General features: G+C 40.7%; 8 protein-coding genes across 11 annotated transcripts; 3 read left to right on the forward strand and 5 right to left on the reverse strand.

Annotated features, from left to right (window-relative positions):
- Positions 1 to 493: 493 nt before the first annotated feature.
- cp (ceruloplasmin) lies at positions 494 to 16,333 on the reverse strand. Its single transcript, XM_056414413.1, has 24 exons — positions 16,017 to 16,333; positions 14,727 to 14,971; positions 13,984 to 14,196; positions 13,059 to 13,232; positions 12,631 to 12,722; positions 12,210 to 12,372; positions 11,939 to 12,077; positions 11,498 to 11,637; positions 10,313 to 10,453; positions 10,170 to 10,214; positions 9,862 to 10,076; positions 9,009 to 9,165; positions 8,667 to 8,879; positions 6,196 to 6,400; positions 5,312 to 5,451; positions 5,096 to 5,224; positions 4,794 to 4,900; positions 4,595 to 4,650; positions 4,351 to 4,422; positions 3,997 to 4,088; positions 3,711 to 3,850; positions 3,557 to 3,613; positions 1,114 to 1,219; positions 494 to 1,010 (listed from the first exon to the last, which is right to left on the reverse strand). Exons 1-24 carry the CDS (start codon positions 16,175 to 16,177, stop codon positions 985 to 987), a joined length of 3,228 nt encoding a protein of 1,075 aa, XP_056270388.1. The 5' UTR covers positions 16,178 to 16,333; the 3' UTR covers positions 494 to 984.
- A 959-nt stretch (positions 16,334 to 17,292) lies between these two features.
- On the reverse strand, positions 17,293 to 24,825 carry tm4sf18 (transmembrane 4 L six family member 18). Its single transcript, XM_056414414.1, has 4 exons — positions 24,485 to 24,825; positions 20,234 to 20,302; positions 19,389 to 19,531; positions 17,293 to 18,526 (listed from the first exon to the last, which is right to left on the reverse strand). Exons 1-4 carry the CDS (start codon positions 24,662 to 24,664, stop codon positions 18,328 to 18,330), a joined length of 591 nt encoding a protein of 196 aa, XP_056270389.1. The 5' UTR covers positions 24,665 to 24,825; the 3' UTR covers positions 17,293 to 18,327.
- Positions 24,826 to 27,221: 2,396 nt separating this feature from the next.
- Positions 27,222 to 39,231, reverse strand: LOC130194427 (glutathione hydrolase-like YwrD proenzyme). Of its 2 annotated transcripts, XM_056415452.1 has the most exons (12): positions 38,478 to 39,231; positions 37,273 to 37,426; positions 37,038 to 37,191; positions 35,362 to 35,568; positions 33,719 to 33,871; positions 33,532 to 33,619; positions 33,195 to 33,366; positions 31,769 to 31,925; positions 30,404 to 30,586; positions 29,603 to 29,687; positions 29,120 to 29,215; positions 27,222 to 27,933 (listed from the first exon to the last, which is right to left on the reverse strand). In XM_056415452.1, the coding sequence occupies exons 1-12, from the start codon at positions 38,575 to 38,577 to the stop codon at positions 27,788 to 27,790; spliced, it is 1,695 nt and encodes a 564-aa protein (XP_056271427.1). In that variant the 5' UTR covers positions 38,578 to 39,231; the 3' UTR covers positions 27,222 to 27,787. The 2 variants fall into 2 exon arrangements, 1 of the variants encoding a protein (XP_056271427.1); XR_008831846.1 differs by lacking the exon at positions 27,222 to 27,933 and having other exon boundaries at positions 29,202 to 29,215; positions 30,381 to 30,586.
- A 207-nt stretch (positions 39,232 to 39,438) lies between these two features.
- tm4sf4 (transmembrane 4 L six family member 4) lies at positions 39,439 to 45,449 on the forward strand. Its single transcript, XM_056415460.1, has 5 exons — positions 39,439 to 39,831; positions 40,555 to 40,644; positions 42,030 to 42,178; positions 42,780 to 42,957; positions 43,751 to 45,449. Exons 1-5 carry the CDS (start codon positions 39,661 to 39,663, stop codon positions 43,766 to 43,768), a joined length of 606 nt encoding a protein of 201 aa, XP_056271435.1. The 5' UTR covers positions 39,439 to 39,660; the 3' UTR covers positions 43,769 to 45,449.
- A 1,065-nt stretch (positions 45,450 to 46,514) lies between these two features.
- On the forward strand, positions 46,515 to 48,402 carry LOC130194432 (transmembrane protein 69-like). The gene is made up of 3 exons (XM_056415459.1): positions 46,515 to 46,573; positions 46,924 to 46,971; positions 47,274 to 48,402. The coding sequence occupies exon 3, from the start codon at positions 47,303 to 47,305 to the stop codon at positions 48,005 to 48,007; it is 705 nt and encodes a 234-aa protein (XP_056271434.1). The 5' UTR covers positions 46,515 to 46,573; positions 46,924 to 46,971; positions 47,274 to 47,302; the 3' UTR covers positions 48,008 to 48,402.
- Positions 48,403 to 48,948: 546 nt separating this feature from the next.
- Positions 48,949 to 58,745, reverse strand: slc25a24 (solute carrier family 25 member 24). The gene is made up of 10 exons (XM_056415453.1): positions 58,566 to 58,745; positions 57,332 to 57,458; positions 57,142 to 57,229; positions 55,093 to 55,204; positions 52,472 to 52,630; positions 51,783 to 51,935; positions 51,506 to 51,613; positions 50,895 to 51,062; positions 50,598 to 50,748; positions 48,949 to 49,666 (listed from the first exon to the last, which is right to left on the reverse strand). The coding sequence occupies exons 1-10, from the start codon at positions 58,743 to 58,745 to the stop codon at positions 49,485 to 49,487; spliced, it is 1,428 nt and encodes a 475-aa protein (XP_056271428.1). The 3' UTR covers positions 48,949 to 49,484.
- A 174-nt stretch (positions 58,746 to 58,919) lies between these two features.
- Positions 58,920 to 81,513, forward strand: LOC130194431 (EEIG family member 2-like). 2 transcript variants are annotated; one of them, XM_056415458.1, is made up of 11 exons: positions 58,920 to 59,008; positions 64,948 to 65,068; positions 66,512 to 66,541; positions 66,957 to 67,073; positions 68,441 to 68,487; positions 69,280 to 69,374; positions 74,205 to 74,303; positions 75,889 to 76,117; positions 77,498 to 77,634; positions 78,493 to 78,562; positions 79,329 to 81,513. In XM_056415458.1, the coding sequence occupies exons 2-11, from the start codon at positions 65,006 to 65,008 to the stop codon at positions 79,369 to 79,371; spliced, it is 930 nt and encodes a 309-aa protein (XP_056271433.1). In that variant the 5' UTR covers positions 58,920 to 59,008; positions 64,948 to 65,005; the 3' UTR covers positions 79,372 to 81,513. The 2 variants fall into 2 exon arrangements, with proteins under 2 accessions (XP_056271433.1, XP_056271431.1); XM_056415456.1 differs by lacking the exon at positions 58,920 to 59,008 and adding an exon at positions 60,681 to 61,178.
- Positions 81,514 to 81,548: 35 nt separating this feature from the next.
- Positions 81,549 to 88,289, reverse strand: henmt1 (HEN methyltransferase 1). 2 transcript variants are annotated; one of them, XM_056415455.1, is made up of 9 exons: positions 88,206 to 88,289; positions 86,848 to 86,960; positions 85,483 to 85,617; positions 85,140 to 85,322; positions 84,641 to 84,833; positions 83,267 to 83,501; positions 82,895 to 82,988; positions 82,540 to 82,697; positions 81,549 to 81,878 (listed from the first exon to the last, which is right to left on the reverse strand). In XM_056415455.1, the coding sequence occupies exons 1-9, from the start codon at positions 88,287 to 88,289 to the stop codon at positions 81,781 to 81,783; spliced, it is 1,293 nt and encodes a 430-aa protein (XP_056271430.1). In that variant the 3' UTR covers positions 81,549 to 81,780. The 2 variants fall into 2 exon arrangements, with proteins under 2 accessions (XP_056271430.1, XP_056271429.1); XM_056415454.1 differs by having other exon boundaries at positions 81,549 to 82,697.
- Positions 88,290 to 144,179: the final 55,890 nt, after the last annotated feature.

The raw sequence follows: 144,179 nt of genomic DNA on the forward strand, positions 1-144,179 counted from the left end.
ATGCGATTCGGTTCAATACTTTTTGAGTTCTGCGAAAGATTTTGACCTGTTCATGACCTTTGACCTTTGACCCGATCGATCCCAAAATCTAATCAACTGGTCCCCGGATAATAAACAATCATCCCACCAAATTTCATGCGATTCGGTTCAATACTTTTTGAGTTCTGTGAAAGATTTTGACCTGTTCATGACCTTTGACCTTTGACCCGATCGATCCCAAAATCTAATCAACTGGTCCCCGGATAATAAACAATCATCCCACTAAATTTCATGCGATTCGGTTAAATACTTTTTGAGTTCTGCGAAAGATTTTGACCTGTTCATGACCTTTGACCTTTGACCTTTGACCCGATCGATCCCAAAATCTAATCAACTGGTCCCCGGATAATAAACAATCATCCCACCAAATTTCATGCGATTCGGTTCAATACTTTTTGAGATTTGCGAATAACACGCATACAAATAAATAAATAAATACACGGCGATCAAAACATAACCTTCCGGCATTTTCAATGCGAAGGTAAATATCAACCTTTTTATTTATTTAAAGGGCTATTTAGGTAGTCAACAAACAAACGTAAAGTGACACTTAAACTTGAGAAACAATATTAATTCTAATAATTTTCTGGAGGCTTTAATTGCTGTGGTCAAATTGACCCCAAGGGTAAAATATGTTAGGAAATTTGAAGGTAACAGGAGGGTTAATTCATTTATAAGGTTAACATTTGTCTTTATTTTTTAAATGTATTCTTACTGAAGTACTGTATTATTTGAAAAAATATCAACACAGTTCGACAATTACAAAAATGCATATTTCATTATAACATTTCTGACATTGTGATGTTTATTTTGAGTTACAATTATCTAAGTTTTGCACAAGAGACCATTCACATTAAGATGCTTTTGATGCGTTGAGTAAATTGTGTAATGAAATAAAGTGTAAGGTTGTGTCCGCTTGTCTTCTATTCTTTCAAGTTCAACTGTTCAGCCAAAGATTCCCTTCTTCTTTGCTGTGGATGAGAAACAAACATATTACTCTATGCACAGCACGTACATATTGTGACACATTACTTTTACTTCTAGCCTGAATGTATGTCCAACTTGTTTCCTTACGTTTCTCAGTAACAGTATACACCGCCTCCATGCCACCTTTAACGTGGTCAGTGACGTGGCAGTGGAGCAGCCAAGTACCAGGAAACTCAGCACGCATCTTTACTGTCTGCACAGGGAGAGGATGGGAACGTCACGCGAGTCACAAGTTTCATTTTTATTCATGTTCGACAGCACTGTCAAGTAAACAGAGTCCAGTTGTCCTCTAACTAACTGATGCTAAATGTTCTAATTTAACATTTAAAGTGTGTTAAATATATATATATATATGTGTATATATACAGGGGTGCACAACAACTCTTCTCGGCTCGCGCGCGGCAGAGCTCCGATGCCGGCGCGCACCATCTAACCTAAATATATCTAATAAATGAAAATATTCCTACATTTTGTTTTACACCCATTAAATATAAATATCTTCATTTGTGAAATTGATTTAATTAAATGTATCAAGCCATATTTAAATGTGTCACCTCTAAGAAGGGCTTGAATTGTTTTTTGAGTGCTGTAACTGGAACAATATCAATGTTATTGGATCAATATCACGGTAAAATAATACAAATTAATAGAGTAATGAAAAGTAAAAAGGTAATAAAAAGAAGATAAAAAGGAAAAAATATATAAAAAGTAATTAGAAAGTACAGAAGTAATGAAAAAGTACAAAAGTAATAAAAAAGTACAAAAGTAATAAAAAGTATAAAAGTAATAAAAAAGTAATAAAAGTACTAAAGTAATACAAAAGTAAAATTTTAATAAAAAGTACAAAAGTAATGAGAAAGTACAAAAGTAATAAAAGTACAAACGTAATAAAAAAGTACAAAAGTAATGACAAGTACAAAAGTAATGAAAAAGTATAAAAGTTATAAAAAAGTTAAATATAATACAAACTTAAAAAGTAATAAAAAAGTTATGAAAAGTTAAAAAGTTTTACAAAAGTTATAAAAAGTTACAAAGTTATAAAAAGTTAAAAAGTTTTACAAAAGTTATTAAAAAGTTATTAAAAAGTTAGTTATTAAAAAGTTAGTTATAAAAAAGTTGTAAAAAGTTAAAAAGTTATTAAAAAGTTATAAAAAGTTAAAAGTTAAAAAAAAGTTATAAAAAGTTAGTTATTAAAAAGTTATAAAAAGTTAAAAAGTTATAAAAAAGTTATAAAAAGTTAGTTATTAAAAAGTTATAAAAAGTTAAAAAGTTTTACAAAAGTTATAAAAAGTTATTAAAAAGTTATAAAAAGTTTAAAAGTTATAAAAAAGTTTAAAAGTTATAAAAAGTTTAAAAGTTATTAAAAAGTTATAAAAAAGTTATAAAAAGTTAAAAAGTTATTAAAAAGTTATAAAAAGTTAACAAGTTATTAAAAAGTTATACAAAGTTAAAAAGTTAGAAAAAAGTTTCAAAAAGTAATACAAATGAATAAAGCAATAAAAAAGTAATCAAAAGTAAAAGTTATATAAAAAATTTTTAAGTTATAGAAGTTATAAAAAGTTATACAAAATTAAAAAGTTGGAAAAGTTAATAAACAAGTAAAAAGAAGTAATAAACTAATAATAAGAAGGGAAAAAGTAATACAGTAGCGAGGTTCACTCTAAACTACTATTAAAAACAAATACAGTTACTAACCAAGTAATTTTGTTGGTATCAGCAGGGGTGCACATAACTGGTACGCAGGTACGCATGCGTGAAAATAATCAACAATGCGAAATGCCACTTGTGTTACTTTGCGCCTTTGCGTACTTGACCGATCTGATATTGATCGTCTCTAACCAGCAGCATGTCACTCTGTCACTCTGTCCCCCCCCCCCTCAACAACTCTTCTCGGCTCGCGCGTGGAGTGAGTACCAAACACCATCTCCCGGTACTCACCTGAGTAACTCACTGAAAAAGTTATGTGCACCCCTGTATGTATATATATATATATATATATATATATTTATATATATATATGTATGTATATACAAATAAATACGAAGCATATATATTTATATACATATATATGTTTTGTATTCATTTGCAGCACAGTGCAACACAATTACAGCATATATATATATACAGTATATATACATACATACATATATATATATATATATATATATATATGTTTCGTATGTATTTGCAGCACAGTAAATAAATAAGAAACATATGTATATATTTATATACATATATGTTTCGTATTTATTTGCAGCAGGTATTGTTATATATATATATATTCCTTGTCTTAAAGTGCTGAAAACATTTATTGAATCTTAATCTTTATTCCTTATTTTGCATGTCTTTATTCATTCTGTAACCTTCTTTAAGAAAATATATTTTAAAGATATTACTGGTCCAGATTAAGATTTTTACAAGGCAATGGATCATGAATAATAACTTTTTACAACACTGATCCCTAGAAGTTTCCCTAACGTGTGAATATATAAGACAAATTAAAATCTGTTGAAGTAAAGTACGGATTTACCTGGAAAGTTGCTGGAAACAGCTCATACACATCAGTACGATGAGGACCTCCACCCAGCTGGAGAGAAAGAGCAAAACAATATTTGGTGTGTGTGTGTGTGTATCAGTTTGCATATGTGACTGTGTAGACAAGCCTGTGTGTTTGTCTTATATACCTTATATTCCACACTGTGTCCGTGCCAGTGTGCGGTGTGCACGTCCACTTCATTGCCCATTCCCAGTAGGTACCAGTACACCTTAGTACCCTCCACCATGTTTAAACCATTCAGATTTCCATACATATAACCATTAATGGCTGCATACACAGAAAAAAACACACAAACAAACACATTGGAAAGACATTAAGGTAAAAGACTTTGTTTTTTACGTCTAAAGTAACAAAAAAATGTCATCCCGTCGGTCAAAATGATGCCGTTTATTTGCTGTGTGTGTTTATCTCACCATGCATCTTGTTGCTCTCTATAAAGGTTTCGTCATCCTTCAAATTTGCATGAGGGTTCCTGATGTGGGTCCTGATATTTTCATCCAGATACCTGAAATAATAATACAGATATTAACAGTAATAGTTTGCCAAACATTGTACAATAAATACACAGAAGATGATCTGCTTTGCATTGCTGCAGAAAGATATGAACACCACAGAGAGGGTTTGAACAATATACTCATAATAGGATGAGGATATGAGGTGGGACCCTTATTAATTAATACTTTTTTTAGATACTATGAAGTAAACTGACGTAACAAACTACCAATTTTCTAAAAAGTTCACATTGAGTTTTCAGGTTATCCACTTACCAACTTTCATTCTCATCAAAAACCAAAAAAAGCAGCGCAAACTCTTCCACTTCCTTTTTCACACCGAAACTCCTGGAAGAATACACAGTTTATAAAGAGCTGTACATTAACACTCTATATATAATATTCTATAAAATATTGTTGTGTGATGCAGAACAATTTTTTTCATATCGGCCTCATCATCGCCTGAAATCACACAAGCACACATTGTACATGCTGCAGGATATGATGCAGAGACACTCACCTGCCCCAGCTACGACGACAGATCACCAACGGACCAATCAGACCGCTGTACAGGTCCTGGGAGGCGGAGAGACAACAAGAGTGTGTGAATGCCTGAGTGTGTGGTTTTGTGTGTGTGTGTGTTTTTATATCCTCGTGGGGTCCACCAAATTACATATCACTGAAGCCGTGGGGACCAATTATGTGTGTGTGTGCCGTACCTTGGCGACATCAGAAGTGGAGTAGTATGCTGACACAGAGCACGCCTCCTGCTCCGGGGTTGGTCCTGTATTCTTTGTCACGTACCAGTGATAGGAGTGAGTCTCACCTGGGAGAAATATAATTTTTTTACATATTGAATAACATACTTTGTGAAGAAAAGTTACACAGTTAACTATTAGAGTCCTGAGGGAAACTAAAACATGTGCAGAGTCCTTTGGATATTCTCCGAAAGTTACACAGTAATAAGGAAATAAATGTACAAATAAAATGAAGCATAGTCTGATAGTCTGCCGGTCTTTACCTGGTTGGGTGAGGTGAACTTCTGGGTTGTTTGTCTTGACTCCATGTGCGTGGATGGAATAAGGCCTGGACGCCATGTTTTTAAAGACCATCGTCACCTTGTCTCCCACATTAGCGAGAATCATCGGACCTGGAAGAAGGGCAGGACCGATCAGGCGTGTCACACATTTATGGTTTTTATATCACGATCACAGTTCGTGTATTTCTGAGAGCCTACCCATAATGCCGAGGTGTTCCATATCAGCTGCTCTTTCCATTTGCTTGGTGAACTTGTTATTGGTGAACTGGCGGTAGACCACCTTCTTGTAAATGGATCCTATGAACCCACCCTGCTGGTCCAGGAAGACCGAAGCAGGGCTGCACAGGGAGAGAGAGAGGACTTATGTTGCAGAGGATTAAATGAGAGTTGGTCAGTGTTTGTCATATTGTGTGTGTGTGTGTGTGTGTGTGTTTACCATGGTGCAATAACCTCATGTGGATGTGTTTAAAGCATTCACTACCATTTGCATGCACATATGTTTGTGCCTGACTCTTTAAATGTCCAAGGAAATAGTAAATAGAGACGTTTTAAAAATTACAAGACTCGTGATATTCTAGTGTGTGTGTGTGTGTGTGTGTGTGTGTGTAATGAAGTACCATCCCACCCAGAGCAACAATATGGCTCATTCATGTTTGTTGTGTGGACAATGAGAAATGGTTGCAGAATCAACACATATCTTATCCTTCAAGTTGTATATAATATTTATATAAATAAAATAGACTGCATGAATGTATATATAGGGAGTGCCTGGTTTCCACTGTCATTTATCTTTGGCGGCCAATCATGCCGCAAACTGTCCGACGAAGTTCCAATATTTTTCAAGCAACTATTTTCATGTGCAGTTTGCAATATTTGTTTCCTATGTTGGATGAAAGCATGATCCACCCTACTCTGCCTCCGATTGGCTTAGCCTAATATTATTAGCCTAACCCTAACCGACCTCTCTCCACATACCGAAACCAAGCATTCATGACAGCAAGTCTAAACCAATCGCATGGCAGAGTCGGTCGGGTCACGCCTTTGACGTTTTAAGGTAAAATAATTGGTGTGCAGTGCTGTACCTCTGCTGACCGCGGAACATCTCAGCTTCCCAGGTGCGGTTTGGAGAGTAGTCCCAGTCCATCTCCATGGCGGCGATGTAGTAGGTTTTGGAGTGGAACATAATCTCACTCTGACGCTGAAACATGCTGCACTTCTCTACCGTGTAGTTGGCTCTCATCCCACCGCGGTAATGGTTCACCGTGGCTGACACCACTTCAAACTCACCTGAAAACAAACACAACTATCAGTGTTCACTAATACAACAACGTACATGTCGAGCTCAATAATTACCCAGAGCACCTGAGGTTTCAAATTAGTGGGTTTTTACACACACACACACACACACCAACACACAAACATTGTATATCCTCATTCTGTTTGAATTGTGTGATCAAAATTTAAAAAACGTTTTCAGATTCAATTGTATCATTTAAATGTGTTTCGATACATTTAATTAAATCAATCACACAAATGAAGATATTTATATTTAATGGGTGTAAAACAAAATGTAGGAATACTTTCATTTATTAGATATATTTAGGTTAGATGGTGTGCATATGAATGTAAAATAAATGTGTTTAATTGGGGACTACCCTTTGCACATGTGCCAAATCTCGCACTTAGTCGTCTTTCAGCCTTTTCTCCTGACTGTGACCTGACCAGATGCAGTCAGATTAACGCGGACTCATACCCAGGGGTGCACATAACTTTTTCAGTGAGTTACTGGGAGATGGTGTTTGGTACTCACTCCATATGTAGCGTCAGCTTTTGTGACGTCCACCTACGGGGGGGGGGTGGTAGTGAGAGTGTGCTCACCTGTGTGCGCGCATCACGGGTGAGCGATGCGCGCACCGGCATCGGAGCTCTGCCGCGTGCGAGCCGAGAAGAGTTGTTGAGGGGGAGGTGGGGGGTGACAGAGTGACAGAGTGACATGCTGCTGGTTAGAGACGATCAATATCAGATCGGTCAAGTACGCAAAGGCGCGAAGTAACACAAGTGGCATTATGCATTGTTGATTATTTTCGCGCATGCGTACCTGCGTACCAGTTATGTGCACCCCTGCTCATACCAACAAAATTACTTGGTGAGTAACTGCATTTGTTTTTAATAGTAGTTTAGAGTGAACCTCGCTACTTTTTAATAACTTTTTAACTTTGTATCACTTTTTTATAACTTTTTATAACTTTATAACTTTTTGTAACTTTTTTATAACTTTTTATAACTTTTTATAACTTTTTTATAACTTTATAACTTTTTTATAACTTTTTATAACTTTTTTTATAACTGTTTTATAACTTTATAACTTTTTAACTTTGTATCACTTTTTTATAACTTTTTAACTTTTTGTAACTTTTTTATAACTTTTTATAACTTTTTTATAACTTTTTATAACTTTTATTACTTTCATACTTTTTATTACTTTTTCATTACTTTTGTACTTGTCATTACTTTCGTACTTTTTATTACGTTCGTACTTTTATTACTTTTGTACTTTTTCATTGCTTTTGTATTCTTTATTACTTTTGTACTTTTTTATTACTTTTGTACTTTTGTATTACATTTGTACTTTTATTACTTTTGTACTTTCTCATTACTTTTTTACTTTTTTATTACTTTTGTATTACTTTTGTACTTTTTTATTACTTTTGTACTTTTTATTATTTTTTTACTTTTTTATTACTTTTGTACTTTTTCATTACTTTTGTACTTTTCATTATTTTTATACTTTTTTTACTTTTTAAATACTGTTTATTAATTTTACTTTCTAATTACTTTTTATTAATTTTTTCCTTTTTTCTTCTTATTATTACCTTTTTACTTTTCATTACTTTATTAATTTGTATTATTTTACAGTGATATTGATCCAATAACAGTGATATTTCTCCAGTTACAGCACTCAAAAAACGATTCAAGCCCTTCTTAGAGGTGACACATTTAAATATGGCTTGATACATTTAATTAAATCAATTTCACAAATGAAGATATTTATATTTACTTTTTTACTTTTTAATTACTTTTACATTTTTTATTACTTTTTTACTTTTTTTACTTCTTTTTATTACTTTTTTATTTTGTATAACTTTATTAATTTGTATTACTTTACAGTGATATTTATCCAATAACACTGATATTTTTCCAGTTTACAGCACTCAAAAAACGATTCACGACCTGAGAGGTGACACATTTAAACACCATCTCAAAACATACCTGTTTACACTGGCATTTGGTAAAATCACATATTCTATGGCCTGCTTTTTAATCTTTTTTGTTTATTTATTTTTCTTATTTGTTTTATTGTGTTTTTTTAAAGCACCATCTATTACTGTGTATTGTACTTTGCCCTTAACTGTTGACATGTTTTGGCCCTTATTTAATTGACTACTTTACTGCACTTTGTGACCCCTTTTTCTGTGATAAGTGCAATATGAAAAAACCTTACTTAAAAGTAGAATTGTGTGTGCGAGAGAGAGAGAGAGAGAGAGAGAGATACCCATGCTGTCTGGCTCCATAGTGACAGTGCGTGAGATGTGAGGGAAGATGCTGATGGTGTCTCGTCTGTTCTGGCGGTAGATGAAGCGGTTTCCCTGGAAGTAGAGGCTGATGATGTCCGTCTCCGAACCCAGTCCCGACACGTGCCACGTTACCTTATCCCCCTTACACATGGTCAGGCCTGGGAGGTTCCTATACACAAAGCCGTTGATTGCTAAAAGAGAAAGACACACAAACGCTCTCACACACGGATCACTGGCAACTCAGCTCAGCTTCTTTACCATTGATGGTTTGATATCCCGTTTGAGCTCATCACTCCAGAGTGTGTGTGTCTCCTACAAACCGTGCATCTTGTTGCTTTCAATAAAGCCCTCGTCGTTCTTGTTAACGGCCGACCTCTGGCCGGCAGGGGTGAGGGACTTAATGTTGTCGTCCAGATACCAGCTCAGGTTCTCATCAAATATCGTGGCCATGAGGTGGAACTCTTTGTTATAGTTTTTCTACGTGAGGAGAAGAGAGACGTCATATTCATTGCATGTGTTTATGTAACTCTGTAATTCTTCCTTCTGGTCACATGACATCTATTGCTTCTGTCCATCCTGGAGAGGGATCCTCCTCTGTTGCTCTCCTGAAGGTTTCTTCCCTTTTTTCCCTGTGAAAGTATTTTTTTGCAATTCTTTGGGCGTTTTTCCTGATCCAATGTGAGGGTCAAAGGTCAGGGATGTCGTATGTGTACAGATTGTAAAGCCCACTGAGGCAAATTAGTAATTTTTGATTTCGGGCTCTACAAAAAAAAAAGAATTGTAATTGAATTGAATGTTTTGTATTGGGTACGGCTCATTCTGAGAGCTGAGAGTTTTTTTCCCTATTTCTTGGTAGTTTTTCCTGATCCGATGTGAGGTCAAAGGTCAGGGATGTCGTATCTGTACAGCTTGTAAAGCCCTCTGAGGAAAATTAGTCATTTGTGATATCGGGCTATACAAAACAAATGTAATTGAATTTAAATTGAACAGAAGAAGGAGGAAAGGGGTCTAATTGTGACCTCCATTGATGCTAACCTCCATCCTTCTTGCCACAAGCGAGATAGGTATCAGATGTAGGTCCACGTAAACTCACAAATCAACCCTAAAAACACCAGGTTCAATGGGATGTCGCCTGATCAAACACAAGTTGTGTTCCCGACGCTCTCTTCTTACTTGTATTCCCTTTTTCAGTGAACCAGGACGACAGACGAGGAGCGGTCCAACCAGACCAGACTGAGAGTCTTTAACAGGGTCCACTCCGGAGTAGTACAGATAGGTCAGGCAGTCGGCCTCCCCTTGGACTGGACCAGCAGCCAATGGCACCATCCATTCATAGGTGTGCGTTGTCCCAGGTAGGACGAGAGCAGCTGGAGAAGGGGTCACCACTCCTGAATAATAAAAAAGGCAAATATTATAATGATGATATTGTTAATGTGCCTGTTGACTTAATTGCGCTGTGATAATTCGGGTTTTTAGCTCACTTGGTTCCCTCCTTAACTCCCGCAGTTTCTTCGCTGTGTAGGACTCTGAGGAGGAAAAGATGGAGACATAAAACAAGATGAGGAATGTTTGATGTGTAACGCAGCGCATTGATAACAGCGTGAGTGCATGGGCTCGGACCAACCTTCCATTTCGTTGTGATAGAGCGTCCCGTCCTGTTCGATTCTGTACTGAACCCCGTGTGGCTGCATGCTGTAAGGGCGGCTGGCTTTGTTCTTGAACACCACCCTGATGGTGTCCTTCTCCTCCGCTCGCAGCACCGGACCTGGAGACACAAGCACACATTCAGAAGTACGGAGCATGAGATGGGATGGATCTCATCGCGTTAACAAGATCCTGCCAACATACACTACCGTTCAAAAGTTTGGGGTCACTTAGAAATGTCTTTCTTTTTCAAAGGAAAGCACTGTTTTTTCAATAAAGATAACATTACTCAAAAATACACACTATGCATTGTTAATGTGGTAAATGACTATTCAAGGTGGAAACGTCTGGTTTCTAATGAAATATCTCCATAGGTGTAGAGAGGCCCATTTCCATCAACGATCACTCCAGTGTTCTAATGGTACATTGTGTTTGATAATCGCCTTAGAAGACTAATGTCTGATTAGAAAACCCTTGTGCAATTATGTTAGCACAGCTGAAAACAGTTATGCTGGTGATATAAGCTATACAACTGGCCTTCCTTTGAGCTTGAAGTTTGAAGAACAAAATGAATACTTCAAATATTAATCATTATTTCTAACCTTGTCAATGTCTTGACTATATTTTCTATTCAATTTTCAATTCATTTGATAAATAAAAGTGAGTTTTCATGGAAGACACAAAATTGTCTGGATGACCCCAAACTTTTGAACGGTAGTGTATTTCAGAAATTATTGTTGAAACTGGCAAATTGATGAAGGAAGAATGTCCGAAATAAGAATGAAGAGCTTTGATAGCTTCAACTAAAACAAGGCGAGAAGGTCAGAAGATTTTTCTTGAAGCATTTTCTATGCTTTCTGTCATTGTATCTGTCAAATATCTTTGTTTGTTTATGCTAGTTGGTTGGACTTGACAAGTCATTTAAAAATGTTTATGAACTTGTGATGAATGATAAAACAAAAAGTAATCGGATGATTAATTGTAATAAGTGTTAGTTACAGTCCAGTTGTGTGTGGCAAGTTTTAACTTGGAAGACATATAATTATTACCGTATTATCGAGATGTAGAAATTGTGTCTGTATTAATATTAGTTTACGTGTGTTCCTCCAGAGCATCTGTGACTCTGAAAAAGAAGTGCAACCGACCCCTGCCCAGCGTGAATTACCCAGAATTCCAAGGTGTTGCTCTTCTGGGCTGCGTAGCATCTTTGTTGTGAAGGTAACGTCAGTGTATTCCACATAGCGAACCTTCTTATACCGGCTTCCAATACGGTTTTGACTTTTGGTTACAAACATTTCTGCTTCCCTACACACACACACACACACACAGAAATAGATTAGAAATGCTTAACAGGTCTCTTACAGAATCATGCCTGGACCTGTGTGTGTGTATGTGTGTGTGTGAAAATGGGCCGCACAAGTTGTGAATACTAGAAACGGAGCCCCACAAAGCGACACAAAAAAATAACACAAGCAAAAAAGTTTGGTATTTTCATCAATTTAAGTGATATTTATGCAATAGATTTACCCACAATTGGGTAAAATAAGTTCAGGCCCCACAAAGGAGGAAGACGAGTATGTGTGTGTGGGTGTGTGCGGTCACTAACCCATCAGTTGGTGGCGTAGGAGCGTAGTCCCAGACTTCCTCTTCAGCAGCGATGAAGAAGGGTCTGAGCTCACCGTGTGGTACCGGCTTGTGTACGTTGGGGAAACACTTCTTGATCTCGAATATCGCCTGCATACCAGCTGGTACAAAAACACAAAACCACAGAACACAAAACTCACAAACAAATAAGAAGAAAATGCATTCATTCATCCAACTGGGTGACGAAAGGTCTCGCTTGAATCCAAATCAGGATTTCGAGGGCGTCGGCTCACCCATCAAATGGTCATTGACGCTGCACGTCAGCAGCCAGTGTCCAGGGTTGTCCGCCACCATTTCAGCTGTGGCGCTGGAGGCCGGGAACAGACTGACTGTGTCCGTGTGGTGGTTCTGAGTGGTCAGGATCTGGCCGTGGAAATGAACTGAATGCATGTCCACCTGTTGTAGAGGAAGTACATTTAAACTGGGCTGAGACCAGGTGCTTGTTTAGGTCTCCGCAAGGTGGGTCTGCAATGACCACCGCCGTATTGTTTACTGAGATTGAATTAAGACAACCCAAAGTCACTAATAGGTTATAAAGCTTTGTAAAACACAATTCATTCAAACACAAACATAAGCGGCAGTACATTCAAATAAAAGTAATTAATACAACTTTTAACAACAATAATAATGATATAAAAAAAATACAAAATGTACCTCATTGCCTAAGCCAATCATATGCCAGTGGATCTTGTTGCCTTGGCACATGCTCAGTCCATGAAGGTTACCATACAGAAAACCATTTATACCTGCAATCCACTCAAGAGTTAAACGTATTTGTATGTGTATAAATATATATATATGTATATATATATGTATATATATGTATATATATAGTGTATGTGTATATATATGTGTATATATATGTATATATATGTATATACATATATGTGAATATATATATGTGTATATATATATATGTATATATGTAGATACATATATGTGTATATATATATGTATATATATATGTGTGTATATGTATATACAGTATATGTGTATATATGTGTATATATACATATATATATATGTGTATATATATATGTATATGTGTTTATATGTATGTGTATGTGGATGGTGCAGCTTACTGTGCATTTTGTTGCTCTCGATGAAATCCTCGTCGTCCTTCAGGCCGCTGGCAGGAGCGGAGATGTACGCCCTGACGTTGTCGTCCAGGTACCAGCTGAAGTTCTCATCCAGCACCATGAAGAGCAGCGCGTACAGATAGTCCCCTGAGCTGTCTCCATGGAGGTCCAGAGTTCCTACAGAGGAGAGGAGAGAGGACCAGTTGGGTTAACGTGCATTAATGTAGAAAAAACTAACTTCTCAGTTAACTTCTTATTATTTTGGATGCTGCTTTTGTGTTTTCCCAGGTGAAAAAATAAGTGCGCTAAGTATATTTAATCTTAGCATCCTTGAGTATACTTAAGCCTCAACATAATTAAAGTGTGTTATTTTGGAAAAACTCATTTTGTACTTAATATATTTAAGTTTGGATTAAATAGTATTTAAGTACTATTGGAAGTGTATTTTTTTGTGCTTAATTGGAACAATTTAAAGTATACTTAGTACAATGTAAGTACATGACTGTGTATGGGCTAATATAAATGCCGATAGTTCACTTAAATTACATTTTTTTTGTATTTTAAGTATATTTGAAATATAATAAAAGCTGATCTCAAAGATTTGACAAGAATCGAGTTTCATTTGGACAATTAGTTACAAATTGTTCAGTTGATAGTGACAAATTAATTGTTTATGTTTTGGGCCTTGTAGGTTTTCAATTCAGCCTATCGGTAGAGACGTATTGATAGGGATATGTTTTTAAAGTATAGTAAAATATTCAGCCAAATTACATTCATTAGTGTATGTACAACATTTCCCGCTGAAGTGTAATGGAAACTAAAGTGTAATGGAAACTAAAGCACAAGTACCTGAAAATACTACAGCACCTAAATAAATGTATTTAAGTTCCAACCCCTCGATACTAGAAGTTTAAGAAGGTTCCAGTACCTCTCTTACAGACAATAAGGGGTCCTATCAGTCCTGAGTTGATGTCTTTTGGGGCGTTAATATGGGAGTGGTAGAATCTGGTCAGGCAGTTGCTGTCCTCTGCTGTTGGGCCGTGGCTCTCTGGGACGGTCCAATGGTACGTGAATCCTCTACCCGGATCCACCGAGTCGTCACGCTTCAGTTCTGGACCGGTACCGTCTGGGTAAAGGGCTCCTGGAAGAGAGACAGGTACAAGGTCACACACAAGGTCACACATCTATCAGTGTGTTCAGCCTGCACATCAATGCATTAGTCGTTGTGACTTCACGTCTCATAGGGTCCATTGGACCTGGCTGGGTCTGATGCCCCCTGCCATGGCTCTGATGATGGCCCCCGCCCAACCCCTCCTACCTCCTTCTGTCTCATGGATCGTGTCGGTCTGGATCGCGGTTGAACTATTCATACATTCTGTCATATTCATTGAATGTGTTTATGTAACTCTGTAACGCTTCATTCTGGTCACATGACATCTATTGTTCTGTCCATCCTGGAGAGGGATCCTCCTCTGTTGCTCTCTTGAAGGGTTCTTCACTTTTTCCCCCCGTGAAAGTTTTTTTTCTATTTCTTGGAAGTTTTTCCTCATCCGATGCGAGGTCAAAGGTCAGGGATGTCGTACGTGTACAGATTGTAAAGCCCTCAGAGGCAAATTCGTGATATTGGGCGATATAAAATAAATGGAATAGGGGAAAAAATGTGTCACTGACCCTCATTGCCCTTGGTGTAGTTCAGTCCATGTGCGTGGATGCTGAAAGGTCTGGTCGCCGCGTTCTTCAGGTGGACAAACACCGTGTCCCCCACCTCAACCATCAACAGGGGTCCCAGGAGGCCCATCCACTCCGCCTTCATCACCTCCGTCCTGAAGGTGGCGTCGGTGTACTGCTTATACACAGCCTTCTTGTAGGTGGAGCCAATACGCTGGGGGCCTCTCTTTAAAAAGACTGAGGCTTCTCTACGGAGAGAGAGAGAACAAGGATTATTATGGGTTACAGTTAAAATATAAAAAAATCCTGTGATTGGCTAAAGCTACTGAAAGAAACACAATAATCATAAGATAGATGCTTAAACATATATGTGTAGTCTCTTGCTGATTAGGCCTTTTCTTTCTCTTTATTTAGCTAGTTTTAAACAACATAACAATATGTATTTTCATAGTCACTTTCTTTTTTAATTTTTCAATTGCATGTCTTGGTACACGTGATATTCAGCTAGTGTACAACACACGAAGAACAACAAACATCAAATGGCGCTTATTCCAAGAAAATAAAAAGATTCTAAAAGAAGAGGGGAAATAAGAATAATAAGGAATAGATTGCATTAAAAATAATTAAATACAAATAAAATAAAGAATTTAAATAATAATTGTCTGATATAGGCCTTTTTACATGAGACATTTTGATTTGTGATTGTAGGGAAAGCACAGGTGTTACTCATCACATTAACGATGACTAACGATCATCAGCCTTTTTTTACCCACACAAACACACTGCTTATGGACTTGGCCAGTTTTATTTACTTGCTTAATTCTGCACGTGTGTGTTGTATATGTGTGAATAAAGGAATTTATGCATTTATTTAAGATTATATTTTTGAGGTTTTTGTTTTGTTTAAAGCATGCTGAGAGGTTAACAAATATACAAATAAATAGTTTAAATAAAAAATGTGCAATTGGTTTAATGGATAAAAGTAAAAATGTAAAAGCAATTGCATATAAAACACTTAAAAATTCATTTAAAAAAAATCATTCTCCAAAGGAAACTATTTACTACATGTGGTGACATTGACTTATTCTTTGATACGATTAATATGTTGCAAATAAAAAATCTAAAAATCACAAAAATGATGATTTATTTTTAACTTAAAGGCAGGCCATTACAGGAGAGACACGGCCTCTTTTCTTGGTACGAATGAGGAGTATTCTTGCTGTTGTATTTTGGAGCAACTTTAGAAAAAGGCTGACTGGCCTCACCCCAACATAATCAAGACAATATACTCACTCATCCTCCTGCAGTGTTTTGTTTTGCATGATGTTCATCCCACTTGGGGCGTAGTTCCAAGACACCTCCTCTATCTTGAGGAAGTATTCTCTCGTCATCCCAGACGCACACACAGCTGCACAACACAGCAGCAACACTCGTCTTAACCCCGCTTGCTGCATTTTTTTTAAAGGTATAGCGCCGACCCCTTCACCTCCCGCAAGACCACACTGATAACCTGCAAAGGAGGAAGACGGGGGTCTTTAATTCTCTTCGGCGGTCCAGAGGATGAGAATGAAGAAGACAAAGCAGTGCCACCAGCTGACAGCTGTAAGTCAGTCCGTCTGAGAGACTTTAGACTCTCTGTGTGTGTCTTTATACGACCTCAGCTGACAGCTGGGGTCAGGCGGCCGGGGCAGATTGGGTCACTGACCAACGGACGATGAGACGACCTATCACAGAGGCACTGGGGTAAGAGAAGGGTAGCTCCCTGACACCCTTTTTGATCAGAAGGTTAAGAGTTGCGTAAGAACGGAACATTTTTCTTCTTAGCAACATCCACATTCGACGGTCCAACCACGAAGAGATGAGATTTAAGTTACATTCACATCATATATGCGGAATATCTCATATAATCGTCACAATATAACAGAGCAGAGCCAGATCTGCACCGCGGTCGGTGATATTTTCTCAGCTTGTGGAAATGCATCCAAAAATCCTGTTTTTTTTCTTTAATATTAAGTGCGAGGTTGAAAATGACATCGAAAAATCTCATTCCCTTGCTTAGATTTTCGGTTGTCCGAATCCACATCACCAGTCCAACCGAGCTAGGCGGTTTAATCATTCAGTTTTACTCATTTTACGTACTTTGTTCTACCTCTAAAGGCTATACAGCTGGGGAATTCTGCTACCAAAGCTGGGGTGTCATTGTTTTAAGGTTTAAAATGCAATTATTCTTTTTTTTCACATTAAACCGTGGACATGAAGAAAATACTCTCAGAGAATATTAAAATGAATAATGGGCATGAACATCTACTCAGAGTCCTGACATCGATCAATAATTCTGGAAACTCCAGGACAGACTCTTCATCAGTCCAGGAATTGATTAAAACACACACAAACACACACACACACACACACACACACAAAGCTAGATGTTGACCTCTCAAATATTGCAAATACCCTCCCCCACAGAAGTCATGATGAGTCAAGCATGCACACACACACACAGAATAATGTGCCAATTGTGAAAAGTGAACCTGTTTTTGACTTAATGACTCACTGGATACTTCAAATGGAAAGTCATTTTTTTATTAAAGGCGGCACATACAAACATTATATAAATATGTCACTAAAATATATATAAAATGTCTGTTTACACTGATCTGGCTTCCAATAGACACAAAGAAAAACAAATTACAACAAAATGCTCTGAAAATAAAAACAAATGTACAAACACACACACAAATCTGTTTGTAATCCTTAAGTGATCTATCAGTGTATACAACAACAACAACAACAACAACAACTCCTTCCTGGTTCATCGAGATAACCAACTTAATAATCTGAATGAGCATCTCTCGTTGCAAGGACACCACCAATAAGGACACAAGCTTGTTTATTATCAAACAATATGCGGGCGCCATCTTAATTCTCCTAGTTTAATAACATTGGCTTGAAGGGTAATATCATCTCTTGTAGCAATAATAAAGCGGTAGTGTAGTTGTTGGGTTTCTGAAGGTACAGAAAGTATCCCGCCAATAATAATAACAAAGAAAGTGAGCAACCCTGACATTATGAATATAGATTTCATGAAGCGAATAATTGTCACTCAAGTCTAAGAACGGTTTTTTTATATATTCTTTTTTTTGTAAACAAAATATAGGGCTCATGAAATGTTCACACACTGCTAGTTACTTAAGGGAAACCTCTGCCATATATCTCCCGTTATTATTCATAATAATATTATTGTCATTATCAAGGATGCTCTACTTTATCTTTCTTATTTTAGTTTATAATAGTTTCTATGGAGGAGTCAGGACACACACTCAAACACATTATTATGGGCTAATATAACCTGTTGCTTTTTAAATGGTGAGACTTACTGCACCAGAATAGCTCATCATCATCATCATCATCATCATCATTGAGCGCATGGTGATTGTTGCCGCTTTAACAGGGCAGAATTTCCACTTATGCGATTATGTCCATTAATGTCCTGTGTGTGTGTGTGTGTGTGTGTGTGTGTGCATACATGTTGAGTGTGTGTGCTTTGTCGCCGTGTGCACTGGTATCTCTCTGCGGGTACTACGACACACATGTGCCGGTGGGTCTACGTGTTGAGGCTGTACTCCTGCTTGTAGCAGCAGGGCCGGCACACGGCGTTCACTAAACCGCTGCCCAGCTGCAGGAGGCAGACGATGAACTCGAGCGCGGCCAGGCCCAGTAACACACACAGCAGGGTCACGTTCCACTCCACGATGTGGACCGGCTGCAGACACCGGGACCACGTCTCTGGTTGGAAGAGATACCTGGGACAGAGAGAGAGAGATCACAGACAACACTTGTATGTATACCAACAGGAGCAGCTATAGCTCCGCTTCTCTCTCTCCTTATGGATGAATTTATCGCACATTATTAACTCTGCTTGTCCCCCCCCTTACCCCCCCCTCCGGATCGTGGTCCATGCCTACGACGAACTATTCATATACTCTCTTATTCATTGAATGTGTTTATGTAACTCTGTAATGTTTCATTCTGGTCACATGACATCTATTGTTCTCTCCATCCTGTAGAGGGATCCTCCTCTGTTGCTCTCCTGAAGGTTTCTTCACCTTTTTCCCTGTGAAAGTTTTTTTTTTAAATTTATTGGTAGTTTTTCCTGATCCGATGTGAGGTCAAAGGTCAGGGATGTCGTACGTGTACAGATTGTAAAGCCCTCTGAGGTACATTTGTAATTTGTGATATTGGGCGATGGAAAATAAACTGAATTGAAATTGAATTGCTAAATTGTCACATTTACCACAGGAAAAAGGGAAAACTGGACATTTTTATTGTTGTTTGTAATCAGTTTTAGGTTTAATCTGTTTACCAGGGACATTTTAAGTTGAGCCGATATTTAAAAAAATACACAATTGGACTGTATTTTGGTATTTAAGAGCTGACTCTTTGATCAAACAACTTTTTTTGAAAGAAACAATTAATATAAGCTTTTTTAATTTTCTTTTCTATCAATTTGAAGTCTGTCAATTTAATCACTATGGGTTTTTAGAAAATTGTGATAAAGATTTTCACTATTTTTTTTATTTCAGAGACCACTAAATGCTTTAATGAATCCATTCCACACACACACACACAGACACACACACACACACACACACAGCATCTCTGTACCTGCCCCCCTGGTCTGCAAAGGGGTACGACCATCCTAACGAGGTGAAGCACTGCGGGCCCTGCAGCAAGGCAAATCCTGACATGACGAAACAGTAAGCGGACCCCACCAGGCCGACCACAGCTGCCAACACCGACCCGCACATCTGGAGCGCAACACACACACACACAAAGTGATGTTAACAAAGAACAGGAACGTGTTGGGACGCCTTTGTGTGACCCTATGTGTGGCTGCCTGTCCAAATAAATCTAAACAGTTATATCCGTTTCATAGATTAGATACAGAAACAGCTGCCATAGAGACACACACACATACGCAAACGCACACACACACACATAACTGCAGCTGTGCATGTGGCTTGAATGGTGTGAGCAAAGCTTACTTTGTTGAGTGGTGAGTAACAATGGGACGCTTGTCGAATTATTTAAGTTGATTAGCAGTAACATTCCACCTCATAAGGACACAGTGTCGGCCGGCTTAATGACAACTGTTGAATATTTGTCTCCAAGTGGTGAGAAAGAAAACAACAAAATGGCAGTGAAATGGGGGACACTCAAAGTTACAATGGGTAAAAGGCTAAACAACCAATAAATAGGAAAGGAAATAATGATCTGTGTGTAGCAAACAGAAAGTATGTGTTATATGTTTACAGAGAAACTGTTTGGGAATTGAGGATTTCCTTAAATACATGGAATTGTTTATTACATGTCAAAAAGCAGTGTGCTAATCAGCAGGAGCACAGTATGTGGCTTCTCGATAGCATTAGCTTAGCATCAATGCCTTTACTCCTGGAGGTTAACATGCAGGCTTAGCTTAGCATAGATGTTGAGTGGTATTGCTATCTTACCATTAAACTCTCATTCCAACAACAGTTACATTTCCCCAGAGTGATGAAGACCACAGCTGGAACCAGCATCTGGAAACACAGAATACACACAATTGCTAAAAACAGCAGCATTTATTTTTCATCATTTATAAATCAGAGGAAGTGATACATTTAAATGTTATAAATATAAATTAGTATAGTATATGAATATAAATAGATGCTAAAGTAGATGTATTCTTATTTTCTTTGATAGAAGTTACGGGAACACTGCCACCTAGAAGTTTGGGGTCATGCTTTTAGGTTGTAAAAAGTCCTCTTTACAAATATATGTTATTTTGTATGAAAGTGAAAAAAGATCCCTCTGAGGAACAGGTGAATAAGAATAGAAGGAATCACCAGTCATTGGTCAAATTAATAGGAAGTTTAGGAAAAAAAAGTGTGGATTAAAATAGGAATAAATTCCCGTTTCCAAGTGCACAAAATTGTATGTTAAAAAAGAAGAAGAATATTAACATGTGTGTTAACAGCTATTTCTTAAAATATTTCTTCTAAGGCTGGTAGTGCTAGTGTGGAATCAATGAATATTAGATTGACAAAATATTAACAAACAAATCACAGAGTAAAATTATTCAATCCCACCACTAATTATTGAGAGCCCAAATGCACCTGAGCTTGGGTCACTTCTGCAAATTCAAAGAAATGAAGTGTATGTGTGGGGAAATAGTTACAGTATTTGATTAAACACTAAAGTTGTATTTAAGTTATTCTTCTTCTTCTTTTGGGGCCCAAACTATTACAAATGTAAATAATAAATGTAGTGTCTGTATTATATTCTTTTTGTCTCTAAAATAGTCATTGAAGGAAAAGAAAAACATAACAGGTGACCCCAAACTTTTGACCAGCAGTAAAATTACCACCAATATTACTATAACCCTACAAGTCAAAGTAAATTCAAGGACTTTCTTTTCTACACAGCAAATAAAGTACACATACAGCCCCTTAACCCGTGACCCATGTTGTGTCCCACCTGTCAATCACCATCCTTGTTAGAAGCAGTATTGTTCATATAGACATCACCTAAAAGACTAAATCACCTTTTCGGGACTACAGATGAAAAATAGCCTCTTGGATAACTGGCGCAGCTACAGAAATGTTTTTATAATGTGCACTGTCCCTTTATCAAATAAACCAAAGAACAAGAAAAACAAGTGTGCAACATGACGCTGTATTGCTCCTAATATTGCTCTCATAAACTTTAGATTTGGCTCAACATCCAACGGTCTAAGAAGTACTCAGCTCTTCTTCGGCCTCTCTGTACTACAGAATGCTAGCACGTGTTTCTATAGCATGTAGCACGCGCCACCCATGAAAAAGGAAAGAGATGTGGCGCTTTTCGGGGGGAACAGGGCTTTTTTTTTTCAACTGTTGGAGGGAGAGAGAGAGAGAGAGAGAGAGAGAGAGAGAGAGAGAGAGAGTTGTATCCATATTAATTGAATGTTTAAATGTATCTTGATGCTTTGGCAATACTGTTGTTACAACATTCATGCCAATAAAGTTCAAATGAATTGAATTGAATTAGGAGAGAGAGAGAGACAGATGTTGCACAGGTGTTGCCAATGCTGCTGATTGGACCCAAAACACCAACACCGTTCCACAGAAACTTTAATCTTCTTAACTCAGAACAAAACAACAGGTCTACAACGCTAAATAATCTAAACAGTGTGAACCAACACTGGAGACAAACAGGGTTTAATTACACAGGTGCAGGTGATTGGACACAGGTGGAAACAATCAGGGGCAAGGCAGACAATCACAGGGACAGGAAGTGCAGGGAAACAGAGGACACGAGAGACGGGGACTTCAAAATAAAACAGGAAACACAAGACACAACAACTCCAGATCCTGACTGCTAGCATGCTGGAGTGACCTGTTGTTGGCACTACATACAAATCATTAGGACTCATCCTCTGAGGACCATCTTTTATGAGAATGCATTTGATTGTTGAGACAATATAATTCTTCAATTTAAAGCATCAGCAGACATGTGGTGTGGGAGGCTGCAAGAGGACAGCCAGGGGAGAGAAAGATAAATGATTGTAATCCTACATATAATTGTTTCAGGGTAGTTTTTTTAACTATCCCTCCCTCCCTTTTTCCTCTCCTCCTCTTTCCTGCTGTCGCTCTCTCAACGGTCAAGGACTTTAAATCACATCCTGACAGAGGGAGGGAAGTTCCCAAGGTTACGCACACGCACACACACACACACACACACACACATCCTGAGTGTCCCCCTGAAGCCCTGCCCCTTGAGCTGAGGCAGTGATACTGAAAAAACAGAGGGAAGTGCACAGCGGGAAAGGAAGCGGGAGAAAGAAGGAAAAAGAAGTGAAGAGGGAGGGAGAGGAGAGGAAAGGAGGGAGGGAGCTAAAGATAGATTTCTGTCAGAGGCGTTCAATTTACTCTTTGACTCTAGATTTCTGTCAAATAAAGAGAAAACATAAATGAAGATAATGTTCTATCTTCTAAAAAAAGTGATGACCCAAGAACATGAACAGACTAGCTTTTCCTAAAACCTTGAGTAGGGCTTGTTACTAGAGGACCGTTCTTTCTAAATTCTTCTGATATAAATGTATCTTCGTGTTTTCTTGTCCATTCCCATGTTCTGCTGTTTGATGTTAATACAAACTTCCTCCACAGCTCACATTAAGAACCAATCAGCGGTCCAAGGGACACGATCCCATCACTTTTACTGTGAAACATTTGCATTAAGTGGCATTAACAGCATGTGGTGAAGACCTTTTGCCATAACTTTAATTGATGTGCTGGTTCATCCCAGTAATTATGCTATAAATTTGTGTATGAATAAGGTTTTCTAAAATTGAGGAACTGCAGGAACAAGATTTTTTTTAAACCTCTTGTTTTTGACAGATTTGCACAAAACTTCTGCATACATTTGCTGTGAAATCATAATTGTTCTGCATGAGTAAGTCAGATATGAGTTAAAAACCTACTGGTAAAGTGGAAATGGAAAATGTGCTCCATCATGTGTTAACGTTCCAGTGGAAATATAATATGGTATCTGTTACAGTCACATAATAAAATGTTCTGAGCATTTTGTATTTATTTATATATATATATATATATATACAACAATAAATCAATAAGAATCTAAACATTGTAAAGAGTAAAGCTTTGTGTACTCAACACAAGGTCTCTGCCGGTCAACAAGGTTCATCTTGTTTGGGTAAATACAATCTGTCCTCTATTTCTCTTTTTTTTTTAAGTCCAAGAACAGCTCCTTTCAGCTCAGTTGGAGCATGAAGCATCAGATCAGCAGCGTGCAGCAGACACATTAACTGTGGATCCAAACAGATCTCCATTGTTCTCAACGAGAAACGGCAAACACACTCAGGCTGAATGGTTATGAATGAAAACAACTGGCATTTAATCATATTCTGGGGGAAAAAAATGAGTTGTTAGTTTCTCTCTCTGATGAAACAAGTGATAAGTTATACCACGTGGTACCAGTGACCTCAGATAAAAAATACATCCATATTCTTTAGCTGGTTTAACCTCGTTCTGCCAGGCATAAATAATTCAATTTCACACATGATAAACTTTGTGACCAGTTCAGAAAATATATACAGAAGTCATAGTCGGATTAAAAATGGTCACATGACCTCTACGGTTCCACAACATTCAGTAACAGCTCAAAAAAAATAACAGTCATGCCATGAGAATATGTATATCCAAAACCTGCAATAAATACAGATTCTAAACTTACAGTAAAAATAATAAATCAATATTTTTCAAAGACTGTACACCAAACTCACACTTCTGCAACTGGTATTACAATTCATTTCATTTATCATTTAAATCAGGGATTGGTCTAAAATCTGGTTACACAGAAGAAAGAGAGAAAAAAATTATATATATTTTTTAATCATTGATTGGCATAAGAAATATACATTAAACTGTTTTTGTGAAGATGGTAAACACATTTTAAACCTCATATAAAGTTATAACTATTCAAGTAACTTTGGACTGCATTAAGTTAAAGGAAAGTTGTCCGATTATAATAAATATAATGAGACTTTATTGTGTGGTTGTCCTTTCTGCAAAATATGTGAGGACCAGCATGTTTGGAGTAAGTTCACCAGACCACTAAAGTTAACCAAAGATGACAACAACAAAATCCCAGAAAAATATAATGAGAGACTAACCAGGTGTCATAAATCTAATAAGAACATAAATGCGAGCATTTGAACTCACCAGTGCTCCCCCTCCCCCAAGTCCACCAAAGTACCAGATGTAGCTGGCCAGGCGGTCCTGCTGGACGTAGGTGATCTCGCCCATGGGGAACAGCAGCAGCAGGTTGGACACGATGCAGCAGAGGGCCAGAGGCAGCAGGGCCAGACCCAGAGACCGGGCGAAACCCACGGAGCAACACATCGCTCACCAGACCAGACCAGACCAGCAACGCTCACGACCGGTCGGGAGGAGAGAGGACGGGAGTATGGGCCGACGAGAGCCACAGAAAGAGAGAAAGAGGGGAGGGTCGCACCAGCTGGGGGGCAAGGAAACAAAAAACGAGTGACGAGAGCCGATGTGTGTGTGTGTGTATGGGGTGTGTGTGTGTGTGTGTGTGTGTGTGTCTTCAACAGATTCTCCTTCCTTACAGAGGGAGTTCAATGTGCTCCAGGAAACACTCACAGGAAGGGGGCTGACCACTGGTCACACAAAGCTCAGCCAAAGATATGAGAAATCCCTCAAGTGTGTGTGTGTGTGTGTGTGTGTTTCCCACAGCCTCTTAGCCTCACATACATTTCCTTTAGAATAACTAAGTCAATACAGCTGTGATGTGCAATGTACAGTATTTATATATATATATATATATATATATACACATACACATATATACATAAATATATATATACACCTATATATATATATACTCTATAAAGTGTACATACTATATCTTTACAAAGGCTTACATTATAAAGTATTCTATTACATTTTTATTTCAGACTCAAGGTCCAGATAGTACAAAACATTAAAATAGAATAAAATACATACACAAATACATAGAACTACAAATGCTTTAAAATGGAAAACTCAATGACAATTGAAATTCAAAACTGGAAGTACAGAGTACAGCAAGTATTAGCAACACAATGTACATACAAGCATTAGTTACTAAAAGATAAGGACAAACCTTGATGACAACCTATCTTAATAAAGTGTATTAAATATAGATAAAAGGATATAGGACAAAAATATTCAAGATCGTTTTTCTCAATCCCCAACATTTATTTTACAGCCCTACAGACGATGAAACATAACAAAAAAAGGAAGAGTTGAAGTTCTCCCATGACGGCAAAATTATATTATCTACATGTCTAATCCAAAATGTCTTATAGGTGTCACTGTTCCCATATTCGTGATAATGCCCAGAGATAACGCCTGCCTTTTTATAGGTAATAATAATGCTAGGTTCAGCATGTGTATGTAAGGCAACACTGTATAGTGCTGTGTCAGACAGCCACTGTGTGTACTAGGATTGTGTCACACACATTGTGTACTTTGAGTGTGTTTAGGGGCCCATGTTGTGAGCTACTTTATAAACCAGCTGGTATGCAAGGAGGAGATCAACAACGGAACAAAGGTCAACAACAAGACATTTGGGTGGAAGTGGAATCGAGCTCGGCCTCCGGGTCCAGAGTGCTTTTACCAACTCACTTATTTTTTTATAACACAAACCACTGCTCTCAAACGTGCAGTTGTACTGTATTTAGTGCAATTAATGCTTGGAGTGTACTACCTCATCATGTATCTCATACAGGTAATTAATGTCATTAAAAAAACAATTAAAGGCCATTAACCACTTGATATTACCTCATTGACATGTTCCATCCCTTTTGTAGCCATCTGATCTTTCTATGTATACATTATTAATGTACTGCACAATATTATTTGGGAGTTTTTCCTGATCCGATGTGAGGTTTTGGGGCAGGGATGTCTATGTGTACAGATTGTAAAGCACTCCGAGACAAATTTGTAATTTGTGAAATTGGGCGATACAAATAAACTGAATTGAATTGAATTGAATATACATCATAGTCCTCGACTGCACTTTATTATTATTCATTTTTTTTCTCCATTTGTTCTTTTTTTTAACGGTTTGTTTCACGCCGTGTTTTGCATGGTTTGCATGTTTTGTATGCATTACATGTCCTTCCTGTGGACCCCATGGAGATTAGCCTCCGCTAAGGCGTCAGCTAACGGGGATCCTAATTGATAAAAAATTGTAAAAAGCGATTGATGACCCCCTATTGATTTACTCTATATGTTCGACTTATGTCTGTCTTTTCTTTATTTGTATTTTTTTATTTATTCTTTGAATATTTTTAATTTAAGTTTTTCTTTTTGTCGCGTTCTTTTTTGTTCAGTGATACAGAAAAAAAATCAACAAATAAAAAAGTTTTTAAAAAAGAAAAGAAAGTGCCGGGGCCATGGAGTTTCCAAAGTAGAAATGTGTGGTCCTCTACATGTGTGCTCAGTACGTTTGATGTCAATGTGCCCGTTAGACCTGATGACCATGAAAACATCAGCGAGTAAGCAAATAACATTCACACTGGGACTCTACGGAGAAAACACTAATATCAGACCAATAGTTGTACAATTCTACATTACAGTAGAATTTAAGAATCATCTTTTTGAGACCCTGAATATGAACACATATTATTATCTTTCACAAATCTTGGTCCAGATCAAAGTGTTGGACAGACCATCTGATCAATATCGCCATCAGGACCTGTTAGTGTGCTGAATTTAAACAAACACTAACTCAATGATGACTCCCTAATGATTCACAACTGGACTAACTACTACTTTTTATCATGAAGATATTTTGGTCCCAAATTTGTTCTTCATCAGGTACAGATAATATTCATTTATCATTTGTAAACATGTATGAAATCATAAAAAAAGATCCATCCTATTTCACAAATCAATTGAAATACAGATACATTTATTTGATCTTTAAGGTGTCGGAACAAAAGGAACGATGCAAAACAAATCGGAATAAAGATGCATTTATTGATTTCATTCATATCACATAATTACATTATCTACACTCAATTTGGGAGCTTTATAAATTTTAATTATATTGTTTCTACACCAGCGGCATCCAAGTAGTGACATTTGAAACAGATAAATATCTCAAGCAAAAGACGGGGTTGAGGAAGGGTTTCTTTTTCTACGTCACAAAAAGTTATTTCACGGTCGGTTGTTCTACATTTAAGAATAAACAGAACAGTGTAAAAAAAACAACAACAAAAAACATTATATACAAAATAATAAAGGGTTAATGTGTTACTCTATGATGCTGGGCTACCACTGTTATTACGTATACAAAAAGACAAAACATTGGCTATATCTTTAAATTATGTCACCGTCAAATATTAAAAGTACCTTTTTTATAAAGTTCATGTGTAGAAATTCAGTTCAGAATCATTAGTGATCAATTTATTGGAATATATATCGACGAGCAAGAGGAGAGGAGGTCACGCGTGTCTAGTATCCCTGAGCACATCCGTCTGCTCTGGGGTCGGATCCCGCCCACAGCACCCGGGATGGATCATCAGCTTGATTGACAGATGGGTTCCACCAATCCCCCACTGTGATGACCTGGCCCCGCCCAAACTGAGACCTCCTGTGGCCTGTGTGTGTGTGTGAGTAAAAAGACAAACTGTCTCACATTCATATCCCTCATTCACATGCTAAAGGCAGTTAAGGCTGGAAATATTTATGTTTTTAAATCTCAAATGATGAGTGAAACTAAACAAAACATGACACGTACATCTTTAGTCCACAACATAAAAATGAATACAATGGTTTCACTGTTTAGTTTGAAAATATAAATACAACGAACCTGTTCCTACAATCTATTACTGAAACCTTTAAATAACATACACTACCGTTCAAAAGTTTGGGGTAATCCAGACAATGTCGTGTCTTCCATGAAAACTCACTTTTATTTATCAAATGAATTGAAAATTGAATATAAAATATAGTCAAGACATTGACAAGGTTAGAAATAATGATTAATATTTGAAGTATTAATTTTGTTCTTCAAACTTCAAGCTCAAAGGAAGGCCAGTTGTATAGCTTATATCACCAGCATAACTGTTTTCAGCTGTGCTAACATAATTGCACAAAGGTTTTCTAATCAGATATTAGTCTTCTAAGGCGATTAGCAAACACAATGTACCATTAGAACACTGGAGTGATAGTTGATGGAAATGGGCCTCTATACACCTATGGAGATATTTCATTAGAAACCAGACGTTTCCACCTAGAATAGTCATTTACCACATTAACAATGTATAGTGTGTATTTTTGATTAATGTTATCTTTTTTGAAAAAACAGTGCTTTTCTTTGAAAAATAAAGACATTTCTAAATAACCCCAAACTTTTGAACGGTAGTGTAAATAAACTCAAATTAATTTTAAAAAATGAAGCCTTCTACAGTTAATGTCATTAAAGGTGGAACAAGGAAAGTATAATCCTTATTGCAGCATTTAAATTGACTAACATAGAAACCCTTTGTTTCAGCCACGGTCTTGTTTATAGCCGTTAAATCGATAAAACAATTAATGAAACACATTGACTTTTGCAACATCGAGCACCTATTTGTCATAAAATACGCATCAATGAGGCAAACGAAAAAATAAATAACAGTTTCATTGGCATCTTAGTCCCACTGTTATCTGTGTTATATGCTGAATGAATGAGAAACGGGTCTACTTTCTGTCAGCATAGCATACCTATCATGTACAAAATAAATACGAACTACCATGCAGCCAATACCAGCAGCAATTGTGTAAAATGAAAAAAAAGGGTACCTGTGATTGGCCAGCTGACTGTGTGGCCCCGCCTTCTCAGCTCCTCGGCTACCTCGTGGCCGACCCCTTCCTCCAAATGAAGCGACCACTGAGCAGCTGGACACAGAATGTTAAACCCGAATAGGATAAACATTTTTTTTTTAAAGTGCTTTACGTGAGTATGAGGCACACTGGTTTTTCTTCTCAAATTAAGTTACAGTTTACAATGTCATCCATTACAATACCACCCACTTTATGGCTTATAAAACATAAACATTTGTATTTAATCCCAGAATTAGAAAACCAGACATCTGAATGTGTAGTTAGAAAGAGCTGTTGTCCTGTACTTGTACTAACACACTGTCCTCTATCTGTGAATATACAGAGTCTGTCCGTGTGTGTGTGTGTGTGTGTGTGTGTGTGTGTGTGTGTGTGTGTGTGTGTGTGTGTGTGTGTGTGTGTGTGTGTGTGTGTGTGTGTGTGTTCTGAGAGGACAGGGCATACCTTTGTGCTCATATTGCACATAGACTCTTGGTGCGTCCAGAGCTTGTTGAGGATTCATCCCAAACTCCAACATGTTCAACAACACCTAAAACACAAGAGCAGCATCACTTATAAACTCATTAACACATCAATTCAGAATACTGAACACAAGTTAAAGGGAGGTGTGTTCAAGCCACTTAAAACCAATCTCTTGAATTATTTAGATTTCTCCAATACCCGATCTAGTCTGACTATTGAATAACCAATTGAAACTTATTTGCAATTAGACTAGAAATTAAATTTAAAAATGGTGTTAACAAACAATAGAGAGACCAATATATAATAATAATCATAATAATAATATTATTGATAACCCCCTATACAATTACTATATATTTTCTACTTATGTTTATCTTTTCTATCTTTGTATTTTTTTTAAATTCTTTTTTACTTATTTATTTAAGTTTTTGTTTTTGTCACGTTCTTTTTTGTTCAGTGAAACCGATATTTTTTGTACATTGCATCTTTAAAAACAGGGTTTACAAAGTGCTCTACAGAGAAGTCAAAACATAACCTCAATACATAGGAAACATTTCAGAAAATACCGGAGGCAAAAGAGACCAAACACATGAACACAAGAATGGAATAGAAAAATAAAAAATAAAAAACAACAGAAAAACTAAATAAGGCGAACCAAAGAACTACATTAAAGTGTAGTAGCTGTGTAAGGCACACATCTTATATACTTATATACTTATTCTTTATCTCACGGCATGTTTTCTGTAAATTATTTCTCCACCTGTATTCTGGATCCCAGCGTACCTGGACGTGTCCTTGCGGTTGCATCAACGCCCCCATCACCCCCAGTGCAGCGAGGAGTCGTGGTTTTGGGGGCGTGGTTGCGGAGTCGGTGAGGAGTGCCGGTATTATGGTGTGAAACGGCCGCTTCCCCCCAGCGACGCAGTTCACGTGGCCGCGATGCAGACAAAAGCTGGCGCCGCGATTCTGTGAGCGGGGGGGAAAAAAGAAGATTACATGAAAACACGAGAATGATAAAACACCAGAAATTAACTATTTCAATCTCCTTTTTTTCACAATTTTTTAAAATCAATTTAGATATATTGACATAAAACAAATAAAAGAATTCCAGACATAAACATTAAAAAGATACAATAAAACAGGGCAAAATGATACACGTACAAATATATATACCTACACAAATATACATCCAAAAGCAGAAATAAACCAAATCATTTAAAAATTAAAAATAAACGGCACCCCTTTATTTATCTTACACTTGTAAATTTGTACATTTGCATTTCCCTAAAAGACACAAATCCGGCCCCTGAGTATTTGACCCCTCCTCTAATTTGTAATAAAAGCCATTAAACGTGTCCATGCTTGGTCAGTTTTCTCCTTTTTGATGTTTTACTGATTTAGTACGAAAGCAATCTGGAAATTATATTTTCATAGTGGATACATTCTATGGAAATTAAGTGTATTCTATATAACCATGTTACTAGAGCAGCGGTTCTCAAACTGTAGGGTGCGCCCCTCTAGTGGGGCGCAGTGGTACTACAGGTGGGGCGCAGGAGGAAATGCAGAAAGACTTTTAGTGAGAACTATCACATATAAGCCATGATATCAGCTTTTTCTGCTGTTGCCCTTCAAAACAAAAGCTCAACATTTAGCATGAATACATGAATTGAGACTTTAATGCCAAATATTTGAACGTGTTTAGTTTAGTTCACAGGTTGCTCTTATTGTTATTATCTTGGACAAAATACCCAGTGCAAAACAGGTTAATTATCGTCCCAGTAGGTATTTATTCCTTTTTTTTGGTGCTTTTTGGCACATATATAAATATTTGCATTTTTCTAACAAAGTGATTGCACTTTTGGTTGACTAAATGGATTTACTTGTGGAGTCACACAAAGTTATTTCAATAAAAAGTCAGCCAGGACCATTTTGTTGTGTCGGTGGTGCATTTTTTTTCCTCCAAAGGGAGGTGTGACATAAAAACGTTAAGAACCACTGTACTAGAGCAATATGTCTTCATGTGTCTGGTCCATGTTTTTTTGTTCTCATTCCTATTCATCAAATCCACTGATGTTGCCACTCAGTGTCACACACCCTTCTCTACCTCACATGCACGCAATAACACAGCCTCTTTCTGACCCCTCAGACCTGCAGTGAGAATCCACAATCCTTCGGGACCAGCCCACTCCCAAAGCCCATATAGAGGCTGTTGACAAATGAACAGGCGTTGCCCTGACTGTCAATCACACAGAAATAGACCGTGTCACTTCCTGCTGTCAGGCCAGGCTCCACGTCTTCCATGGCCCTACAGATAAACACACATACGCCATTGTGGTTGTTACATTTTTTTCATCACGTTTTAGCATGAGATACATGAGGGTGATATCAATCTTACCGTCGACACAACTCTCTGCAAAAAAAAAAGGGAATAAATGGATTTTCCTCTATTTTTTTTGTGTTTTCACGTGCCTACCAAAAGTTGTACAGCAAAATACATTGGAAGATAAATAATGAGACAATTTGAAAACTAGCTAATGCCAATTTATTTTCACAAGGAATACAACTATGTTATTTTTATCAAATATATTCGACAGGGGAATAAAGGTAGAATTAAAAGGCCTCAACTGTCCAACGTTGCACATTGGAAGCACCGGCTATCACTTACATATCATCTTTATATGTGTGTGCTTTCTCACTACCTGTGCTCTCACAGTCCTAATGTTATCAGAGATAAAAAATAAAAGCTGTGGTTCAAATATATATATATATATATATATATATATATAGATTCAAGTTTTATTGCTGTGTGCATGTAAACACAGGTGTAACAGTAACCAGGTGATTGCTGCGCATGAATACATGATCGATAATTTCCTGCTTTTACTTTGATTGTTCCTAGTTACCTGGTTTATGATGTGGGTGTTTGAATTAATTAGAGACAACGTTGATTTACGTTAAATTTAGGGTTCAGTTGAATCATTAAGGTTGAGTTTTGTTGGAAATAAATAAAGTGTGAGGGTTTTATGTGCGGGAGGCAGTCCTGTACATGCAGTCTAATGCGTTATGTGATGCAAGTACATATGCATCACATCTATGAGAATAGATGTGATGCATATGTACATCTATGAGCATTAATGGACTTGTGACTTAAGATAAGCACTTCATTAGTTAAAGACACATGTATATGTATGGAAAAGGCCCATAAAGGGAAGACGTTGGTATACCTCATATATGATATGAGAAGTCAGTGTGTGCATGTTAATAGATCATTTAGAGAATATAACCAGTACTTTTATAGTCTGTTTGTTTTAGAACTGATAAAAGGCTTACGGTCAAAGTCTACAGTACTGACCAGTAAATATATATTGTTGTCAAAACATGCAAACGGACAGGAGACGGAACCGTGTCGAAGGGGAAGAAGGGCCGAGCCGTGAAGGGAGTGACGTTAATGTCGGGGGAGGGAAGTAAAAGTCTACAGTCCAATCTAAAGTCAACAGAGTACGACGACAGGTACGGACTGGTACCAATAGACACGTGCACACTGACACACACACACACACACACACACACAGACCTGTCCATGCAGATGCGCTGCGCTCGCTGGCAGCTGTAGCTCTTGTCCAGTAAGGTTTCCAGAGGGATGGTCACATGGTCTGGGTCACCCAGGTAACGCCGAGCGTCCGTCAGGGCCAAGCGCACTGCCTCCGCCAGCACATGGATGTAGTCAGAGCTGTTATGGCCTGCAGCTACACACAAACAAACACACACACACACACACTCAGATTATTGCAAATTAGTTTTGTTTTTTTACTGTCACTAAAGATATTTCCGCATCGCCAGACGAATATTTCTATGAAATTATCTCCTTATGCATCTCTGCTGGCAAGCCGCATCAGGATGCCGGTGAATACCTTTGAGGGGGAAGTTCTCCAGGATGTTGAGCAGCAGGAGAGCGGTCAACCCCTGGCTGTTAGGAGGCGGCTCCCACAGACGCACACCCTGAACACACAATGGAGTCACATCCCCTCCGCTGACCACGTTTAAAAAACAAATGTAAAAAACACGGACAGAATAGGCATCGCCGCTCACTGACCTCACCTTGTGTTCTGTGCTGATGGGGGCGATGACCTCACTGTCGTGGCCCCGGAGATCCTCCGGGTTCATGACTCCTCCATTTTGGTTGATGATGTCGACGATCGCCCGGGCCACTCTGCCCTGGTAGAAAGCCGGTTTGCCGCGCTCGCCCAGCTCCTGTCGACAGATCAATACACCGATCGATCGACTGTCCAATCAATCAGCCTTTTCCTGATCGTATGTTTTAAAACATCACTGCAAAGATCCGACCGTTCAAATATCACGGAAGGCAACACAAGTCTTGAGTTGAAAAGATGTGCGAGTGACGTGTCTACTGCTGTGAGTATTTACAGGTCCAATCGATGTTGGCAAATGAGTGATTTTCACTCAGGGGGGGGACACACACACACACACGCATACACCGTCATCGCTGAGGAATCCCCGTTATGATGCCATGGAAACCATCCATCAATGAGGCTGTGGTCACTGTTATTGTTTTGACCACCACAGGAACGTGACTGTGTGTGTGAGTGAGTGAGTGAGTGAGTGAGTGAGTGAGTGTGTGTGTGTGTGTGTGTGTGTCTTTAATGGTGACACACCAGTCTCTGACTAGATGAAAGGTGACAAATGGATTTCTCTACATATAGTTTATGGCGATTCATCCAACAGTTGTTGAGATGTTTCAGTTTGGATCAAAGCGGAGGATCGACAGACAGAATAATAATACTTTAATCCCTTGGGCCACGATGTGAGCGTGGTTAAATAAATAAAAAACGTAAGCTTAAATGTTGTCTCTGGTCAATTTCAATACATGTCAACAGCGGAGCCACGTTTTTTCTAAAAAATATTCTTTTATATTTTGTCTTTCTTATTATAGTGTTATTTCTAAACTGTCGACTCGGAGAGCCCTGCACTAGATTGACAACGGGTTTGGACTGTTGTTCTAGGCACACATGGCAAATAAAAATTTGAATCTTGAAATGAGTAAAAGCTTCTATTAACCCTTGTGTTGCCTTCGGGTCATTTTTTTGATCAAATATACACCCTCCCCTTTGATTAATTTGACCCCATTCAATGTTTAATGTCGGTGTTCTTTCGGTAGTCAACAAACAAACATAAATTGCCTCAAACTTAACCTTGGAAAACAATATTAATTCTAATAATTTTCTGGAGGTTTTAATTGCTGGCGTCAAATTGAACCCAAAGGGTAAAATATGTTAGTAAATATAAAGGTAACAGGAGGGTGAAACATTGAATCGGGTCAAAATGACCCAAAGGCGGGGGGAGGGTGTAATATTGATTCGGGTCAAAATGACCCGAAGGCAACACAAGGGTTAAAAATGTTTTAAACCAGCATAAAACCCATTGCAGTCATTCGTTGTCATAGATATTAGTGGCTAACAGACGCTTGCTTTCTACTTTTTCCACCATGAAATCATATCAACATTTTAGTGAAAATGTAACGAAGATGTGCTGGAAAACAACATCAAGTGCATTGAGCAAAAGGTTCTGTTGATGACCAGGTATAAACGCTCCCTCCATCCTCCTTTTTGCCCACCCTTGTATTCTTCCCTCCATTAATCTGGTTTCCCATCTGTTCTAAATAACCAGAGTTCCTCACATGACCTATTAACATGTGTTTGTGTGTTTCATCTTCAAGGATTTACCTTCAGGGTCTGGGCCAGGGTAGGGTTTCTGAATACTTGTCCGCATCTGGGGGCATGACCATCGATCAGCAGCTCTCCACCCAGTTCCTTCCCATCGTCTCTGAGAGCAGCCACCCATTTTGTCCAGTGGTGAGCCGTCACGTCCGCGACAGGAAATCCCACCTCTGCGAGCTCCACCGCCCCACTCAGAACCTCCCGCAAGGACAGCTTTGGAAAACGGGGAGAGGAAGCGCGCGCTTATTACCTCACAGGAAACCTCGGCGAGCAGGAAGTGCGAGTCATTGTTTCGAGAAGAAATATTTGGGGACAAACTGGATCGTCATTTCCGCTGAGGGTTTTCCATCAGTACAAATGAGAAGATCCGTAAATGTGATTTACTTTTCTGATGTCCCAGAATCAGAATCAGAATCAGAATGAGAAACCGTTCATTGCCAGGAATGTTTACACAAAAACAAGGACTCGGCAAACTGGCTCAAGGGATATTTCCTTTTTTTTGGTCAAACCGGGTGGCTTTTTTGGAAGTGGGGCTTAAGGAGAAAATACGATGAATTGATATTTTCAAGGTCAAGGTCATAAAAAGGTCAACATCTTCTTTCAACCATAGCGCGGTCAATTTGTATCCAATTGGCATGCAACTAATGCCAAAATGTTCTTAAAATGTCCTTAATATTAACAATACTCACTTCCACTCGCATTTATAATTCATTTAATGTCCTAGGACACATTCTGACAGCGGAAAACAGTCGAGAACTTGTGGCGTGTATCTCGTTACCTTCGCATTGAAAATGCGGAAGGTTATGTTTTGATCGCCTTGTATTTATTTATTTATTTGTATGCATGTCCCTCGCATAACTCAAAAAGTATTTAACCGAATCGCATGAAATTTGGTGGGATGATTGGCTATTATCCGGGGACCATTTGATTAGATGTTGGGATCGATCGGGTCAAAGGTCAAGGTCATGAAAAGGTCAAAATCTTCTTTCTACCATAGCGCGGTCAATTTGTATCTAGTTGGCATGCAACTAATGCCAAAATGTTCATAATTCAATGCCCAATCTTGTGATATGCGAAGGTAGGCGCTCTACCGAGTGTCCGTTCTCGTTCCTCTATGTGATGCTGTTGTGATAGAAGTGAGAGAATCTAAAATTGAAACCTCCAATTCATAACTTTTAACGTGAGTGTGCTGCATTCAGATCTGCAGATGCCAGTTTGTGTGGCAAAACTGTTCTTGATGATTTTCCAATCAATAAATATCAAATGTCGGTTGCAAAATGTGACTCAGAAAAGAAGCTTCTGCGTAGTTGTGAAATCAAAGTACAATTATAGCTGCAGTGATATTATCATATTATCTAAAATATCAATTCATCGTATTTTCTCCTTAAGCCCCACTTCCAAAAAAGCCACCTGTTTTGACCAAAAAAAGGAAATATCCCTAGAGCCAGTTTGCCGAGTCTTTTTTTATTTTTTATCTTTTTGACCCACCTTGACACGAGATAAAAGTCCTACTTAAGTGTGTTTGTGTGTTGGTGGTGTGACAATACAACTCCTGTTGCAGTGTTTACAGTTATGTCATGTGAATGATTATGTTAGATGGGCCTTAGGCTACCTGGTTCTTGCATGAAGCACAGCACACTGTTCTTCACAGATGGATGAACACACACACACACACATCAAACCTTGTGACTACCAAACAGCTGTACGGTATCGCACCAACATGCCGGGGCCCCTGGCACTGTGACATTCAAGGCATCAGTGGGCGACGGAGGCGCCTCCGCAGTGTAACCACGTCCTTCCAGGAAGTCCAGGGTCTGAGCGATGGGCGAACGACCACTAAGGACACAGAGAGAGGGGCTCAGGCGATAATTGTTGCGTTATGAAGACAACAGCATCGGTGAAAGAAGAGTTTCCAACCTGCCGTTGATACCTCTGATCTCTCCGGTGTTTCCGTTGTAGAACAAGCAGAAGGCGTCTCCGCCAGGGCCGGTGCTGCACGGCTCTGTTACCGCCAGCGCTGCTGCTATGGCAACCGCAGCATCTGCTGCATTACCGCCCCGCTTCAAGACATCTGGACACAAACAAGCGCCCATGTGTGAATAATATAACCCCGAGACCCTGAAAGGTGCTTATCAGTGGATGTTTCAGGTAAATGAACTCCTTTGGGGACCAAAAAGAGCATAGGACAATCTTCTCAATTTCTCCTGTTTGGGTTTTATTTTAAAAGTTATCCAACACCAAGACCCTCCACTTCAAATGTCCCACGTCCCAAGTACAAATACAATTCCCTTCTTCTCCTTTGGCATCTCAAATCTTAGAGATAAATAAACATAAACATGGACCGGTGGTTGACGGTAATATTATCTATATTATGGCAAGAGGTGAAATGATTATGAAGCTAAATTGCCAAAATCTTCTTCAGTTCCAGGCTCTCGTGTCTGAGAACTTGCTGCTTTAATTCCTCTCATATGAAGGTGAACTGAATAGGTTTGTGTTTTGGCAAATGGTTGGACAAAAAACCCAACTAAATGTCCCCTTGGGCTCACGGAGAACGCTTCAGTTCCCATATTCTCTTATATTTTACTGACAAAACATTGTGTCAATGAATCAACAACATAATTGGTATTGAACTGTGGTTCAAAGCATATGAACTAACGTTGCTGTGTCACATATAAATGAAAATAATGTCTTATTTAGCCAGTCGTCTCTGTGCTTTAGTCAAATGACCCAGAATAATATACTTTTAATTTGAATGTTCAGTTCTTCTGGTCCTCCAGCTCTTCGAGGCATTTGTTGTCCAAAAAGTGTTGTAGCTAATTATTGGTATATTTAAGTGCAAATTACGTTATTTGTTCTTAGTTTCTGTGGTATATTGATAGCATTTAGTTATATGGTTGAACGTACTCCTGAGTAACTGTAGCGCGCATGCGCAGTACGAGCTTACAGTTTTTTCATGGCCGAATAAAGCAACTAACGCTACCTGCGTGTCCGCTCCTAATACACCAGTTTACTTCCTGGTTTGATTTTTTTATTGATCCGTATGTGGACCAAAAGAAAAGATGCGAAACGTATTGAGGAGTGTCACTTTGATGGCTAACTTAGTCCACAGTGTTCCCACTTACCGAGTCCCACACCGGTCGCCAGCGGCTGGCTGGATGACACACAGCCGTGTAAGCACACCACGGGGGACCGGCGAGAGGAGAACGACAAGTCGCTTTCCATCCCGCTTGAACTACCCGCGAGTCGGCAGAAACCGGGCGAAATAAACGGGACAATGTTCTAATCGGTCACTCGGGTATCGACTGAGTTTGCCTCAACTGGGACGGTACATAAGGACGGGTAGCAGAGAGACGATGACAGATGACATCGATCGATACTGAGTGGTTCGCAGTCTCTCAGGCCTTCAGTTTTTTTCTTCTGTTCTTAACTGATCTTCACATTTTATCTTCAGGCCATACATCATATGAAGAGGAATCCAGATGTAATAACCATCTAATTAGAGGCGTTAGAGGATATTTGGTATATGTGCCTGTAAAACATGTGTTGTTTGTCTTTTCACTGCACAAATAGCAACTAGATTTATAAAACTCTGCAAATCACCTATTTTTGACATCATTGACGTCATTATTTGTAATAAATGTTAATTCAAGTGTATTAGATGCACATGATTTCTCAAAATCATAATGTTTCACTCTTAGATGTCTCACATGCTTGTAAGACTTGATGACACACTACTTATGACACATTATTAGGTGATTTTTATTAAGTCTGTTGCTCACTAAACGGTCGTTTTGCCATGAGGCCTCTGCTGTATCGACCAACTGTCTGTCTCTTCCTCTTCTGGCTCCATGAGCGCAAAACACATAGTAGAACATTAACCACTGTGACTTCAGCGGTGTGTCCGTGTGCACACATGGGTCATCCCACATTAATGTGTGTGTTTGCAAGCGTGTGCATGTGTGTTAGTACATGTCTGTGTGCGTGCGTGTGTGTGTGTGTGTGTGTGGCCCTGCCATATTACAGGCGACTGCTATAAAGGTGCAGCAGTGAGGGGGATGTGAGCTATAAAGACTCTAATATAGCATTAACCAAATAAGCAACAGGACAGACGAGGCAGGTTCACTCAGAAGAAACAACCACGCTTTAGAGGTGTAAAGAGAACTCGTATGGTGGAGTTGGAAAGCAGCGGTTTTATTATTTTCATTTTTAAAACCAAGACTTAGGCGCTTTTTTAGATTATATAGACCATTAGTGGGGTTTTGAGACGCTTTCTGAGTTGTTAGAGGTTGAAGCATCCGTGTCAAAATGTGTTCAGGCGGCTTTGCCAAGTGTCTGGGGATCAGTCTGATACCTCTGGCGATCGTGTGTGTGCTGTGTAACATCCTGCTCTTCTTCCCCGGGGGGACGTCCGTGGAGACGGAACACATCACAGTCCAAGTCTGGTACTGTGGAGGCATTCTGGGATCTGGATTGTTGGTGAGTACGCTGCACACTGACATTAATAGACAATACAATACAGACGTGAGAATGCACACTGTATAATATCAGCATGTTTTTTTAATCTCTTCTGAATTCTCCTAATGTGTGTTAAAAAGTTTGTATTTTTTTTAATAAGTCACAACTTTAGCACGTGATACATTTTGTATTTATAACATTTGTAATTAATTGATTTTTTTAATTTATAAAATTTAAAAAATATGCAGAACTAAATATTGTTTAATATTCTAGATCCAAATGTGATGGCTCTAGATTGCTTGTTTTGCCTGATCAGCAGTCCTGAACTTAAAGATATTCAGATTGCTACAATAAAGAGAGAAAAAAGCAAATCCTAACATTTAAGAATGGAATTGACGAATGTTTGCCATGTTTGTCTCTGTGAAAAACTAAATAATGAACAAACCCATTCAGCTCTAAAATATAGGCCTACACATACAGGTGCATGTTGGAAAAAATAACATCATATTATCATAAAAAATGCTGTAAAGATTTTAAGAACCAGTTTAAAACCACAACCTGTGATTTTATAACCTTTCAAATTATCCTGATGCCATAAACCCATAAAAAAATGTTTGCAGAGTTAATGAATGCCAAATGTAGGAACTTGTTATAAAATATAACTTAATGGTTATGGGGGACACAATGGTCTTCACTGTTTTATATCTGTGATCTGTGCGTGTGTGTGTGCGTGTGTGTGTGCAGATGATTTTCCCGGCTCTGGTCTTCCTGGGTCTGAAGAACAATGACTGCTGCGGTTGCTGTGGCAACGAAAGCTGCGGTCGGAGATTTGCAGTGAGGAGATATTTCACTTTTAAACTTCTTGTCAAAACGAAAATATTATTCACAGCTAAGACTTGTCAAAGTTCTGCGAGGATCCAAATTAGACTAGAAGAATATAATGGATTGCAAATCTGTGTGTGTGAAAATCACACACACACATATATTTACATGGCGGTCAATAAAACATCAATTTAAAGAAGTGAGCCTAACAGCTTAACAACGGCAGTTGTTGTCGTGCACAATACCCCAGAGCTGGAACTGAAGCAGCAAAGTGGAATTCAGGCATCATAAACTTTATCATGTTACACTTCTGCTTTACTGGAAAAGGTCTATTAGACCGGCTACAATCTAAAGAATAAATCACGTGACACCCAAGGACACAGAAAGTAGTTTTTCTATATAGATCCCGTACGAAAGTCATTCAAGTATCAGGTCAACCAGAGAATGAAGAAGAAGAAGAAGAAGAACGGAAGTTTTTTGTTGCTAAAACTTTTTGTCCTCCGACTAGTTTCAAAGTGGTATTGGATATTTACAACCGGTATACATAATGTGAATAGCAATAACTTTCTATCTTAAGTCGTTGCCATTAATTGGAGTTCAGTTTGAATATAAAAAATAAAAAATAAAAAACTTATAATCCAAAAGAATCAAATCTGGGTAGGAATCAGAGTATGACATATTAATATATGAACACAAACACCTTAGAAAACAAAATGTTCTCCATGTTTGTGTCTTTATATTACATAAGTTATATTCTGACTACTTCTGCAGAAAGAAGACCCTTTCCCCCGCAAACACAACGTATAGTTTATATGTGCCTTTTTATTTTATTTGTGGTAGGAATAGATACAAAGGAACATATGAAGATGGAATTAATGTATTAATTAAAGAGAGAGAGAAGAAGGCATTAAGGCTTGCAAGGTGTTTATTTAATGTGAACCACGTCTACCAGTGTACTGCATGTCACCTGTCCACTGTACGGTTTAATCATTTGTAAAATAAACACAATGGCACTATGTACACACCCTCCATGATTTACATTGCAATAAATGCCAACACACACATTCACACCCAAAATTGATTAGATGTTGAAGAAATGCCTCTGATGGGAGTTTCACACGACTTTATCACACATAGCTGCGATTGTTTCGGTTCAAACACACACACACACACACACACACACACGCACACACATATTGATCAAAACTTCAGGAATCTGGGAGCATATGCGGGGCTAGGGAAAGAATCAGCAATCACCACAGACACACACACACACACACAGTATCTCTGTTCATGAACCTCAGCCACATCTGAGATAACAACTTTAATGTAGTCACAGAAGTTTAATCCAATATTGCTAAAGTATTAATTCCCAATAACCTATTTTTCTCTTTTAGATGCTGAGCTCCATCCTGTTTGCAGCTGTGGGTGTCGCGGGGGCCGGTTACTCAGTTATAGTTTCTGCTGTGTCCATAAACCACGGACCTCAGTGTGTGATTAACATTAACGGCACAGAGAAGGAATGGGGCTATCCCTTCTTAAATGGGTGAGACAAACCTCTAATAGTATTGAAATGTGTTCATTACCTGCATGATCGTGAAATAGGCGCATGCGGTTTCTTTCATTTAAGGATGAAACTCCATTTTTTCAGTCGCATATAGAATTAAATCATATTTTTTGTCAAATTCTTAATGTTTCTTATTATAATTACGACTATTTTTTTTTCAAGAATAGATGTGTGCTGATATTTCATGGTATTGATCCTCTTATCTCACTCAAGGCAAGAAAGTAAAATATTCCTTTAACAAAGGGAACAAAAGGGAAAAATAGAAGAATAGCATTTTAACATCCAAAAATGTACAGATTATTTTACACGCTATTATTTTCAAGATAAAGAATAACATTTCGCAGTAATATTTGTTGGTGTTTTTAATAAACCAAACTTTATTCAATGTAGCTCAAGATTCAACCCTGTTTTTATTGGTGCCAGCTCTGCTGCAGTTCACCATTTTAACATTAAATATAATTTAACAGCATTAAAGTGTCTTTAAAACATTGAGATCGCTCAATAATTCATCTGCTCTTCAGAAGTTTAAAGCGTCTACAGATAAAATAAATGGCGTCTCTTCTTTGCCCTCCCTCTCCAGTGACTACCTGTCCAACACAGATATCTGGACAACTTGTCTGGAGCCGATCGACGCGGTGTCCTGGCACCTCTCTCTGTTCTCGGTGCTGCTGGTCATGGGTTTGATCCAGATTGCACTGTGTGCCGTGCAGGTGGTCAACGGCCTGCTGGCATGTCTGTGTGGCGACTGCTGTGGGGGGGTCAGTATCTAGTCTGAGATAAGTTGGGCTCAGTTGAGTCTGAGTCTTGATTTGTTAGAATAATTGGATTTGCATTTTAAGGGAAATCTATAATAAGTCATTGTATTACTATTCGTTTCTTTTTATTTAATTTTTATTTATTGATTTTTTCAGTTTCACTGAACAAAAAAGAATGCATCAAAACATTGTAAATGACAAAAAAAGATTTAATAAATAAATAGAAAAGAATAATAAAATAAATAAAAATAAAGACATAAGTAGAATATATTTTATCGATTTATTACTATTCTGATTATTATTATTATTAGAGTCATTGTGGTTATTAATTATCTATTTATCGATCTATTTCTTTCTGTAAAAGTGCAACCACAGTCCATTCACTTACTGAAACGCTCTAAAATCACAGACATAAAAGAAACACAGAAGACATAATTGATGATGTTCTCTTTGTGACACAAATTTTCTGCTGCCTTCTGCAATTCAATTATACCTTGACTTGGTTAAATAAAGAAAATAAAAAAATAAAATAAAACAATAGATGTGTTGATATGTGAGGATTCGACAGTAAGTATACAAATAACATCCTTACCTGTTAAAACTTTTACCCAAATAATTGTTAGTTATAAAATTTGAATTTCTATACTGTATATTGCCTATTTAATTCCAGATTTGGGACTTGGTTGGTCAATGGAAGTTAGTTGACTGGGATCTAATGAGTTATTTAGCTGGTTACAGCTTGAGCATTGGTGAAGTAAGTAAAGTAATGAAAATGTCAATCATGTTTGTCTTACAGGGCGATGGAGCCGTCTGAGAACTTCCTCCCGCTGTGAGAGTCAGCAGTCAGACTTGTTGTATTTATTCTGGATGACAGTGGTTTCTTGCTTCATGCCATATCTTTTTGCATAAGAGTTCATTGATTACGTTGTATAACAACACTGGTGAAATGAAAGAGCTCTCATTTAAAAGGTTAACCATTAACTCTCTCGCAAACATTGATGACAGTTTCTTTTCATTTTTTTAATCTAAATTGGTATTTGTTGCCATTAACTAATTTACAAAAGTACTGTACTAAATGATTTTCCTCCTGCTATATATTTTTTCATTAGTTTTTGCCCATTTAGCTAAGTCAGTAAATAAAGATCCTATTGTTGTTATGTAAAGCATAAAACAGGATACAACCAAGCTATTGTTTTAAATGTTGTTGTTTTTCTTATCCAGTCAAATTTAAACAAAGGTAGCAACCTGTCAGAAAACACCCTGTCAGAAAAATAGATGTTGCACGACTGCCCCCTGCTGGGCATTTCTGTGTAAAGAGGTCATAGAGATGAACCTACCAGCAAGTATCTACACTAGGGCATCAATAACATCTTACATCTTACTGACAGTTCTTTGAATCCACCTGCAGGTCTGTCTGATCTGAAGCAAAACAATTATTTAAATGCTTTTATCCCAAAAATGCTGCTTCTACAAACTTCAGTACACTGCCCAAAAAAACGAGGTGAGAAATATACAGTGAATTAATAGCAGCTGTGGCTGCCGGAGCTTCACCGTAAAAAATAAAGTGACACGTATAAGCCATTACGGTATCTTTTATAAAAACAGCAGTTCCACTAATTAAAGTAGCAGTGAAAAACACAATACAACTGGATAATATAGTACGGTACTGTATTGAAGTTAACGGTGAATTACTAGCAGCTGTGGTTGCCAGAGCTTTACCGTAAAAATATATGTACGCAATATAATACATTACGGTATGTTTTGTAAAAACAGCAGTTCTACTGTGAACCTACTTACAATCTTTTCTAGTGAAAAACTTAGTACAAGACTGCATGTATAATATATTACGGTACTTCACTGAGAAGTATCGGTGTCGTGATCCGGAGTTTTTGTGTCTTGTTTCCTGTTTTATTTTGAAGTCCCTGTCTCTCGTGTCCTCTGTTTCCATGCACTTCCTGTCCCTGTGATTGTCTGCCCTGTTCTTTATGCCCTGCACCTGCCCTCAGCCACTCTTGTCTCATTAGTGTCTAATTCCGTACACCTGTTTCCTCCTCCCCCCCCCTATATATTTCACCTGTCGCCTGTCGGATTGTTGTCTCCCTCAGTCTCCTTGTGACTGTTGTTAGTCGTGTCTTGTTCCTGTCTTAATTAATGTCTTTGTTAAAAAAATCTGTTCCCTGATTAAGTACATATATGATTGATATTTAACCCCAATTTAATTCTTCCTGTTATTTTTGTGTGAATTTAACCATTTATTTTTCTTAAACTGTTTATTCCCTGAATGTATTTAAATATATGATCATGTTTTAATCTTAATTTCCGGTGTAAAGCTCCTTGAACCTTTTGATCTGAGGTCTTCTGAGATTATTATTTCGGGATTTTCTTTGCCTTTATTTGACTGCAGCTGAAACACTTTTAATCTTTAAACCTAAAATGTACCATTAAAAGTAACCAGCATATGTCCTTTATCAATAAATCCTGATTCACTCACACTTCATTGCTGTCCATATTATGTATTTGTGTACCATGTGTAATGAAGTAAAAACACTTGAAAGGGAATTTAAATTGACAAATATTTGTATTATTTAATGTCACATTGAATACTGGAGGCCCAGCCCATGGCTCTCTACAAAGACGAAGAAAACTCCCCACACTCGAAACTGGGAAGAAACCTCGGGAAAGGCAATTTGAAGAGAAAAAGTACTGTTACTTTAGATAAAGAGTACAAGTTATCGCCAATAGAACTAGTTGAGTGAGAGTAATATTGTCAACAGTTTAGTGAATAACTTCATCAAAAGACAGAAGCACCCTTTTGTGTTGTTCCCACCTCTTTTATTGGTAAGGTACAAAGATACATATACATATAAAAACACGATACCCCCAGTCTGTCTGTAGAGGGTGACCACAAAATGTAAATATTCTGTACTCATTGGGGGCAGCGTGTCTAATGAGTCCTAGCAGTGGAGCGCTGAACACACAAATCACTCGGTTAACATCCAACAATGGAACTGCTCTATATGACTTTTATATAACCAGGTAAAATCAATTGAGAACCAATTGTAAACCGTTTGCTCTGCTAATTAGAATATAAAGGTCCAAACACTGGGCCTATAACCTGGAGCCAATTTGACCTCTACATCATTTGACATAACACAGACACACTGTGAAGAGCTGCCATGTTGACTGCTTGAAGTCTGTACCTGGAATGAAGGTTGACTGGTTAATCCAGGGCCTTGTCTTTTAGGCAAAATAATTATAAAATGACCTCTAGCAAAACCTAAAAATTATAATGTGTTATACATTCACATCTGCTATTCTTAAAAAGGAGTGCAGAGCTCCACAATATCTGTTGCTGGTTTCGAGTTTTTCTTTATGCCTGAAAAATACTTATACATATATTCTTCTTCGAAACAATCTACGGAAACAAGTCACGTTTGTATTTTTATTTTTTTGACTTCACTGTGTTCAAGTGGAACTGAATATTCAGGAGGACGGCTCATTGCGAACCCGGAAGAAATAAACCGCGGACCAACGTGTTTCGTTCCCCACTACTTACCGGGTGACCCCTGAGAGCGACTAAACCACGTTTGAAATATGATGTTTTCAACCTGACACAGAGGTAATATTGGTTGTTGTTGTGTATAGTTATTATAAGCCACGTGCCAAGAAGCCGTCAGTGTGTGACATCAGCCGTTAACTCGGTTAGCTAGTTAGCGGTGCGTCGGTTGTGTCTGACTTTGCAGAGGCTTCATTAAGCAGCCATTGTGTTCATGTGTTACATTTGAAGTGTTTATGTATTGATCTATGTGTATCTGTCTGAGCGATCGTTGCAGTTAGAAAAAAAACATAATTTCAGTAATTAAAATAACCAGCCGTTTTTTACTATTTTCAATGTTATTGTTTTTTTTAAGTCTTAATTTTCTTCTTCTTTTGACTGAAATCTTGAATGTGGATGTGTTTTTGGTTCAGATGATGATCTCGGTTGTATTCAGAAAAAGCACCCTTCCATTCCAGAAGGTAAACACACTATTTTTGTTTCTTTAAAAAGCTATTTTTCTCATATATTTATTATTAATAATATTTATTAGTTAATTCATCATATTTTTCTTCTTTTTTTCCACAATACTCTGACTTTATGATGTTATGTCCATTGTTTTGTCATCCGCATTGTTTCATTGTCCTCTAGGTGTTATGTCTATGTATTGTCTTTTGTCTTATAATTAAATTTAAAAAATAGGGTTTTTCCTCATATTTCTACTAATGTGTCATTTTAAACCCGAACTGTAATTAAGAGCCTGACATGACTCTCTGGTCCGTAGGTGTGGCAGTGGGCAGGTCCTTCACAAAGATGCTGGACGTCAGCCCTGAGCCCGAAGCTGCCGTTTTCCGGAAGGGACTGTGGACGCGCAAGACCTCCCGCTGTCCTCAGTTTTGTGAGGACCGCTCTCCTCCAGAGGAACCAAACGAGTGCGGCTCCATTTTCACTGAGAATCAACAGTTCCACTCCTCCCCCGTGAGGCCGAAGAAGCGACTGCAGCTTGAACCTCCCAGGGAGCTGGATCTGTTGCGCTACGACATGAAGGACCTGTGGAAAAGTCCCAAGCCAGCCCTGTACCTGTCATTTGCGGGACTGATCCCCTTCGCCGCCCCCACTCTGCTCATGGCTGTGACTGAGAACTACTACCCGGACTTGGCCTACGCTCAGTTAGCTTACGGAGCCTCCATCCTCTCCTTTCTGGGTGGAGCCCGCTGGGGATTTGCTCTTCCCGAGAGCAGCCCGGCCAAACCCGACTGGATGAATCTGGCCAACAGTGTCGTTCCCTCCCTGCTGGCCTGGGTGTCCATGCTGATGAGCGACAGCACTCGCATGGCCACCGTCATGGTTGTTATGGGGCTGGGAATCTCGCTGCATTACGATCTGTCTCTGCTGCCCACTTACCCCAGCTGGTTCAAAGCCCTTCGCGCCATCCTGACCATCGTGGCCTTTTTTTCTTTCATCGGTACACTCGCAGTTAGTGGAATATATCCAGAAAAGAAGCTATTTCCAGGTTAAATAGTGTATGTATACAATTAATAAAGCCACATTGTTTTTATGTTTTTTTTTGCTTTGGTATTATTAGACTTCTCTTCCTCTTCTGTCTTAGTCACACGTCTGACTGGTCATGTTTTGTTTTTATAGATCCTAGCAATGGCTGGCTTCTGTAAAGGTGGAACAGGAAGCAATGACGGGAGACTCCTGTTGCCTCATCTGGGCCTCACTTTGAATCACTGTATGTTAGTGGTCCATCTTTAAGATGATTATGATGAAATACTTTAGTGAAATGATTTGATGCAACTGCTGAGTTGCTAGAATCAGAATTATGAATGCCACGCATCAGAAGAACCAAACTAAACTGAAAATTGGGGATTTCTTGCTCAATGAATATTAAATAAATGCTAGTTATTCAACATGTGCACTTTTTGACTCCAGCTGATTGTTTTATATTATTAACCCAGAGGTCTTTGATTTGTGATGTGAGAAAGTACTAAACTAACTTTGGAACTCAAAGAAATTATTCTGGATATTCAGAAATGAAAAAAAAAAGTTTTAAAATTGAGCAGGTGAATTATTGTCCTTCAGTCCCTTCTTTTAGTTCAATGCTACAAATTAGGAGAGCCACTTTGTATTTTTACATGTCCGGGATCAGGCAGCTGAGGCAAGGAGTATTGACATAGCTGAGGAAAAAGGGTACGAGATCTAAAGTGGAGTAATCTGTGCTTAAAGCCTCGGGTCATGTGGACACCATCACATTGCGCAACACTCTAGGTGTGAATGCATGCTTGTAAAATGCATCTGGGTTTTCCGTGCAAGTTTTCAGATTTAATCGGTTTTGGGACCACAAACGATTCATGACTTGCCTCGATACGTTGAGCCAAACATTTATGACCGACATCAGAAGTATTCAAAAGATCACATTTCAAAATCGCAGTAAGCTAAAAAAATAATGCACTGAAAACTTTTCACTTTTTTTATTCAAACTTTTTTTTCCTGTAAACACCAGCATCTTAATGAACCACGCATTGGATAGAAAGGCAAATAAAAGAGTGAGGTCCATAGATGTCTATGAGAAAAAAAAGCACACAAGGCACATTACTCCCATTCATCAGGCTTGAACAAATCAATTCCATAAAAAAGGACGTATACCCGTCTCAAACGCACCAGAATGTCAAATCACCAAAGTGTAAATACAGTATTGCACTTCCAAAGGTTTCCTCATTTCTTGGTGAAACGGCTCCTCACTCGCACAATATTTTTGGGAAACCGTGTATAAAGCTATTAAACTGAAAATCGGTCGATTTATTATGTATTTTTTCTTTGTGAATACTGAAGAATTTTCCAAAACAGTAAAGTCAAACTCCTGCAATTGCTCCTTCTGCAGTGCTTTGCGTCTTTGGTGACCTAAAAGGGTAAACGAGCTCTTGACGTCGGCTTCCCCGAACGCGTTCGACGTGACGCGTTTTTTAAAATAATTGCCGCCCCCCCCGCTGCTTTACTTTTGAATACCCAATCTATCCCTCATGTTCTCGTACACCACGTAGCTGATGCTGACCGCCGGTATGACCTTCATGAAGTTGGGCAGGATGCCGCTGTAAAGTCCGAAGAAGCCTTCCTTTTGCAAGATCTTCTTCACCATCAGATTCATGGGCAGCTGCTCCGAGCCCACGAGAGTAGCTGAGGAACAAAAAAAGAGAGACATACCGGTATCAGATGATGATGGCGCTTTAATCTAATATACACGTATTTAGTAGACCTTGAGTGACCATGCCAAAGCCCCCCCCCCCATTCCAGTCCATCCAATCACGTTGTAACCTATTCTAAATGATTACTTATGTCCAAAAACTGTATAATAGCATTTTAAACTACAACGGGCACTCGGTAGAGCGCATACCTTCGCATATCACAAGATTGGGCATTGAATTATGAACATGTTGGCATTAGTTGCATGTCAATTGGATAAAAATTGACCGCTATGTATGAAAGAAAGAAGATTTTTTTTCTGACCTTGACCTTTGACCAATCCCAAAAAATCAAAAATATAATCAAATGGTCCCGGAATATAATCCACCATCAAATTTCATGCGATTAATTTTTTTTTAGTTTTTAGTTAGGAACAACACAAATAAATAAATAAAAATAAATAGATCAAACATAACCTTCATTTTTCACCTTTCAGGTAATAATTCAAATATCTCTTGTGATAGTGGAGATCTGATTTATAGACGCATGGCGGCCATCTTCGATTTTTGCATATTTAACCCATTTCCGCCACAGTAATTCCTTAGGACTTTTAGTATGTAATTCAGGACACTTCATAGAAGACCTCTGTGCCCAAATAAATTCCATTTCGAAAGTTATTTTGCCGTGACTCATCATTGAAGCCATTATGAACCCCTTCCCAAGCTGCCGTCCCCCCAAAAAATTGCAATAACTTTCTATTTTTAATGACATGATGTTCAATCTCTACTTCAGCTGCAGTGCATTTCAGTGGTTATTGATCTTAATTATTTACTACATTTAGCACAAATCCTTCTGGGTGACATCACGGGAGCGCTAAATTAAAAGTCGGCAGCGTCTCGGGGAGGTGGATTTGGGTCGTCGGTACCTTGGGCCTGCATCCTGGTGCGGATCAGAGCCAGCGGGTAGCTGGCCAGCTGGCCACACGTGCTGGAGAGAGTGCCACAGCCGAGCAGCACCAGGATGCCAGGGTTGGCCGAGTCTTTGGCGTAGCGGGACAACCAGAAGTTCTTCAAGCTCTGGTGAGGATAAGGAAGCGTTTGTGTGAGTGAGAATCCAAAAAAAGTGACGTCTGCAGGAGAGTGGAAAATCACTTCTTGGCTTTCAATGACAGATGATGTTGCATAACGGAGGCGGAGCTTCGCATTGCCATTGTTCCCCGCACCTCGTAGACGGCCAGATCGATGCCGGCGTAGGGGATGATGCCCAGAAGATTGGGAACGTAGCCCTTGAAGAAGGCCTTCGCTCCCTCCTTCTTCAGGATCTGCTTGGCACAGTCAAACATCCCCGTGTACTGTCCGGTCTTCCTCAGGGTCAGACGGGTCTTCATCACCTGCGGGGGAGGGGGGGGGGGGCAAAGCTGTTAGTCACCCGACCAGCAGCTTCACAATAACAAGGAAGCCTTCGGTCTAATTGAAGCCTAACAATTTTGGTAACATTCTTCGGATTAAAAATATATATTTTTTAGGTCAAGGGGAAATGGGAATCTGCTTTATAAAATATTTCATAAAAATATTTCATAAAAATTGCTCACATATTTTTTGTTTTTTTCCCAGGTTAGACTGAAACAGGCAGGTTTTAGATTCATTTTAAAAAGCTCCAAACAATATGTTGACGGGACAATTAATGTAGACCGGACAACCGTCATCATCAGCATCATCAAAAAATATATGGAAATGCAGGTTTTTTCCAACTTGATGCCACTCTTAATAATCAGTAATTAAACCGACAACCAATAACACGGATGGACCTGGAAGTGCCTCCAGCTCGGCTCACCTCCATGGGGTAGATGGCGGTTTGTGCCGTGGCTCCAGCCAGCGATCCGGCCATGAACCTCTCGTGGATCTTGACCTTCCCTGGTTCACTGGACAGCATCTTCTTGAACTAATGGACCACAGTGATTATCGGAGGAGCATTTTGCAGGACAACTCAAGGACTCTTGAGGACCGTTAGTGTAAGTCGTAATAAACGCCAGCTAAAATTGCATCCTGGGGGGGCAGTATACATGTTAACCATGCCGATATTATGACGGCGTGTGGCTGCACTCATTTACCTGCTCGTAGGCCATAAATTTAATGGCCGTCTCCGGGGCGATCTTCAGTACGTTGATGCCGTTTCCTCGCCACAGAGAGGCCACGCCTCCTTCTTTCAACATCTGCTTAAAACCATCAACCAGGCTGATTTTGTTGCTCTTGGAGGAATGCACCTATGATGGGAAAACATGTATGAATCATTACTTTAAAAAAGTAAGGGCAATTATATCATATGAAAAAGGCAGCAATTAAGCTGCTTTAAATACAAATACCCAATTTATTCTTTACTTTTGCCACATTAGCTATTGTAACAGCTTATCCACATTATATCGGAATGCTGACACGATGCACATACTACCTGTGTTACGTTTTGTTTTGTTTGAAAGTCACGTTGCCTTTAACCTGTACATTTCATTAAAAACGTTCAACAAATATAACATTTAATAAGATATATATTATTATTAATATAAATATATATTTATATCAATTATTATTATAAATAGAATATAATTATTATTAATATAATATATATGTATATTAATAATAATAATAATAATAATATATATATATGTTAGATTTTTTATTTGTTAAACGTTTTTAAAAAAATGTACAAATGAAGAGACAATAAGAGGGATTTAAAAAGTAATTCAGATGGAAGAAGACACACGTCACCAATACTCAAATACCTAAATACTAAATGTGTACACACCTGCATGAACACCTTCATCCTGTCCAGCGGGGCGGTTCCCGTACGGGACACGGCGCCGGCCATGGCCCCCGCTGACAGCTGCTTCCACCACATGCCGGATGTCTTCTCCTCCTCTGTGAACTCATCTGGGATGGAGAGGCTCTCCCCGATGTCCAGCACCTACACACAAACACACACACACACAATCACAATAGATATATGAATCCGATTTTTAAAATACTGGGAGAATTGTTTCTAGTTTCTGGACATCAACAGGGAGCTGAAATTCTTCAATATTGTCTCGGGGGCCCGCAGAGTCTCACTGATTCACTGCAGAGCAGGGACATGAGTGGGCTGCCTAAACATGGGCTTCAAATGTAAGTTCATGCCCATGGAAGTCTGCTTTATAGATACATTTTTCATAATAATAATAGCTTTTAAAAACTACTTAAAAAGGCTTCAAACGTAATTTCGAGCACATTGAAGTCTGATTTTTATATTAATTTCTTAATAATAATAACTTTAAAAAGCTACTTAAAAAGGCTTCAAATGTAATTTTAAGCCCATGGAAGTCTGTTTTTTAAATTAATTTTCTTAATAATAACAATAATCATAATAATAGCTTTAAAAAGCTACTTAAAAAAGGCCCAGAAATAGAACGAATAGAAGCCAAAAAAGACATTAAGTTAATCACACGTCTTCGATGCGGCATGTTAGCAGCTTCAACTTAATGAACTGGCAGGACCGGAAAAACCGAATGTCCGTATCCAAAGTCTGACATCACAACCCGGTTAAGCTGCGAGATCAAATATATGAGAACTGCACGACACTTCATGAAACCTGTTGTAAAAATGTAGTTCTTTCTCACTTCTTACTGCAATATGGTTTACACAAACAGTTCAAATGGATAAAAAAAAGCGGTGGAAAAAAAATCATAATGCGATATGAAAGCTTTCATTGATGATTCCATATATTTTCTCGTGGCCAGACTTCTGGTAGCAGAGAATATTCTGTCAAACCAGAAATTTGACATTTTGAGGGTGCGGCTGAAAATAGAGTGAAAGCCATTCTACTGTATCAACACAGGACGAAGAGCATCTGTACAAAGTAATACAACTGCACAATATTCCAGCAAGGGATACCAGCTTCATCAAACATAAGTTATGTTTCACTGAGACTGTCAGATGTGGTGATTTAATGGAGGGACAAAATCTTTAGGAACACATGAAGACATTTTTTTGTTTTTTTCAATTCAATGCAGCTGCTCCTGAATACCTTTGTCTCACAGTCTCCGCAACAACTGAACATTAGATGTTGCATTTAAGTGCATCAGAATAGCTCATACAAATCTTTTTAAAGTAAAATCTACATACAAGCTAAGAACATTATTATTTCGATATTTTGAAAAATATGCAAGACATTTTAGAGTGGAAAAGAAGTAAGACTGTTTCTTAATTACCATAAATACATAACTTATGCAATTTCCTTTAACCAATTTTTTTCTGACAAGACCATAACCCACCATGTCCACCTCCACCTCATAGCTCCCCCCATCACCTTCCAAGTCGATGAAGAACCAGTTACCCTGCTGCTGGTCTGCTGAGGGTGCAGCAGCGCCATGGCTACCTCAGGCCGTTGGTTAAGCCGGCGATCCAGTGCCACGCGGTCCCAGTGCTATACGAGCTCCCTCCTAAACTCTATTCCTCAGACAGATCAGGATCCCTGACATAAGAGGCCAGTCAGAGGGGTCAAGGGGTCTGCAGCTCCAATCCAGAGCGAGTGGGAGAAACACTGAATCCAGAGTGGCCGGTGACCATCGGCGTGAATACTGGCGATGGTGGGAACCTATCACTACCAGAGAAGTTACAAAGCAACTGCTTCAGGCAAGAGACCTCGCTCCCGTCCCGTCCTCCAGATTCACTTCCTTCCTTCCTCGGTGACCCGTCTACGGCCCACTCACAAAATTATCCACCTGAAATTAGTTGACGTCCAGCTCACTTTAGCCGCCACCGGTCTATTTGACCTCTGAGGTCGCGCCAGTGAATAGAGGAAGTCAAGAGATGAGCCATTGATTGGAGTTTATTTTGTGTCTCTGTCATGCAACCATAGTAAAGTTTATTTATATCAAGCCAACGGACTACATGTGACATTTCAGGGATTTGAATATTAATTTTTTGGCAACTAATTTTTAATCTCACTTGTCGTGATGAATAAATTGACTTGAGAAATATTGTTTTTGTGCCACTTCCAGACAAACTTTTTTTTCCAAGCACAGGTATTCATCAGGTTAAGTCTCCACCTCACTCAGTCTGGAAATTATTGAGCCGGACTTTAGCAACATATCAGTACCTCAATGCAACAGATTTGGCCGATTAATATTCGGCTCATAATTGTATATACATATATATGCCGAATATAATATATAATTATTATAAAAGGGAAAGTTATTATAGTAATATATAGATTTTCCCTTTCAGCACACTGGTTCTTTAAAGTGAAAAGGACATGAAGAAGGTTAAGTGTTTGGCTTCTACATCTCTTCCATTTGTATTAAAATGCAATCTCTAACTAGTGCTTTATTGTTCCTGCTCAGACTCTCACTCTCTCACTCTCACACACACACACACACACACTTCCCTTACCGTGGAGTGCTTCCAGTAGCGGACGATCTCCTGCAGGTTGGTGGCTGTGTTGAACAGGAAATGCTGCTTCCATTCATTCCAGTCGACGGTCATGGTGCCGTCCATGTCGATACTGTACAAGGAAAGACAGCGGATGAATACAAATAATAAACGGTTACATTTAGACTCAAGTAGCTGGGCGCACTCATTGGCTCATATGTGCAAAAGGGACGAGTCATTTTTGTATTTCAGTGCCGGAGTGAGAACAAAAGGTGGGAAAAAATGTACAGATTTTTTTATTTTTCTCAAAATGAGTTTGGCCTATTTCATGAAATAAAGTGTAGGAGAGAGCTGACAAGAACACACACACACACACACACACACACACATAGAGGTCAGTGACTGCAACTGCAAGGCATCAAAACTAATTTAGCAATTTTCAATGAACATAATAATGTGACGTGTTTTTTGGACAGCAACGTGTAACCAGAAGTTGAAGCAACAGATCAATCTGCTTCCAGAATCCGTAACGGGTCATTATTGATCGGCACAAACAAAAAACACAATACGTGAAATATCAGGCGAGAATACACATTTTGATATTTGATCATTGGGAAGATTAAATAAAAGTCACAATTTATCTTCACATCACATGATCAAGCTCCTCCCTTTTCTGTTCAGTGAGAGAGAGAGAGAGAGAGAGAGTAAGAGAACTAATGTCACTGACAGTGGGTGAGGGAGCATGCAACTAGATCACACGTTATCATTTATACCCACCGACAATTATAAAGAGTAAAAAAAAACCTTTTAGGCCACATTCGGTGCAATTTCTGAATAAGTTAGCAAAACACAAATGAGATTAACCAATTTATTTCCGAATTTATTTATGTATACTTTGAAACCAATTGGTGAAAATAAGGAAAACCCACCTCGTCCGCTCTAACGTGTACATCTTCAACTCGTTTCCTTCCTCCTCGCCACACTCAACGACTCTCTGTGGTTCTCAAACACAACCGATACCGTGCCACGCACATGCGGCTTTCTCTCGGTCTCACTCCTGTACGTCTGCTGCTTCCAACTTTGTTTAATGCAAATACGCAAACACACCGTTGCCATGGCAATATTCAGTCCTTGCTTCACTTTACTAAGGTCACCCCATCATGTTGCAGTGGACCAAGTGGAATGATGACAAATTAATTATTCCAATTTATGTTATTATTTTGTCAACTGTGGGAAGCAGGTCCGCCTTTCAATCAGGGGGTTGGCGGTTCAAACCCCTGAACATACCCCTATTTATAGCTCTGCATACGAAGAAATAATTAACTTTGTTCACATTATTATTGTTATTTGGTAATTAAACATCAATATTTGTGTCAAACATGTCTGGACCCACTGCATCTTGGTGACACTGCAAATTAAAATGAAGATTTCCTAATTTGCATAATTTAAAGTTGCTAGTACTGATGTCATGGAGGACGCCTGTTGGCCCGCTGATCTACAGAGACATGTTTGTCAAGTACAAACAGCAGGGAATTGAATATTAGAAGTAGAAAAAAGAAAAAAAAATGCAATTGCATCAGAAACCTATTTTTTTTTAAAGCAATGATAACCAGATGACATTACTTTTAATCCACATGATTCTCAACCCAAGTCACGAAGTTTATTGACAGTTCTTATTGGCAATGCATAATCTGCTGTTTTAAAAAATCAGCCCTCGCCTTGCAATGCATTGTGGGTAAAGTTTTACACCCAGACTCGGGGCAATGATCTTATTCCAACATGTTGTGATGCATTCTCCAACACAGTCAGACGCCTCGCCAGCTCTTTATCGCGCGGGCCAAGTTACAGACCGATCTGGTTATCAGTCCCTCACACTGGTCCCCCCCCCCGGCCACGCCCCCTCAGCCTCCATAACATATCTCTTTCACTTTTATAAAAAAGGTTTCCGAGGGTTTTGCTTGCAGGGACAGGATATTTCCACAAGCCTCTTTCCTCAGGCAACTTCTTCTTCAACAACTGCAGAGCGGTCTTCCTCATTGGATAAGCAGCTCCAGAAATAAGCAGACGTACCTTTGAAGGATCTTCTGCGCCTCCTCTTTGCTGATGTCCAGTCCTAGTTCGGCAAGCGACTGCTTTATCTCCATAAAGTCCACTCGACCTGTTGGGAAATATTAAATAAGGAGTAGAAATCGCAGCATTTAGTTTGACTATTTAGGTAAATCTATATAATTTGTTCTAGATATGATCATCAGCAGCATACCATCATTGTTTTTGTCCAAGCTCTTGAAGGTAAGTCGTAACTTCTTCTCGTGTTCCCTCAGATACTTGGAGAACTCGTTGAAGTCGAGACCGTCATCTTTGTCCTCGTCTCCAGAGGAAATTATTTTCTGAAAAGGAAACACAGAATATTAGGAATCCACCTTCCTGGCGTCATAGAGTATGATTGGCTTTGATTCAGTTACATTTGAGTTTGCTAAAGCTTAATTGATGTGCAAAGTGCCATGTCAATAAAAACAGTCTATTATATGCACTGTATGGATGCATAATTTATGATCCGTTCCTCAGAGGATTAAAAAAAAAAAACCTGGACCTCATCGGCCCCAAGTTGATTACCGGAAAGTAGAAGAAAAAAAAACTTCAAGGGATGAAATACAGACACAACCGACCGAATGAGGCACTTTGAAAAAGCAGCCAGTGCGCATGTTTATTAGCTATATCATTATCACAGATATGGAACGCACCCTTTCACCTGGAATCACTGACCCCTCCTGACATTTTTTCCTGACTCATATACTTTGAAGGCTATATCTCACTGATGAGCTTGAGGAATGTGAGGGTATTTGATCAGGAGCAAGGTGGGAACTTCCTCCTCCGAGTCGCAGCCCAACAATAAAAGCTCACATGAAGTTTGAACTTGAGACAGTTTCATTCATTCTGGTGCCCCTCTTCTTCATCTGTTATTTACACTGTTATTATGTGACGAAGAGAATCCAGATAGGATTATTGTGGGTGTTTTCTTACCACCAGGGGAAAGAAGAAAAAAAACGTGAGGAAATCCTGAGGAAATGAGACTTAAATGGGAGGTTGTGAAAGTCTCTCGTGAGAGGGTACGACGTGTGTATTTGAATTTGAATCAGATCACACAAACGTCACGGATTCATTTGAGGTGATCGACGTTACTGTGCGCACTAGAGGAAGAATCACTTCCAAACTAAAGCAGAATCAAAAGATTAACCATAATGAACATGTTTTTTTTAGTCTAGCCGCAGACCCAACAATAAAAGTACTCTGGGACAGGACTTAAGATCCCACCCTCCCCCCCATGAGGCCTGTACTTGATAGTTCGGGTTACCTCCGGATCAATGCAGTCATTAAAATGTGCAGCCAGTCCAGTTCCTTCAGGAATGTACATACTCCATAATAAACTGTCCCCTCCCTCCGCGGCCTTTACGCCTCTGTTTACGGTATCCACGTCTCTCTCTCTCTCTCTCTACCTGAGCGGCTCCTTTCCCGGAGGCGATGCCCATCGCGGCCAGGCCTGCCTTCAGCTCGGCCACATCCACTTTTCCATCCTTGTTGGCGTCCAGCTTGGCGAACAGATCGTCGTACACGTTCGACGCGTCTTCGGCGCACCGGCAGTCCGTGAAAAACATCTTCCTTACGACTTGATACATGTTGCGGAGCGAAGGAAGGAAAACAACAACGCACGGACACCCGGAGTCTTAAAAAAAAAAACTGCTGTGGAAACACACACTCACGCGCACGCGCACACAAATCCGATGACTGAGGCTTTGGCACTTCTGGTTTTGGAAGCGCGGCGCGGGATCGTCCCGTGTGATTTCAAGGAGATTTCCCGCAGTGCAGCTTTGGAGGCGCAGCTTTGGAGACGCGGTGTCGCAGGAGAGCCGTCGTTATAGTTGACGTGGTAACGAATCCGGTGTGTTTTGGGGGGGTTACGCTATTTTAAAGGAGGATGAGGTTTGACAGCGTTGAGCAGAAAAGGGTGGGGCTACTTGCGTTTTAGTTTGCCTAAAGACCTCCTCTTTTACTGCGCACAGCCACACACAGTCAGCCACACACACACGCGCGCGCACACACACAAACAGGCATACTCAGACACACCCTTTCAGCCCGAACAAGACTGCTACTATTGCATGACGAATTTCCATACGAGAAACTATATATACACTCATATTGTTTTTATCCAAAAGTTTTCTTGCTCATGCATTGGCAGGATTTTAATTCCTGCTCTTCCTATATCCAACAGTTATCTTTTCTTATGGGTTTGCTTATGGGTGACGTGGCACCCCCCGCCCCCAAGCATGCATATATGCATATGCTTATATGCATATGTTGGTGGTCTACCAGAATAGTTTATAGTCCCAATCAGAGTGGGTTCCTGCAGCCTGATTCAGTTTAGTGAGTCATACCCACAGGAATCTGGCAGCAGGAATCCAGCCAAAACATATCCCCAAACTTTGAAGACGAAAGAGTCAGATAAATGAACATGGATACTGCAGGTTAACCTGCCCTCCTAAATTCTCGGTTTGCATAAATGTTACAAACACATGTCCACAAAATAACTTGTTTCTATTCTTAATGGAGATAACGATGTTTGGAAACACTAAATAGTCTTTCTTATGAATAGTTAAAGGTTCAGCTCTGCCCAGATTCTACCGCGAGATGGCGACACACGTTTGCATAACAGCAGCTGGTTCCACTTTGTTGCTGTAATTTGCTGCTGTTGCTTTCATTGACCGCAAGGGGACGACGGAGGGAGGAGGCGGGTTTTCATATACTAACATCAAGTCATTTGTCAATACTGTGCATCCGTTTAAACCTGATCCCTTTCAAAATAAAAGAGAGGGATAAGATCACCTTTCAGTCAAAATGACATGATTCCAGTGTTAGAAAGTATCTTAGTACATTTTCTCAAGTACAGTACTTGAGTAAAATGTTGAGGTACTCGTACCTAATGGGATACTGATTTAATTGACCCACAGTATACACTACCGTTCAAAAGTTTGGGATCACCCAGACAATTTCGTGTCTTCCATGAAAAATCACACTTTTATTTATCAAATGAATATAAAATATAGTCAAGACATTGACAAGGTTAGAAATAATGATTAATATTTGAAGTATTAATTTTGTTCTACAAACTTCAAGCTCAAAGGAAGGCCAGTTGTATAGCTTATATCACCAGCATAACTGTTTTCAGCTGTGCTAACATAATTGCACGGGTTTTCTAATCAGACATTAGTCTTCTAAGGCGATTAGCAAACACAATGTACCATTAGAACACTGGAGTGATAGTTGATGGAAATGGGCCTCTATACACCTATGGAGATATTTCATTAGAAACCGGACGTTTCCACCTAGAATAGTCATTTACCACATTAACAATGTAGAGAGTGTATTTCTGATTAATTTAATGTTATCTTTATTGAAAAAACTGTGCTTTTCTTTGAAAAATAAAGTCATTTCTAAGTGATCCCAAACTTTTGAACGGTAGTGTATGTGCTTTTCTAAACTCAAATTAACTTAAATCTAGTGCAGAAAATATCTCCTTGAACTCAGTATTCATCTGGGTGCTCTCAGCGTCGTCTGTAACATATTTCCCAATTTCATTTAGTTATAGTATATAAATAGTAATAGTTGGGTTCATGCTAATACTTAAGTCCATTTTCTTAAAGTATGTATATAACATACTAAAATACCTGAATACTTCCTCCACCACTGGTAATTTAAATAAGAATGACTAGGGTTTCAAGGCATACTCTTTTATTTTGAAACTCCTCAAGCGGAAGCAGCTCTTCCACGTCGCCTCAGCCAGCCTTTCTGATTTGACCGTTGTCACCAGCATCTCCGCCATCCTCCCACAGCACAACAACACAATGGGGCTGTAATGTCAGCGGCGAGCGGGATACGAGCGCCTTCTCAAGAGTACTGAATCAGTGCATGGATTTAATGATGATGAAGAAGAAGAAATTCAAGTTTAAGGTGGATTTCGAGCTGGACGAGCTCTCGTCGGTCCCCTTCGTCAACGGTGTCCTTTTCTGTAAAGTCCGGCTGCTGGACGGCGGGTTCTCCGAGGAGTCTTCACGGTGAGGCTGCCTGGCTGTTCAGTTCACTGTTCCCGGGGCTCGTGAAAGAATAACACAGCGCTAGTGTATCAGGGTAACTAGCGAGCTTAACTGTTCTCTTTAGCGTGGAGTTTCCTTCCGAGTCGCGAGGAGCTTCAGCGCGCGACGATACGCGGGCAAAGCGAACCCGCGCGCGAGCGTGCTGTGCTGCACGCCGCGAGAAACGAGCTGACGTGGGGTCAGCTGTTTGCGGCTGTAACCCGGTGTTCAAATGAATCGTATAACCTTCCAGTAGAAGCTACTATCGGGGGGACTGTAACCGACATGTTTAAAAGCGAACATACTCGAGCACGAGCGGACAATTCGTGCTCCTAAATATCGCCCTCGCGTAATACTACCGTTCCCCGGGTCGTGTTGCACGCGACACCCGGGTTCCGTTTCCCCGGGTGTGTGGGAGGCTATAACTTCCTCGCTGGTCGTGGACTTGATCGCTGTGCTAGGAGTCAGCTGACTCGTCGCACAGCTAGATCCGATGTCTGTTGTTGAACCCATGGTGTCATCACTGTGGTGGGCTGTCACTGAAGCATGTGTCGGTCCGTCTTACTTCATCAAGCCGTTATTGATTAGCACGGTGCATGGTTTTAAACATCCAAAAGGCATATTCAGCAACACTGTGCTGTCCAAAATAATGTATTTCTCACTCTTGGAAATATCTTTCTGTGTGACATCATGTGTGTACCACCGTGTATTAGTGTTAGTGTTATTATTTTGTTATGACACAGTCACTACAACATTGTTTGGCTTGACATGCATGACCCCATATCCTCACTGACGTGTCATGCTAAAGCAAAAAAATGAAAAAATGTTGCTGTCAAGTTGAGACACGTAAATACCTTCAATCGCCTCTGAACACCTCTTCTGTGCTTTTTGTTGTTGTTCACTTAAAGAGGCTTTTTAAAAAATCAATATGTGGCTTTTTATTCATTATGATTGTTTTCATCATTTCTTAATGCTGAATTATCCTTTCAAATAAGCGACTTGTCATTTGATCGAAAAGAACCCCAAAGTGATGTTCTGATATTGCTTTTTTTCCTTCTTTTTTTCAACAAACAATCTAAAACCCAATATATATTTTTAATGAACTATAACGCATAGAGATAAAGCAAGCAGAGGCGGTCATATCCGCTGTCTTGAACGTGTTTTAGGTTCACACTGATAAGTTGAATGGCCTCTGACATCGGACAAAGGGAAAAAACATATTTATTGGAATGAAGTTGAAGGATTAGCTTCACCCAGATTATATAACACGCCCTGTTTGCTCGAGTAGCTTTCATAAAAGGGCTTCATAGAAAGACCAAACGTGTCAGACTTTGTTAGTCAGGATACGTCTACGGTTGTGTGACATTTAGGTAATTGTAATATCGCTCCCATTGTCTTTGTACTTTATCAAATGTCACATTGTGAGCAGCGAAATTAAATGGAAGAAACGCTGTAAAATGGCTCTTTAACCTCCCTCCACCCACACACAAATGGATCCCATACGGTTGAGAGTCTAATTAAAACATTGTGTTCTGGCTCTTGAGATGTTTTCAGCTCGAAGGATTTGGAGTCGCGAGTCTTTGAGCGTCGTGAACTAAAAGGGTTTCTGTGGCCTCGGTGTTTGACCTGCACTCTTCAGCGGTCCCGCCGGCGTCTCTTTTGAGTCATCCCGACTGTGAGTGCAAAAGGAAACGAGGACGGTGGTTTTTTTACGAGCCTTTCTTTTCCTTTGGCGTGGCTTGTCATCGTGCCTATAACAATGTTTCTGCCTAAAACGAGTTGTTCTTGTTCTACAAGTATCACATTGGGACAAATCCAGATTTTCTTTTTCGCATTTCATTGCAGCTAGACGTGCAAACCCAAAGTCATGTCAAATACAGGGTTCGTACGGTCATGGAAAACCTGGAAAAGTCATGGAATTTTAAAATGGTAATTTCCAGGCCTGGAAAAGTCATGGAGAAAACTTAAATCATAAAAGTTTTGGAAAAGTCATGGAAATTTGTTATAATCACATGTTCATTTACGCCGAGTTTGAAATAATTAATATGTTTTTTTGAAGCAAGGCGCTCAAAATATAAGCCGGCGTATGCTCTCCATACGCAACATTTTCTACATTTTTCATGTTTATACCGAGATTTCAGTTTGGTCATGGACATTTGGTTTAAAGTCATGGAAAAGTCCTGGAAATCCACTAGTCAAAATGTGTAAGAACCATGAAAATAAGATTGTGTTTTTGTGTGAGAGGTTATGCCACATCTGAATTTTTTCTTTTAAAAAATAGAAAAGCTGTAGTTTAGCAAGATATCCGACCCATTTAAATAGAGATCGGAGAGACGACCTCTGCATCTGCTTAAAACTAGACTTACTCACACTCACTAATGGGATTGTTCTGCAAGTTCCACGCAATCGAGCCGGAATACTCCAAAGCGCCCCGCGTCCAGCTGGCTGGAGGTTCCCTCTCGCTCCGTCTCTGGGAGTTCACTCTCTGAAATGAACCAAACCCCAGGATGAAGTCAGCGTTTGTAAAGCATTAGTCACGCATCTGGTGCTTTTTTTTGTCTACATCGTGAGGCAGGGATGAGACGCACGACTCGGGCCTCTGTGTTCAGTCAGCCTTCACCGTCTTAGCGGGGATCAGCACACCCTGGTAATCATTTTAGTCTCGTGTTGTTTACACGTCTGGCATTGGCGTTTCTGTTTGTATCCCTGGGTTCTCTCTCTCTTCGTCACTTTCAGAAGCAAACTGCCGTCAAATATTTTGCATCTCGGTAATTGAGACTGTATTTGAGAAGAAAAGCATCATCTCTGCTTGAGTTCAAATCCATCAAAGCTGATCTAAATAAATGGTGTGTGGGCTGTCTTGGCAGAAGGGAGGAGAGAGAGAGAGAGACTCGGGTATGCTGATGCTGCCCACGCATACACACTTTTTTCTGTTTCGCGTCATCTCATCTTCTCTCTGAGAGTCTAGGCTACACCTCACTCTCTCTCTTTTTTTCCCCTTAGTTATTGGCAGAGGATGTGTGTGCATGCGTTTCTTTTGTATTCTCTGATGCCAAAACGAGCTCCACCTGCTGCCGCCGCATTCTTTTGGGTTCAGCAGTCTGATGAACCGCAGGGGGAAACAGGGCTGTGATTACATTTTACTTGTTTATTCAGTTTCCGGAAAACAATCCGGGGCCAAGCACAATTTAGCCTGAAGATGGAAATATTGTTAATCCACTAGTTAATTAACCTCTGCGGTCATAATTATATTAAATGTTGTTTGTTGTGCTTTCCCAACAACGGAATGTTATCAAGGCTGCAAAAAAACAAATAACACGGCTACGAACGATTGGTATTCATTCTAAAAAAAGTCTTTGATAAAACTCATTTTATTCTGAACTTTCTTAACCGTTCTGTCATTTTACAAAAAGAGCCAAAGTTCTCACTAAAACTTCTCCGAAAAAACAAAAGAAGAAGTACTGCAGCTACCAAACAGTTAAGCTCATCAATGCCAGCTTTTTTCATTTTGTTCTGTTTTTATTCTAATAAACATGCTTTCCCATGTATTATTTACCATGCATTATAATTCTGGTACAGAGTCAAAGCGTTGGAGGTTATAATGTGAATGGAAATGAGTCCGTTTTTAAGCTACTCAGAGACATCGCAAACGCTTGAACTTCATCTCAAACACTGACGGTTTTTCGGAAATGATCCTTTTCGACCCCCACGAAAGACGGACTAAGTTTGCGTGATTTTTTTCTCCTCGCAGGGAGCAAGTGCAGGCCAACTGTGTCCGATGGAGGAAACGTCTCTCGTTCCCCTGCAAGATGAGCGCCAACGCGGGGACGGGGGTTCTGGACCCGTGTGTGTGCCGCGTGTCCGTCCGAAAGGTACGGTATGAAAAGCCACCGCGTCCCACATTTTAACATTTCAGATATCGACACGCTTGCATATGTGACGGCTCGAGTTAAAGACGCGTCGGTTTATGCACACACAAAACGAGGATTCAATCTCTTGTCATTGCACAGAGTCCAGGTACACATGCAACGCAATGTATTCTCTGCATTTGACCCATCCTTAGTTATTAAGGAGCAGTGGGGCTGCAGTGATGCGCCCCGGGAAGCAACTGGGGGTTCAGTGCCTTGCTCAAGGACACTTGCAACTAATAATAATAATAATAACTTCATTTTTATGGCACCTTTAAAAACAATGTTTACAAAGTGCTCCACAGAGAGTCGAAGCAAAACAAGTGGAATAGCAAGAAACCAATATTACATTAAAAAGTATATATTAAAATTAAATTGAAAATAAAAAATAAATTAATTAAAAACCAAATAAATTAAAAACAGACAACTAAAGTTCTGGATAAAAAGACCAGATCACTTCAAAGCTGTTCTATAAAAATGGGTTTTAAGAAGTGATTCTAATGGGGAGAGCCCCACTGAGCTACAGCTGCCCCCTATTGTTCACGTAGGTGTAAAGACAAGGAACGAGTGTCTCCTCCTCTAACAGAATTGCTGAACCTGGGTTAAATTCCGGTATTGGTTACGTTCACTTTTATGCATCAAAATTGAAACTTGAGAGTATGAAATATGAACTCTAAAGCGCAGTCAGCGAGCACAGAGTCTGTTATTTCTTTCCCATCACAGTGACATCTTTGTCCTTTTTCTGTCCTCTGTTTAATTGTGTTTATGTTGCATAGTTTTTAGAATATAATAAGAATAATATATTCGATTTATATAGCGCTTTATAGAAATCTCAGACACTTTGACATTGTCAAATATAGGTTATAAATGAATAAGCCTTCCTGGTGCAAATGCCTCTTTGTTTCCACACCTGAGCTGCGAGCTATTTTTGGAGAGCCCCGCCGTCTTTGTTTTAGAGCGCGGAGCGTGTCAAGTAGCCGGAGAAATGTCATTTGGCCGTCGCTGGTTTCGCTCCCTTTCCCAGTGTTTTGGTTTTTGAACTTTAAAAATGTCAACCTGTTTACCTATTGCTGCAATTTGAACCCATTATCACAATTTTAGAGTTTTGCTTTGGATTTCTCTTCTGATGCGGACCAGTAATGCAGTCGTATGTTTTTTTTAGTCTTAAAAGGTAAACGACGTGTGTCAGGACAGGTACCGTTTATAGTGCCACGACTAGATCGTGTAAAGCTAAACATTAAATTTAACATTATTTTCTCGCCCCAATATTTCTGAACTCAAAATACATTTCAAACACATTTGACGCGGCGATAGACGGGGATCACTTTATTTTTCAAACCGTATCATGTTTGAATGAAGCAAGAATTCAGATGTTTAATTCAGAAGTGTTATGCTTCTCTTTTCCAGGAGCTGAAAGGCGGGAAGGCGTATGCAAAGGTAAATTCCTCACATTATTGCGTCGTCCAACCCCCATCTCTTCACCAATCCTCCAGGTCACCTAGATTTACAGTAATTGGCCATATTTGTGCAGATAGCCATGTGAGCCCGGAGCACACAGATGGCCTTCACTGCCTGCAGGTTGGCTCCTCAGGTCATTTGGTTTCTCTCTTTCATCGTTTGCAAGTAATTATGAACTGAGCACGCTACATTTCTTCTAGACGAGCTAAAAAGCCATTTTCACTCTTTGTATTACCTGCTTGTCGTTGAAGGAAACAAAATAGAGTTGCTCTCATGTTCCTCACTGCTGTCGTTTCTCATCTTGAGATTGTAATAATGCTGACTGGTCGAAAAAACATCTGCCCCCCCTTAGAGAAAACAGTATTAACCACCCAGTGTCATTTTTCTCCTTCAGCTTGGTTTTGTAGACTTGAATCTAGCAGAGTTTGCCGGCTCAGGGAATACAACTCGCAGATGTCTGCTGGAAGGCTACGATACCAAAAATACCCGCCAGGATAACTCCATTCTCAAGGTAACGCATTCACGCCGGTCTCATTTGACTTTTATTTTTAGGAGGAACTCTATGGCTGAAATTCTATCGCAAATGTAGATCTCATGCAAAGTCAATGCACCGACGCAAATTTTTAACGGCGGCGGCAATGAGCGAAAAATCCGCCTCCAAGTTGAAATATTTTACCCCGAAGCTGAATCGCGAAAGCCAATCAGCTTTAAGATGCTCCACCGTCGGTGATTCCAACTGGCTGCTGTTACTCTAGTGGCGCTGGAAGCGGAAGCCAATCAGACGGAGTCAGTGGATGTCACCGAGCTGTTTGAGCCTACGGGTGATGTTGTGTATAAATATATTTATATATACGAAGTTAATGTAATGAACCCAAACACGAGGGCGTTTGATGTTCCGACGTTTGTGGGATGTCCACAACAAGTATAAAGCAGAACTGGTGTTTAGTTCTTCCATGGTGGATGGCAGAAAGTATAACTTTCCACGGAGAAATAGCCACGCCCCCTCTAAGGCGCGAATGAAGCGAAGGACACAAGAAGCCACAAAAAGTCAAGCGAGTAAACTCACGCGAGTTTTGTTGTGAACGCAGCATTAGTGTTTTGAAATTGGGAGGTCGTCAAGGGAACTGGTTTTTTGCATCAACATTTAGGATAGTGTAGAGTTTGAATGTGTTTTATATATATATACTTTCACATGTAAACTTTTTTTTTTTGCATCAACATTTAGGATAGCTTGGAACAACAATGGCTTGTGGCCTGTTACTCCATTAGAATGTAGCCATAACTGATTGTGTTTTATATATAATCAGCTCTATATCGTGAATAACGGTCTCTTAACCCTCCTGTTACCTTTACATTTACGAACATATTTTACCCTCGGGGTCAGTTTAACCCCAGCAATTAAAACCTCCAGAAAATTATTAGAATTAATATTGTTTCCCAAGTTTAAGTGTGAGGTACTTTATGTTTGTTTGTTGACTACCTAAACAGCCCTTTAAATATATAAAAAAGTTGATATTTCTTATATGTTTGACACAGTGAAAAACAGCCTGGGGTCAAATTGACCCCAAAGAACACCGACATTAAACATTGAATGGGGTCAAATTGACCCGAAAGGTAACAGGAGGGTTAATTTGCAAAAAAGCTAATGGACAGAAAGGCAAAGAAAAGATAATTATCCCCTTCAAAGATGAAATGGTTAATTTAAAGTTCTCTAGTGACTTCTTAAAGTGTATTTCTCGATTCTTTGCAGATTTAGAACAACTATGCATGGACCAAAGTCTCACTTTCCTTTTCTTTCTTTAAACCAGGAATCCGGTCTGATGGAAACCTCAGGTGCAAACCTGAATCGACTAACAAGTCTCTTTCTTCTCTTCTTAGGTCATCATCAGTACACAGCTCATGTCAGGGGATCCCTGTTTTAAAACGTAAGTGAAAGTGATTTCCACTCGAGTACACGGACAATCTGCCTTGGTCTGCAGTTCACAGTCTGCACTAGGTGTGTCAGGAATGGTGTCAGCTGACTGTAGGTTCGTCATTTAGGATTCTTAACCCCACAATTTCATTTGTGACGCCATTTCATTGCAGAAGCTTTGGTCCAACAAAGCTGGAGGATTAAACTGTGTTTTAAATCGGCCTTTGCTCGACTACGAGCATGCCAAAATTTAGATGTAACTGACCTGGATTATAATTTTGAACAGTGTTTTTCTCCTGCTGATTGCTCTTTTTTTTAAAAAAAGGATCCAAGAATGCTGCAAATGACTGTGGCACTTGGAAAAGTTTCAAGGGGATCAAATGATACAGATATATTCGCAAGACTAAAAGACCTGTCGGCGATTCAGACGTTGACGTTTCAAAAGCCCCGATTCATTTCATCCTGCATGTGATAAACTGGACTTATACTTTTAGAAACACGACTTCAATGAAAGTGTGTTGGTACAGAGAGGAAAAAGCTGCTTCACCCAAGGGCAAAATTTGACCCAGAAATTATTCAGTAGCCTCTCTGTAAATGCCAAAAGCTGCATCTTCCTTTATTGCATCATGTATTTAAATATTGAGTGTCTTCAGTATATCCTTAGCTTTTGAAGCTAACCTAATGGTCTGTTCCTTTTGTTTCATCCTAATGTGTTAGTCCTCCCTCCCGCTCGCCTCGCCCTGTATTCATAAACAATTGACACATTGAAAAACAAAAGCCTTGACTGTCTTCCCCGTGTCACCAGGCCACCCTCCACCGCCACGGTGATCGGGATCCAGGGGGATGGAGAGAGCCTGCTGGAGGAGAGGAGGGGCGGGGACTCACAGAAAGGCTGTTCCGGTAAGACCGATCACGCCATCCTCGGTCCTCTGGCCCGCCTCGGCATCCCATTGGCCTTTCCAAACGTTTACCTGAAGGATTGTTGTAGGCCGATGCCGGAGGTTGGCGTTGCAAGTTTAAGATACTGTCGAGTTTCGTTCCCCAACAATAATCTTCACAAATGAACACCACCACATTTCTGATTTTTGTTTAATTATTTAATGGAGAAAGGTCACCTTTCTGCTTTCCTTTGCTCTATTAAGCTCCTGTTAATAATGTATGTAGATTTACATTGGAATGACACGGAAGATGAAATATTCCTCCTCACATCTTGACCACGCCAAAACGTCTTTTCAGTTTGGATTAGAATGAGGAGAGTTGCTCAACTCCGCATTTGTTGTTGTTGTGTCAATTTCTATCATCATGTGGCTATCAGATCAAATCAACAACGATGACAACAGTTTGGTTACACTTCTCGGGTTAGAGTGGTTGTAATCTCAGTTTAGTGGCCAAATTCAATCTAGGGGAGGGAATACTAATTATAAGTAGTACCGATCTGATATAATCCTGTCATATTTAATAAGTAACTGCTTCGTATCATCCCTGGCCGTTTACAGTAATTACGGAAGTTAATAATAGCATAACAGTTGATTCAAATGCCTGCGTGACATGCTCTACCCCCCCCCATAACACTCGTGTCCCTATAGTAACAACTTTGAAATCGCACCTCGCGTTGCTTCCAGTATTAAAAGTTTCCACGCTTTTATTGTGAAGGAGCTCCACAAAGTTGAGCGACTTCATCAGCAGTAGAAATGCGCAGAGATTACATTTTTGTTGCGCTCCACAGCACGATGCACTCGTTCTTTATGTAACCGCTGCTATTCAGCTCCCATCCTGCACGATGACAAATATTTATCTTCCAGCTGCCTCTTTCTGCTACAGTTCTCTCCCGCATTTCATCCTCATCTCTCTCGTTGTGTGTGTGTGTGTGTGTGTGTGTGTGTGTGTGTGTGTGTGTGTGTGTGTGTGTGTGTGTGTGTGTGTGTGTGTGTGTGTGTGTGTGTGTGTGTGTGTGTGTGTGTGTGTGTGTGTGTGTGTGTGTGTGTGTGTGTGTGTGTGTTTCTCTCCATGTGTGAACACAGTGCAGTGTGCAGAATGTGGCGCAGCTCCTTCATGTATAATTTAAACCAGTTCTCTTTTGAGATTAAGCTACAATCTGCTCCACCCTGTCGGCTCTTACTTGGTTAAAAATAGGAGTGTGTGCACGTCTGTCTCGGGGTTTGTGTGTTTGCACGTGCACAATATGGCTGCTGGAGACACGGACATTTGTGATAATATATTCTGGTATGCTAATCTTTCAAGACATGTTGGAGTGTGACAAATAATACATCGAGATATTCTGTTAATCCTCCGACGCATACGTCGGTTACTGGAACCTGAAAGTAAAAAAAGGACGTGCATCAGAATTTGAATCAATAGTTTTTGCTCATAATAATAATAATAGAGATCTTCTTCATCTTTGCCCAAAATAATTATTTGAATTCTACACAAGAACCCTTACATTTTATTAATGTTTATTTGTCATTTCTAACTAATTTAAAAAGAAAATAGCGAGAAACATTTGCGTTTCCTGTTTCTGTCTGTGACCACAGCACCTGGTTTATTGCATTTTACACAACCTTTTTGGGCACATTTAACATTCTTTTAACTTGAGCGATATCAAAAACAGGATTTATTTAGGAATATTACATGCTGAAATATTCTGTCGGGGGGGAAAACCCACCCACGCAACTCCGACTAATGTCTCTTGAAATTGTTTCTTTCGGTGGCGTTGCTGAGGCGGAAGCCTTTGCTTCCTTTCCTGCAGACGTTTGAACTCTGAACTGTTCCAGCTCCGGATTTGTCCTCCTTCACATTAAAATGACAGCACACATGTTCATGTTGCTGCACATTTAAGACGGTTCAACCTCATGACACGATTGGACGTACAGTCGCCTCGTTGTCTGCTGCTGTGGTCGTCGTGGGAAACATATTGTATTAGTATTGAATAATAATTCCCTTCAACATGTTTACTTCTGCTACAGACAGACCTACTGCTGTTTTCAGATACTCACCAGTCGCTCATTAATTACCTTCGCATTGAAAATGCGGAAGGTTATGTTTTGATCGCCGTGTATTTGTATGCGTGCGTGCGTGTTATTCACATAAATCAAAAAGTATTAAACCGAATCGCATGAAATTTGGTGGGATGATTGGTTATTATCTGGGGACCATTTGATTAGATTTTGGGATCGATCGGGTCAAAGGTCAAGGTCATGAAAAGGTCAAAATCTTCTTTTCTATCAATTTTTATTCAATTCAATTCAGTTTATTTGTATAGCCCAATTTCACAAATTATTTTGTTTGTCTCGGAGTTTACAATCTGTCACATACATCCCTCCCTCCCAAAACCTCACATCGACCAAGGAAAACTCCAAACCTTCAGGGGAAAAAAAAAGGGAAAGGACCAGAGCAAGAGAGGAGGATCTCTCTCCATGATGGGATGCAATAATGATGTGATGTGTACAGAAGGAAAATACAGCAGATGGCGGTGGGGAGGAGGGTGGTGTAGTCTCAACAGTGGTGAGTCTCACAGTGGACAGTGTCAGCAGTCAGGGCAGAATTTCACGACTTGATCCATCAGGCAGATAGGATCTATACGTCTCATAGGTCCCCGACCCCCCCAAAAGGCTTTGTAGGTTAAGAAAGAAATTTAAAAAAAATTGATTTTTTACTGGGGGCCAGTGCAGAGCAGCTGCTGGTGCAGGAGTGATGTGATCTCTTTTTTTTAGTGACAACACGAAGCTCTGCTGATCAATTCTGGAGGAGGAGGATTTATTAGTAATCCAGTCTCAAGTAACGAACGCGCGTGAACCAATTTTCTTCTTTTTTTTGAGACAAGATGCCTGATTTTTAATATATTTAGATGATTTGCTTTACGGGAGTTAAAGGACAAGTCGATCAAAAGATAACGCCATTCTTTTACAGTGGTGTTGGATGCCAGGGCAATGTATCTCTGAGGTGCTCAGGGCCGAAAAAAACTTCGGATTTTGTCTGTCACCCATGTTTTATGTTCTTAGAGACACTTGAAATTTTTACCGTTTTTTTGCTCTCTGTTTTATTATAAATATAGTTGAGTATCATCTGCATAACAATGAAAGTTTTATGTTTTGTGATAATATTACCCAAAGGAAGCATGCATGTATAATAAAAAAAATTGGTCCAAGCACAGAAGTGGAACCAACTCCGTGATTAATTATGGTGGTTATCGATCGGTTACCGCAAATAAATAGGATTTAAACCAAATTAGTGCCATGCCTGAAATGCCAATCGACTGCTCCAGTCTGTAACAGGATGGTCCATGGTCAATGTGCGGCAGAGAGAGACTCACCCAGGCGGGGCCCAGGCCCAGCGCGCTTAAAATTTGGCATGCAACTAATGCCAAAATGTTCATAATTCAATGCCCAATCTTGTGATATGCGAAGGTATGCGCTCTACCGAGTGCCCGTTCTAGTTCAGAGATGCTACAGTCAGGGTGTGTGGGATGTTTGATTTGACCATTTGTAGAAATAAGCAACACACCAACAGCTAGTAACGCAATCCAGGTTGTGCAGGATGCATAACTGACGGAAACTGTCTTCACGCCTGTGGTCTCTTTTATAAAAGTATCAAGGGCATTCACGAGAGGAACCTGCGGCACGTTGCATGATGAGACGTGTTTCCGTCTTCCTGTTTTTAATTGCGGTTGAGCTCATATAACCACCCATCTTTAACACAATATGTCATTTAGCTGACGCTTTTTTTATCCAAAGCGACTTCAAATCCCGTTACATTCACACACCGGAGACACGGCTACGGGGAGCAATTCAGGGTTAAGCGTCTTGCTCAAGGGCACATCGACTAGGGCGGGATTGAACCGTCAACCCCCCGATTGAAAGACGGACCTGCTACCCACAGTCGCCCATTTTCACTTCAGAAGTTCACGTTGAGTTATTTTCATCTGGCGTAGTGAGCCGAGAATGAGCCACGCGGTATTGAATAAGAGCAACGCCTCGGCGTATCTGTCAGGTTCTGGTGACGGGGTGAGGCTCAGGCGCAGAGAGACAGGCTGGACGCAATATAAATAACAAAAAAAGCACTCTTTAATGAGGCAAAACAGTTTACAAAAAAACAAGGTCCAAACGGGGCAGGCAGAGAATCCAGGTTCAGGGCAGGCAGGGTCAACAAGCAGAACCAGGAACACGGACAGGACGACGGGAAAAGGACACGGAACTAGAGACGAGAATCCGACAGCAGACAAGGGAAAGACTGACACAATATATAGGGGGGGAAACACAGGTGTACGACATCAGACTAACGAGACAAGAGTGGCTGAGGGCAGGTGCAGGGAATTAAACAATTAAGACAGAGGAGACAGAGGAGACATAGGAGACACGGAACACAGGAGAAACAGAACCGGGTGTTACAGTATCTCATGTTTCTATCAGACTATTTGAGGAGGGGCGACTGTGGGTCAGTGGGTAGCAGGTCCGTCCTTCAATCAGGGGGTTGACGGTTCAATCCCCGCCCTAGTCGATGTGTCCTTGAGCAAGACACTTGACCCTGAATTGCTCCCCGTAGCTGCGTCTACGGTGTGTGAATGTAACAGGACTGTAAGTCGCTTTGGATAAAAGCGTCAGCTAAAATGACATCCCTAGACAACCCTTAACACGTCGCTGTTTTAAACCTAAATGATGTCAGTTCAATCGAACACGCGCTCCTGCCCTTTGTCATCCCGTGTGCCTCCTTCTTTTTGTTCTGTTCGTGGAGCAGAGGGTCGAGAGGGGAAGTGTCCCGTCGCTTCCGATGAACTCGGGGGGTGCGGCCACTCCCGAACGTCCAGCTACGCCAGCCAACAGTCCAAACTCTCAGGTACGGGAACAAATCTCACGCTTCCTTTTGTTTCATGTTTCCTGTTGTCGACCTGAGACTTTTTGGATGTGTATGTAAGACGGTGTCTGTGGCTGTCAGACGGAATTAAACCGTGTTGTTTCCAGCTTGAACTCCATAATGCACAAAACACTTTTGACTAAAGTGGTACAATTATGTTCCTTTGACCCTCCACCAGAGCAGTTGAAACCCAATGCTCGAGTATCCATTACAGGCGGATCAGATGACTGTAATAAAAAGATCAGAGGAAGCATAAAGATGCACTGAGAGCAGCTCTAATGGCCATCCGACTTTGGTATTTAAAGACGTATTTCCTGCCTCATATTAGTTTGTGGGAAGTATGCCCTTCCATGGCTGTAGTGACAACCAGATCATAATAATGATGATGATAATAATAAGTTATTAAAAGCTGACGTTTCAAATTAATTGCAAAGCATTGCTGTGAATACAGACATCTTAAAGTACTGCACTCCTGGAAAACTGGAATGTAAGATGTGCGGAGCAAAGCTGAGCTGCATTACATAAAGAAGCTAAGAGCTGATATGCATTGCTCGAAAAGATAGAAACTGAACTGTAATACTGCGGAAAATTACATTAATTATCCTGTTGGGAGGTAAGGAGTATTCGGCTGGAATTAACCTTTAAAATTATAACTACAAATCTTTGAGAGAGAAGTATTTTGGTGGAAAAAATCTTTAAAAAGTATGTCGTCGGGCAAAAAAACAATATTAGGGTAGAATTAGCTTTTTAAAACTAAATACTTGAACAAAAATAAGGATTTTTAGTGGTCAACTTTTAAAACTTGAAGTTCAAGAGACTGAAAGTAGTTTTGTGTTGAATGAAACTTCAAAAAACATCAACTAGTATTTCAGTTCAGCTGCTTTATGTAAAGCAGTTCAGCTTTAAACTCATTTACACTTCCAGTGTGACGCACTCCTATGAGAAAGATTTGCATATTTTTAGCAGTCCTTTGTAACTATTTTAAGCTGCCAGCATTCACACACATCTTCTGCAGGAAATACATTTTCTAGACATAAAAAGTGATTTACACGATTGAGCCAGGATTGAAAGTAAAATCAGAGCATTCAAAATAATAGAAAATGTTTTACTCAAATGCATCGCCTCATGAAAGCAGCTCATTGATTTTTGATTTGTTATAATGTAGACATCAGACAGTGAATCTGTATCGTCTTCTAAACTTGTTGCAAATAAGTAATGACATTATTGGACTTTTATATGCGTATACCAATATTCTCTTTTGAATGCGGAAGCTATTACGACACGCAATGCGTAATTTAATGTATCTTGTTTGCTGGTGTTTGCAATATTTTGAACACCATAATAATTGTTTGTAAGATTTCCGCAGGGCATGCAGCTCCGTAATATTACTGTCACATTGGGTCATTAACCGCGAGAAATGGGAAATGGCTTCTTTATTCCAAAGTGCTTTACAATTTTCTCCTCATTATATCCAATATATGTAGATTCTAGTCAAAGATCCATTTTTTACCAACTATCGAGAATACTCTTCTGCAAATAATCTACAAATCGTTGCCCTCCCCCTCAGGATACAGCACAGGTCACTCCCGCTCCTCCAGCATGTCCGAGTTCAGCCACCGGAGAAACCATTCAGTTGGCAGCGCCTCGACGGGCATCGGCAGCATCCCGGAGCCCAGCGAGGACCGGGAGTCCAGACCCTGTCCGGCTCTACCCGAACACCCGGGCCCCACCACCACCACGAGCAACCCGACCGGGACACCGGTGAGGAACGCTTTGTCCTGCGAACGACTCAACAGGTGAGTCTCTTTTCAGTTATTTGTCTCGTACCGAAATGTATTTCATGAAAAAAGTCCATCCAGATAATAATCAGTCATAGTTCTGTTCCGATGAAGAGGAAGCAGCACGTCGCCGTCGTCTCTTTTATCGTCGGCGATGAGCACAAGACGGCGTAGCGGTTCCTTTTTAACAGGAAGTTGGCAAACGTTCGAAATATTCACACCTGAGACTTCAGCACTCTTCAGGAAGCAGCTGGCGTGCAGCAGAACGCAGCGAGGAAGAGTCTCTGGTTTCACTCTGTGGCGTCAACACGGCCTCTTTGAGTTCATTAAAATGTTGGTCATGTGTTTGGAGGCTCTGAAAATGTGCGACCACAACTCAGCAGAGTAGCTTCTCCAACTCCAGGGATGGATTCAAGTACTTTTTGGTTTAGAAAGTGCATTTTATATCCAGCCAACCTCTTTGAAAACCAGCATTTAGTCACGTATGTCTGACTATACCGGAAATAAATACAGATAGCACTTCAGTGGCACGTGAATGGGACTTACTCATGGTATTACTTATAGTATTACTTATAGTATTACTCATGGTATTACTCATGGTATTACTCATAGTATTACTTATGGTATTACTCATGGTATTACTTATGGTATTACTCATAGTATTACTTATGGTATTACTTATGGTATTACTCATAGTATTACTTATAGTATTACTTATGGTATTACTCATGGTATTACTCATGGTATTACTTATGGTATTACTCATGGTATTACTTATGGTATTACTCATAGTATTACTTATGGTATTACTATTTTTGTGGTTTGGCTTTCTTGAAGTCACGTTACTTTCTTTATTCCTGTTCTGAGTTTGAACTCGTGGTTGATGCTCTTAAGTCTCTTTGGATAAAAGGCTCATCTAAAGTACATGTAATATGAGTATTACCTTAGAAATGTTGACATGTTTTAATTTATTCCGATTTTTTACATCAGTTTTTTGGTAAATCTGCTATTTTGCTCTCTTGCATGAGTAAGCTGAGAACAACCCCTGACCCCTCTCACGTGTGTCCATGTAAACACCAGCTACTCGCCTCACAGGGACCAAGAGAGTCCAGGAAGTCGCCGCGTCGGACAATAAAGAGTCAACGAGTGCGCCTCGTGTCTCCTTGTAAAAACCACGCGTTGGTGTTCAGGCCCCCCTCCCCCACAGCGAGAGAACTCCACTCTGCTAAAATACGACGTTGTTTCCTTCTGCTTGGATGGAAGCTCGGCTTACCGGTCGACCACATCCCTCCTCGGCGCTAAATGAAATGTAGAGGCCGTCTGATAAAATGGCATTTTAATTTTGCAGTGGAAGCCATTGTTGGCCACAAAATGCCTGTTGTGTCTTTCTCCCCTCAGACATCTCGTGAAGCAGGACTCCATCGAGTCTCAGCTGAAGAGGATGGATGACACGCGGGTGGATGCGGACGACGTGGTCGAGAAGATTCTCCAGAGTCAAGACTTCACGCCCAGCCTCCTGGACTCCAGCGCTGAAGGTGAGATCCACGTCCAGAGGACGGGGTGTTTATCGTCATATCCGCATGTTTTAATTATTTTAGGCCGATGTGTCTCTCCTTCCTGTATTGACTCTTCAAGGAAAGTCATTTATGATTATTTTTATTTTTTTTAAAGCCACAAATTTGCTGGTTCCAGCTTCTTCAATATTTTAAGATTTAATAGATTATTTAAGAAGAATAATTGTGAATTTAATACCGTCGCATTCTGGACTGTTGAAGATATTTACCTGTGCTCTGGTAAATTAGGATTAGCATTTAAAAATGGCATTTTCTACCCTGTGTGTATGTATATAATCGAAATTATACCAAAAAATAGGACTGCCTATAACAATCCTTTAGATCATTTTTGTGTCTTCTAATTATTGCCTTGTTCTATTAATTATTAAAATCGTATGTCTATCAAATGTCAGAATTTGGATAAAGAAAAATGGCCATTTTAATTTTCTCGATTGCAAAAACAAAGACGAGAAATATATAAAAAGAGAAAATGTTTATATTTTTGGAAGCGCAGCACATTTCTGCTTAAAATGTCCTCATCAAAATAATATATTGATTGTTTCCGCACAAACGAATCACTCCGTACGGATCATTACTTCACGGCTGCTTTGCAGAACCCGATAATGAACGAGTCCGTCTTGTGGACCTTGAGGAGTCGGCCGTTGTTTATCTCTTTCCAAGGTCTCATCCAGCGCAAATCTAGGACAAGAAAGCCGCCGTCAATACGTGATTATTTTTAGATTGCCTAGCAACCGGCTGCTCGTCATGACATGAATGATACGGGAGGATGTGAGAACTCTGTGTACCGACCCAATGTGACCACAACGCCGTCTGTTCCAGAGGAAGGCCTGCGGCTGTTCGTCGGCCCCGGGGGAAGCACGGCCCTCGGAAGCCATCACCTCCCCACCAGGTGAGCGTGGGGATGTTCACTGGACTCTTATTCATATAATCATATTCCATGATTTTGTTTCTCATAGAAGACGGAGATATTTTGTCAAAGATTCAACTATTAGCGGCTTTCAACCTTTCTCGAGAGAAGAGTACAAAAACTGCCGACTCTGAGACTTTTTTACTTTGCCCTTTCAGCTTCTAATTCCAAATGGGAATAGGGATGGCAATATACATATATATATATATATATAATCGTCTCAGGGTTGGTCCAACACAACAACATATATTCTCTATAATAACCCTTTCCTCTAGCACCACCGTGAGGTTGCCGCGTGTGGTTCGTGTTCCACGTCTCAATGTTGATATAAAGCTGTGTCATGCTGCAGAGCATCTGCTGTTCGCTGGGGGGGGGGGGGGAGGTCCACGAGGTCAGAGATTCGTGTGAAAGGTTTATTGATGTCAGTGGAGCTCGATACGTACGGCTGACAGGAGCAATAGTCATGTGACCAGAAGGAAGCGTTACAGAGTTATAACACATTCAATGAATATGAGTGTATGAATAGTTGATAGGAGGCATGGACCACGATCCAGGTTTCCACAATCCATGAGACAGATGGAGATAGAGAGGAGGAGGAGGGGAGGGGCCATCGCAAAATAGGCCGGACCAATGAGGTCGGCCTGTTTTTTTGAGGCCCAGAATTCACGAGATGACGCCTCGCGAGTCACGCGCCACATAATATCACCCCGGGTTGCTAATACTGTCTTTTTCTCTCTCGCTCTCCCAGGGTGGGCGCCGGAGCGTACGAGCAGGTGGTGATCAAGCGTTAGACCCGCGGGCCTCTCGGCGGCGGACCGACGCCGCGGCCACCCGAGAGCTGGAGGCGGGGCCTGTCGATTTCAATCTGCATTCCGATACAGCACACACATTACCTGACCAGCACCCTGTCTGACCTCACAACAGCGCCCCCTGTGTTCAAATGTCCTGCAGGACACTGTAGCTCCCTGATGGAGGCAACCCGTTATTATCTGATCATAAGAAGCTCTCTCTCTCTCTCTCTCTCTCTCTCTCTCTCATATTTTTTTGCCGAGCGGTTTATGAAACCCGATTCTGCGACACATCTTTTTCAAAACTGAGTTTTCAAATCTTAACTTTATGCCATGAACTGACATCTCGCTAATTCGGTTTATTCGATATCTTCACACATCTTTTTTTATTTTTCACTCTGAGTGACAGACATGAGCTTTGGTGTGATTTAAGCTACCTTCAAATCCCACATGTATTAAGTTGTAAATTATCAAATTTATTTTTTACGATGGTTATATTACCCAATAGAAAGAAGAAGAAAAATACATTTAATTTCCTGTAATCTCGCGACGACAAATAAAGAATCCAAATAAAGTTTATTTTCGTAAACCGACTCGTTTTAAAAAGACGGGAAAGCTGAGAAAACACAATTTTGTAGGTAAATACGCATTCTCCCATCAAATTCACCAAAGATCCAAACGCAGTGTGCAGTATCTGCTTTTTCTTTTTTTTCTATTATTCTTTTCGGGGGTAACGACTCAGCCTGAAATGTTAAAAAAAAAAACATTGTTTACTACTATCTGCCTTAGCAGAGCAGTGAATACAGAATATAAAAAGGGGCTTCTAAGATCAATCTTACTGCATAAGGGCATATATCTCATGCCCCGCTGTGTGTCCGGCGTGTAACGCCGACACATTTCACTTTAACGATGAGTTAAGTAATCCACTGCCATGAAGAAAATACTCAACAGCACCTGTTTAAAAAAAAAAAAGAAAAGAAAGACCCAGAGTAATAGTCGTGTGTTCGTGTCTATAACAGCGTAATTAAGATCGTCTTAAAAAAAAAAAAAAATAGAATTAACCGACGCAATCGACGATAGTCAAAGATGACCGCGCCGAGAGTTCTGAAAGCCTGATGGTGTCGTGCACGTTGACTATTTTTTGTTGTTGTTGCCTTTTCCAGTCCAATTTTGAGAGGACCGTTTTATTCAGTGTATTCGCACATGTTTGCCAAAGTACACGACGCACTGTTATGACCCGGGACGCCGTCAGGCCTATGCATATCCGGACTGATATTAAGATGCGTTATAACTCTTGAAAAACTGACCGAACAGTATCTGTAACCTTCTGTCATAAGCCATCGTCGAGGCCGGACGCCTCCTCTTCTAGACGCGCTACGTACGCGTTATAACCAAATCTGCACAAGTGTCATCCGTGTCTGGTGTTCTAACTATACGTTCCACGTTCAGCACGATGGAGACGGCCTCTCGTCTCCTTTTTCTTTCCTCATTTGATATAATGTGCCATCTTTTTTTTGGGAATATTAACTACATCGAAGGAATATTTTTGCATGTGGGGGGAAAATCATGGCGTTCTCATGACTTCCCCCCCGTGTTAAAAGCAGATATTTGCGCAGCGTTAAATGTACCCGTGTTCTTTGTGTGTTTTTCGTCATGGTTTAAAATGTCATCTTTAATGAAATCACCGTCTGTTTTTGAATCTGTCGTTGCTGGTATCGTGCCATATTTTTTTTGCTAAATATTTTGCCGCTAAGAGGAAAGTGTCACTACATAGGAAAGACAGTGTTGCGTGTTTGATTTTTATGGCCAACATGTATCAACTATTGGGAGTTTTGTGTGTTTTTTTGGGATAAAGAATCATCTGTTTTACCCGTGTGTAACACCGGTATGATTATCTTGGTACTTTAACATGTTACAAACATGGTCTCTTCTCTTCTGTGAAGCCGTTATATATAAAAACTGTATATTAAAGTGTAAAATGTATTCTTCTGTAAAGTGATGTTCTGACGATGTCCAGTGTTTCCCAGTTCCAGGCGTGTCCTCTCGGCCGACATCTTCTTTCTGAACAAAAGTGTGTGTGTGCTGGAGGCTTCAAATGTTCAAATGTGTACCTTGCACTGTTGAATAAAACCATCTGAAAACCTTGAGCGTGTTCGAGAATTCAACCTGCAGTCACAATGTTAGCATTTTTACAGCGAGTTTTATTATACCCTTTGCATTTCAGGAGTATACTCCGATTTAAGAGGCCAACGGGTGTTTACATACAACACAAAAAGTCCAAACAAGCCCTCAAATCAATCCAAAAGCCAAAGTTGCAGCGGTGCATTCTGGGAATTGTTGTCCGTACGATCGAGCCGTCCAGATGTCACCGAGCGGAACCCGCGCGCCGACAACGAAGACGTCCGATGCCGATCACGCGTCTGCGTCCCAGTCTTCCTCTGGCTCGACACTTCCTCTGGCATACCCGCTGTCGTCCAAATCATCATGCTCCTCTTCCTCCTCTTCTTCTTCTAGGAGAATATAAAACACAAAGGAAGCAGCGGTGTCCAAACCACAGAAACCATCGGGCATCAAAGATCATAGAATAAGAAGCAGAGCAGGAAATAGATGCAGTGTGTGTAGAATGGACACAGTAAGAAATGATGACACCTGCTGGTCAACCTTGGTATTGCATTTGTATCGGACATCAGATGAAAGTGTTTGTTGCCGTTTTGCTCAATAAGTATTGTATTGTAAAAAAGGACCGCTTTTAAAAACAGTCCACCGCGTGTGGCAGATTGATGAGTACAGGATTCGTACGGTCATGGAAAACCTGGAAAAGTCATGGCATTTTTAAAATGGTCATTTCCAGGCCTGGAAAAATGTAAATCATAAAAGTTTTGGAAAAGTCATGGACATTTATTATCATCACATTCATTTACGCCGAGTTTACAATAATTAATGTTTTTTTTAAAGAAAAACGCTCAAAATATAAGCCGGCGTACGCTCTCAATACGCACAATGTTCATGTTTCTACCGAGATTTCAGTTTGGTTATGGAAATTTGGTTAAATGTCATGGAAAAGTCCTGGAAATCCACTGGTCAAAATGTGTAAGAACCCTGTGAGTACATATTTACATTCTGCACAAAAACATATGATGGGGCATAAAAGCGATGGAACGTTACTAGTGCCTTGCTCCTGGTTGTTGAGGAGCACCGCCAAGCCGTCCTGGCTCAGTGTGACGTCGGGGTGATCCATCAGGTGCTGCCGGAGGTTACCGATACTTCCGGCCAGGGCGCGGACCTTGGGGTAGCGGGACCAGAGCACAACCAGAGGTATGTGCACACACCTGAAAAAAGATGACGTTATGACATCATAACCCTCATGGCACAAAAAAATAATGTCAGAAGTAAAGTCAGTATTGAGATTAGAGATGCTACAGAACCGAGGCCGTCTTTATGATCTGCCCGCCACAAACTGACTTTTAAAAATGCGCCGTTGGAAGAACTCTTCCTCTTCATCTTCATCTTCCTCAAGGAAACCAACCTGTTCACTTTGCAGGACTCCTGTTGCCCTTGGCCATCTTTCCAAAACAGCTTTCGGTCCTCAACTTCCTGACGCTGCACCAGAATCCTCATTGCTGCTCGGAGGTATGTAAAAAAAAAATAGAACGTTTTTCGTTTGCCTAAAAGTTTTTTTACACACAAAAACCTGGCAGTATAAAATACATCGATATCGTGGAGAAACCTTTAATTTACACACACATTCAATGTTGCTGGCCCCGTTACTTCTACTCTCACGTATACTTTCCATCTTATTCTTCAACAGAACACAAACTGATGCCTTCTTTGAACACTTTTTTAAATCTGGGATGTTCATTACATCACATTTGTTATGGTCATTTCGGGGGATGTTCACCTCTCTGCTTCTCTTCCATCTCCAGGTGGCGCTCCTCCTCTTCCTCCTCCTCCTCCCCGTCAGCGTTGCGCGGTGGGTCACTGCCGTAATCCCACCTGCCGGTCTCCCGTTTGCCGGTCTCCTCTTCCTCCGCCCATCTTCTCCTCAGCTTGTCTGCCCCGGACAACACCTCCATCACCAGGACCCGACTCAAGATGTTGTTGTCATGCAGGCTGGGGTAGTTCTTACTATACAGCTAATGTAGAAAAAAGGGTTTAAAGAATACAAATGGAAAAAAAGACGGATCACAAAATCGGATTTTCATCGTGGTAGAAATGTAGCGTCTTTCAATGTAATCATATTGTTTTTTATTTATTTATCAAGTATGCTATTCACACAGAAGTATACAAAACCATGTGGTTATTTTAGATATAATATTTATTTCTTAAATTGAAGGAAAACATGCTATATTGTGATCTTAAATGAGCTTCATCGGGACAGAAGATGTTGGCCACACCTCCCAGTCCTACTCCTACTGATCCATAACAGTAAGTCAATTATTACTCAGCCAGTTGGCTTTAAAAATGTACTTTTTCTAAAAATCCAGACTCTGACAAGCTAGATATTAATCTATAATTATTTACTTTTATTCATTAGCTTCGAGTTTCTATTTTTAATGGCAGTGTGTGTTACAGTAGGCTACATGCAGACTACCAAGACGACCGATGCTGTAGTGGCTGATGCTCGCCAGCAGAGGGCGACAGAGACACGTCACTTCGAAAGATCCCCACTGTCCTTCCTGTTTTCTGGGGTGTATGAATCAGTGTCACCCCACGTCCAGAAAAGTTCAAATCTTTCTTGTCAAATTGATATTGCTCGCTGAATACTGAATTAATTAGGTTATTTAATGACTAAACTGTTCACATCTTCAATCTCTCATAACACTCACAACTTGTAGGAGGGGATTTGTCCATTTGTTTATTAATAAATGGACAAATTAGTATTCCTTTTCTGTTAGGTATAAAACAAAATAAATTAAATAAAGAGAAAACAGTGGCATGACTAAAATATCTGAACAGTTTGCTGAAAAGGAAGGAGACACTATGCATTTATAATTGTGAAACAAGAGGGTTAAAGGAAGAATTTGACTCAGTCATTTTCTCATTATATATATCTTCTTTTTTTTAATCTAGTGAGTCAATAGAGTACGTTTTCATTTTTCCCACAATGTGTGGATTTAACATCTATGGTGATCTAAAAACTGACAGAAAACCTGAAAACTTTATTTGAATAAAGCGGGGAAATAAAAAAAAACTCATATTCACAGTCTTTGAAGACTCTGCCAACATTGATGCCCGACTCAGAAATCACCGATCTCTAAACAAGGTCACTCACCAGAGTGTATGAAAGCACATCCTCGGCCTCCTCACAAAACAACACGTTGTTGTTGTTGTTCCCTTTTCCCCCGAGCCGGTGAAACACACCGATCTGGGAGCAGAAGCCGATGCTTTGGTGCTGGTCCGGAGGAGGCTGTCCGACCCCGGTGAACTCCACCTCGTAGCCGTAATCCAAACACACCCCCAGAGCCCTGAGGGGGGGGGGGGTGTTAGGAAAAGTATGTTTACAATCTTCACAAGTGTTTTAGGGTGGATTTACTTATTAAAGTCAATGTTTCTTAAATTAACTTTGTTATGTCTCTTAACTTTTAGTTTCTTTTTACTCGTTTTATTCTGTGTTTTTTGTTTGTAACTGTGTGTGTTTTTTTATTGCTGCTTGTCTTGTCCAGGTGACACTCAAAAATTAGATGTCTAATCTCAATGGGATTCACCTGGTTAAATAAAGGTTTGAATAAATAAATAAATGAAAATCAGCGCTCTCCGTGTTCAGAGCGTACCAGGACTCGAACTCGGCTCTGCTCCACTCGAACTTGTGGTCGTGGTGCCGAAAACCCACGTTCCCCGGGAACAGAGGGTTGAACTCGCAGTTGGGGGTACTGACGATCACGGCCCCCGGAGTCATGTAACCGAAGACCACGTCGGAGAAGCGCTGCACATCGGGGAGCGTGAGGTGCTCGATGCTGCAGAGAGGCCACGGGGGAAAACAACGGCGATACGTTACGTCACGGAGAAGCAGAAAGATGAATAGAGAGACCGGACGTGATAAACAAAAACAAAAGAGACGAGAATAAAGCAGAATATTCACACTGGCGTAGCTACGAAGACCCAACGGCCTCTTACAGCTCGATGCTGGTCACCAGGTCAAATCCCCGGAGGCGGGCGTCCCTCTGCGTGACGGAGCCCTGGTACAGCTCGATGCGCAGCTGCCTGTCGCTCGGTTGCAGGTAGTCGGTCAACATCGGAGCCAATCCGTGCCTGGAGGAACACACAAGCGGGGGTGCTCCAGAGGTCAAAAGGTCAAGCTGTAATCCACTAAGCCACAGGTGTCAAACACAAGGCCCGCGGGCCGAATCTGGCCCGCCACATCATTTTATGTGGCCCCCTGACAGCTTGAAAGACATGTGATCGCCTAAGAAAAATATCCCGCGCTTTTATTTTGAAGGTTTCAAATTAAATGGATTTATGTTATAATATTAGACATTTTTTCTTCTGTACAATATTTATAAACTTACATAAACAATAATCAAATTCAAAGCGAGTTATTTAACAATATGCTGGAGTAGTTTATACTAAAATATCCCACTTTTATTTTGAAAATTTCAAATTGAATGGATTTATGATATGATATTAGAGCAGTTTTCTCATGTACAATATTTCTATGTTTCAGTTACACCGGCCCTTTAAGAGGCAGCCATGACGCTGATGTGGCCTACGGTGAAAATGAGTTTGACGCCTCTGCACTAAGCAGATAGAAGAGTTATTGAAGGCAACAGGGTTTTTTCTCCCTTTACTACAACATGTTAAAAAGAGATACACTTTTTAAGCTCGACAACGATATGCGTGTCGAGTCCAGTAATCACTATTTATTATGAGATGGGAGCCATTCATGTTTTTTGAGAGGTTTCCCCATGTGGAGCACAGATCCAATGAGAACAGGGCTGAGAGGTAAGTCACTAAACCTTCAATATATGATCATATTGTGTTCTTGTTTTACATTATATTGTCCAAATGAATGAACTGGATTTAAGAAAAATATGAATCCGAGCTTAAGTTGGCATGAAGAGTTGCCTGGTATGGATATTGTGAAATACATTGTGACGGAAAGGTTATTGATCATTAATTTGACTAGTTTAGGTGAGTTTACACAGACTTCCATATAGGGCTGAAACTAATATTATATTTGTATGATTGATGAATCTTTTTAAAAATATGTATCCATTAATAATTTAGACAAAAGCCAAATATATATATATATATATATATATATATATATATTTAATAAATATTTTATATTCACGTTTGTAAATCGACACCCAGCGGAAATATTTTTATTTTATTTATATAGTTTTAATATTTTAACCTGATTTAACAACTGACATCAAATATTGATCAACTTTGTTGCTGATTATCTTTCTGTTGATGATTCTCAATGATTAATATATTTTTTCCTTGTTTCCTTCAACTCAATATTATATAAACACATACATCCTTTTCTTCAGCTTGGCACCGTCGATGTCCATTCCAACCAGCAGTTCAATTTCCCGGTGAAACTTCAGGAGCTTGAGAAGGCTGCACTCACTGCACCCCAAGTCCAGCACCTGAGGAGGAGGGAGACAGAAGTGTCGTGGCTGGAGGGAGAAGTCCAAACTTATGTGAAGCGTATCACACTTCTAAAGAACCCAAACCATCATGAAGAACAATTCATGCTCATAACTTGATTATTTTCTGTCAACCGTGGTCAACTCAGCCGACCAGTTGGGGAAAGAAATACACAAAATTAACAGAAATTGCAATTTTAGTGTAAACATTTTTTATAGCAGCAGCAAATGGGTCAAAACTTAAAACAAGAAATGTTATTCTAGTATTTTGTGTATATGGCATATAATAAAAATGTAATTAAATCGATAGCAGACCGATTGCAGATATTGTTATCGATGTATCTTTATGCTGATGATTTGAAAAGGTCTGGGCCTGCTCAAGGGATCAGGGAGTAAGGAAGTAGCAGCCTGTCAACACTGAGGAACCAGCAGATATTGCTAAAAATGCAATGCTCCTTCCCTTACATGCAAAGAAGTAGTCAGCCTAGAAAGAGCAATGTTGAAATGTTCTTTCATGCATTTAATTAAACGTGCAGAAATGTTTTTTAAAATTTTTAATTTGGTGGAGTTTGTGTTATTCTAAATTCTGACAATAACATTTAACGTTAAATGTCGTACCGCAAACATCTATCATGTCTCTTTGATTACATTATTGTTTAATACAACATTTTAATGTTGACAAGTCTTTATATCTCTCAGCTATATCAAAATGCTTGATTTTAGTTGTATTCATGGAGTCAGAGTTGTCCTTAAAATAAATCAGTTAAAATCAAAGAATAAAGTAAATTCTACCACAATTTTGAAGGATTTATTTTTATATAAAAATGGGACACAGGCAATGTGGTAATTCCTGTGATATAGGTTAATCCAATTGATCATATTTTCATATGTAGTTTGTAAAATACTATTAATTAATACCTTATTTTGAAAACCGGAAATACCGATAGTTGCCCAACGTCATTACGTTTACCAAAAACATTGACATTACATCAAAAACAAGTGCACGTTTCAGCGACATTAGTTCATTGTTTAACACGTTGGTGTTTAAAATGAAGTTTAGAGTTTGTTACTTTCTTTTAGTTTGTCACTAAACATTTAATGCAAAAACTGGATTTCCGTTAGCAGCAGTTGGCTCCACGACATCAGCGAGAGCGGCTAGCTTATTATTATCGTTAGCGAACATTACACAAACAGACGTTTTCTTTAAAACAAACGTGCAAAGTGTGTTTCTCATGAAGAAGGTACCTTCTGGGGTTTTCTCCTCTTGACAAAATCGATGACAAATTGATGTCTCTGCCTGTGAAGCGGCGGACTGAAGATCGGGTCCATCTTGCCGTTGTATTCCGTTCGTTACGGTAAACGTCAACTGCCCCACGCGCACGCGACCCCAGAGCGCGCTGCTCTTATCGAGTGATGACGCGGTATTACTTCTACATGTATATATTGTTAAACGAGGAAATAAAGACAGTTTTGTGCGGGTTAACCCATTTTATTTCTACTTTTGAAGCGCTTTATCCACTCGGAATAGCTCACGTTAGATTGCTGCTGGCTCTGCCCTCGACGAAAACTCGGTGGAGTGGGCGGTTTCAAAGCTCTCGACCGGTGTTTCGGTTTATCAGGCGACCGTGTTAACTTGTGACTTTCACCCGAACGCGTGTGTTGTAGTAAAGACAACTGTTGGAAATAGGAAGATAACACGTATAGCTGTCCTCGTGAATGCCGTATTGTTTAATTTTTTTAACACAGTGTCAAGCCCTCTCATATACATCATATGTACATTAAACAATGCGGCTTTCACGAGGAACTGCCGTCGTTGGAAACAACAGACAACAGACGTGTTTGGCTGAAAGTCACCAGTTAACAGGGTCGCTTGTTTAACCGTAACACCAACTTGAACTATGCTACACAAAAAACCTAGCGGCTAACTTTAGTGACCCCCTGACTTTGAATTTAGCGCAACAGGAAGTCCCAAAACATTCTTTCTTTTAGAAATTGGTGAATTATTTAGCCTCTTAAAATAGGAAATAAAAAAACAAACCTGTAGGCCTAATATGTGTTTTCTATAGTATTTCTAGCATGGGATCATGATCAACATCAACTTAAACTATTGCCAAATTATTATTTAAATTAGTTACAATTATGTGGAGCACATTTATATTATAGAGCTTCAATTCGGCATGTCGACTATGTAATAATTAGATTTTCATAACACTGGGTCTCTAAAAGTAAACTTTTCCATATTCTGTCGTTATTCTCAAAATATCTTGCTGCGATCGAAACTCATTTGCACTGAATATGAGGGTCTAATCGTCATCTGCCCCTCCCTCCACCACAGACCTCACCCTCCTCTCCCTCGCTGTGTCTGACCTCCTTGTGGGCATCAGACGTGATGCCAGCTGCAGTCATCGTCCTGCAGTCCTGGGGCTTTCTGGGTAAGATCACATGTGCTCTTTCTCCTACCTGTTGAGCTTCATCCTCACCTCTGCCTCTGTTGACCTCCGACCTTCTTTTTTTTTGGCCCTCTTTTCCTGTGTCATAGTCTCCATAATATGATCGTATTTGTGGCGGCTGTGTCACAGACTCGTGTCGTGCGGTCTCAAATGGCAGGTGTCATATTGAATACTGTGACTGTTACGTAATCTTAGATGGGGGCTGATGGACCGCTTGGTATTACCCTCTTATCTTAAAAATGTGCCTCTGTCCAAACTACATTCATACACACCACAGGGGGTGTTTCACCAGTTCCACCGTGGCTCTTGTAACTCCATTTGTAGTCCTCCTATCTATCTATATCAATGTCTATATTTTTTTCTTCAGGTCATTTTTTAGCCTTCAGATACTGCAGCCAGATCCCCATGAGGCCAGGGTCACGTAGAAATAACAATATACTGTTTATATGAAGTTGAAGCCAGTTTAATATTAATGTTACGTAAATTTGAATACAGTGAAAGATCAATGTGGTGACATGCAGATATATTTTCTTTCACCGCAAAAATAAATATTTAGGATGATTGAAGATGAAGATTAGCACTATGTTTTTGAGAGTTTTAACATGCTTAGTTTAGAAAAGCTATTTTGTTATTTACTCAAGGTTTCCCCATCAGTGTGTTTACCTTTATCGCCATTTAAAACTTAAAATCACCCCCAAAAAAATGTGTTCAGGTGTGCAAAGAATGAATAGAAAAGAAATAAAATAGAAACGGAGTGAATCCCAACATTAAATGTTACTAAACATTGTATGTTACTGATGTGTTGCACAGGTACTTGTGTGTCTATTTAGAGCTGAAATAATTATTCACATTTTTTTTCCACGGAAGGTTCTAGTGTTCATACATCGGGATGTTTTATCAGTTCACAGATTCCTTTTTATCCTTTAATTTCTGCGATTGTCAAAGTGTTCACAAACTGAGAAGTTACATAGCATATCATAAAGAAAATATTCTGCGTGGTTATAAAAAATATTGCTTGAAAAAAAAATATCACGTTTTGTTTACACTACATCCAGAGAATATAATAACCATCTTGAAAATAAAACAATTTTTTGATAAATAGAATTTCAGCAATACTTTGAGACAGCATTAATACAGCAATGCTGCTATGATGCCAGCCCAATTTATTAAAATGTATATACGCTATTGCTAACAGATTCATAAGCACTCAAATCTAAAAGGTTCTCCTCAGGTTTGATCATAATTTATTCGTGACATGCAAGAAGTACCCCAAACCGAAGAATGTGGCTTTGTCGTTGAAATTTATTTTTTAAGTTTCCTTCTAAAGTTCTGACAGATTGAGAACTGTTACGGTCATGTTGTGGATGCTACAGAGTGAAGAGAACCAACGATGGTGTACGTGGTGGTTCTGCCGAGTCCAGTGTGATCGGTGTACGGGTGGCGTTTCACTGGGAGGCCCCAGTGGTCCTACACATGGGCCTGGAGTAGTGGCTTTGGCTGATGGAGGTTCGGGCTGCCACCTTGATGCAGTAGGTGGTCCACGGCTTGAGGTCGGTCTCGATGAAGAAATGACCTTCCACGATTCTCATTCTCGGCGCCTGATTGTTCTGCTGCTTCTCCACGATTGCGAGCGTGTACTCGGTGGCGTTCTTCACCGACGTCCACTTCACGTACAAGGAAACTCCGCTCGCTGTTACGTTCAGAAATTTTGGGATTTCCAGATCTGAGGGTGAGAAATGAACACTTATTTCATAGTGCTATGAGCTTCGATGAGTATGTATCACCAGGGTTCGTACGGTCATGGAAAATCTCTAAAAGTCATGGAATTTGGTAAATGGTTATTTCCAGGCCTAGAAAAGTCATGGAGGAAAAAAAATCCCAAGAATTTAGGAAAAGTGATGGAAATTTGTTATTTTCATGTGTGCATTTATGCTGAGTTTGAAATAATGAATATGCTTTCAAAAGAATGACACTCAAAATAAAAGCCGGCATCCGCTCTTTCATACTCGCACATTTTTCACGCTGCAAGTGAACGCACCTTAACTGAAAAGACACATGTTTATTCTTCGAATCAAACTATTGTCTTATTCATTCGTGTCATTTAAGGTTATATACTGTATACTTTGGAATTCTCATTGTTAGTTTGAATACTACATTTTCTCACTTTTTCATATATGCACTGAAATTTCAAAAAATGTTTGGTCGTGGAAATTTGGTTTAAAGTCCTGGAAAAGTCCTGAAATCCATTATTCCAAACGTTTATGAACCCTGTATCTCTCTAGCTCTTGGTTTATCTTACAACGCCACACTTACTGTTATCCAAGTGGCCGTAGATTTCACTGGCCTGCACACCTCTTCTTCTGCGAACAAGTAGTTGACCTGAGGAAGTTGAGAAATAATGGCGACAAATGTCAGAAACTGAATTTTTAAAAAAGAAATAGTGATGACATAATACAAGATTAGTAGGATTTGTCAGCGGTTCTGTTCGGACCACTCAACGACTCTAATGGTGGTTCTCTGACCTGTAATCTCTCGGTTCGGGATGCTTTCTCCTCCGGCATTGCTGGCTGTCACTTCCGTGGCGTTGGGGTCAAAGTTGGTCACCTGGCAGTAGAGTTCGGTGGTGTTGCAGAGCTCTACGCGGGCGTCCCCCGACACGTCGTAGACGGCGTACCTGGCAGCGAACACCGATGCGTCCCAGGAAAGCGCGCCGGACGCGCTGTCGCCAACGTATCTCACACGCTGCGGTGCACACGGCACTGGGAGAGAAACAGTGACAATGCAGTTTACAGATGTTGTATTTAAATCACGCATCATCATTTTTAGGTAGAGTTGGAGAATAAAGCGAAATTTTATTAAAAATCGCGATATGGCTTAATGCAATTTTCAAATGGAACAATATTTGTTTTCGGCCAAATGTGTCAAAATGCATTTTCTAACCTAAATATTGTCATGCTGCATAGATGCCCTGGTGTAATATATATATATATATATTCACACATACACATATATATATATATATATATATATATTCTATAGACTTGTGAAACATCTTTGTTTGGAACAGTTCCCTGCAAAATCACACCATAATCATTTGAATGTTACAAAAATAAGAATAATGTTGTAAAACTGTTCATTCCCTCTAACATTGAAAATTATTATAAGCTCTATTCTTAAATCCGCCTATTTCAGATTTATAAACATACACTATATTGTTTACAATGCATGTGCCACATTGTATATGTCAACAATTATAACATCCTATGAAGAAAGTTTCTACAATTATAAAGATATCGTCATTCATGTTCTGTGTGATTTGCCTCGTCGTGGGGACATCGCTCTAAAGTGCCACTAAAATCCCTCCTAACCTTCCGTGTGAAGTCCCGGGTCGGTCCGGAGTGAACTCACCTGTGACTCCAGTGAAAGCGCCGGATGGCTCGCTGGCGCCGGCTGAGTTTCGGGAGCGCACGGTGAAGTTGTACGCCGTGCTGCACGGTATCGGGAACTCAAAGTATGTCCTGGGCAACCAGTAGGAAGAGACCTGCATCAGGCTCTGGGGGTTGTTCTGGATCCGACCCGCCGTCTCCATTAGGTACTCGACATCAGAACAATTGACGTCGCCCCACGACATCATGGCCCAGTGAGCTTCGCCGATCCTTTGCATTCGGACCTTCAGAGCAGTCGGAGCGCACGGGGCTGAGGAGAGGTTTAAGTTCATACGTTACCAATGGAAGTGGCCCGGATACATTGTTAAGCTCTTGTTCTTCAGGTGTAGTAACCTGTTTACCAATTAAGTCCATTTAAAAAAAGAATAAAAACACTTCCTCTCTGGACTTCTTGGTAGTACATACTGGTTTTTTTATAATGTATTTACCACTCGCTTTACTACATTGCCTGTATTAAACCAAATTGGAAGGACGCAACATCCGTTTATTGATTGGTTGTTACATTACTTTATGTTACCTGAGCAAGACTAAAGATGTGTAGTATCTAGATTAGATAATCCTTTATTAGTCCCACAGTGGGGACATTTCAGGATCACAGCAGCGGGTGCACATTAGAGCATTAATAAAAGATAAAAACACAATAATACTAAATACTAATACTAAAATACTAAATATACAGAGGAAACAGAGGAATCTTTGTTCTATATTTAACAAATAATGTTTATCAGTAAAATAAATAGAATTCTTGCGAATACATAGCACCAGAGATAACACTTAAACACTTTTTTCATGTATTTTGTTCTTTATGTAAAAATGTATTCATGCTCAATTAACCAATTAGAGCATCGTAAATCACGGTGAACCGCCGACATTTTGATATTTACCTGCTCCCGCCGACACTGGCGCACTAAAGGAGCTGTTGCAGACGCCGTCGGAGGCTTCGACGGAGAAATTATAAACGACGCCGCACGCCAGGCCTTGGATTTCACAGGAGGCGACTGCGCTGCGGCAGTAGAGCGCGTCTCCGTCCGCGGATCGGGCGCAGCCGGAATACTCCACGGCGCCCTCGCTGGAACCCCAAGACAGCGTGGCGGAGCGGGTCTCGCAATCCAGATCCACCGCGACGCCGGAGGGCTCACAGGGCACTGCGGCGACAGAGAGAACGTCCAGTTTGCTCCACTGTATTTATACATTTATTTATACATTTATACATTTATTTAAGCATTTATTTATTTATTTATACATTTATTTAAGCATTTATTTATTTATTCCCATATTTATTCATGCATATATTTATACTTGTCATTTTGAGTCCTCCATACACTGCAGCTTCAGATCAACTCGGCGGTTACGTATAGAAACCACATTTTAAGAAGTAGCGGCACATACCGGAAGAATAATAAAAACTACTTTTTAACACGGGGCATTTATTTGAAATAAACTATATCAGTGGTTCTCAAATAGGGGTACGTGAGATTTTTCTAAATATATTTAAAATTAGTATCCATTTAAAAAATCCTTTTGAAATAGTTATTTAATAAATGTTCAATTAAATATAAATATAAAAGTTCAGAAACTTCATTTGATATATTCTATTCTAAATCAGGCACTAATGGCCCAGCGCTATGTATTACATATATGTTCAAACCAAAAATGCATTGCGCTGGTTGTGGCTGTAAACATATTTCACGTGGGGGTGTCATCACTGAAAGAAGTTTGAGAACCACTGAACTATAGCATGAAAAGAAAAAAAAGTATCATTATAGATGTCTTTACAGCTCCAAGACTTTATTTACATTTTTAAAGACGCGTCAGTTCACTGATTGTTTCTTTATACAATACTTCTGCGCACCTGTTCTGAAGGATGACCTGTTGGGCTCGCTGGTGCAGTGGTCTCCAGTGGCGGTGATGCTCAAGTTGTACGTCTGCCCGCAGTGCAGATCCCCCAGGGTGCAGTTGTTTACCGAGGAGTTGCAGCTCGCGACGTGTCCGTCCCGCCCCGTCGCCGTCAGCTGGTAGGACGTAGCCACCGGGGAGTGGCCCCACGCCACCGCGGCCCCGTTCGTCTCGCATGACGCCGCCACCGTCACGTTGTCTGGGACACAGGGCGCTAAAGAGAACAACATATGAATGAATGAGTTTGTTTATTTCGATCAGCAAAATAAACAACCACCAGAAATTCAAAAGAAAGAAGAAAGATGGCTGACCGAAAGGGTTAAGGCTGAAGCTATCTAGCTTAACCCTAACCTATGATAGCGTGAACGCTTGTTCCTTATACACTACCGTTCAAAAGTTTGGGGTCACTTAGAAATGTCTTTATTTTTCAAAGAAAAGCACTGTTTTTTCAATAAAGATAACATTAATCATAAATACACACTATACATTGTTAATGTGGTAAATGACTATTCTAGGTGGAAACGTCTGGTTTCTAATGAAATATCTCCAGAGGTGTATAGAGGCCCATTTCCATCAACTATCACTCCAGTGTTCTAATGGTACATTGTGTTTGCTAATCACCTTAGAAGACTAATGTCTGATTAGAAAACCCTTGTGCAATTATGTTAGCACAGCTGAAAACAGTTATGCTGGTGATATAAGCTATGCAACTGGCCTTCCTTTGAGCTTGAAGTTTGAAGAACAAAATTAATACTTCAAATATTAATCATTATTTCTAACCTTGTCAATGTCTTGACTATATTTTCTATTCAATTTTCAATTCATTTGATAAATAAAAGTGAGTTTTCATGGAAGACACGAAATTGTCTGGATGACCCCAAACTTTTGAACGGTAGTGTATATAAAACAAAACAAACAAAAAACAAGGAAACCAGAAAGTCTGACTTCTTAAGCTTTATCAATACCGTCACATCTATACTTCTCCAGGGTCATGTTTTTAAATTGCTAAATAAACTTTAGTTTATTTGTTTTTTTTATTTAGAGCCCGTATCCTTCCTGGGGATTACACATTTGTCTAAAGATCTCACAATAACACAAAATGACAAATACCAGAAAAACTAGTATACAGTAAACCTCACATACGACATAAAAACACAAACTTGAATAACGTTTTAATAATAGATACACGATCCTCGTTTGCGATACGTCTGACTTTACGTTGAATTGAATTAGTAAAATAATTATATTGTTGTAGAATACAAAATGCCCTGCTGCTGCATTATCTGTAGAATAGTTCCGCATTTAAACACCGAAAGTGTGTCTTTATGGAATTTCTATGAAGTATTTTATCATGACATAAATAGTAATAAATACACTCCTCTGTTCCAGCGACTATTTTGTTGTGGGAAAAAAATAAATACCCGTATTGATCCTCCTCGGCGGGCTTCTGAGGCTGCTGCACTTATCAGAAGACGTCGACACGATGACGCTGTAACGCATGCCACAGCTGACGCCCGTGAGGACGCAGGAGCTGGAGGAGCTGTTACAGGAAATGAGGCTCCGGTCGTGGCCCTCGGCGGTCACCAGGTAGAGCGGCGTGTCGTCCTTTATCTCCCACTCGGCCAGGATCGTGTCGCTGTGGCATTGTGTCGTTGCCGTGATGGACGTGAGCGCACAAGGACCTACGGGGCAGGAGAGGGATGAAACGGTAGCTTTAGAAAACACACTCGTAGTATGACGTTTTAAAAAAGCTGTCACTGTAAATTTAGGAAAACTTATTTTTATAATGTTATATCCTTCTCATTTCTTCTTCTACTTACATTTCTCAGAGAACCCGTCTGGCGAATGGCTTTAAACTCTTTAAAGGGTGGTCTCAAAATCAAACTGAATGCATTTTTATGAGCTCAAAATAGAAACACAGTAAATCCTGATGAAGAGCCGAGTTATAACTCTGTTCCCAACCTCGGGATCAGGACCCCTCCGATGGGTCATACCATGAATTTAAGGGGGTAACGAGAGTATTACTGGGATGGAAAAGAAGAAAAGATATTGTTTTGCTTTCCCAAATAATAAAAATAGATAGTTGTCTCTTTAAGAGAGTGGTGCTGTCTTTTTAAGATAGCGCTGTCTCTTTAAGAGAGTGGTGCTGTCTCTTTAAGAGAGTGGTGCTGTCTTTTTAAGAGAGCGTTGTCTCTTTAAGAGAGGGGTGTGTGAAGGGCAAGTGCAGTAAGAAGGCCTGAGACGATACAACCTTGTTTTTACCCGGGAACTTGTTAAATAAAAGTTTAAAAACAGAAAAACGACGTGTTTCTGAACATTCCATTTTAAGGGTGCAAAATTAACTAAATAAGTTCATAGACAACATTTCATCACCTCACGTAAGAACGGGTGCCGTGAGAGTTGAGAGGGTCTCGTTGAATACCTGTCTCGAGCTCAAAGCTGCTGCGGTTGCTGCGGCAGTGCTGGTTGACCGCGGTGACGTGGAAGTCGTAACGGGTGCCGCATTCCAGATCTGGGATTTCACAGGGAGAGGAGGTGGTTGTGGAGCTGGAGTTGTGACCTCCGACCTCTAGGGCCATCACGTCGTAGCTGAGGGCTCCGTCTGAGACGTCCCACGTCACCCAGGCGGAGTTTGAGACGCAGTCCAGGCGGCCCGCGGCATTCCTGGGCACACACGGAGCTGTGGAGGGAATTCAGAGTTGGATGTCTTATTTCCTTTCTCCGTTTGAAGACATCCTCCAGGAGCAGAGGGTGGTAGGAACTACGCCGTGTCAGACACACGTGGCATTTATCACGTCATCAGCATGGGAAGCATCAGCAACAACATTAGTTTATAAAGACATCCCAATGTGCGCCTTCTTCAAACCATTTACATGTTTATCAATTATTTGGTTTTTTTAATCAGGTTGGAAAATAAATACACATATTAAACATCTTTCTGAGAAAACAGATATAGTTACAGCCTGTAACTCACCCCCAATGTATTTATTTTGTGTATGAATTAACCCTCCTGTTACCTTCACATTTACTAACATATTTTACCCTCGCGGTCAGTTTAACCCCAGCAATTAAAACCTCCAGAAAATTATTAGAATTAATATTGTTTCCCAAGTTTAAGTGTGAGGTACTTTATGTTTGTTTGTTGACTACCTAAATAGCCCTTTAAATATTTAAAAAAGTTGATATTTCTTATATGTTTGACACAGTGAAAAACAGCCTGTGGTCAAATTGACCCCAAAGAACACCGACGTTAAACATTGAATGGGGTCAAATTGACTCTAAAGGTAACAGGAGGGTTAAACAAACAAGGTATATACAACACTCAGTCATGGATACTTGGCCTCCTGCCTCTTTCTCATTTCATTAAAGTGTAGGTGTATGTCCCAAAATATTGAATTAATTCCTTTTAACTGTAAAACGCGCATAAGAAGATGCACAAACACACTATATGACACACTGCTGTTAAAACACGCGCCACCTGCAGTTGATGCAAGTGTCACATTTATAGCAGCTATTTCCTTTCTTTCCTTAAAGTTTAGACGGGGACTAATCCTTGTGTAGGATCTGGAACAGCGTGTGTTTAAGTGAATTAATTTCGGAGCTGCAAAGCCAAATCCACGACATTGTGCCATCAAACATGCGGCTGTGTGCACATGAAGCGTTTGAAGAAGAGGACGTACCTGTGGAGGTCTCGACTGCGGCGCTTGGCGCGCTCTCGCAGTCGTCTCTCACGGACAGCACGGTGACGTTGTAGTGCTGTCCGCACGGGAGGTCGCCGATGGTGCAGGCGGTGCCGCTGGAGTTGCAGTGGCGTCTCGCCCCGGTGTCGCTCAGCGCCGCCACGTGGAAGTGCTGGGCGTCTGGGTTGGGGGACCAGGACACGGCCATGGTGCCGCCGTCGTCGCACGGCGCATCGACGGCCACGTCCCGGGGCGCACAGGGGGCTGAGGGGGAGCAGAGAGGGCAGGTCGTTTCACTGCTGTTATCAGGGCTCGTACGGTCATGGAAAAGCTGCAGAAGTCCTGGAATTTTTTTATAGTTATTTCCAGCCCTGGGAGAAAAAAAATCCCCAAAGTTTTGGAAAAGTCATGGAAAAGTGTCGTATTCATACACGCATTTACGCTGAGTTTTTAAATAATAAATATGCTTTTCAAAGAATGCCGCTCAAAATATAAGCCGGCGTAGGCTCTTTCATATCCACAGTGTGAACGCACTTTAACTGAAAAGACATACATGTTTATTCTTTTAATCAAACTATTGTATCTCATTTATTCGTGTCATTTAAGGTTATATACTGTATGCTTTGGAATTCTCATTGTTAGTTTAAATACTAAATTTGTTCTCACTTTTTCATATATGCACCGAGATTTCACGTGCATGGAAATTTAAGAAATCCATTGGTCAAAATGTGTATAAACACTGTATTTGTGTATTATATCACTATACTATGGAGGAGAAAAGTACTTTTGGACCCACCACCATAATAATACATCATATTTTCTATTTGCACAAAGTCCCAAGAAGCCTTGATGAAGCCTTGATGAGCCCCCCCCCCCCCCCCCCCACGCGTTCACAGTACCTGTCCGTACGTACGCCCGCTCGCTCTCCACACCGGAACAGGACTCGTGGCGGCCGGACACGCTCACGTTGTAGGTGGTTCCGCACCGCGGGTCGCTCAGGTCGCAGTGGGTCTCGGTGGCGTTGCATTCGGTCCTGTCGCTTCCGTCTGCGGCGACGCCCACGGCGAGATAGGAGAGCGCTCCGCTCGCTCGCTCCCACGTCACGGCGACGCGGTTGGAGCGGCACCGCAGGGACGCCTTGACGTAGGTGGGCCTGCAGGGCACTAGGAGAGAGAACGACGACAGACCGGAGTTCCTGTTGCTCGGATCAGAATGTTCATCCAAACCTCGGGCAAAGGCAGAACCGACGCAACACAGACGAGAGAGAAGTTAAAGAAAGACGGCTTTGTTATTTAGTTGCATGAAGGAACAGCTTGGAGGCAGCATTTACCTTCTTAATGCAATGCAAAGCGATTCATATACATTGGATTGATTTTAACACTGGTGTTAGCACTGTGCCGCTGTGTTGCAGAGGAAGTTTCATCTCTTATTTTTTTAAAGTAATATGCATTTTTATTTTAGCTCTTTATATATATGAATATTTCAACTTCAACTCTAACATATTTAAGTTATTATTGACAATTTGTCGTTCAAAAAGAGATTTTGAAGGGATACGGCATTAAGTTAATGCATTACAGGACTGATAGAAGTGCAATCAAACCTTTGAGGTCTCTTTTAATACAAAAATCTATACAATAAAAATAACTAAAATTACAACAAAAACAAGTGAAACAAAATATTTAATTGTTGTTCAATAATTTTACTTCCATTTCAGCTTTTTAACCATACCAGTGGTTACTGCGTCAGTAGTGCCTTTTATATGGCATTTGAATTACATTTATGTTTTGCTCTGTTTGACAATAGAATAAAAAGACTCAGGCCGTAAAGTATTGGTTTACTTTCTTTAACTTCTAACAGCGACATTATCTCCGAAATGTCTTATTCGTTTGTCAACTCTCACTCAAACCGGAGCATTGGACTCATGGGAAATGACACCCGACACCCTGAAGGCCATACCTGATTCCAGGTTGAGGTAGGCGTTGCTTTCGTCACATTCTCCATCCAGAGCCGTCAGTGTCAGGTTGTAGAGCTGGCCGCAATGCATGTTGGGTAGCTGGCAACTGGTTGCGGTGCTGTTGCACTGCATCTTGTGACCGTCGGGCCCAAACGCTCGCACCGTGTAGGAGGACACGCCCTCCGCCTCTTCCCACGACACGACGCCCGTGTCATTACCGCACGCCATCTCCGCTGTTCCTCTCTGCGGTATGCACGGCACTGCAGACACACAGAGATGAACAAACATGGGTGAACATACAGCTCCAGCATGGCGTCCGATGTGCCTCGCACGTGATTCTACCGGTGTTGAGCTCCACGGCGGCGCTCCCGGCGCTGCTGCACGTCTCATCCGAAGCGCTGACGGTGACGGAGTAGTTGAGGCCGCACCGCAGGTCATCGAACACGCACCACGTCGTCGTCCCGTCGCTGCTGTTGCGCGTGGACGTGTAGCCGCCGTTGCCCTGGGCAACCGCGGTGTACGATGACGCCCCTTTGCTGGGCTCCCAGGCGACCGCCATGGCGCCGGACTCGCACACTACCCGGGCCTCCACCTGCCGCGGGACACAGGGCACTGCAGAGGCACAGGAAACATACATCTGGTGAAATGATTCAAGGTTTTATTTGTTCCTCTTGTGCCCCTAGACCAACAGTCCAGACCTACTGGAAACCTAGTGCTGGGCTCTCCGAGTCAACAGTTTAGAAATAACACTATAATAAGAAAGAAGAAAAAAATTCAAAATATGAAGAAAACACTGTACAGAAGGTGGTGATATGTACAATAATAAGAACGGTGCTAGTATGTACAGATTCAGGATCAATATAGGTCCAACTAGAGCGGGCACTCGGTAGAGCGCCTACCTTCGCATATCACAAGATTGGGCATTGAATTATGAACATTTTGGCATTAGCTGCATGCCAATTGGATATAAATGGTAAAAAGAAGATGTTGACCTTTTCATGACATTGACCTTGACCTTTGACCCGATCGATCCCAAAATCTAACCAAATGGTCCCCGGATAATAACCAATCATCCCACCAAATTTCATGCGATTCGGTTTAATACTTTTTGAGTTATGCGAGTAACACGCATACAAATAAATACATAAATACAAGGCGATCAAAACATAACCTTCCGCATTTTCAATGCGAAGGGAATAACCATCCAGTGTTAGCAATGTCAACGCTACCAGAGAAAAGCCAACACTATTCAGCCTAAATTAGTTTTGTGTAAAAATATTGCATTTTTAATTAGTAGTATTTAAAATGACAAAGACTTGAGGAAATACAGTGGCACATATTTATAGAGTACGTGCATGCATACTTCTTCTTGCTCCCTGACTCGGCAAAACAGAAACAATTCAATGTGCCCATCTATCAGGCTGGCGAGGCCTCAAGCAGCTGGATTCTAACCTGCGTGCAGCTGCGTGACGTCGCTCCGCGAGACGTTGCACGCGGCGTTGACGGCGATCGCAGCGATGTTGTAGGTGAAGCCGCACTGGAGGTCCGTGAGGACGCAGGACAGTGAGTCCGTCTCGCAGTGAGCTTCATCTTCCTCCACGCCGAAGGCTTGGACGACGTAGGAGTCGGCCCCGCGGGCGGCCTGCCACGCCACGTGGGCCACGTTCGTCGAGCAGTCCACTACGGCCACGACGTTCTCAGGAGGACACGGCACTGGAAGGGGAAAGTGAGAGGGGGGGGGGGGGGATCACGAATGATAGTTTTGATCAAGTTTACTCACGAGTTTGCGGAGCTCCACGGAGTCCTCACTATTTAATTCACTAAGGAATGAGCCCAATATGAGTATTATTCCAATAAAAGTGACGATTTTGATCGCCGTAGGTTTTACTTCCTCCATGTTTCCCTCAACTGCAGCAAATATTTTTCTTCAGGAAGGCGTTTTAAACTTTTTTTTAATTAACAACATAACAGTCTGTATTTTCAAACAGTCACTTTTATTGTGACATTTTCAGTTGTATGTCTTGGTACACGTGATATTTAGGTATACAGCGTACACAACACAAAGAACAACAAACATCAAATGAAAGAAAAAAAAGAGCAGGAAAAAGGATAATGAATAGATTGCATCAAAAATAATTAAATATAAATAATATAAAATAATTCATTGAAATAATAATTGTCCACTTCTGAGTTTAGTGTTGTATGTGCTATATATGCTTTCAATTATAGTTTGTTTTTAACTATCTACCGGCTCTGTAGCATTCTGAGATTATTTATAATTTTTTATGTTAAAATAAAATGAATTATTATTCTAGTTGACAACTATAGAATTCTTAAATCATATCTAACAACAAAAAATAAACAAAGATGGATGTCCCTGAACCAAAATCCTAAGGAATGGGGGTCTTTTTTACTATTGCTTTAATATTTGTACACATTTAGGGCAAAATTCAAATTGGAAAATGACCTGTCGCTACTTTAACCCAAAACATATAATATCAAGTACTGAACACGCCCCAAACTGTCACTGCAGGAAGGTGTTTATGTGAGCCTTTACATATCAATTAAACTAGATTTCAGTTGGTAATAAATTCCCCAAAAACTGCATTTAAAACTCTCACCCCATAACGACAATTTTAAATGTGCTTCTGTCTCTTTAGAGCTCACCTGACTCGATCTGCAACCGGGTGCTGGGCGGGCTGCTGCACTCCTCATTGGATGCCACGGCGAACACATCGTAGGTCTGACCGCACTGCAGGTCTCTCAGCTCGCAGTTGGTGAACTTGCGGCTGCAGGTGGAAGCATGGCCGCCGGAGGACCGAGCCGTCGCCGTGTAGTTCAGGGCGCCGCGGGCATAGGACCAGTCCAAGAGGGCGGAGTTGGTGTAGCAGTCGAGAACCACCGCGCCGATGCTCGGTGTGCAGGGAACTGAGAGAGGGACGGAAGAAAGGAAGGAAGGACTGGAGTAACGAGTCAGTGACACACATTCGCATCCAAACATCCCAACGGTGATCCGGTTGTTCTACCTGATTGGATATTTGTAGCTGGGCTCGGTAAACTTGAGCAAATGTCATCCTGCGCCACCACCTGGATAGAGAAGGCCCGCCCACAGGTCAGGTTGGTCAGGGTGCACATGAGGTCTGGACTCTCGCAGGTGGACATGTCTCCCTGTGGACTCTGAGCCGCCACTTTGTAGGACGTAGCCCCTTTGCTGGCGCTCCAGGACACCAGAGCCTGGTTTCGAGAGCAGTCTGTCGTCACGGCGACATCGGTGGGAACACAAGGCTCTGGAGAAAGGCAGGAAGAAGGAGATCGTATTTAATTATTTAATTGTGGAGCGACTAAAAAGTTTGAGATCTTTTATTTTATTTTTAAGCCATCAAATGGAGTGAGTGAATCCCAGTTAAGGCAACAATTGGAGAACACATTGTATAGACCAGTGGTTCTCAAATGGAGGTACGTGAACCCCGAGGGGTACGTAAAGTCACTGGAGGAGGTAGGTGAGATTTACTTTTTTTTTTTTTTCCCATCAAAAACTCCTTGAAATATAGTAATTTAATTAATATTCAACAAGATATAAGTTTAAGTTCATAAACTGAATTGTGTATATTTTACATCAAATCAGACACAAATGACAAAATGCTCCATATTATATCTTTTTCAACCCACTGGCAGGGTTTATACATTTTCTTTTCTTAGACTCTTGACCAACATGTATTTACCCACCTGTTTTCAGAAATGAAAATGCGTGAAAGAACCATAGAGAAAAGGACGTTTCGAGGGATGAGAGTAGTTTGAAGTGTCTAACCTGACTGCAGTGTGTCGGCCTCACTGGGGTCAGAGTTACACTTCTCGTTGGAGGCGACCACCGTCACCGTGTAGTTCTGTCCACATTGGACGCCGGGCATTCCGCACCGCGTGCCTTCGGACCAGCAGCTTTGCGATTGGCCGTCTTCTTGCGTCACCGTGGCGGTGTAGAACTCGGCGCCGGCCGAAGCGGTCCACGAGACCACCGCGATGTTGGAGAGGCAGTTCATGAAGCTGGAGACGCCGGTGGGCGGGCAGGGCTCTGTGGGAGGGAAGAGCCGACGGTTAGTGAGAGCCGGCTTTGGAATGAGCGAACGAGACGTAGTTTGTAGAGCTTCAGTCAGCGCTGCAGAGGATATGTGTTTGCGTTGTTCTCTTGTTCACCCTGTGGGATAGAGGGCGGTGTGGGTTGAACAGAAAACTATATATATATATATATATATATATTTATAAACATTTATATATATATTTACATTTATATTTATAATATTTATATATATATAATTGATTCATTAATTGTTGTCAACTACAGTTTCCCAATAACATATCCTACAAGTTCAGTTGAATTGAACGTCCAAAAGAACAAGTTTAAAAGAAAAGCTGAAAAAATAAAATACATGAATTCAAGAAAAGAAGAACATACAGGACTGTCTCAGAAAATTAGAATATTGTGATAAAGTTCTTTATTTTCTGTAATGCAATTAAAAAAACAAAAATGTCATGCATTCTGGATTCATTACAAATCAACTGAAATATTGCAAGCCTTTTATTCTTTTAATATTGCTGATTATGGCTTACAGCTTAAGAAAACTCAAATATCCTTAAATATTAGAATATCATGAAAAAGTATACTAGTAGGGTATTAAACAAATCACTTGAATCGTCTAATTAACTCGAAACACCTGGAAACACATTTTCAAATGTTTGATTTTGTTTTGCTGTTATAAATCTTTTTTTTACTTGGTCTGAGGAAATATTCAAATTTTATGAGATAGGATTTTAGAGTTTTCTTAAGCTGTAAGCCATAATCAGCAATATTAAAAGAATAAAAGGCTTGCAATATTTCAGTTGATTTGTAATGAATCCAGAATGCATGACATTTTTGTTTTTTTAATTGCATTACAGAAAATAAAGAACTTTATCACAATATTCTAATTTTCTGAGACAGTCCTGTATATAGTCATCCTGCAGCTACAAAATACAGTAACTTTGAGATTATGATTTGTAACCCTTTCAGCCTTTATTAAAACAAAGGTGCATGGAATGGTAAACTACCTGACTGGAGCGTCAGCGGCTGACTGGGGAGGCTCGTGCACACGGAGTCCACTGCCTGAATGGATAGGAAGTACTCGTGGCCACAGAGGAACTCAGAGATGAAGGTCCAGGTTTCGTTGGTGCTGAGCTGCTCTTTGTGGCCACTGTTGGTCTCTGCGGTCACGATGTAAAGCTCAGCGCTGTCACTGGCATCCCAGGTCATCGATCCCACCTTTAGAAAGGGATTACAAGATGGTTTTATGTTCAGTTTGTGTTATAAACAAATTTGGTTTGTAAGCCTCCATGAAAACAAAAACGCATTACAGAGCAGAAAGATGCAATAGTTTAATAATTCTCTTCATTATTACCTTGTGCAATACACTTCATTGTGACCTTGTATATACTTTTATTCCGTCTGTATATTTAATATTGCTTATTATATTGTATTTTTTAATTTAAAATAAATGTAATTTAATAAATTAAAATTATTTATATATATTTTTTAATTTTCTTATTATATTGTATTTTTTAATTATATTCTATTTTTCTTACAGTTTAACATTTTTTTTTCAATGTTTTTATTTATATTTATATTACTGCTCACTACTGTGCACCTGCTGCTGTAATCCTTCAATTTCCCCACTGAGGGACTAATAAAACATTATCTTAATTTATCTTATTCCTGAGGAGGAACCTTTTGTAAAAGTCCAATACTCACCTTCATAGTGCAGTTGAGAGATGATGTGAAGTTCTGAGGAATGCAGGGTGCTAAAGACAGACGGTGAGTTAGTTGTGATTCCCTCTTTTTAGATATCTCGTCGCACATAGAGCATGTTTACCCATTCGTATAGACGTGCTGTTGCTCGGCCTGCTGCTGCACAGGTAGTCGTTGGCAACGACGTGAACGGTGTACCCCTCGCCGCAGTGCAGGTCGTCCCAGCTGCAGCTGGTGGTGGTTGTGGTGCACACGTGGGTGTGGTTGTGGCTGTCCCATCCCACCGCGATGGCTAGGTAGGACTCTGCCCCGTCGCTCTGCGCCCAGCTGACCGCTCCCACATTGTTCTCGCACTCCACGAAACTCTGCACATGCTGGGGCACGCAGAGACCTGAGGCGAGGGGGAATTGTGGTATCGTGAAAAAATTTATTATGCTGTGTACCCTATTAAACCAAAATGTGAATGAAACACACACACACACACACACCTGTCTTGAATGATTGTGGCGTGCTCACAGCGCTGTCACATTGATCAGACTGAGCCGTGACAGTGAAGGTAAATAGCTGTCCGCAGGGCAGCTCGGCCTCCACCGTCGTCTCCTCGGTCTGGAAAGATGTGACGTATCCCAGGTCTCCCGTGGCCGACACCACGTAGGCCGATGCCCCTGCAGCCGCCGACCAATCCAACACCACTGTCCCGTTGTCACATGACCCACTGGGCGTGAGGCCGGTTGGCTGGCAGGGCCCTGGAAAATAAAACGATGTCCTTCGTGAGCATTTTTTATTTTAGTTTAGATGTGATCCTTGCTTTTTCCACTTCTGACACGCTTGTTTCAATATCGCTACAGTGTAACAATTTATTTTGATCAGTTCGTCATTTATTTGATCCAATAAAAAGAAAAAATTGTGCTACGGGTCCATCATAATGTCCAACGACCAGGTTGTCATATATGTAATATAATAATGATATTTCAAAAAGCTGGATCGAGGGAATTAGTTTTTTTAATGAATTAATTATTGAAATAGCAGCTGAGTAATCGATCATTTGATGTATCGTTTAATTAATTAAACAAACAGATTAAGAATCGGATAAATTCCTGCTGCATAAAGTTGGGTGAAAAGCAGCAACCTAAATAAACAAAATGACACATTTTTTAAAATGGTCAATTAATAATATTACAACATTTGTGAAAACCTTCACTGTATATTTGCTGTTTTTTTCAACAACAACAAAAAGATAAATAGCATGAGCTGTACGAGGCTACGTGGTTACAGGTTAGATGAAAAGAAACAATACAGGCAGAAATTTACTTAATTAATTAAACAAAAAAATTAAGAATAGGATAAATTCCTTCTGCATAAAGTTTGGTGAAAAACAGCAATTTAATATACAAAATGACAAATTTTTTAAATGATCAATGAACAATATGAATCAAAAAATGTCTCACACTGACAATATTTTGTTAAACTGTGATGAGGGTTGAACAACCAGGAGGATCATTTAATCTCCATTGTTTTGCAGCCAAAAGCCCAATCTCTCCATCCACCACCTGACCAGGTGGTCGTTTGACGACGAGCTCTACCTGTCTGGATCTCCACAGTGCTGCTGCTTTCACTGGGGCACGTGTCACTGAATGCAGTCACGGAGAAGTTGTAGGTTTCCCCGCAGTACAAGTCGGAGAAGCTGCAGGTGGAGTTTGTGGAGTTGCACCACAGAGCCGTCCCCACGCTGCAGGAGGCCGTCGCCACGTAGAGCTCCACGTCCTCTCGGTGCTCCCAGAACATGTCGGCCGCTCTGGTCCCGCAGTGCAGGTCCACGCCGACACGCAGCGGCTGACAGGGACCTGAAGGGCCCGACGAGTTGAGAGATGAGTTTCCGGTGATTCCCGACTGCTCCGCGGTGAGATTGTTGCTCAACTCACGTGTGCTGAAGGTGACATCGGTGAGCCTTTCGGTCTGGCAGTGATCGCTGATGGTCGTGAGGCTGACGTTGTACGTCCGGCCGCACCGCAGCTCGGTCAAATGGCACCGCTGCCCGTCGGTCTCGCATGAAGCCCGGTGGCCGTCCTCCGCTACTGCGCTCGCCCTGTAGGCGTCCCCTCCTTTGGCGAGGCTCCACGACACCTCGGCCGAGTCGTTGCGGCAATCCGAATCCGCTGCCACATTTCCCGCTGTGCAGGGAGCTTGAGAGGAAAGAAAAATGCTATTTTAATGCTCACGCAAAATTCAGAAAATCAGAAAATTGCCAACGCTAGGAAGAAAGTTGTTCTGTTGGCAACAATAAATGCTTTTCTGGCTGCAATTTTTTTTTTTTGCACACTGTGTATTGCTCTTCTTAATTTCCTATTTTCCTGGAGGGTTGTATACATATCTATCCGCAATGTAATAACTTTTTAAAGAGGTACCCTGTGTGAGTTTTCCTCATTACGTGTTGACCCCAAGCCACTCAGAGTGCATTTGCAAAGCCATTTTTTAAACCTGCATCGTATCTATTCTTGTTTGCTCGCGAGCTCGTCACATTTTGTAACCACATCGCTAAATCTCTTCGAGCATTTCCGCCATCTTTTCATCAGTGGAACATCATGAAAACACTGACCCCCCCCCCCAAGTCACGAGGACCCCATACCTGAGACCAGCAGGGCCGTACTGGAGAGGCTACTGTTGAGTATTTCCCCGATGGCGATGACGGTTGTGTAGTAGACGACTCCACAGTGGAGGCCTTCTATGGGACAGAAGGTGTCGTTGGTGTAACAGGACAGGGCGTGGCCGTCTCGCCCGGCCAGATGAGCCTCGTAGCCCACCGCCCCAAAACTGGCCCCCCACGACACGATGGCCACGTCGTTGTGACACCGCACGTTGGTCTGCACGTTGTCGGGTGGGCAAGGCTCTGAAGGAAAAGAAAAAAGCATGCAGATATTATTTAATCTATACCGCGTATTCAAAAAAACACCAATACGCTACTTTATCTGCAAATATTTGCATGTTTAATTGTAATATTCACATCAAGAGATACTAAAAATATTGAATTACAGACGTGTTTCTAAGGCTACAACTATTTATTGTTTTGCTAATCAATTAATCTGCCGATAGTTTTGTCTGATCGACGCTCCAAAACGTTTGAATGTTTAGTTTACTGACGTATACTGGAGGACAAGAATAAAACCAGCAAATCTTCACAGTTGAGAAGTTAAAATAATAGAAAGTTTTGTCCGTTTATGCCGAAACCATAAGAAGAGGCTTTGCAATCTTGGGACCCAAGTGACTCTGTGAATGATGGTTATAGTTGGTTCAATATGGAAGATGATGATTTATGATTTATGTTTTTTTAATTTTTTTATTTTTCTTCCTTGTCTGATTGTCCGTATAGTTGGTTGTTTTGTAATTTTTTATTTATTCGTTTTGGATTGTCTGGTGTAACTTGTAAAAACTTAAAATAAAATGATTGAAAGAAAGAAAGTGTTGTATTCATACATGACAGTTAAATGTCACAAATGTAGCAATCAATAACAAGTTCTCAAATCCCAACGCTTATCATCTCAACAGTGACGCGACCAACATGACAACAACAAAGAAAGTCCACTGACTGTTAAGAAAAGGGCAGTTCGAGGCGTTTTCTCACCCGTCGCAATTGCAGCCGAGTCGGTGGAGGTGGACACGTTCTGACAGGCGCGGTTGTTCGCCGTGACGTTGACGGTGTACATCTGGCCGCAGCCCAGGCTGTACATGGCACAGTTGGTGTCGTCGGTGACGCAGGACACCGTCAAGCCCTGCTCCGTCACCGCTCGAACCACGTAGTAATCGGCCCCGGCGGCCATGTCCCACTGCACCTGGCCGATCATCACGCTGTACTCGGTGACGACGTGATCCGGGACGCACGGCTCTGGAACAGACGATTCAAACATGACTGAACGGCAGGGGGACTCTCGGCGTCGTCGAAGCGCCCGTGCCTCGGCTCACCGGTGACCAGCTGTCCCGCCATGTGAGCGACGCTGCTGCAGGTCTGTCCCGCCGCCGTCACCGAGACGGAGTAGCGCTGGCCGCAAAGCAGCCCTTCCAGATCACAGGTGGTGGTGGTGCTGTCGGCCTCGCAGGTGTCGCTGACGCCCGACGCGGCGGTGGCCACGACCGTGTATGACAAAGCCCCGGCACCCGGGTACCACGTCACCATGGCCATCCGCATAGTGCAGTCCATCACCGCCTCGATAAATCTCGCCTCACAGGGAACTGAGAGGACAGGTAACACAGTTATGTAATGAGTTTAGTTTGCTTTAACGAGGACAGACGGGTGCCCCTTTTAAGATACGCGTCTCTCTCTCTGTACCTGAAGGTGTTTCAACCACAGCAGTGGACGCGCTGTCGCAGTATCCATCCGAGGACACCACGGAGACGAGGTACGTCTGACCGCAGCCGAGTCCCGTCACGTTGCAGGAGCCCTGGGTCGTGCCCTGGCAGGTTGTGCTCCGGCCGCTACCGTCCTGCACCGTGGCGATGTAGGAGTCGGCTCCCGGGCTCTCGGACCAGGACGCGGTCAGACCGTTGCCCTCGCAGTCCACCGCGGAGGAGACGTTTGCAGGTGTGCACGGCACTAGTGAGAAGAGATGAAGAGGAAGTAACCGTGGGTCACCAGAGTTGAAGACAGTATCGTACGGAATATATACTTATTGGATTTTCCGATCATGTCTGTGTGCTAATTGTGAAGCTACATGCTAATTGCTTTGCATAAAGACTGGAAACGGGGAAACACAATCCACACCAGCAGCAAGAAATGTAATCTAAAAAACACAATTATTGGTTTAAATATATGATATTATATGATATTTCTTTATTTAATATCATATTATAACCAATAATTGTGTTTTTTAGATTAACAGAACTATTTACAGATTTACAGAACTATTTCGTGGGCACGGACAGTGACTTCAACCACAAAGGTAGTCCCCAATTAAACACATTTATTTTACATTCATATGCACACCATCTAACCTAAATATATCTAATGAATGAAAGTATTCCTACATTTTGTTTTACACCCATTAAATATAAATATCTTCATTTGTGAAATTGATTTAATGAAATGTATCAAGCCATATTTAAATGTGTAAGAAGGGCTTGAATCGTTTTTTGAGTGCTGTAACTGGAACAATATCACTGTTATTGGATCAATATCACTGTAAAATAATACAAATTAATAAAGTAATGAAAAGTAATACAGGTAATAAAAAGAAGAAAAAAAGAAAAAAAATCATAAAAAGTCATTAGAAAGTAAAATTAATAAACAGTATTTAAAAAGTAAAAAAAGTATAAAAATAATGAAAAGTACAAAAGTAATGAAAAAATAAAAAAGTAATAAAAAGTACAAAAGTAATAAAAAGTACAAAAGTAATGAAAAAGTACAAAAGTAATAAAAAGTACAAAAGTACAAACGTAATAAAAAAGTACAAAAGTAATGACAAGTACAAAAGTAATGAAAAATAAAAAGTATAAAAGTAATAAAAAAAGTTACATATACAAACTTAAAAAGTTATAAAAAAGTAATAAAAAGTTACAAAGTTTTACAAAAGTTATAAAAAGTTATAAAAAGTTAAAAGTAATGAAAAAGTTACAAAGTTTTACAAGTTATAAAAAGTTATAAAAAGTTATAGTTATTAAAAAGTTATAAAAAGTAACAAAGTTTTACAAAAGTTATAAAAAGTTAAAAAGTTTTTAAAGTTATAAAAAAGTTTAAAAGTTATAAAAAGTTATAAAAAGGCTATAAAAAGTTAAAAAGGTACAAAAAGTTATAAAAAGTGATAAAAGTTATAAAGTTATTAAAAAGTTTAAAAGTTTAAAAGTTATAAAAAGTTTCAAAAATGAATAAAGCAATAAAAAAGTAAAAGTTATATAACATTTTTTTTAAGTTATAGAAGTTATAAAAGTTCTACAAAATTACAAAGTTAGAAAAGTTAAAAAGTAATATACAAGTTTAAAAAAGTAATTAATAAAGCAGAATTTTTAAAAAGTAATTAAAAAAGTTATACAAGTTAAAAAGTAATAAACAAGTAAAAAGAAGTAATAAACTAATAAAAAGAAGGGAAAAAAGTAATATAGTAGCGAGGTTCACTCTAAACTACAATTAAAAACAAATACAGTTACTAACCAAGTAATTTTGTTGGTATGAGCATGGGTGCACATAACTGGTACGCAGGTACGCATGCGCGAAAATAATCAACAATGCGTCATGCTACTGGTGTTACTTTGCGCCTTTGCGTACTTGACCGATCTGATATTGATCGTCTCTGTCACTCTGTCACCCCTTAACAACTCTTCTCGGCTCGCGCGCGGCAGAGCTCCGATGCCGGCACACAGGTGAGCACACTCTCACTAGCACCACCACGTCCGTAGGTGGACGTCACAAAAGCTGACGCTACATATGGAGTGAGTACCAAACACCATCTCCCGGTACTCACCTGAGTAACTCACTGAAAAAGTTATGTGCACCCCTGTGCATAAGCTTATTTCCCAAAAATCAAACTATTCTTTTAAAGCTAAATAATCACATCACAACATTTGTGAAAACTTTCACAAACAACAAAAAGATAAATAACATGAGTTGTACGAGGCTACAGGTTAGATGACAAGAAACAATTAATAGATGCATAAAACTAACGAGTGTGCCATCCAGTCTTGAGTGTCATTTTATATAATTTATTTTATTTTTAGCATTATTTGTATTTTTATTTTATTCTTGTCTGGTAGCATGTTTCTTACGTTTACTGTATTTGTAACTTGTTCTTCCCTGAAGGAAAAAAAAAAAAAAAACATTTTGAAAAAAATAGATGCATAAATATATTGTATACGTTGTAAAGTCTTAACGCACCAGTCTTGAGTGTCACGCTGTCGCTCCATTGGCTCTGGCAGTCTTGGTCCTCCGCCATCACGGTGGCCGTGTAATACTGCCCACAGCGCAGAGCCGTCAGCTCACAGTGGTTGGTGTTGGAGCTGCACTCGTCCACGTGGCCATCGGTGCCCACGGCCCTCACCCTGTAGAGCTGTCCTCCCCTGCTGGGGTTCCACGACACGGAGGCCACGTTGTCGCTGCAGCTCACACTGGCTTCCAGGTTCTGGGGAACGCATGGCACTGAGGGGGGGGGGGGGGGAAGAGTTAAACATGGGCATTTATCCTGGGCTGTGTAGCTGTAGATATTTTATTAACTGATCCTAATTATTTCCATGATGTGTGTATGTATATATACAAATATATATATACACATACATACATATAAATATATATCTATAAATAATTATATATATATATTTATTTAGATAAATAAAAATATATATACATATACATTTATTTATATAAATATATATATATAAACATACATATTTATATATATTTATATAAATACAGTATATACACTACCGTTCAAAAGTTTGGGGTCACTTAGAAATGTCTTTCTTTTTCAACGAAAAGCACTGTTTTTTCAATAAAGATAACATTAATCGAAAATACACACTATACATTGTTAATGTGGTAAATGACTATTCTAGGTGGAAACGTCTGGTTTCTAATGAAATATCTCCATAGGTGTATAGAGGCCCATTTCCATCAACTATCACTCCAGTGTTCTAATGGTACATTGTGTTTGCTAATCGCCTTAGAAGACTAATGTCTGATTAGAAAACCAGTGCAATTATGCTAGCACAGCTGAAAACAGTTATGCTGGTGATATAAGCTATACAACTGGCCTTCCTTTGAGCTTGAAGAACAAAATTAATACTTCAAATATTAATCATTATTTCTAACCTTGTCAATGTCTTGACTATATGTTCTATGAAATGTTCAATTCATTTGATAAATAAAAGTGTGAGTTTTCATGGAAGACACGAAATTGTCTGGGTGACCCCAAACTTTTGAACGGTAGTGTATATATATACTATATTTATATAAATATATATCTATAACACCTGTCCTGGTGATGTCCCCTTCGCTCTGGGAGCTGTTGCACGTTCGTCCCTCAGCCACGACGACCAGAATGTACATTTCTCCGCACGGCAGATCGGCGATGTCGCAGCCGGTGTCCGACGTGAAGCAGCAGAATCGGCTTCCGGTGATCTGCTCCAGCGAGGCCGTGTACGTCACCGCGCTGGGAATGGCCGACCAGGAGACGCCGATGGTGCGATTGTCGCAGCCCACGGAGTGTTGTACATTCTCAGGAGGACAGGGAGCTGGGGAAGGAGAAGCTCTGTGAGGTACAATTTTTTTTAAACAACCTCCTGATGAACCGCGGATCTATACCTAAAGCATGAAGCTGATATGAAGAGGCTAGATGTTCAGAGAAAAACTGCTGTGTAAAATAAATAGCTTATTTGACTTGAAAACCCTAAAAAAGCTATTCTAATATTACTATTATATTTCTTTTGGAGAAAATGAAATTGCTGTTTTCATTTCAGCGTCTCTTGTGCATTCTGTCTGCTTCAGCATCAAGTCGGACATTTTTTAAATGTTCAAAAGTGATTTTCAATATCTTTTAGAATTTCAAGAGGTAAAAGGGGAGTTGAAAAACACATGTTATGGAGATCTGAAACATCATGTTTTAAAGAATTATAAATTAAGCAATTAAGTGAATAAAGCTATATTTTAATACAGAGCAGGTTCTGCTGTTTGAGGGAAGAACTTTTAATCTTTTATTTTTTTCAATCACTGCTCAACAGCTCTGTGTAATAAAACAATTTAAGTGACTTCTTGTTTTCAAATTATAACTACTGCTTTTTAAAATATTTATCTATGTATATAGTTTAATTTAATATTTAATCTACCGGTCTCGGTCGAGACGGCGTTGCTCGGTGCACTGGGACACTGCTGGTCTCGGGCCGCCACGGTGAAGGTGAAGTTCTGGCTGCACGCCAGCGGCGGCACAGCGCACGCCCCGTCCGACGTGAAGTTGCACTGAAACGTCTGGATGTCGCCCCGGCTGCCCGTTGCCGTGACAACGTACTCCTCAGCCCCCGCGGACTCCTCGTGCATCACCCAGGCCGAGTTCACCAGGCAGTCGATCTCCACGCCGGACAGGCGCGGTACGCAGGGAACTGGAGGTCACCGGGAGCAGGTCAGAGAAAGAGACACATATTTATGAGACACATTATGCTTAAAGCCCTGACAGTAAGACACTATAAAACACACAAATATGATGACAAAATAAGCTAAAAAAAAGCATGAGCGTACAGCTGGGAAAAATACAATATTGGTCCTTACCCGTGTGGATAAGCTGTGTGGGGCTGTCTCTGCCCACACATCCATCTTTAGATGGCGTGATGGTGACGTTGTACTCTGTGCCGCACTCCAGCGTGCCGAGAGGACAGCCGGCGGTCGTGCTGCTGCAGTTGTGTCGGCGTCCTGTGGCGTCAGTCGCCGACACCGTGTACACGACCCCCGCCACGCCGTTGTTCCAGGTTACAGATGCAACACCGGTGGTACAGTTGACGGTGGGGAGGAAGGTCGGGAGAGGACAGGGAGCTGAGAGGAAGAGGAGAAGAGGAGGCGAGGATGACAAAAGATGGAAAGAAATGTACCTTTCTCAGATAAGAAATGGACTGATTATATTCTTGATGTGCGGGCGCCATTTTGAAAAGCATCGTAACTCAACTTTGCATGTTTAGCTGTTGTTGTTTTTTTGAGGGCGACAAACTCTTATGTCCTTTTAGTCATTTGAATCATTTACAGATCTGATTGGATGAATACAAATATGCACTGTGCAGGATTCGCACGATCATGAACCTGGAAAAGTCCTGGAATTTTAAAATGGTTATTTCCAGGCCTGGAAAAGTCCCAATTAAATCCCCAAAAAATGTGGAAAAGTCATGAACATTTGTTATATTCATTTAAACAGTTTGATTAAAATAATAAACATTAATATAAATATTTATTCTTTTAATCAAACTATTGTCTCTCATTCATTTGGGTCATTTAAGTACTCATGTATACGCCGAGATTTCACAAAATGTTTGGTCATGGAAATTTGGCTTAAAGTCCTGGAAAAGTCCTGGAAATCCATTGGTCAGCATGTGTATGAACCAGTTGACCAATGGACTGTTTTTTTATACTTGGAAAGATGAATTATTTGCGATTTTAGCAACATTCAATTCAATTAAATTTAGTTTATTTGTATAGCCCAATTTCATAAATTACAAATTTTTCTCGGAGTGCTTTACAATCTGTACACATAGACATCCCTGCCCCAAAACCTCGCATCGGATCAGGAAAAACTCCCAAATAACCCTTCAGGGGGAAAAAAGGGAAGAAACCTTCAGGAGAGCAACAGAGGAGGATCCCTCTCCAGGATGGACAGATGCAATAGATGTAATGTGTACAGAAGGACAGATTTAGAGTTAAAATACATTCAATGAATATGACAGAGTGTATGAATAGTTGGTAGTCGGCATATTCCACGATGGAGACCTCCACGATCCATCAGGCAGATGGAGGTAGAGAGGAGGAGTGGGCGGAGTCTAAACAGTGGGCGGAGTCTCATTCTCATTCAAAGAACACGGGGAAAAAGAGACATTCCTGGAGCTTGACCCACCTGTGAGGATCTGCTCGTTGGGGCTCTGGGAGCTGTTGCAGGTCTCATCTTGGGCCACCACTGTCACGTTGTAGGTCAGACCGCACTGCACGTTGTGCACCACGCAGTGAAGCTTATTCGTCTGGCAGGAGCTGACGTGATCCATGCTGCTCGCCACGGAGGCGCGGAACTGGGAAACGTCACCCGTCGACTGCCAGGTGACGTTCAGGACACCGGACAAACAGTGGAGGTCGTTCTGTATGTCGTGAGGCACACACGGGGCTGAACGGAGAGAGCACAGGGACAACATCTGTATGTTTACATGTATGTTTGAGGGAGACACTAAACTGCTCCTGATTGGTTCTGAGCTGCTCGAATGAACCCGATTGCAACCACACAATGTACCATGTTTTAATAATCACCCAAGAAGCATAAAAATGAACAAACCAGCATAGAAATAGGAAATAATATAGTGAAGAAATAGAGGATGAACTGTAAAAGGAAAAACATAATACTGGTCTTTTTTTTAACAGTTCAGTGGCTGTAAAATAAATGTTGACATTTTATTTTTTCCGTCAATTTTTGTGAAAATGATTACTTCAATTAGTTACTGGATGTGCTGACATATGGCACATTTTGAGTCTTCCTTTCCCTTGACCTCTTTTTTACATGTCATTTTTCTTTTGAAGTATACCACCACCTGGAGGCAGCAACCAGTTTAATTTTCAAACAAAACTTTTTCTTTTAGAGAGTTAGATATGTGCAACATGAAGCCAAAACCTGTTACCGGTAGATGTATGTTACCCATACACAGCAAATGTGTAATAATTCTTATTAAAATCAGTCACAATTCACACAGTAAATTCCAAGTGACCAAAGACAAACCAAATATGACTTTGATTTAAATACCTGTGTGAATCACTGTGACATCACTTTTGGCTCCGATGCACGTCGCATCAACACCAACAACGTAGACCTGGTACTGCTGTCCACAGAGCAGACCCGACATCTGGCAGGTGGTACCGTTGGTGTTACAAGACCACTCGCCGCCATGTGCATCCGTGGCCACCACCACGTAGGAGGCGGAGCCCTGCGAGGCCTGCCATGATACCGAGATGTCGTTTGATTCGCATGAAGAGTCGACCCACAGCTGGGTGGGAGGACAGGGAGCTGGGGGAATGAAAGATAATTAATAGTTCCTTCCCTTCCTTCCTCAGCTTCTGGTCTGCCTTCCTATCTTCTTTGCCTTCCTTCCAATTTTCCTTGCCTGCCTGCCTTCCTCCCTTTCTTTCTTGCCTGCCTTCCTTGCCTGTATTCTTTTCCTTCCTTGCCTCCTTGCCTTCCTTCCTTCATGTGTGTTTCAGTGGACACAGAGACACACCCACACTTCTCGATCTCTCCTCCGCAGCTCTGACCCCAGTATGTATTATTAATGAGAATATATCTCTGTCTGTGTGCGTGTGTGTGTGTGTGCGTGTGTGTGTGTTTGAGAAGGCTAAATGTAATGGATACATATTTTAAATGATTAGATAAGAAGTAATTTATCAACAGTTTAATGAATGAACTAAAAGTAAGAAACCGTTGAAACGATAAGCTGAAAGTTTGATAATGCGACAAATGTTCTGGTAGAAAAATGAAGAATAAACAGTAGAAGTAGCTCAATGGCAAACAGTGACAGTTGATAAGGAGTTGAGATGATAAGCTCGTAGAAAGCAGTGGCTCCAACTGTCAGCTCAAATTAGTGAAGCAGCTAAACTCTACGAAGTATTAAAAAGTCACCTGTGTTGATTTGGTGCCAGCTCTGAGCCGGACTGGGGCAGTTCTGTCCCTGTCCGCTGACGCTCACCCTGTAGCTCGTCCCGCAGAGCAGAGAGCTGATGTTGCAGGAGGAGCCGCTGGTGGAGCAGGTCTGCTGGTGCCCGGGGTCGAAGGCTTTGGCCGAGGCGTTGTAGGAGCGGATGCCCCTGCCGGGTGTCCAGGACACCAGAACCGTGTTGGTGTCGCAGTCCAGGGACCTCTGCAGACCGCTGTGGGGACACGGCGCTAGACAAGAGAGGTGACATGTGGGTGTGTGTCGCGTCGTCTAAAAACTAAAACTGTGACTTCCGTCAAGTTCATTTGCTTCTGTTGATTTCAATCGGGTGTTTTGAGAATTGTTCACACCTCCTGACACTTCCCATGAGACACCGCTCTTTTATTCACACGTTGTTGTCGACCATAGGACGACAACAACAATTTAGAAATGTGTCTTCTTGCACAATAACTCAATGTGTTAAGGTCGGTGAAGCTTATTATAGGGAACTGATTTTAAAACGACAATAAAATAAAAGAAAAGAAACAGACGGGGTCGCAGGAATACAAATGGTTATATTGACGCATCACATAGAGAATATTGACATTAACTATAGTGGATCAGAGTCTTACTTCCCTGTCCAAGAAATGTGATGCCAACTCTCAACTAACTCAACTTTTTTTTTTAGATAATCAGGGTGCTTTTCAAACCACATACTTTTGTATTTGTACTTTTAGTGCATGCTGCAGCTGCCATTCCAAACTCTTTATTGTTGGATGCAGTATTGGGACATTTGACTTTTATTATTTATTACCCGTGGTGGCGTTGACGGACTCGCTGACCGAACTGATGCAGGAGTCATGGCGGGCCTCCACTGTGATGGCGTAGTCCTGCCCACACGCCAGGTTGAGGAAGTTACAGTTGGTGTCGGTGCTGTTGCACTCGGCGTTGTAGCCCAGATCGCCCCGAGCGTAGACGGTGTACGACGTGGCACCGAGTGCCGAGTCCCACATAACCCCGGTGATACCGGTCTGGCAGTCCATTTGTGCCATGAGGTGGGTGGGAACACATGGGGCTGGTGGGAAGAAAGAGAGGCGGAGTCACTTTTTGTTTAGTCTCCCGGAGCGTTTAATTACAAAGATTCCTGCAAGTTTCTCGACTGCTAGCTATTTAGTGCATGAATTCAACCAGCATATTATTTTCATTATTTTTGCTTGTGTCAAAAAGGGCCTATTTTGAGACACTTGTAGCAAACTATAATGTAATATAGAATATTTAATTGAGGATTTTAGAGGGTGGATGTTTAGATGGTTACTTCACAGATTATCAAATAAAATTATTCTGTTATTAAATTAAATTATGCAACAGTATAATTTAATTTGCTACACCTTCATCAACTACAACATACGACATGCAGCCCACAGACAGTAACATTCCTAAAATAATAACAGTTTTTATTCTTACTTTCTTTGCTAAAATAAATGTAAATCCTTGAGTAGAAACCTTTTGGATCTTGATGGTTCTAAAAATGTAATACTAAAAAACGTTAAATATTTTTACGGTCATGTAAAAAAAAAAATAAAGAAGATGATCCACCTTCCTTCTGCCCTCAAAGTGCCTGATTCACAGCAGACGGTTACGTTTACATCTCACCATGATTAATGTTCTATTGTAATTATTCGCATACCTGTGTTGAGCGTTTCTGCGAACGCCGGTTCGCTGCTGCACGAGTCCGTGTGGCCGACCACGCTGACCGCGTAGCTCTCCCCGCACGTCAGCTGGTCGAAGGTGCAGTTGGCGCTGCTGGAGTTGCAGGTGGTGGTCATTCCTCTGCCGTCCATGGCTGACACCACGTAGGTCTGATCCGGGCCCGAGTTCTCCCAGGTCACCGACGCCACGTCGGTGCCGCACTGCAGATCCACCAGCACCCCTTCGGGTTGACAAGCGGCTAAAGCGGTGGGGGGGGGGAAGAGGGGGAAGAGGTGGATGAATAAGAGAAACACAGTGATTCATGATGAGAAATGATGAGTCGGGGATCTTTTCGCTACCCGACTGCATTCTGTAGTCGGATCCCTCGATGGTGCCACAGTCGACCGACGGCGTCGTGACCACGATGCTGTAGTTGAGGCCACATTGAAGGTCCGGGATGATGCAGTTTGTGTTCGGGGACTCGCAGGTTGCACGGGAGCCGTCGCTGCCGATGGCGATGGCGGTGTAGGAGCCGACGTCGACGGCGCTCGCTCTCCACTGGACCGCGAAGGAGTTGACGTTGCAATCCAGCTCTGCTACCACGTTGTCGGGCAGACATTGAGCTGTGGGAAGATGATGCATCTCATTAATCGTTCAATCGTTTTAAGTTTCAAAAACAGTGAAAGTGCAACCCAAGACCAGCTGCACGTGTCATTTACCCGAGTTAAAGGTTATGGGTGTTCCCGCGCTGCTGTTGCACGTCGCGCTGCTAGCGACCACAACCGCCGAGTACTGCCGCCCGCAATCCAACCGCACCGAGCAGGTCGTGGCGTTGGACCAACAGGAAGCTACGTGGCCGTGGCCACCGGTCACCGTCGCTGTGTAGGAGATGGCGTGGACACTCGGCGCCCAGGTCAGCGTCCCCAAGTTGGTTCCACACCCGGTTCTGGCCATCAGGTTGGTCGGAGGACACGGAGCTGGCAGGAAACAGATTTAGGAATGTTGTCTAGTTTTGAGGTTAATGTGTAACTTGTTTAAACTTCAAATAGAAATTAAGGAGGAAGATTTAGGAAGAAATCATTCTGTGTTCCTCAACGTCTACACTACACACAGAAAAATGAAGGTGCCATCTGGTTCTTCAGAGTGATGTCATAGAAGAACCATTTTTGGTTCCACAAAGAACTTTTCAAACCAGGGTTCTTTAAAGAACCATTTCCTTAAATAGTTCTTCAAAGAGCCAACACAGGTGTCTCGAAGAACCTCCAAAAACAGGTTCTTCAAGGCACCATTTCTGGTTCCACAAAGAACCTTTTCAAATCAGGTTCTTTAGTTTAAAGAACTTATCCTAAAAGAGTTCTCCAAATAACCTATAAAGGTGTTTGAAAGAACCTCCAAAAAATGGTTCTTCAAGGCACCATTTCTGGTTCCACAAAGAACCTTTCAAACCAGGGTTGTTTAAAGAACCATTTCCAAAAAGAGTTCTTTGAAGAACCTAAAAAAGGTGTCTTAAAGAACCTTTAAAATGGTTCTTCAAGGCACCATTTCTGGTTCCTCAAAGAACCTTTCAAACCAGGGTTGTTTAAAGAACCATTTCCTTAAAGAGTTCTTCAAAGAACCTATAAAGGTGTCTTAAAGAACCTCCAAAAAATGGTTCTTTAAGGGACCATTTTCAAAATAGTGCTTCAGTAGGTGATGGTTCTTCTTAAAACCACAAAGCCTTTTAAAGAACCATTCTTTCTCTCTGTGTACTTCAGCTTCTTTTAGTGCAGAGAAATTGATTTTGTTTTCTGATTGCCGTTCTCAACATATGAACCTGTTTCAGTGAGCAGAGGCGCGCTGGAGACGCTGGTGCACTCGTCGTCCCTGGCAGCGACCGCCAGCGAATACGACTCGCCACACCGCAGCCCGGTGAGCGCGTGGGACGTCTGGGTGGTGGAGAAGTTGGCGCCGGCCCCGCCATCTTCTAGGGAGCGGACGTCGTAGTTGACCCCAATTTCCGGGCTCGGGTTCCAGCTCACCACGATGTCATTGTTGCTACACGTCGTCACTCCGGTCACACCAGTCGGCGGGCAGAGGGCTGAGAACGAGAGAGAGGCGAAGAGAGAGAACATCCGAATAAATGGACTGATTCAAATATACATTTTTGCACATTTTAAACCAAACGTATAATAGTTTATGTGATTGCGACACATATATATATATAATTGTTAAATACTTAATATATAAAATATATATAAATATGTAGAATAAGAATCATGAAACTAATTAATTCTATCAATACACTGATTAAAGTCTAACTATTAGAATTTGTCACAATTAGGTTTCAGATTAAAACAAATATCAAATTATATGGAAAGCCTTAAAGAAAAAGGTTTTAATGAAAAACGTATACAGACTTCAAGGAACACATTTAATATCCACTTTTATTAATCCCCAAGGGGAAATTAGTTCTCTGCATTTAACCCATCCTTAGTTATTAAGGAGCAGTGGGCTGCAGTGATGCGCCCGGGAAGCAACTGGGGGGTTCAGTGCCTTGCAAAGGACACTTGCACAACTAATGGGGGCGCGCGAGGATCTCCTACCACCGGGTTGCAGAGCAGGGCCCTCTTACCCCACTGAGCTACAGCCGCCCAAAATTACATTTTCTCTCTCAACTCTCGGCAAGAAAGAAAAAAAAGAAAAAAAGAAGTTGGACGATAATGTTGAACTCGTCCTTTAATATCCGTGCACGCGGCCTCTGACCTGACTGGAAAGTGAAAGGCGGGCTGGGCTCGCTGGTGCAGCCCCTCTGGACGGTGACCACGGTGACGGCGGCCGTCTCCCCACAGCGGAGCTCCGTGAGGGAGCAGCCGGTTCCGTTGGAGGTGCAGTTGCGGTTGTGGAGGTCCGCAGCAGACGACAGCACCGTGGCCACGTAGAGGTCAGCTAGTAGGGCGGCGGTCCAGGTCACGTGACCCACGCTACCGACACACTGCAGGGACACATCGACGTCGGTGGGAGGGCAGGGCCCTGAAGACAGAGGAGAAGGGCACAGGGGAGTGAAAAACTTCATATTTAGAAGATATTTTAAGGACTATGATAACTGGCATGTAGCAAACATCCTTAATATGTTATACATCAATTCAAATGAAATAGGTAATTACCATGTATTCAATATGATTGTCACACATTATATAATAAGTGGAATTAACAATTGAGATCCAGGAGGATATCCCCCCCCCAAACATTATCTTAAAGTAAAAGTATTTGGAAAATGACATGTTAGAATCATTATTAAATTAAAATTATTTGTTAATTAATATAATTCTATGTCGATACATTTTTATTGTAACTGATAAAAATACATGAGAATGTTGTTCAATTTATATAGTATTAATCTTGTGTAATATACGTGTGTATTTTAATGTTTTTCTTTTCCTAACTTGCTGTGTAATTCTCTGTAATGTTCAATGTAGTATGCTCTGCATATTTGGACAATAAAATATTACAAAAAATAAAAAATCTTGTGTAATATATCTTTTTTACAAACTCGATGTCGATATCACATCAAAATATGACTAAGTGCTTTTCCCCCCTTCTTTTTTCCCCACCTCACCTGCAATATAAGTCTGAGGGAAGCTGGCAAAGCCCTTGCAGCGGATCGAGAAGGGGGTGACCGTGATCATGTAGGTCTGGGCGCAGTGCATGTTGGGTAGGAGACACGCCGTGTCGTTCGTGGTGCAGCGTTTGGCGTCGCCGTCTCTGCCCTGCGCCGTCACCTCGTAGGAAACTGCGCCGGGGCTCCGCAGCCAGCTCACCGCCGCCGTGTTGTTGTCACACACCAGGGAGGCGCTCGTGTTCATGGGAGCGCACGGGGCTGATGAAGAAAAACCAAGAGGAGGAACTCAGTTGTCTTCATTTTGGAGGGAAAATTAGCTCACTGCTTTTTTTTTGCTAGATTTCACCTGGAAAGAAAGGATATATTTAATCTGTCCCCATCTTTTTGATAAAATGCGGAAAAAACAGTCATTTTAAAATATTTATACCAACTTTTTTGTCCGTAGGTGCACCCTCAGCTTTTAGCTAATGCAAACAGTAGAGTGGGGATTACACCCACGAAAAGTCCGGTTACCTGTCATTTGAAACCACACACACACACACACACACACCCTGTTGACCTAGGACCAAGCGCCGGACATGGGGTGACAGAGCCTCCTCTATTTCTGCCCCCTCCCTCTGGAACTCTCTCCCCAAACTCACCCGAGACTGCACCGACCTTTCCATTTTCAAATCACAAATCAAAACCCACCTGTTCACAACTGCTTTTAAGGTGTGAATGTCCTTATTGCTTTCATTTATCTAATTAAAATTCTAGTTATTTTTACGGTTTAGATTTTAGGATGTTTTAAAGTGTCTTTGCGTCCCTCGAAAAGCGCTATCTAAATGTAATGCATTCTTATTATTGACGTAGGATCAAGCGATCTTGGTTCTCCTACCCGTCTGTATTTGCGTGACACCCGGCACGCTGCTGTTGCAGTGGTCGGCCACCGCGATCACCGCCACGTCGTACATGCGGCCGCAGAGCAGCGAGGGCAGGGAGCAGTCGGTCTGGCTGGTGTCGCACGAGGCCGCGTCGCCTTCAGAATGGACGTCGGCGTAGAAGCTCCGCCTTCCCAGAGTCTCGTCCCAGCTCAGGAAGGCGATGCTGGTCTCGCAGGAGTACGTGTACTCCACATTTGCGGGCGTACAGGGCGCTGGGGCGAGAGTGTGGCACACGGTCACATCCGAAACGCCTCGAAGACTTCCCGAACGCGCCCATCAGATAACTCACCTGTGACGATCTGAAAGGAAGAGCTGGGTGTGCTCCGACACTGGGCTCCCCGCGCCACGGCCTGGACGCTGTAGGTGTGTCCGCACTGCAGTTGGTCCAGGACGCAGCTGCTGTTGGAGGAGGAGCTGCAGGACGTCGAGTGTCCCCCCCGGCCGGAGGTCGCGTTGACCGTGACGCCGACGGCATCGTCGTCCTCAGCCCAGGTGACCACGGCGCGGTTGGAGACGCAGTCCAGGGAGTGATCCTGGACCACTGGAGCGCAGGGGGCTGGGGAGGGGATTGCAGATCAGTGGTCAGCAGGTCTGTCTTTCAATCAGGGGGTTGCCGGTTCAATCCCCGTCCGAGTCGATGTGTCCTTGAGCAAGACACCACTTAACGCTGACTTGCTCCCTGTAGCTGTGTCTACGGTGGATTGATGTTAAGTTGCTTTGGATAAAAGTGTGAGCTAAAATGTAATGTCATATATTTCAACTTTATTGTTCAGAGGAATCTTTTGGCTCTGAGAGTTCAGTGGTTCATATCGAATCTGTCATTTCCCTTCATTTCTGTCCACTTTAAATCAAATGTTTACTTTAAGGAGGCTTCAAAATTAAAACGGGGACGATTTTGAATTCAAGAGTTGGATTTTTAGTTCATAAAACCGAAGACCTTCATCAGAATATGAGTTGTTCCTCAACATGACAAAGACGGGGCTATACCACACACACGTCTTGGCTCCCATTGAAAACATTAAAGGGAGTGGGGTTCTATACATTTCTATTTTCTGAAAGTGGTACAGGCTGCACTTTGGGGACACGTGACCAATATGTCTAATTTCCTGGCAAAGGCCCTGCTCATAAGCACCAGCTTGGCACCACTGTATTCACTGATGGCTGTCGCGTGATTGCATTGAGGACACAATCTGCTATTCCAAAGACCATACATTCAATAATAAGAACACATCTCATAATAGCAATCTTAAAATGGCCTATTCAATATATCAGCATCAGCAACAATGGTTTTGAGGTAAAAATGAAACAACGAAGGCTCCTCCCCCCCCCCCCCCCCTATTGTGTGTCTTCCTTCACCTGTTGTCACGTTGGTTTGGGCGAGCACGGAGCTGTTGCAGCTCCCGTCCCCTGCCAGCACGCTCACAGCGTAGTGCTCCCCGCAAAGCAGCCGGCTCAGCTCACAGGAATTGCCGTTGGTATGACAGTAGTCCACGTGGCCGCCGCTCTCGGCGAGGACCGAGTAATGCCTTGCCCCGGCGGCGGCGCCCCAGGTCACCGTCGCCACACCAGACGGGCAGTGCAGAGCCAAGGCCACATCTGTAGGGTCGCATGGTGCTGGAGGAAGAGAGGGAGGAGGACTCGTATCACTGTATGAATAGTATGACTTGAAAAACACGTCTTCTCAGACTATACCTGGAATCAGATTAGCACTTCAGTGGCACTTGAATGGCACTTACTCTTTGTATTAATCATTGTATTATTCATGGTATTACTCATGGTATTACTCTTGGTGTTACTCATGGTTGTACTCATGGTATTACGTATGGTATTACTTATGGTATTACTCATGGTATTACTTATGGTATTACCAATGGTATTACTAATGGTATTACTCATGGTATTACCTATGGTATTACTAATGGTATTACTCATGTTATTTTTCATGGTATTACTCATGGTATTGCTCATTGGAGAAATTTTACTTTCTTGATTCTTGTTGTTCTGAGTTTGAAATCATGGTTGATGCACTTATGCGAATGCGTAATGTAATACTAGAAAGAGTGGTTTCATTTAAATTATTCAACATCACTATGATAGCTGTGCTCTGAGCCAAATCCTGATAGGTGTCATCTCATAAAACAAATTAAAATCTAAATGTTTTGCTCCAAGTGCCTCCAGACACTCAAACATCCTCAACAGTAAGTCCACACATGCACAAAGATGTGTATATGGATGGTTGTGTGTGAGTGTGGGCATTTGTTGATGTATATGTTCATGTATGAGGAGATGGGCATCTGTACTCGCTGTGGGCTGGACTAGGATACTGATACTACTGTGTTACTGTATTTATTCATTTAAATGTCAAAGGAATGCTCTGTTTTGTTGAAAATGCCAAATAAAAAGTATTTCTTTTAAAAAGTCATATATATATATATGTAATAGCTTTCACGCCCGAAATAAAAGGCTCAGATTTCTTTGACAGTTACCGGTTCTCGTTGAGATCTCGGCGCTCCCGGCGCTGTCACACGTGCTCGTGGCCGTCACACTGAGCACGAACGTCTGGGCGCACTGCAGGCGGGGGAACCGGCAGCTTGTGTTGGCCGTCGGGCAGGAAGACGAGAAACCTCCCGCTCCCTCCAACTGGGAGGTGTAGGACTCTGCGCCGGCGGCGGCGTCCCAGGAGGCCACCACCGTGTTGGTGGAGCACTCCACCACGCCTCGGACGCCCTCGGGAACGCAAGGCACTATGGGAAAAAAAGGATGTTGGCGAGAGGCATCACGTCCTTTTAAAAAAAAGTTTGCTGCACTTTTTTTGAATTTCCATATTTTGGCTCAATTGACCAAACCTACCAGAATGGACTATTGCAGTGTCGCTGCTGTGTCCTTCACACGTGCTGCTGATGGCGTTGACCGTCACATTGTAGCTCCACCCACACTGTAATGTAGTCAGCGTGCAGCTCGACGCCTCCGTTAAGCAGCGAAGTGCAGTGGCGCCTGCGGCCAGGGCGGTGACGCTGTAGTTCAGCGGCGTGGATCCAGGCGTCCAGCTGATGGTCAGTGTGTTGGTGGTGCAGTTCAGGCTGTTGATCACACTCTCCACGGCACACGGGGCTGATGGGAGGCAACGCGGGAGACTTGGTTTAGCAGTTTGGATTACAAATATTAAGAAAATAATTAAGTAATCGCTTAGAAATTGCCGTGAAACTTTTTTCTTCTTCTCTTATCTCTTTTAGTTTTCCAACAGCACAAAAAACTCGGTAGATAAAGAATGTTTTTTTGTGTTTTTTTCAGATAGAAAATAGATTTTTGACCTGGAAAAACAATTGTACAACAAAGCACATTTAGGAGATGTTCTAAAGCTTTCAGTTGTATCCTCAGTTGAATTTAAATTAGATTGAAAGAGTTGGAGGAAGGTTCATCTGGTTGTAGATGTTTTTTTGACTGAGATATGTGCACATGTGTGAACTGGAATACGATGACTTAGTTTTGGTTTTACTCGTGCTGTGATGTAATAAACAAATTTTTTTTTTTGTGTGTCACTGTTTTATGTTGCATGTCTGAAAGTTTGTTTAATGTGCTACTGCTCGTCTTGGCCAGGACACTTTTGTAAAAGGACATTTTTAATCTCAATGAGGCTTTTCCTGGTTAAATAAATAGAAAACTAAAATATAGATTTTTTAAATCCTCAGCAGATGGACTTTACCGAGCTAAATGGATATTTTGGGGGATTTTGTAGAAAGAAGGAGAGATGGAAAACGCAGATCTTTCTCTGGAGTCATACAGAAAAAGTAGAGTAATGAGCATCATCAAGGAAAATGAAGAGGAAAAAAGCAAAAGATGCCTCTCACCTGTTGATTGGACGACAGGCTCGCTGTCAGGACTTCGACAGTCGCCGTCGGAGGCCGACACGGTGAAGGTGTACGTCGTGCCGCAGTGTAGCTCATCCAGTTGGCAACCGAGCTCCGTTCCTGTGTCACAGGTCACATTGTGTCCGTCGGCACCCACCGCTCTGCCGGCGTAGGAGACGGCGTTGGGGCTGCCGCTCCATCCTAACACGGCGGAGCTGTTGGCACAGTCGACGGAGACGTTGAGCTGCGAGGGACGGCAGGGCGCTGTGAAGGAAGGGCACAGAACATATGGAGGACGTGGGTCGGACTGCGAGAAGCAGGGTTTTCGTACGGTCATGGACAACCTGGAAAAATCATGGGATTTGTAAACGGTTATTTCCAGGCCTGAAAATAGTCCTGAAAAAAAAAAGTTTGGAAAAGTCCTGGAATTTTTTTATTTTCATATGTGCATTTACGCTGAGTTTTAAATAATGAATATGCTCTTAAAAGAATGACTCTCAAAATATAAGCCGGCATACGCTCTTTCATCTACTCGCAACATTTTTCCGCGCTGCAAGTGAACGCACCTTAACTGAAAAGACATAAATGTTTATTATTTTAATCAAACTATTGTCTCTTATTCATTTGTGTCATTTAAGGTTATATACTGTATGCTTTGGAATTCTCATTGTGAGTTAAAATACTAAATGTTCTCACTTTTTCATGTATGCACAGAGATTTAAAAAAATGTTTGGTCGTGGAAATGTGGTTTAAAGTCCTGGAAAATAATTGGTCAGAATGTGTATGAACCCTGGAGAAGGATACATGCACATTTAAACTGTTTTGAATCTTGCTCGTTTCTACCTGCCCGGAGTGTGTTGGCAAAGCTTGCATTGCTGGAGCAGGTGTCGTCCACGGCGGACACCCCGACACTGTACACCCGGCTGCACACGAGGCCCTCCAACATGCACGACGTCTCATTGGACGAGCACGTCAAGCGGTTGCCGTCGTCGTCCACGGCCGCCGCTCGGTAGCGCAGGGCGCCGCGGCTCGCATTCCAAGACACGTGCACAAAGGTCTGTCCGCAGGTTCTTGGCGCCATCACCTGAGTGGGCACGCATGGTGCTGAGGGAGAAAACAAAATCCTCACATCAGCTCTGTGCATTTTTTAGGAATTGTCTTCAAATTAGAATACCAGAAAGTCGCTTATGTGTCCAGGGGCGTCGTTAGGCCTATTTAAATTACAATCCAATACCCTATCATCATACTTATCTCTGGGCACTAATAGGACCTTGGGGAGACTGCTGCGCTGGCTTTCTCACTCTGCCAAGTGTATCTCCTCAAAGAGCCAGGAGTTTAGCTCAAAGTAAATGATGCACAGAGTGAAGTGTAAATCCAGGTAGTGACATAATGTGGCGCTATATATATATATATATATATATATATATATATATATATATTGGTAGTTGTGTAACACCCTGTTCTATGTCTCCTCTGTTTCTTCACTGTGTCTCCTCTGTCTCCTTGATTGTTTAATTCCCTGCACCTGCCCTCAGCCACTCTCATCTCGTTAGTGTCTAATGCCGTACACCTGTTTCCCCCCCTTTATCTTGTGCCTGTTATTCACTTGTCTCCTGTTGGATTGTTGTCTTTATTTCTGTCTTCCTTGGTCGTCTTGTGCCTTGTCACCTTTCTTTGCAACTATTGCTGACCTGAGTTTTTTGTTTGGAACCCTTTGACTTTGTAAAAAGAGAGTTTATGTTATTTACCTTGAGTCCTGTCCTGTTCCTCGCTACCCGTGACAAGTTGTTAATGATTTTCACCTGCTAACATTTAGCTTTACTTGAGGCAAATGAAAGGGAAGAGTTAGAAACTGTCTCCATTGAGCGAGAATGTGAACGAGTGAATTTAAAATACAATAAATAACTGGACATTTCTCTATTCTTTGCATTAATATATATTATTATATATTTTTTCATTGAATTGTATATTTGACACTGAACTAGTTCATCTTTATCTCAGTGATAGTGTCCAAATTAGCATAAAATATCACTATGACCCTGAAATTCTGTCTCTAACAATAGATGGTATGGCCCCTACACACACCCCTGGACGTGTCAGAAGACATGTTCTCAATACCAACGGCCCATTCATATCAGATGAAACTTACCAATTCATCATTTACTAGTTTTAAAAAAATACATATTACCGTGTTCTCTTACTTTCCCTGATGGATAACCTCGAGGGCCAGCTAACACAGGTGCTGTTGAAGGATGTCACCATCAGCGTGTAATCAACTCCACACTCCAGCGCGGGGAGGGTCAGGCCGGGGGTCGCGGTGATGTGGGACGTTTGGTTTCTGCCGTTGGAGACCACCGCGGTGTAACCTTCGGCGTTACTGGCGTTCCAGCTGAGGGTCAGTACTTGTGACCGGCAGTCTAAGTTGGAGTTCAAGTTGGGCCCACATGGAACTGGACAGAGAGAAAGAAAGAAAGGAAGGTGAGGTATATGTTCCTCTCAGAGCTTCGACATGCAGGAGGATTCTAGAGTGTTGTGTTCAGGGAAAAAGGGAAAGCAGAGATTTAAAAGTCTAGATGCTAATGTGCAGGTGGTTACATTGAGACTAATAAGAATACATGCACATAACGCACCACAAGTTATCTCACTGGGTAACTTGTTCAAAGTTTGGCTTGATGGTGGCACCATAGCCGTGTTTGTAAAGGGTTTATCCTCAGTACAGTGGCCATTTTATGATTTATATAGACTAAATGTTCTACATTTTTAATCAGCCAAGAACTCCTTACAAATTAGAGAATATAGACTGCAGGAGATGTCTCTTGGAATGTTTTTTTACACTTTTATAGTCTTAATTATGTGGAAAAACAAGACATGAGAAACCTATTGGAAAATATTAGACATGAATTAAACCTATTTGCAGATTATTAAAGCTACAAATGTGTTCTATTTAAAAAGTAATCTATGAACTATTAGAGATTTTTATAATTATAATAGTTGTAAGTGTAAAAAAAGAAATGAAAATGGTTTATATCTGAAAACCTTACACGTGACTTCACTGATATAGGCAATATAAGAAGTCAGAAGCTGAATTGTTTTGTTTTTGTTTTTTCTTTGCCACTTGTGGTCAGCAATACACACTGTACACACAACATCTGACACAGTTGGGGTTGATGTTGGAAAAGTCTCACACCCAGCGGCACGGAGCAATGTGGCATATTTCATATTTCTGGCCATCTGACCAATTAAGTCAAATTTGACCACCCACGTGTTCTGATCCAACTGCTGAGGGAAATATCTGGCTTGTTAGGTGGCGAACGTTATATAAAGTTAACATGAAAATAACCTATTCGTGCAGCGTTGAGCTAACAGAGATGTCTAGAGACATGATGAGTCACAAGTTGTTTTTTCCTTTACCAGACTCCATGTAGAGGGCCTCGGAGGGCATGCTGGTGCACACGCCATCGTGGTGGCTGACGGTGACGGTGTAGAGCTGGCCACACTTCAGGTTGGGTACCCTGCAGCTGGTGCTAGTGGAGCTGCAACTGAGAAGTCCTTGATCTTCATCCACGACGGTGGCGGTGTAGGAGTTTATTTCTGGCTGGCCGCGCCACGAGATCAGAGCGTCGTTGGCGTCACAGTCCAGTGAGGCGGTGACGCGGTGCGGTGAGCAAGCGCCTGAAATCAGGCAAAGGGACACCTAGCTTAGATTTTCAGCTTTCGGGCCATATTAACTCTTTAAACTCGGAACATTGTGCCTCATTATATAGAGACCTGAGATTGTTTTTTTTATTTAAAACACATGGGTATGTGTCATTATGTAAGTGCCTTTTTAAAAGATGAATTTAAGAAATTGTGTAAAATCGAGAAAATGACCCCAGAGGGTTAAGTAGACAAGATTTGTATGTATGAGAAAAATCTGCAGATTTAGATTCTGATTTTTAGTTTTGTAAAGGCAGATAAAAAAAATCTGTCTGGTTTAACTTGCAAATAACCCAGAAGATGTAAAGATCAGCAATATATCTTTCTGAGATTTACAGAGTATGAAAAAATGCTTTCCAATTAGACTAAGCCATTCAATATCGTAGAAATAAGTTTGTGTCGCCAACATTATTTTAATATTGTACTGATAAAATGCAGGTCCATCCTTTTCCCACTTTTGATAATGTCAAAGCACGCCGAAGCAGCTTCACGGTACCTGTCTCCATGGTGACCGTCTCGCTCTCAGAGCTGTTGCACATGAAGTTGGTGGCGATGACGTGCGCCGTGTAGTTGGTGCTGCACTCCAAGCCCTCGATCGTACACGTCAAATCCATCGAGTTGCAGCTGTGGGTGACGCCATTGCTGTCCGTCGCCACGGCGACGTAGAATATGGTGCTGCCGGACCTCAACCACGTCATTCTGATGGAGTTGGATCCACATTCGCGCACCGCCGACACGTTCTGAGGAACGCATGGGGCTGGAGGAGAGGGGACACATTTACGTAAGGATGAATTACACCTTTGCAGGTGATCAGAGTCGAGGCTGACAATCAAAAAAACGATGTTCATTATTGATTCATTATATTCTTAATTGATGAAATACTGATTTGATCTGTAAAAAAATCATAAAATAATAATCAAATTTTCCAAACCCCAGTGCGAGGTGTTCAAAGTATTAAAACAACATTTAAAATAGATGCCGATTAATTTTCTGTCTATTGATTATTTGATGAATCGACTAATTAATTCAGCTTTAAAGAAATCCCATAAAAATGCTGAGTGCACAGGTAACTTATAAAGTACTGTAAATTGTCTGTATAGGTACAGGCTAATATTGTACATCAAAACATAAGGTTGAGTTTTTGAAGACGGACAGAGAGGGACACTGTTAAAATGAACTCTGCCTTGTTAAAATGCTGCTTACACATTTATGTATCAGCAATAACACATTAAATGTATAATAGAGTCATTGCAAGGTAGACTGATAATACAGAGTCTCCTTGTCATAGCAAAAGTAAGTTTGTTGTAAGATGTTGTATACAAAACGTATCCTTGTGACGGATTACATAATCTCAGTACTTCTTCCATCATCTAATAAGCAGGCACTATCAGCTCCTCCTCACTTGTCTCCGCCACGGGCCCCAGGGTCCTCGGGCTGGAGCATTCTTCGTCGAAGGCGTGTATGTAGATGGTGAAGAACTCTCCACACTGGATGCCCTGCATGGCGCAGCTGTTGGACTGTGAGCTGCAGTTGTGGTAGCGACTGTTTTCCCTGTTGCCGTAGGCCTCCACCGTGTAGCCGAGGGCCCCCTCGGAGAGGTCCCACTTGCTGAGCAGGACGTCCGAGTTGCAGTCGGCTAAGGTCTGCAGGTTCTGGGGAATACACGGTGCTGGAGACGAGGTGATGTTATTTTACTTGGTTTATGTTTTCAATTTCTAATAAGATTTCAAACCAAACACTATGAGCTAAAAAAAAAAGAGTTAACTCAGTAACTTTAAACATAGATTAAAGTCCAGCCTGGTGAATTAAGCCTCTCCATTTGCTACTGAGCCATCATGTACAGTGTTTTGTATTTGTTGATGATATGTATAATATCGATATATATGTTGAATGCACAGGTCTATAGGACAAGGTACTTGTTTATCGTGTCTTATGTTTGATTTACCCTGTTTGACTATATATATTTTATTAATACTTTAGGTGAGAACCTTGTAAAAGCACTTTGGGTTTTTTTCTCACATTTCTGTCTTTTAATAATGTTACATTTGATCTACTTACTTTTAAATGTGTTATTTTTCTAACTTGCTGTGTAATTTTCTGTTTAATGTTTAATGTACTATGCTCTGCATGTTCTCTTGCATTGTGAACATATTTGTAAAATAAAATATTACACAAAATAATGTGACATCTGTACTGTTTTTCTTTTACTGTACGAAAAAATAAACAAATATGTAATTTTTTTTATGTGGCGGCATTAATAGATTGTGTTATAAAAGAATCCACTAGGGGGCGATCACATGAGAATGGACACGTGTCCCAGATCACAGTTAATTGACTTACTAACTAGTTTTAAATTGACTTCAAATTATGGAAATTAAATTGCTTTAAACGTCATCACTGGTTCCACTATTTCTAAAAATAATGTTTTATTCTCTCTATCTGGGGCTCGCGGTCATACAATGACTAACTAACTCTCTAGATTAAGCAAAATCAGAAAAAATAATTTACACAAAGTTACATTTTTGTTATGCAAAATAATATCTGTATGTGTGCATTTATTGCTATAGAGGTGACATAGTCATACCTGTACGGATGTCAACAGTAGAGCTGGTCTGGCTTCTGCACTGCCCCGCGATGGAGAGGACCGTGAACTCATAGTGCCGTCCGCAAACCGTGTGCGTGAAATGACAGAAGTTGTTCCCGGTCAAACACTCCTGGACCACTCCCTACAGAGAAATCACAAAGGTGTTCAAAAGAATCTTCTTGCATATAAATTCATTTTACAAAGACGATTCTTTGCTGCAAATATCTTTGGCCCAGGTACCTGAGAGTCCACCGAATGGGCCAGGTAGTGGTCTGTACTGTTTGTGTGTTCCCAGGAAAAGACGATGACCTCACTGGAACAATCTCGCATCAACTGCAGGTCCTCGGGAGGACAGGGAACTTGAAAGGAAATAAATATTTATATCATTATTTAATCCACCTTATTATTAACCATCTTGTGATAGATGGGTGGATAGATGGATAACATAATAAAGGACCAATTGGGTTAAAAGATGTAAGTAGATGGTGTATCGACATCAAAGACGAGCGTCTCAGATCCCGCTTTTAGGTCAAAACGCCCCGATAGAGATTACACGTTGCTTTTCACTGGACGAGGTTTCAGGTTTAACTCAAACACAGGCTCATTCTTAGCAGCCTGAACACAACACAATATGATATAGACAGTACACCGGGTTTTCAAGGGAGACACCCAGTGATGCACTCGAATATAAACAACAAAAACAAAAACTAGGAGGCGGGAGTTATAAACAGCTATTCCCAAAAGTCTTCATCCAAGGCTATGAAAGCCCACTTAGGAGCGATTTTATTACCAAAGAAAGTCAAAATCATCTCAAGAGGATGCTGTTTCCTTTTTCTTGTACCTTTGTAGGCTTTTCCCTAAAACAGGTATTAATTCACCAGATTAATTTATTAAAGTAATATTGAAAACAATCACCCGGCATTGTCCGAGTCACGGCGGCTTAGCGGTGCACAATGTGGCACCAGGGGTGGGGTGGGACAGAATATTTAGAACCAGGCTCTCTCCAACAGAATGGAGTGATATGTGAGATGAAAGGATTAAGTGCCTTCAACAAAATAGATGGAAGGGTGGAGCAGTGAGAACGTTCAATGCTCTGGACACGGAGCCTCTCGGTCAATTAACTGGTTATTGATCGGCTAGAATTACCAAATCCAAAGTTTGGGTTTCAAGTTTGGTTTTCTTGCCCTTTTTAAAAAAAAGGTAGCCTGTTGTTTGAGCACATTTACTCACTATTTTGACCAGAATTCAAGCTTGCACTCATATTTAAAGGGCCAGTCCACTGTTGGGATTACTTGCAATGAGGAGTTTTGCCTGTGAGAACAGTTATGTATTATGCTTCCCCCACTTTTCTTTTTATTCCCCTACATGTAGTTCAGCTCCATATGAGAGTCCGAACTGTGTTTTGTTGTCATTTCCTGTTTGTTCTTTCTCTATTTTCCTTTTAGAGTTTGAAGATCTCCCACAATCCGCTAACTGGTTGCCCCTCTTTCATGTCATGTCAAAAAGGACTTTGGAGAAGATCTCAGTAGGTGTCTCTTCTTTTTTTCCTTCTACATATCAGATCAGTTTGCCCGAGTTCAAGGGATCCTCGTTTTCTTCTCACCGGTCTGGAAAGTGACTGAGGTGCTGTTCATCGTGTTCCTGCAGTTCTCGGACACCGGCGTCACGTGCACCGCGTAGCTCTGGCCGCAGCTCAGTCCGACGATCTCGCAGCCGACGCTCTGGCTGCTGCACGTCAGCCGCGTGCCGTTTCGGCCCGTCGCCGTGGCCTCGTAGGAGTCGGCCCCAAACACGGCGGACCAGGCCACGGCGGCCGAGTGAGTGGTGCAGGTGTAGTCCACCGAAACCGATGAAACTGGTCTCAGCTCTGCAAGTAACACAGGATTAGTGTCTTGTTGTATTGTACTGGGGAGAAAACAGGAAGTTATGAGTGGTGGATTCAATATATTGTATTATATATAGTTTTATATCAGTAACTGGTCTGGTAAGAAATACTGATGGCTCTATAAGTCATAATCCTGCACAAATCTTGATTGCAGAGTTGTTTTATGTGTAAAATGTTTTCATTTTTTCAATTTCAAACTATCACATTATCTCTGCTAGGGCCGAACTGATCATACAGTGTCAAAGCTTTATATTCCATATTTTATATTCTGTAAAAACACTGAAACGATCACCTCATTTAAAAAAATTCTCTTAGGTTCATGTTTACGTGACAAATTCAACAACAAGTGCGTTGTCAGGGTCATCTGAATCCCTTTTTTTTACCCTGAGGATCATATTCGGCATGCTTTGAAAGCAACGCCCCAGAGAGAGAATAGCTGACCTAGATCAAAATCACCAAGTTATTGATATCGGTTGTGGCCGTGCCGACTCACTGTTGGTGGTGTAGATGTAGTCCGTGGGCTCGCTGGGCACCAGGAACTTGCTGTACGAGGACACTGATATCCGATAGGTGGAACACGGTTGGATGCCTTGAACCTCCTGCTCGGTGTCTGAGATGTCGTACGCAGACGGCGGGCTGGCGAGGTCATCCACGTCCTGGACGGAGACTTTGTATCGCAGGACGCTCTCCACCGGCTGCCACGTCACCATCGCCGTGTCCGGGCCGATCTGCGTCGCCGAGATGTTCACCGGAGGCTGAACCACTAGAACCATAAGCACTCAGTTAGATGGGGTATCGATCAATCTGATAATGTACATGTAATAGCAGGGTTCGTACGGTGATGGAAAACCTGGAAAAGTCATGGAATTTAATGAATGGATATTTCCAGGCCTGGAAAGTCCCTTGGGAAAAAATTAAATCTTAAAAATTTAGGAAAAGTCATGGAAATGTGTTATATTTATATTTTCAGTTACGCAATTTGATTAAAAGAATAACCTTTTATAGACATCTTTATTCTTTTAATCAAACTATTGTCTCTCATTCATTTGCGTCATTTAAGGTTTATACTTGTGTATACACCGAGATTTCACAAATGTTTGGTCATGGAAACTTGGTTTAAAGTCCTGGAAAAGTCCTGGAAGCCCATTGGTCAACATGTATGAACCCTGTAATATGTAATGAGAGTTATTTCTGATGCATTCATTTGAAAATCGCCGCAGAACTACAAAGATTCACTTTGACCTTTTTCAATTTAGGACTTATTTTCTGCAGTTACAGTCAAGACGAGTTCAGCCCCGTTAAAGGGTCAGTTCACAAAAATTACAAAAAAATACATATCGTCTTCATTTAGTCAAAGCAATTTGTTTGTGTGCCGAGTTCAATGGAATTTATTGTTTATGCAGCTCAAAGAATTGAAAGATTACATTTTAAAAACTCAACCTGGTCTTCCCAAAAGCTTTCTCCCAATTACCAATACAATACACACAGCTTGCTGTTAATACCATGTGATTGAACTATTAATTGGACAATAGTTCTTGGAAAAGTTGGAAACGTTTGATATATTTAATGTGATTCTTCAGAACTCTGCAGTACAAACAAAATGTAATTCAGCTTAACTGCATTGAGGTGTTCCCGTAAACTTTAGACACATATCTGAGAGAAAATACATATAGCAAAGAATATCGTCATAAGAGAATAACTAGTTTTTTGTTATTTGCGTTATTCATTATCATGTAACTTTCCTAAAGTAACGAACTGACACTAATATTTGACCAGCTTTTTGAGATGAGGGTCGACTCTAAACACATATTTGTGATTTCGGGTTACATGAATAAAGTTGACATGAATTGACCTTACGCTGATCCTTGAGCTCTAGACCCACATTTTGAGGAAGGTTGTAACGGTAATAGTAACGTAAATGTTTGGTCTCTTTCTTAATGGGGTGACTGGGTCAGTGGTTAGCAGGTCTGTCTTTCAATCAGGGGGTTGGCGGTTCAACCCCCGCCCTCGTTGACGTGTCCTTGAGCAAGACATTATTTGCTCTCTTCATATGTTGTATGAATGTCACATGACAGTAAGTCTCTTTGGATACAAGTGGCAGCTAAATGAAATGTATTACCTGGTCCAGACAGTAAACCATGATTATAATTATATGTATATATATATATATATATATATATTATCCTGGAGACTTTAACCTGCTGACAATACACTTTAATCACTACCTTGTATAGATATATATATATATATGTATATATATATATATGTTTTATTCCTCTGTATATTTAATATTGTTATTATATTTTGTATTTTATTTTTTATTACTGCTCTAATGTGCACCCGCTGCAGTGATTTTGCAATTTCCCACCCATGGGACTAATAAAGGAATATCTTATCTTATCTTATAACTTTAAATACAACAGACTACATAAGGCCTTTTCCAGTGATAATAAAAAATAAAGAAAATACTGAAAAAGTCGTCTCTTGGTCATTATTTGTACACTACGTGAACAGAAGGTTTGGAGGTTCTGCGTTTGCCTGTCTTCAGATCAACTGACACTAATAACAACACCCATCTGATCCTTTCAAACATCTCACGGCTCCACAATAAACCCGTTCATCGCTTACAGGTGGTGATGGTCCGCACTTTGCTTCGGCTCCCCTGGCCGGCCTGGTTGGCCGTGATGACGTAGAAGTCGTAGTTGGTGGACGGCTGCAGATTTCCCACCACGGCCGAGGAGTTGACGAAGGTCATCGTGATCGTCTGTCCGGTGTCCTGAGAGGTCATCAGCAGGTCGTAGCGCACCGCCGAGGACACCTCGATCCACGTGACCTCAACCGAAGTACTCGTCAGTGCTCTGCCCTCCACTATCTGCGATGTGGCGGGCACTGAGGGGAGAGAGCAGCCGAGATACAGTACATTATCACTCTAGTTTCTTCTTTTAAAGCTCGATTTGGTATGTATTTGTATAATGCAATATGTACATTTCACTTAATATGTACAATTTGACCCCCGAGGGCCGAATGGCATATGCTGCCCAAACAAAAATAACATTAATCCACAACTCTTATCTCATTTTTCTACTCAACTATTCTATGTAAATGTTCTTCTTCTTTTTACCTGTGGTCGCCACCGCTGTCGTCATACACACCACAAAGTAGAACTGAAAGACTTTGAGAGTCACGCTATACTCGGTTCCCGGTCTCAGACCGAACACGACCCTTTCCTGCGAGGTCGCTGGCAAGGTCAACACAATCGGGGCAAATTGTGTATTGTTTTTCACCCGGAGGTCCAAAAAATAGTTTGTGGCCCCGGTATATTTGTCCCATTTTACCAGAATCGATGAGGCGCCTGAAGACTTTGCGGACAAGATTGTGCACCCTGGAAGAGATGGAAATAAATACACGGCACTGAGAAGACGAGCTGGGCTACAGAAAAAAAAGTTTATAATTTTAATTTAAAAATGTTATATCGACCAATATCACAAATTGAGTGATTGAATGTCAATGAACAATAAACAATACCACAAATATACAAAAACATCATGAATGTTGTATGTGATATCTTGAGAGTTATACATATCGATATGATACTTGTTTCTTATTTTTAAATACTAAGTCAAAATCACTGAAACAACCAAAACTATTTTCTGTGTTTACTGGTAATGTATTTTTTTCTAATGCCACAGCACTGCAGTGATTTACAGAGGTAAGAGAAGTGTGGACTAGAATATGGTAAGAAAATATACCATAATTATACAGTAATCTATTACATCTGATCACAAATATTCTAAAATAGTTTTTGGACGAAACAAACGTCTTTGTTTACTTACCTTCTGCACTATGAGATATCTGTAGATAGAAAAATCATAAGAATTGAATAATAGCATGCCGTATATATTTCAACCCTAAATAATATCCATATTGTTGAGTTTGACATGTTTTAACTTTACAAAAATAATATATTTACCTGAATTAGAGATACCAATGCTAAAGAAAAGCCTACGGCTCCCAACAATCCCATCTTTGACATTGAGTGCTGGATTACAATTAGTTTAGTATTTAAGGGAGTCAAATACAAAACGTGTTCTGGATGGGAACCAATCGGCTGGCCCCAAACGGCCCCAGCCCCAGGAGGGAGGGATAGAGGGATGGACGGATGAGGGTTTGGTGAAGTTACCTGAAGTCAAGGATGAGAAGAATGTGTGTCTCTCTCTCTCTCTCTGCTTCTCACGCATCTATCAGTTTGCATAACCTCCATCAAAAGCAATTTAGTCTCATGATTAGTCTCCATTGTTTCAGTGTTGCATTTATTTCTGAAATGTGTGAACTTCAATAAGTATTATTATTAACAGTCCATTTATAAGAGGTGTAACATAAGTATACGTATATACGTATGAGTAATACATTTTTGGCAAACTAATGGAATATGTTCTTGCTCATGTGGAAAGCCCAAATAACTTTATGTGATTGATTTCCTTATAAGTTTTTTTCTTAATTTCTGTGTTTTGTCAACTTCGTCAAACATACTTTTTTATGTATTGTATTTAAGAAGGTCAAAAGAAAAATGTATATTGTTATTTGGCAATTATTATTCTCTTTAAACATCCAGCGAAGCACCTAAAATATTGAGTAAATGCCAATGATGACAGAGCACCAGGGGGAGGGTTCTTCCACAACTCAAGTTTATTACTTCACAAAAATAGAAACTCAGTGGACCGCTTTCAACCATCTTCAGCTAGAAAAACTCTGGAAATATAGTTTTTAGGGTTTCAGTTTAACGTCTGCTGATAAAAACATTCATCATTCTGATGGGTAAATATATTTTGGCATTCAATTTACAATAATTTACATGTCGGGTTACAATTCATGATGAACCATTAACACATTGAACATCATTTCCTCACAGGGAAAATGAAAAAAAAACAATGTAATATATTAAACCAGACTTTAGTTTGATCTAAACTGTGAATTGAACGTGAGCTTTATAGATCAATAAACCCAAAAGGCCCAAAGGAAACAAAATAATGAAGTGATTCACTTTAAAATGCAGTTCCAGCTCCATCCAGCAGGTGCCTGACCGACATCGATCGTATGGAAATGTCATGACGTTTGCGTTCAGCTTGAACTCTCCAGACCTACGGAGACAATACAGCCCCTTCGTATAGAAACGAGATATCACTCATAGCATCAACCCGAAAAGAGTGTAGTATAAAAAATTGTAAAAAACATTAAACGTGTCCTCATTTATCATTTATCTCTCTGTTTTTGTCAAGAGGACCGCCTTATGTTTATTTCTCCCACATGCATCCGACTTAATGTAAATATCCCCAATATGAAGGCTTGCATGCCATGTTTCTGTGTTTTTCATCCGTGTAACAATACATGAGGACACAGTGAATGAGCTGAAGCAAAGGGATAAAAGCTTGGGAGGGGCCGCCTTCGCAAAGGAGACGAGTTACATCGAAACCATAGTCAAGAATGCAAAGTTGGGAATTGGGACTCCATCTATATGTACATACACGTCATGCTTGGAACCGTTAATTGCTTTTAGACGATTTGAAGTCGTTAGATTTCACTGAAAAACACACATTTTCGCTCCTCGGTAGACTAATCCCCAAAACTGGCATCATGTCGGCTACATGCTGGGCTGAAAAGAATCTTTTATAATCCGGGAATAAAGGTCTGTCACCTCCGAGCTCCTCGTCACGTATTAGTAAAAAGGAAGTCAACAGGAAAGAGAATACGGGCTTTAAGCATGCCAGGAAACTTTAGCTGCCCCGCATCAACAAAAAGAGCAATTTTGAGGGCGGTGAAATAAGGACAAGATGGTGTGAACACCTTGATATTTCATTGTGTTTCTATGCGGCCGGAGATATTGTTCTGTGCTAGACAAAGTTACAGGTCACAGATATTGAGCATCTTATGACGCAACTTCCTGAAAATGTCTCGAGTCATTTAAGTCACAGAGGTGCTGAGCTTGTGTTTCGCTGATGACTCCTTTGAAATATATATGAACACTAATATATAGGCCAGGTGTTCAATCAGTTTCAAATGCAATAAATTAACTCAAACAAAATCATTAAAAGTGGCAGCTGAATAATACATAATTGACATTCAGTATGAAGCCATCTATGTAACTTAAGGTTTTATAATGAATTTAGCCAGTGTTTGGTGTTTAGCCTATAATTATTTTTGAGCTGCCAATCCTCAAATTAACATCTCCATGGTTACTGTATTAATACTGATCATTTGTTATTGTAAATCTATTTGATACTCAGGGCCAATTGAACTACAGATCAGTTTGTGATTGTATTTGGACGCAGATGCAAACATATTTGCTAAATATTGTGTATATGTATATACAAATTAATTACATTAGTTCATTATCTGAGTGTTTTTAAGTGAAGAAGGACAAAAGTCTGGATGTTAGGTGGAAGAGTTACCAGAATCAACAAGAGGATAAAAAATTAGCTGGAATGGGACAGGTCAGCTGAGATGATAATCTTTCAAATGAAACTCAAAAAGGCATTTTTATTTTTTTAGAATAATATTGACAAGAAATGGAAAAAATAAATCATAAAATAAGTATGTTTTGGACAACCATATGAATGATAATGAGCTGGTTCCTCAGCTCTATATAGCACATAATGGTAAACCCGAGTAAGATGTCATACAGCTGTATTCACTTGATATGACAATATATTAAAATATGCTATAATGGTAAACACACATTTGACCCGTTGTGGCTTCTTTAGTGAGATGTTTGCAGCTGCGGCGAGAAACTTTTATAACCCTCGCGTGTTTAGTTTTTTTGACATTGGGGTGTCATGTAAGTACGCTGAGGTAAACAACCTCCAGATCTGTCTGTCTGAAAGAAATGCCTCCTCATTGGCTGAGTCATGCTGCACGCTGTGAAGGGCAGCTACTCCCCACTGAGAGGCACCACAGTATCATTACTGATGCAGAGCACCGGGGAGAACACCAGACTCTCTCCTTTTGTGTTTCCAGGGACTCAAGCCAACTGAAACCTGTGAAAAGGGGGACAGGGCGGGACTGTGAAGCTGCTGGCCCGGTGTGTTATGAAGGAAGAATGCACTGAAACATGCAGCTATATTTTCCATTGTCAAAAGAGAAATTTGCTTCGTAAATATTGTTAAATTTGGTGGTTGACGTCTGTATTCAGGGGTAGAAAGGCCCATTAGGTATTTATTTGGTTGAGGAATAGCCTTAATTTCAACATCTTAATAAAAAGCTTACTTAAGCTCCTCTTTTATGGAACCAGCTTCCACCTTCAGTCCGGGAGGCAGACACAGTCACCTCGTTTAAGAGTAGACTGAAGACTTTCCTCTTTGACAGAGCTTATAGTTAGGGCTGAATCAGGTTCACCTGGTCCAGCCCCTTGATATGCTGCTATAGGCTTATAGCTGCCAGGGGACGTTTTAGGATGCACTGAGTACC

The sequence above is a fragment of the Pseudoliparis swirei genome, chromosome 5 (assembly GCF_029220125.1).
Source record: "Pseudoliparis swirei isolate HS2019 ecotype Mariana Trench chromosome 5, NWPU_hadal_v1, whole genome shotgun sequence".
Taxonomy (NCBI): Eukaryota; Metazoa; Chordata; class Actinopteri; order Perciformes; family Liparidae; genus Pseudoliparis; species Pseudoliparis swirei.

Coding starts and splice junctions, on each gene's coding strand:
- cp (XM_056414413.1), bottom strand. CDS start 16,177: ATGCAGCAAGCGGGGTTAAGACGAGTGTTGCTGCTGTGTTGTGCAGCT. Junction 12,078..12,209: donor CGTCAATGACCATTTGATGG/GTGAGCCGACGC, acceptor TTTTTGTACCAG/CTGGTATGCAGGCGATATTC. Junction 10,454..11,497: donor GCAACACCTTGGAATTCTGG/GTAATTCACGCT, acceptor TTGTGTCTCCAG/GTCCGGTGCTGCGAGCGGAG.
- tm4sf18 (XM_056414414.1), bottom strand. CDS start 24,664: ATGTGTTGCTCCGTGGGTTTCGCCCGGTCTCTGGGTCTGGCCCTGCTG. Junction 20,303..24,484: donor TTGGGGGAGGGGGAGCACTG/GTGAGTTCAAAT, acceptor CTGTGTTTCCAG/ATGCTGGTTCCAGCTGTGGT. Junction 18,527..19,388: donor TTTGCAGACCAGGGGGGCAG/GTACAGAGATGC, acceptor TCTCTGTCCCAG/GTATCTCTTCCAACCAGAGA.
- LOC130194427 (XM_056415452.1), bottom strand. CDS start 38,577: ATGGAAAGCGACTTGTCGTTCTCCTCTCGCCGGTCCCCCGTGGTGTGC. Junction 33,872..35,361: donor CCCTGGCCCAGACCCTGAAG/GTAAATCCTTGA, acceptor ATCTGTCGACAG/GAGCTGGGCGAGCGCGGCAA. Junction 29,216..29,602: donor TGTGCAATATGAGCACAAAG/GTATGCCCTGTC, acceptor TTCTGTGTCCAG/CTGCTCAGTGGTCGCTTCAT.
- tm4sf4 (XM_056415460.1), top strand. CDS start 39,661: ATGTGTTCAGGCGGCTTTGCCAAGTGTCTGGGGATCAGTCTGATACCT. Junction 39,832..40,554: donor TTCTGGGATCTGGATTGTTG/GTGAGTACGCTG, acceptor GTGTGTGTGCAG/ATGATTTTCCCGGCTCTGGT. Junction 42,179..42,779: donor GGCTATCCCTTCTTAAATGG/GTGAGACAAACC, acceptor CTCCCTCTCCAG/TGACTACCTGTCCAACACAG.
- LOC130194432 (XM_056415459.1), top strand. CDS start 47,303: ATGCTGGACGTCAGCCCTGAGCCCGAAGCTGCCGTTTTCCGGAAGGGA.
- slc25a24 (XM_056415453.1), bottom strand. CDS start 58,745: ATGTATCAAGTCGTAAGGAAGATGTTTTTCACGGACTGCCGGTGCGCC. Junction 52,631..55,092: donor GCTACTGGAAGCACTCCACG/GTAAGGGAAGTG, acceptor GTTTGTGTGTAG/GTGCTGGACATCGGGGAGAG. Junction 49,667..50,597: donor CACCAGGATGCAGGCCCAAG/GTACCGACGACC, acceptor TTTGTTCCTCAG/CTACTCTCGTGGGCTCGGAG.
- LOC130194431 (XM_056415456.1), top strand. CDS start 61,033: ATGGATTTAATGATGATGAAGAAGAAGAAATTCAAGTTTAAGGTGGAT. Junction 67,074..68,440: donor AGGATAACTCCATTCTCAAG/GTAACGCATTCA, acceptor TTCTCTTCTTAG/GTCATCATCAGTACACAGCT. Junction 69,375..74,204: donor CTCACAGAAAGGCTGTTCCG/GTAAGACCGATC, acceptor TTCGTGGAGCAG/AGGGTCGAGAGGGGAAGTGT.
- henmt1 (XM_056415454.1), bottom strand. CDS start 88,289: ATGGACCCGATCTTCAGTCCGCCGCTTCACAGGCAGAGACATCAATTT. Junction 85,618..86,847: donor GCCAAGCTGAAGAAAAGGAT/GTATGTGTTTAT, acceptor GTGTTCCTCCAG/GCACGGATTGGCTCCGATGT. Junction 82,698..82,894: donor GAGTCCTGCAAAGTGAACAG/GTTGGTTTCCTT, acceptor ATCTTTTTTCAG/GTGTGTGCACATACCTCTGG.